The 144,179-nt window shown below is 42.9% G+C and overlaps 1 protein-coding gene across 1 annotated transcript; it reads right to left on the bottom strand.

The window, feature by feature from the left end:
* Positions 1-56,996: 56,996 nt before the first annotated feature.
* On the bottom strand, positions 56,997-115,810 carry SHISA2 (shisa family member 2). Its single transcript, XM_077484048.1, has 2 exons — positions 115,170-115,810; positions 56,997-65,536 (listed from the first exon to the last, which is right to left on the bottom strand). Exons 1-2 carry the CDS (start codon positions 115,471-115,473, stop codon positions 64,980-64,982), a joined length of 861 nt encoding a protein of 286 aa, XP_077340174.1. The 5' UTR covers positions 115,474-115,810; the 3' UTR covers positions 56,997-64,979.
* Between the last annotated feature and the right edge of the window lie 28,369 nt (positions 115,811-144,179).

Here is a 144,179-nt window from a genome sequence, read left to right as displayed (position 1 = left end):
AATTTCTCCACAACACATCTTGATGATCCCCAAGACTTTTGGGACAACATTCTGTGGACCGATGAGACAAAAGTGGAACTCTTTGGAAGGTGTGTGTCCAAGTATATCTGGCGTAGAAGGAACACTGCATTTCATAAAAAGAACATTATACCAACAGTAAAATATGGTGGTGGTAGTGTGATGGTCTGGGGCTGTTTTGCTGCTTCAGGACCTTTAAGACTTGCCGTGATAAAAGAAACTATGAATTCTGCTGTCTACCAAGAGATCCTGAAGGAGAATGTCCAACCATCTGTTCGTGTACTCAAGCTGAAACGAACTTGGGTTCTGCAGCAGGACAATGATCCTAAACACACCAGCAAGTCCACCACCGAATGGCTGAAGAAAAACAAAATGAAGACTTTGGAGTGGCCTAGCCAAAGTCCTGACCTGAATCCTATTGAGATGTTGTGGTATGACCTTAAAAAGGCCGTTCATGCTCGAAAACCCTCTAATGTAACCGAATTAGGACAATTCTGCAAAGATGAGTGGGCCAAAATTAATCCAGGACGCTGTAAAAGCCTCATTGCACGTTATCGCAAACGCTTGGTTGCAGTTGTTGCTGCTAAGGGTGGCCCAACCAGTTATTAGGTTTAGGGGGCAATCACTTTTTCACACAGGGCCATGATGGTTTGGATTTTTTTTCACCTTTAATAATAAACACCTTCATTTACAAATTGCATTTTGTGTTTACTTGTGTTGTCCTTGACTATTGTTTAAATTGGTTTGATGTTCCGAAACACTTAAGTGTGACAAACATGCAAAGGAACAGGAAATGAGGAAGGGGGCAAACACTTTTTCACACCACTGTATGATGTGAAATGGCCACATACCAGCTACCAGCCCAGCTGGGTGCAGCTAAGGGACCAGTGTGTATGTACCTATAGCATAGAGTGGTGTAGTGTAGAACCTTGAGGAAGGAAGGGGGCCAACATACTGTCTTGCACACAGGCTCCCTGCAATCAGAACAGTATATGCAGGTTGGTGCTGACAATATAGAATAGTGGGCGGCCGGCCACTCCTGGGAAGGTTCACCACTGTTCCATGTCTTCGCCATTTGTGGATAATGGCTCTCACTGTGGTTCGCTGGATTCCCAAAGCTTTGGAAATGGCTTTATAACCCTTTCCAGACTGATAGATCTCAATTACTTTCTTTCTCAATTGTTCCTGAATTTCTTTGGGTCTCGGCATGATGTGTAGCTTTTAAGGATCTTCTGGTGGACCTTACTGTGTCAAGCAGCTCCTATTTAAGTGATGCCTTGATTGTGAACAGGTGTGGCAATAATCAGGCCTGGGTGTGGCTAGAGAAATTGAACTCAGGTGTGGACAACCACAGTTATAGTATGTTTTAACAAGGGGGGCAATCACTTTTTCACACAGGGCCATGATGGTTTGGATTTTTTTTCACCTTTAATAATAAACACCTTCATTTACAAATTGCATTTTGTGTTTACTTGTGTTGTCCTTGACTATTGTTTAAATTGGTTTGATGTTCCGAAACACTTAAGTGTGACAAACATGCAAAGGAACAGGAAATGAGGAAGGGGGCAAACACTTTTTCACACCACTGTATTATATATTGATCACTTTGCTGGGCTCTTTATTTATTTTAAAGGGACAGCACACCTTTCATTTGTAGAGTTATTTTTAAGCGCATTGTATCCAGAATGTTTTTTAGGTGCTGCAGTAGCTATTTTATTGTTTTTTTTTTACATTACATGCAAGGTCATTTTTTTTTTTTGTTTTTTTTTTTTTATATTTAACCCTTGCCCTTGAACTATGCCCATATTTTAACCAAGAGCATGGTTCTCAACATCTTTTCTCCAAAAGCTGATCTCCAGTCTCATCTTCCATCCTTCACAGTTGTACAGGCTCCTCTTCTATACTAAAATGGCTTACTCTGATATCACTGCACTCTCTAAGCCTCTCGCAGTGTGTATTAGATGTCAGATAGAGCATACATGCTTCATTATTTGGCTGGAGGATGTCTAGCATTATCTATTGCTTTCCTCTCCAGGCTTACTTTCCCTGGCCCGACACATTCCTTCTTTGGGTTTTACTTCTATCAATCATGCATCGCATGTGGGCGTTAGCGCAGCTTCCTGTTTTCAGCAAGCTACAGTCAGTGCCAAAAATATTGGCACCCCTGCATGTCTGTCAGATAACGCACCACTTCGCCCAGAAAATTGTTGCAATTACAAATGTTTAGGCATTCTCACGTTTATTTCTTTTGTTTGTATTGGTACGACACAAAAAAGTGGAGAAACAGAAAGCCAAATCTGACACATTCCATGCAAAACTCCAAAAATGGACTGGACAAAATTTTCAGCACCTTCAATTTAATATTTTGTAGCACACCCCTTGGAAAAAAATTACTGAAATCAGTTTTCTTCTTGTAACCATCAATGAATTTCCTACACCTCTCTACTGGAATTTTGGACCACTCTTCTTTCGCCAACTGCTCCGGGTCACTCAGATTGGATGGGTTCCTTTTCCCAACTGCTTTTTTGAGATCTCTCCACAGGTGCTCTATTGGCTTTAGATCTGGACTCATTGCTGGCCAGCTCAGTACTCTCCAGTGCTTTGTCTTTAACCATTTCTGGGTCCTTTTTGACGTGTGCTTTGGGTCGTTGTCCTACTGTAAGCCCCATGACCTCTGACAGAGACCCAACTTTCTGACACTGCACATTGCACCCCAGAATTCTTTAGTAGTCTTCAGATTTCATAATGCCATACACACGCTCAAGACATCCAATGCCTGAAGCAGCAAAGCAACCTTAAAACATCTGTGAACCTTCACCATATGTGACTGTAGGGACTGTATTATTTTCTTTAAAGGCCTCATTTCTTTTTCTGAAACAGTAGAATGATGGGCTTTACCAAAAAGCTGTACTTTTGTTTCGTCTGGCCATGGCACATTCTCTCAAAAGTATTTTGGCTTCCTCTGGAAAGTTTTGGCAAACTCTTTGATAATTTTTTCTCTTACATCCATGTCCAGGGAGATTAGCTACAGTTGCATGGGCTGTAAATTTCTTGACTCTTGCTCACAGGGGACACAGGAACATTAAGATCTCTGGAAATACACTTGCAACCTTGATATTGTCCATGCTTTTCCACAATTTATGTTCTCAAATCCTGAGACAATGCTTTGCTGCTCTTTCTCTTCTTCATGCTCCATGTGGCACACAGAGACACACAACAGAAAGATTTAGTAAATTTTTCACCAGTGCCGTTTGCCGGTGTGATTTCTATATTGTCAGCACCTGTTAATTGATACAGATGAGTTTAATTACAAACTACAGGAGCATCACAAACTTGGAATGCAATTATTTCTTACAATTTTGAGAAGGTGCCAATAATTTTTCCCAGTTTTTGGAGTTTTGCGTGGAATGTGTCAGATTTGGCTTTTTGTTTTGCCACTTTTTTGTGTCATACCGATATAAACAAAAGAAATAAACATGAGAATGCCTAAACATTTGTAATTGCTACAATTTTCTGAGCGAAGTGGTGCATTATCTGACAGAAATGCCAGGGTGCCAATATTTTTGGCCATGACTGTATGTTCAGCACCCTGCCAGTCCCTCCCACTGGCAATGGTCTGCCCGCCATACATAGAGATGTACAAAGACCAAGTGATGGTGTCACTCGGTCTAAAATAAGGTATGAAAACAGAAAGGTTTTATCAGTGATGTCGTTAGCACAGGGGTTGGCAACCCCTGACACTGGTGCCGCAAGCGGCACGTAAAGTCTCTTTTGCCGGCACCCGACTCCCTCCCCAAGAGCAGAGAAGTGTCACTCTAGTTCATTCCAATGTCCCAATTCCCCTTGATGCACCTATACTTGGTGGAAGGCATGCACTGTGCCCCCACACATTGTAAACAATGGGAAATATTAATTGGTTATCTAACTTTGTTGTAGCTGTGATCTTCAGCTCTTGTGATGGGTAAGAGATTGGGTGCAGTTCTGCTAGGGGGGGCGGTCCCTGTTTCCAGAAGGAGGAGGACTGTGATTGGCCACTGTCAAAGCCAATCACAGTCCTGCTAGCTCCGCCCACCATCTGGAGGAAGATGACGTGCTTGGTTGCCACTACCAATCTCAGTGTTTGTGTGTACGTGTCACTTACTACTGACCCCTCCGCTCTGAATCATCTACTACTACCAACCTCTACATCACCGACTCCCAACATCTAAACTCTGCGTCACTTACACCTGACCCCTGAACTTTGCATCAATTACTACTGAACCCCGGAACTCTGTGTCCCTTTAAGCCACACCCAGTATTCAGCGCAATGAAAATCACACCCAATTTTTCTGCTGCGCTTGGCACTGCATTTTTTTCTCAACTGCGGGGGCTCGATCTTGCATACAGGCCCAATGCTTTCAGAAAATGTCCCTACCTTGAGCTTATCTTTGCGCATCCATTGCAGACACTTGTATGTGACATTACATACATCCCATAAATCACATGGGCTGGATGCGAGAGGTGGATCAGCAGGATGAGTGTGACAGGACAGGTAGATGTGTCTAATCTCTGCTTCCATGCACCACTCTGCATATCGCACATACCATAGATGAGAAGAGGGTACAGCGGTGGGGCAGATGAGCAGGGGGGGTTTAGTGGTGGGACGGAAGAGCAGGAGGGTACGATGGTGGGGCAGATGTGCAGGGGGTACAGTGGTGGAAGAAATAAGAAGGGGGTTCAGCGGGGGAACAGAAGTGGGTTACAGTGATGGGGCAGATGATAGGGGGGGTTCAGTGTTGTGCCAGATGAGAAGGGGGTTATAGTAGTGGTACAGATGAGCAGAGGGTTACACTGATGTGGCAGAACAGCAGGGGGTACAGGGGTGGGGCAGTTGTGCAGAGGGGTACAGTGGCAAGGCATAGGAGAAAGGAGGTACATTGGTGGGATAGAAGATCAGGGGGTTACAGTGGAGGGGCAGAAGAGCAGGGAGGTACAGAGGTGGAGCAGAAGAGCAGGGGGTACAGAGGTGAGACCGATGTGCAGGAGCTACAGTGGTGAGGCAGATGAAAAAGGGGGTTACAGTGGTGGGAACAATGATAAGAGGGTTCAGCGGTGGGATGGAAGAATGGTGTACAGCAGTGGGGCAGATGTTTAGGGGGTACAGTGGTATGGCAATAGTGCAGGAGGTACAGTGGAGGTGAGATGAGAAGGGGGTTCAGAGGGGAGACAGAAGAGCGCAGTACAGTACAGTGATAGGGCAGATGAACAGAGGGTTACATTATTGTGCCAGATGAGAAGGGGGTTACAGTGGTGTAAAAGATAAGCAGAGGGGTTCAGTGTTTGGGCAGATGTGAAAGGGAGGCGCATTAGTGGGACAGATGAGCAGGGGGTTACAGTGGTGGGTCAGAAGAGCAGGGGGTACAGAGGTGGGGCAGAAGAGCAGGGGGTGCAGAGGTGGGCCAGAAGAGCAGGGGGTACAGAGGTGGGGCAGAAGAGCAGGGGGTACAGAGGTGGGGCAGAAGAGCAGGGGGGTACAGAGGTGGGGCAGAAGAGCAGGGGGGTACAGAGGTGGGGCAGAAGAGCAGGGGGTACAGAGGTGGGCCAGAAAAGCAGGGGGTTACAGTGGTGGGTCAGAAGAGCAGGAGGTACAGAGGTGGGGCAGAAGAGCAGGGGGTGCAGAGGTGGGGCAGAAGAGCAGGGGGTACAGAGGTGGGGCAGAAGAGCAAGGGGGTACAGAGGTGGGGCAGAAGAGCAGGGATTACAGAGGTGGGGCAGAAGAGCAGGGGGTACAGAGGTGGGCCAGAAAAACAGGGGGTACAGAGGTGGGGCAGAAGAGCAGGGGGGTACAGAGGTGGGGCAGAGGGGCACAGTGGTGGGGAAGAGGAGAAAGGAGGTACATTGGTGGGACAGATGATAAAGTGGGTTACAGTGGTGGGGCAGATGAGCAGATGGGTTCAGTGTTAGGACAGGTGAGAAGGTGGTTCAGCGGTGAGACAGAAAAGCATGGGGGTACAGTGGTGGAGCAGATGTGCAGGTAGATACAGTGGTGGGGCAGATGAGAAAGGGGGAACATTGTTTGAGCAGAAGAGCAGGGGGGTTACAGTGGTGGGACAGATGAGCAGGGGGTACAGAGGTGGGGCAGATGTACAAGGTAGTACAGTGAGGGGACAGATGAGCAGCAGGGGGACAGATTTGCATGGGAATATGGGGTACAGTGATCTGAGGTGTGAAGGTGCAGGAAGGGGGCTGATCTGAGGACTGAAGGTACGGGACTTGGGGCTGATCTAAGGCATGAGAGTGCAGGATGTCAAGTAGTCACTATTAGTCAAGTAGTTTACACTAACATTTACTTTATAAAAAATCCTTTCGTGATTGAGAGTGTGAAATTAACATTTTTTTGTTATAAAATCATCACACTCAATTTCTTTAAAAACATTTTTTGGCACGCTGTGCTCAAAAGGTTGCCTACCCCTGCATTAGCATTTCAATGAGGGGAAAGAATAAACCAGAGAAGGCAAAGTATAAACAGATTAAACTTCAGCTTTAAGAGTTCCCTTTAGCTTTTTGAAATCCAAGCAATACTAAGGGAACAAGGTCCCCTAAAATAACATATCTATATTGTATCATAGTGAACACATGTAGGACATCTAAACATCTCATTTAGTGATGGAACCTGCATGAGCAGATTATTAAGCTGAATAAGCAAAGCTGCGAATGTCCCCAGATGTCCCCCAGAGCAGTAACTGAGGCAGACGCTACATAAGCTTCACTGTGAGAAAAATGCTCACAAAGTACCACCTGTGACTGACTGGAATGGAGACGAGGAAACTCTGGGAAAGAAATTGCTTCAGATTTAGCAATAAATTCAATCTGCAAGCAGTTCTGAAACATAAAAATGAGTTATTTCTATGACTTATATTTTGCTACATAAGTTTTATACATGCCAAATCTGTCACTGTGGCCTTCGTCAGCCAGTTCTATTAGGCCAAATTTATAAACCTTCCAACCTGAAGTTTGTGTTTCTCACCTGCATAAGATTTGCATTGATCATATAGTTTCATGGTGCCATTTGTTGTCATGTACACACAGCCTATAGTAGAGAAAACCTTCACATCCTGGTGTCAGATGTTTCTGTTTGTGTTCAAACATAAGGCACACAATATGGCACTGCAAAGGTTAACACATGACATCTATCACCTTTATCTGTGGTCTGAGAACTGACACTTTCTGTGAAAAAACGATATATCCCACAATCTCTGCGTCTTTCAATACAGTGTTCTGCAGGTAAGAGCTAAACAGACACATACAAAGCAATTAAAGCGGAGGTCCACCCTAAAATGGACCTCCGCTCATCTGATCCCTCCCCCCCTCCGGCGCCACAATCGGCACCTTTCAGGGGGGAGGGGGGTGCAGTTACCTGGATAATCCAGGTAACTGCACCCACTTCCGGGCTAGCTGTCTGCGGAACGAGCGTAGGTTACGCCCCCGTTCCGCAATGCCCCGCCCCCTTCAGCAAGTGCCCCGCTGCCTGCTGGGAAACACACAGCTCCCAGAGGCAGCGGGGACCGTCCGGATTGCGCCGCGCGGCTCGCGCATGCGCAGTAGGGAACCGGGAAATGAAGCCGAAAGGCTCCATTTCCTGATTCCCATACCCAAGATGGCGGCGGGACCCGGCAGCCGAGCGAGCGATCGGCTTCGGGTGCCGACATCGCGGGCGCGCTGGACAGGTAAGTGTCACTATTTAAAAGTCAGCAGCTGCAGTATTTGTAGCTGCTGGCTTTTAAAAAAAAAAAAAAAAAACGCGGAGTCCCGGTGGACTCCCGCTTTAACAGAGAGCTGATCATGCAGTCCTTTATTATATTAGCTCTCTTACACTTCTGAGAAACAGAAAAGAAATGGTGAGGCATGGATTGTGACCCACAAAGAAAAGTTGCCTGTTCCTTTAGCAATTAGGGAAAAAGCTAGATGAACATAGGGGAATGTATCAGTCATGACGCTACAAATTGTAGCCACAAAATGTGAGCCCATCATTACAAAGTAAGGCTCTGTTCACACTGGCATGAGTTTTTGGCACGTTTTTAACGCTCCTCAAACTACTAGTAAAGCAGTCTGCAATTAATACGATGGACAGCACACATTGCTGTTCACATTATCAAAACATGTTGAGTTTGTGTTGTATCAAATTGCTGCACTTAAAAAATGAAGCTTCATGTAGAGTTTGGATGGAGTTGAAGCTTCTCAACTCCTTCTATTCAAGTCGATGGTAATACACAATAAACTCACTGGCATGTGTTTGCAGCAAGTTTACGAGTTGCTTGTGGAGAGTTTGCAGGGAGTTAGGCCTTATTCACAGCAGCCAAGAAAAAACCTAGGCAGTCCTATCCCTTTACTGAATTCCTTTTTTACTAAGATGAGTGCCCTAGGAAGTTTGACAAAATTTGGTCCGCTTGGATAGATTCTTGGGGAGCAAAGCCAGACTGATGGCCGTAGCCTGACTGTGCTTTTGCTGTTGGGAATTTATAAATCCTTAAAGAGGAAGTAAACTCTCCCACTCTGATTCTTCTTTTCATTTAGTCCATTATAATAAGTAATTATCAAACTATAGCCACTGTAATCCAGCCCAAATTGCATATTACTTACGGTTTAAAGAAACTTTAAAAAACTTGTTTCCAGGGGTAAGGCAGCTCCATCTTAAAGGGGTTGTAAAGGTAAATGTTTGAAAACATCTCACACTGCCTGCGCCCCAAGCCCCCCCTTTTTACTTACCTCACCCCTCGAAAGTCCCACGCTCACCCCCGATCGGAGTACCACGCATGCTCAGATCAAATTCCTACACCAAAGCTATTGGCTACTAGCCTGAACGTAGTCCCGTCGTAACGAAATAACGTCATCACGTTCTGAACGATCAGATTTTCCGACAACTTCGTCCGACCGTGTGTATGCAACAGTTTCAGACAAAATCCATCAGACAAAATCCGATGGACAAAATCAGACGGATTTGGTTGTCGGAATCTCCGACCGTGTGTACAAGGGCTAAGGGATTGGGCTGCTACCTCGGTGTGCGTCTTTACGGTTGACTCCACGTGTAATGTAGAAGAAATGAGGATAAAGGAGTGCCCGGTGATCAAAGAGGTAAGTAATTTGTATTTGAAATTTCAGCAATAAAAAGAGGCAAACGTGTTTCAGAGGACTACAGACTCACCCTTTATCAGGGCTGCTAGCAAAAATAGTTGTGAGATGATCCTGTTGAAGGGTGCCTTTGGCACATGGATCTGGACTGTTATGCCGCGTACACACGACCAGACTTTCCGGCAGACTAGGTCCGATGGTCTTCCCAACAGACTTTGGGCGGAGTTCCGATGGACTTTCCAAACGAACGGACTTGGCCACACACAAACGGACTAAGTCAGTTTGAAAGCACATTCGCTTTCAACGTGATGACGTAAATGGGACTAAACAATGAAGTTCAATAGCCAGTAGCCAATAGCTTCCCTTGCGTCATATTTGGTCCATCGGACCAGCACACAGGCGAACGGTTTTCCCGATTTTAGTCTGTCGGAGTTGAGCCCATTGGATAGATTTGAAACATGTTCTATTTCTAGGTCCGTGGAATTTTTTTTTTTTGAAAAACGATCTGACTAGCCCACACACAATCAGATTGTCTGACGGACTAATCCCTTCGGACCTTGCCTGCCGGAAAGTTCGGTCGTGTGTACGTGGCATTAGAAGTCCTCAGCACTGGCTGTGTGTTCAGAGGCAGCAAAAACTTTAAGGGGGAGTCTTTAGTACCCTGAAACACGTTGGCCTCTTTTTATTGCTGAAACTTCAAATAAAATACAAGTTACTTACCTCTTTGATCACCGGGCGCTCCTTTATCCTCATTTCGTCTACAATATTTATAAGGGAAGCTTTACTTTAGTTTAGACCCCATTGTGCAGGGTCACTGTAAGTAGAAAGTTTTAGCACTAAGCCTTGGGGAGTGATATTTAGTGGCAAATCTACAAGTCTCTACATACACTGCATATTACATTTATGTTTGATTGGAGTTCAGTTTTTGGCAATGGCAGAGAGCTAAAGTCAGCTGATAGACAGTTACAGCTGGAGACACCTATTGTTAGTGGTTTAAAGTATCCTTTGTTTGTCTCCTTCGCAGCATAACCTGACATATAATATATATTACTGTACTAGCATAGTGTCTGCACAAAAATAGGATTTCAAAGCAAAACAAACAAGAAGATAAATGACTGTTCAATGTATGTCCTCCATATAGATCAGGCATGGTAGGTTGAACTTGTTCTCTTTATCCTTTGACAGGAGATATCTGAGCAGGATTCCTGTAGAACACATGGCTAACACGTCAGGAGACCCGTCCAGTGTCTCCACATTACATTCTAGGAATGTCAGTCAAATGCCAGATCATGGGATGAAAGAAGGACACCGGTTACTAATATTTTTCCCAATTTATAATTCTGGTGGAACCCAATCACCTAACCTCTGTTACTTTCTTATCCCTGTTTTATCAGACTTCCCAGAAAGTTAACTCATACTATGCCTGGACTAGCTAAAGCAACAGGTATATTGCAGGTTTCAGAAGGACCCTTTACAGTCCTTACCTTTCCTACAGTCCTCGACAATTCCATTTCACTGCTGTAGCCTCCAAATATTCTTGCACAAATTTCAAATTTCACAAAACTGAAATTTGCTTGGGGTTTACATAACCAAACTCCCAAACACACACTCACTGTCATGTTTTCACATACCTTGCGGATGAGCCCGGTAATGCAGAGGAAGGCCTCCCTTAAGTATCTGATAGAGCACACGGGGACCTGAGAGGGTAGAATGGTATGAGTGGCAGGTTGGTAGTTAGAAGAGCTGCTCTGGAATTCCTGATGTCACAGGGATGAGGAGTGGTGCGATGAGATGCCAGAACAGCAGGCAGTTGTGGAGCTGGGTCAGCGGATATCAGGATACCACACACTTGGATGTTAGCGGCAGTGCTCAGCGGATCAGCCCTGAGGGATGTGGAGCACAGACGGGCACAGGCACAGACAGGTTTGAGAAGCCAGGACAGGTGCAGCGGCAAAGACAGGTTGGAGTACAAGATTGGTTGGCAACATGTCGACAGCGTGGTAACAAGAGGAGCAGGCAGGATCAAAGTCAAGGACAAACCAGGGTCAGGTACAGGCAGCAGGCAGGAATAGTCAAAGGCAAGCCGGGTCAAACATAGGAACAGGTCTCAAAGCAGTTTACAGGTAGCAGGGGTTATGGGAAGCTGCAGATCAGACAGCACTGGCTCTGTTTACAAGCCCTGTTTAATTAGGTCATCTGGCAGCAAAACTCACGTGCACACGCAGACGTGCACCAGCAGCAGGATTCCTTCTACTGGGCATTTCCTGACATTGCCCCCCCTAAAGGGTAGCCCCCGGATGAAAATGGCTTGGGTACCAGAGGCAGTGGGTAGCGATTTTTGACAGTAATTTTGTTCAACTCCCGATAGTCTACACAGGGGCGTAATGTGTGATCCTTTTTTTCAACAAAGAAAATACCTGCCCCTGCCGAAGAGGTGGATGGACAAATAAATCCCTTCTTCAAATTATCATTGGGAAGCTGAAAATCAGAGCAGTGCCCTGTTTAAATAGGTCATCTGGTGCCAAAACTCTCATACGTGCGCTCTCCCTCACGCACGCACCAGCGCTCACAGACATGCACCAGCAGCAGGATTCCTTCTATAGGGCATTTCCTGACACTCACTTAACAAGGCTTGGACCTGCCCAATGACCACTGATGCACTACAGGATGCACAGAGGAGTGTCCTGTGTGCCCCTATACCTGGAAGTATGGAAGGGTTCTTGAATAGCCCCACTGGCAAATTAGGGAAGTATGAACTCCTTGTGGTGCCTGCTATTAGGTGAACCTGTTATTTTACTTTGTCCAAGATCAGGTTTGCCTTAAAGTCAAACTCCATCATTCCTTTGACCCATATACCTCACGTGACTCCTTGGCTCTCTCTCTCCTCTCTCCTCCCCAGCTGATGTCTGCGGGAGTTCTCAGCCCCACCCGCTATAGCTGTCAGCTGAGGAGAGGAGAGAGCCAAGTAGTCACGTGAGCCAGTGGTGACAGGCAATCCAAATTTTTGGGATATGCAAACAAACTGAGCAATTCTGAAAAATACTGAAAAAAAAACATAAATTGTAGCCTCACTGTGCCCATCAAATGCAGCCACTGTGTTATCAATAGCAGCCACTGTGCCCATCAAAGGCAGCCACTGTGTTATCAATAGCAGCCACTGTGCCCATCAAAGGCAGCCACTGTGTTATCAATAGCAGCCACTGTGCCCATCAAATGCAGCCACTGTGTTATCAATAGCAGCCACTGTGCCCATCAAAGGCAGCCACTGTGCCCATCAAATGCAGCCACTGTGCCTATAAATTGGAGACACTTTGCCCCATCAAATGCCGCCACTGTGCCCATCAATTGCAGCCAATGTGCCCATCAAACGCTGCCACTGTGCCCATCAAATGTCGCCACTGTGCCCATCAAAAGTTGCCACTGTGCCCACCCCTGCCTGCTCACCATCTGACCGGCACTTACCCTATCTCGGTGGTGGGTCAGACAGCGCGTGATAGCGGTGAGCTGTGGGACCTTGCAGCAGGTCAGACAGCAGTGGGGTCTAATAGCAGCGCCTGTCCTTTCAGCCAATCAGGTGACGGTAACAGACCTATGCTCCCTGATTGGCGGAGAGGTGGTTCAGTGTAAGAAAAGTGAATATTCATTTGCTTTTCTAACACACCTGGGTGGACTCCAAGCGCAATGCTTTGCACTCCGAGTTCACCCTTTTTGAAGCCTATTACAGCCTATGGCTTTAATCAGGTGCTTCAAAAATACACCCCAGCCACTGTAACTCAGGAGCCCGGCGTCCGAAAAGGGGCCAGAGACCTGAATAGGAGGTGGCGGCGGTGGCCATGGATAGATTCATGCAATGCACGAATCTATCCATTATTCATAGAGGAGGCTGGAGAGAGGGGGCCCTGATGCGAGCGCTGGGAGATGCTCTGATATAAGATATAATATGCATTTTTTTTTATATAACACAGACACAGGGACAAATAATGTTATTTTACAGAGGGGGTGGTATGTTTATAGTATAGTGGCTTACCAACCGCTTTAAGTACTTTGCATAAAAATTCATAGGGGTTGATTTTCTAATGGCAGATAGACTGTTCACTTTGTATAGGAAGTTGCACTTTGCAGGGGAATTTTCATTAGAGCTTAGTGAATGTGGTGAAATGTCACTTTGCAAAGAATTCCCAATCATGTTCCAGGAAAAAAAAAAAAACAGCATTTTTTTGTTGCACACGAATGGATGATGGAAGTCAGCAGAGCTTCACCACATTCATTCAGCTCTAGGGAAAACTCCTTTGCAAAGTGCAACTTCCCTTGCACAGTGAACAGTCTTTAGTAAATCAACCCCATTGCGCAGAAAAGTATAGCTGGAGCTTAGATTTCAAATAAAGCTTAAACACTCTGTATAGCTAATAACATACATCAAAGAGCGAGAAACAGTTTGAAATGCACCACAAGTGTCCTGAGTCTACCCTGTAGATATTGACTTGTAAAATAAACATTTTATATAAATAATTGATATTCTGTAATGCATCAAATTTATTTATTTAATTTATGGCTGTTTTAATTAATACATACATTTAAAAAAAAAAAAGAGTACAGGCTAACATTGCTGCTTTGAGGGGCCAATGGACGGGGTCATGTACTGTAAAATCTTGGATGAGAACCTTCTTCCCTAAGTCAGAGCACTGAAGATGGGTTGTGGTTGGGTCTTCCAGCATGACAATGACCCAAAACATACCGCCAAGGCAACAAAGGAATGACTCAAGAAGAAGCACATTAAAGTGGTTGTAATGTCTGTTCTACCACCTGTACCTACAGGCATGCCTATAGTAAGGCTTACCTGTAGGTACTGTGAATGTCTCCTAAGCTTGCACAGATATGTGATATGAGTGCTTGCAGCCAGTGATGTTACCAGCGCATGCACTCTGCAGGTCCGGCATACAGTGACAAACCTTCAGAGCCAGTGTCGCAAATGGTGGCTCCCGAGCGCATGCACAGCAGTGATGTCATCACGCCCCCAACCAAGAATGTAGCTGGAGGATCTGAACCTGGAAGGAAGACCAGGGGGACCAGGGGAAGATGTCAACCCTCTCAGCAGTGACATTGCGGCACTGGAGGGCTTTGTTCTTAGGTAAGTCTCTCATAATGTGCTAGTATGTGATGCATACTCATCAACTGTGGTTTACTACCGCTTTAAGGTCATGGAGTGGCATAGCCAGTCTCCAGACCTTAAAGTGGATGTAAACCCACTCTCATTAATTCTAAACTACTGCCATAGTGGTGATCTATAAGGATATACATGCCTTCTGCATGTATCCTTATCTGTCAAATGCCCCACCTTTAGCTGTTTGAAACCCCAAAAAAGGCCAGATTCTGTGGGTGGGTCTGTTGTTCGGCGCTCTGTGGGCGGAGTCATGATGTCAGCAGACTCCCTGCCCACCTCTACACTCTCCTTAGCCAGAGCGTGCAGGAGAGACAGAGTGCGTTCTGGGTAAAAGCAGAGCGCGCTCACCGCCCCCTGTCACATCTTGAGATATATTACATGAGATATGTAAATAACCTGTCACTCACAGCAAGGGGGAGGTTTTGACAAAGTTTTAGAGACTTTGTCAAGATTTCTCTAACAGAACAATAAAAGACGATTGCTCCGAGCTGGATTAAATCTGTGTGGCACAACTGGGCTCAAATGATAGGAAATCTTATTCTCTACATTATGACATCAAAAAAAAAATTTTTGGGGGTTTACATCCACTTTAATCCTATAGAACATTTATGAAGGGAGCTAAAACGTCGAGTTGCCAAGCAACAGCCAAGAAACTTTAAGGATTTAGAGAAGATCTGTAAAGAAGAGTGGACCAAAACCCCTCCTGAGATGTGTGCAAACCTGGTCACCAACTACATGCAGTCCCCGGGTTACAAACAAGAAAGGGACTGGAGGTTTGTTTCTTAAAGCGGGAGTTCCGCCGTTTTTTTTTTTTTAATGTCAGCAGCTACAAATACTGCAGCTGCTGACTTTTAAAATAAGGACACTTACCCGCCCAGCGTGCCTGCGATGTCGGCACCCAAAGCCAATCTCTCGATCGGCTCTCGGGGGCTGCCGCCGCCATCTTGGGTATGGGATTCTAGAAGTGGAGCCTTGCGGCTTCACTTCCCGGTTCCCTACTGCGCATGCACGAGTCGCGCTGCGCAATAAGGATGGTCCCTGCTGTCTCTGGGATCCATGTGTTTCCCAGCAGACAGCGGGGGACCCGCAGGAAGTGGTGTTAATATCCACAGATTCTGCGGAATATCTATGCCGGAAGTGGGTGCAAATACCTGTACTATACAGGTATCTGCACCCCCTCCCCCCTGAAAGGTGCCAATTGTGGCGTCGGAGGGTTCCAATGAGCGGAAGTTCCACTTTAGGGTGGAGCTCCGCTTGAAGTCGAATTTGTATGTAAGTCGGAACAGGCACATTTTTTAAGTGTAGCTCCAGCAAATAATATAATTTTTACATTCATTGGATAGCATAGAGAAGGGTCAACACCCCTGTAATGTTTGTTTGCTGTCTGTACCCCTGTTCAGAAGATTTCATCTCACTTTCTGTTTCTATGACAATTGGATTTTGAGAATTTTGGGTTGTTAGGGAAACAAGGATTGGTGATAAAGCTTCAGTGGAGTCACATTTGTCCCATGATAACTCTAAGCCCTTGTACACACGGTCGGAGATTCCGACAACCAAATCCGTCGGAGTAATTCCGACGGATTAATTCTGGAAGAGGTCCGGGAGTGATGTTGCATACACACAGTCGGACTAAGTTGTCGGAAAATCCGATTGTACGTAACGTGATGACGTTATTTCGTTACGACGGGACTACGTTCAGGCTAGTAGCCAATAGCTTTGGTCTAGGAATTTGATCTGAGCATGCGTGGCACTTTGTCCGTCGGAGTAGGCTACACATGATCGGAGTATGTCCGATAGGAGCATTTTGTCGGAAAATTTTACCGACAAGTTGGAAAAATTGGTCCGTCGGATATTTCGACAGAAACAGTCCGATGCAGACCACACACAGTCGTAATATTCGACAAAACGGTCCGAAAGGAAACATTCCGACGGAATCTCCGACCGTGTGTACAAGGGCTTACAGGAATCAATTTCCCTTCCTGGAGGTAGATTTCTTCTCACTTCCTGTTGTCTCCTGCCATTTGTAAGTAGAAGTTATTTGTAAGTTGAATATTTGTAACCTGGGGACCGCCTGTACAAGAAACGTCTTACCTCTGTGATTGCCAACAAGGGTTTCTCCACCAAGTACTAAGTCATGTTTTGCTTGGGGCTCAAATAATTATTTTACTCACTGAACTGTAACTCTGTTTATCATTTATTTTTTTTTCTGTATTTTTGGTTAATATTCTGTCTCTATCATTTAAAATACACCTATGATAAAAATTATAGACCAGGGATATGCAATTACCGTATATACTCGAGTATAGGCCGACCCGAGTATAAGCCGAGGCCCCCAATTTACCCCCAAAAAACTGGGAAACCTATTGACTCGTGTATAAGCCGAGGGTGAGATATGCCTGTCCATCCCTGTGTGTGTCCGTCCATCCCTGTGTGTCCGTCCATCCCTGTGTGTGTGTCCATCCATCCATCCCTGTGTGTGTGTCCATCCATCCATCCCTGTGTGTGTGTCCATCCATCCATCCCTGTGTGTGTGTGCGTCCATCCATCCATCCATCCCTGTGTGTGTGTGTGTGTGTGTGTGTGTGTGTGTGTCCATCCATCCATCCATCCCTGTGTGTGTGTCCATCCATCCGTGTGTGTGTGTGTGTGTGTGTGTGTGTGTGTGTGTGTGTGTGTGTGTGTGTGTGTGTGTCCGTGCAGCCTTGTGTGTCCAGCCTACCTGTGTCCCGAGCGGTCCCGTCCGGTCCCGTCCCGAGCCTCCGTGTCGTCCCGTCCCGAGCCTCCGTGTCGTCCCGTCCCGAGCCTCCGTGTCGTCCCGTCCCGAGCCTCCGTGTCGTCCCGTCCCGAGCCTCCGTGTCGTCCCATGCCAGGATCGCCGCTCTTCGTCGGCGCCCTGGCGGCCATTCCCCTGTTCAAAAGCCCCGCCTCCGCCTGTGATAGGCGGAACACTCAATTTCCCAGCAGTCAGTGTTCCGCCTATCACGGACATCGGCTCATCCGAGGATGAGCCGATGTCCGTGATAGGCGGAACACTGACTGCTGGGAAATTGAGTGTTCCGCCTATCACAGGCGGAGGCGGAGGCGGAGGCGCGGCTTTTGAAAGGTAGAATGGCCGCTGTCTGTCTGCTCGACACGCTGTTCGGGCAGTCAGACAGCGGTGACTCGAGTATAAGCCGAGGGGGGCACTTTCAGCCTCAAAAAAGAGGCTGAAAATCTCGGCTTATACTCGAGTATATACGGTAGCGGACCTTCAGCTGTTGCAGAACTACAATTGTCATGAGGCATAGCAAGACACTGACAGTCACAAGCATGACACCCAGAGGCAGAGGCATGATGGAACTTGTAGTTTTGCAACAACTGGAGGTCCACTAATTACATATCCCTGTCATAGACCCTTCATTTCGTTGTAAGTGGGCAAACGTACAAAATCTGCAGGGGATCAAATAATTATTTTCCCCATTTTGCTAGAGAGTGGTTCACAGATGGGTCATCTACACTTATGCAATGCAACATTTTTTTCCTCTCTCGCTTTTTTTTTTAACATATAGTGAAAGGTGCTATGGGGCTGGTCTTTTGTAATATGGGTCTTGTATATAAGCAGGCTTTGTACTGTTTCCAGTATATAGAGTCTTCTTCATACATAAAGAATATACAAATAAGTAGAAATGTACACTATATTATAAAAAGTATTGGGACACCTGCCTTTACACGCACATAAACTTTTACGGCATCCCAGTCTTAGTCCGTAGGGTTCAATATTGAGTTGGCCCACCCTTTGCAGCTATAACAGCTTCAACTCTTCCAGTAAGGCTCTCCACAAAGTTTAGGAGTGTGTCTCTGGGAATGTTTGACCATTCTTCCAGAAGCACATTTGTGAGGTCAGGTACTGATGTTGGACAAGAAGGCCTGGCTCAAAGTCTCCGCTTTAAATCATCCCAAAGGCATTATATTGGGTTGAGGTCAGGACTCTGCAGGCCACTCAAGTTCCAATACCTGAAACTTGCTCATCCATGTCTTTATGGACCTTGTTTGTGCTCTGGTGCACAGTCATGTTGAAACAGGAAGGAGCCATCCCCAAACTGTTCCCACAAAGCTGGGAGAATGAAATTGTCCAAAATGTCTTGGTATGCTGACGCTTTAAGAGTTCCTTTTACTGGAACTAAGGCGCCAAGCCCAACCCCTGAAAAACAACCCCACACCATAACCCCCCCTCCACCAAATGATTGGACCAGTGCACAAAGGTTCATAAAGACATAGATAAGTGAGTCTTGGGTGGAGGAACTTGACTGGCTTGCAGTCCTGACCTCAACCCAATAGAACACCTTTGGGATGATTTAGGTGACTGTGAGCCAGGCCTTCTCATCCAACATCAGTGCTTGACCTCACAAATGCGCTTCTGGAAGAATGGTCAAACATTCCCATAGACACACTCCTAAACCTTGTGGACAGCCTTCACAGAAGAGTTGAAGCTGTTATAGCTGCAAAGGGTGAGTCAACTCAATATTGAACCCTACGGACTAAGACTGGGATGCCACTGAAGTTCATGTGCGTGTAAAGACAGGCATCTCAATACTTTTGGTAATATAGTGTATATACTAGGGAGTGCAGTGGTCTTGGACCTTCAGAGACAGTAGTGCTAACAATTGGCTGGGATGAACCAGCAAAGCTGCAAAGCGTCCTTTTGAACATTTTTAGAATGCTACCAACAACAAAAAAAATCTTTGAACATTGATAGTCACAGATACATAAAACACATTATATTACAGATCTGGAATTGTATTATGAAAACATGTAATGCATTCAGCTCTGTCTAGACAGTATGGCAGGTCTTGCTGGAAATGTAATGCCCTCATGCCCTTTGGCCCTGGTTACAGTAGCCAGTATGGTATGTAGTCTGTTCTGTGAATTGTTCACTATAAATGAAGTAGCATATTAAGTTGAGGCCTTTTCACCCCAGCAACAATTTGTCGCTTAACAAAACTTGACTTGTCTCTCCAGCAGCTAAGCGGTCATCTGGTCCTCATACAGACGTTTGCAGCAAAAAGATTTAACAAATAACTGTTTGCAGCATAAATAAAATGTATTTCCCTGTTATCCAACACCATCCCACTGATTTCTCATAACTACTTGGCACAGTTTCAAGCTATGACCTAAAACCATATAGCGTGACAATGCTTGGCCATATTGAACAGAACAGTTTAAAAGGGCCCTGACTTTTTTATATATACAAAAGACAGAAAATGCATACAACTATGTAATGGTACAGTACATTACAAATACTGGAATATAAAATATGGAATAAAAAAACAAAAAAAGAAAAATACATGAAAAATAAAATGCATGGATCTAACTGGGACACACATGATAGTTTTTTATTTCTTCACCCCAAATTAAAGTCATAGCTGTCAATGTCGCTATGCCTCTTACTAAATACCTTGGACTGTCTACTTTCCAAAAAGGGGTAATTTGGGGGATATCTGTACTATCCTAGCATTTTTGTGCCTCGAGAAATGAGACATTCAGTACATCAGGATTGATTTTCAGATATAAATACCATAGTTTGTGGATGGAATAACTTTTCTACAGACTAAATAATATACACTGATTTGGGTCATTTTCACCAAAGAAATGTAGCAGTATACCATTTGGCCTAATTTTATCAAGAAATACTTTTTTGATCTTTTTTCGTTTATTTTGCAAAAAAAAAAAAAAAAAAAACAAACAGCAGTGAATAAATACCATTGAAAGAAAGATGTATTTGTGTGAAAACAAATGATAAAAATGTCATATGGGTACAGTGTTGCATGACCGTGCAATTGTCATCATTCAAAGTGCAACAGCGCTGAAAGTTGAAAATTGGCCTGGGCAGGAAGGGGGTAAAAGTGCCCAGTAGGCAAGTGGTTAAAGCTTACCACACGTGTAACTTGTAAGCATGAAAAAACCTCTGTAACTTGAGTTATTGTGGGGAGCACTAGGCTGTTAGCTGAAAAGAATTATATCAACCAGCGAAATTGTCATTTAAAGTGTGACAGCACTGAAAGGAAAGGGGTGAAAGTGTCCAGTACTGAAGCGATTAACAGTTATTAGTTGTTTCTGGGATTGTAGTTTTTTTTTTAATCACATTGGGATTATGTTACAGTATCTCACAAAAGTAAGTACACCCTTCACATTTTTGTAAATATTTTATCATATCTTTTCATGTGACAACACTGAAGAAATGACACTTTGCTACAATGTAAAGTAGTGAGTGTACAGCTTATATAACAGTGTAAATTTACTGTCCCCTCAAAATAACTCAACACACAGCCATTAATGTCTAAACCGCTGGCAACAAAAGTGAGTACAGCCATAAGTGAAAATGTCCAAATTGGGCACAAAGTGTCAATATTTTGTGTGGCCACCATTATTTTCCAGCACTGCCCTTACCCTCTTGGGCATGAAGTTCACCAGAGCTTCACAGGTTGCCATTGGAGTCCTCTTCCACTCCTCCATGACAATATCACTGAGCTGGTGGATGTTAGAGACCTTGAGCTCCTCCACCTTCCGTTTGAGGATGCCCCACAGATTCTCAATATGGTTTAGGCCTGGAGACATGCTTGGTTAGTCCATCACCTTTATTCTCAGCTTCTTTAGTCAGGCAGTGGTCGTCTTGGAGGTGTATTTGGGGTCGTTATCATGTTGGAATACTGCCCTGTGGCCCAGTCTCCAAGAGGAGGGGATCATGCTCTGCATCAGTATGTCACAGTACATGTTGGCATTCATGGTTCCCTCAATGAACTGTAGTTCCCCAGTGGCGGCAGCACTCATTCAGCACCAGACCATGATACTCCCACCACCATGCTTCACTGTGGGCAAGACACACTTGTCTTTGTACTCCTCACCTGGTTGCCGCAACACACACTTGACACCATCTGAACTAAATAAGTTTATCTTGGTCTCATCAGACCACAGGACATGGTTCCAGTAATCCATGTCCTTAGTCTGCTTGTCTTCAGCAAACTGTATGCTTTCTTGTGCATCATCTTTAGAAGAGGCTTCCTTCTGGGACAACAGCCATGCAGACCAATTTGATGCAGTGTGCGGCATCTGGTCTGAGCTCTGACACCTGCCCCCCAGCCCTTCAACCTCTGCAGCAATGCTGGCAGCAATTCATATGTCTATTTCCCAAAAGACAACCTCTGGATATGACGCTAAACACGTGCACTCAACTTCTTTGGTCAACCATGGCGAGGCCTTTTCAGAGTGGAACCTGTCCTGTTAAACCGCTGTATGGTGTTGGCAATCTTCTTATAGCCTAGGCTAGTGATGGCAAACCTTGGCACTCCAGATGTTTTGGAACTACATTTCCCATGATGCTCCACTACACTGCAGAGTGCATGAGCATCCTGGGAAATGTAGTTCCAAAACATCTGGGGTGCCAAGGTTCGCCATCACTGGCCTAGGCCATCTTTGTATAGAGCAAAAAAAAAATTCAGATCCTCAGAGAGTTCTTTCCCATGAGATTCCATGTTGAACTTCCAGTGACCAGTATGAGAGGGTGAGAGCGATAATAACAAATTGAACACACCTGCTCCCTATTCACACCTGAGACCTTGTATCACTAATGAGTCACATGACACCGGGGAGGTAAAATGGCTAATTGGGCCCAATTTGGACATTTTCACTTAGGGGTGTACTCACTTTTGTTGCCAGCGGTTTAGACATGTTGAGTTATTTTGAGGGGACAGCAAATTTACACAGTTATATAAGCTGTACACTCAATACTTTACATTGTAGCAAAGTGTCATTTCTTCAGTGTTGTTACATGAAAAGATATAATAAAATATTTACAAAAATGTGAGGGGTGTACTCACTTTTGTGAGATACTGTGTGTGCAGATAATGTGCCACACAGTTTCCCTCTAACGTCTTTTATATTTTGGTTTAGTGACCTTTTAACTTTCAAATTTGGTTTAAGAAAACAATGATATCTGGGATCTGATTAGTGATAATGGGGATTGTTTTTGCTTTTCCTTCTGTGTATATTTTATACATGAAATCATGAAAAGTTACCAGAAGCACAAGAAACGAAATAAGAAAATGAATTTTGTGAAATAACACTGAATGTGTTTTTTTTAAATGAACACCAGCAGGCTGACAGTGTGATACGGATCTGTGTTTGGAGAGGTCAAATATTCAGTTGTTTGAGTGACGGGATGTTCTCAGGGGCCGCCTCATCAGCAAGCACATTCATGTGCCCAGTGCCTTGCTAGCGCTGCCTACATATTGTCTTAGACATTGGCATTTTAATCTGGATATGCAGAACAAGACATGCTGTGGGGAGATGTTTAATTGGCTCCCAGCAGAGCCCAGGCTGCTTCAATTGCTTGTTTTTTCCCCTCTTAAATTGGTGCCATTTTCACATCATATTCATGCCCTCTGGTAGTTTAAATACAAAACTACATTGCATTTTTTTCGTCTCTCACAAAGTAATTAGGAACGAAGGTCACACTGTCCTATTTTTGTTAGAAATGGTTAATTTTCTAGCCCGATGTGCACAATCGATTGACATTTCTGGGTTTTAGCTTTTTTTTTTCTTACTGAGAATTTTTTGGTGGATTTGTCAGTCATGTGGATCAGTACTGTATAATAAAGCCACAGTGCCAGCCGTAAAAGGTGGTGTACACAAATACAGAGGGACCTGGTCAATGAGGGGTACCATGGAATATGGAATCGTTTATGACTAGGGAAGCTTCCACTGGGACCAATCCACAAGCTATGGATATACCTGTATTTTGTTGCAGCAACTATAGGAATACTAATACTGGCTGTGTATGAGCACAATGGAATCTTGAAAGTGGGATCAGGACAAAAATGTATAGAAAATAATTATAGGGCTGTGTGATTTTCCATTATTATTGAAGAGAAATCATAGACTTGTATATGGACAGCTCATCAAAAACAGCCTCCCAAAACCAGGAGCTAATGGCGACAGGTGCTCAAAATTGTTTGGGGGGGCAAACAAACAAACTGAAAAATTCTGAAAAATATTGATAAAAAAATATATCATCAGTTGCATCCTCACTGTGCTATCAATTGCAGCCACTGTGCCAATCAAATGCAGCCACTGTGCCCATCACATGCAGCCTCTGTGCCCATCATATGCAGCCTGTGCCCATCATACAGCCTCTGTGCCCATCATATACAGCCTGTGCCTATCATATGCAGCCCCTGTGCCCATCATATGCAGCCTCTGTGCCCATCATATGCAACCTGTGCCCATCATATGCAGCCTCTGCACCCATCATATGCATCCTGTGCCCATCATATGCAGCCACTGTGACCCCCCCCCCCCCCACTTGCCGCCTGACCAGCACTTACCCCATCCCTGTGGCACATGCAGCAGGTCAGGTGATGGCTCCTGCAACCTCCATGCTTCTCTGTCCTCCCGTGTTTCTCTTCTTCTGTTGCGTTAGGCGTCCAGTCGGAGCGCCGGTGCCTTCAGCCAATCAGGTGATGGGTATTAGGTCTGCGCCTCCTGGCTGAGAGGCGGTTCAGTATTAATTTGCTTTAATTTGCTTTTCTAACACACCTGGATAGACTGTGAGCGCAATGTTTTGCGTTCCAAGTCCACCTTTTTTGAAGCCCATTAGAGCCTATGGCTCTAAGCAGGTGCTTAAAAAAAACACCCCCGCCGCTGGAATTCAGGTGCCCGGCATCTGAAAAGGGGCCCGACGCCTGAATAGGGGGTAGCTACAGAGGCCATGGATAGATTCATGCTATGCATGAATCTATCCATTCTACACAGAGGAGGTGGGGTGACTGAGGGTGCAGTGCCCTGCGCCCTTAATGGACGCACAGCCACTGATGTAACATGCTTACATTACATGCATTCAAAGGACAAATTCATTTTTAGTTAAGTTATCATTTATAGCCCATCTGCTAGTAAAACATGTACCCCCTTCCACTCGCTCTCAGCTATTCTGGTGTTTCCTTTCAATATAATCTTGCTTAAACTCTTAAGTCTGAAATTCATATACCTTGTTGGCATCATTTCCAGGTGCTGGGGACCTGTAATACAACTCCGCAGATGTGCCTATGCCAGCCAGTCCACACAGGTCCTCTCATACTGATGTCATCAATACAGTCTATCTTCTTGATCCTGAGAGAACCTTGATGCTGGATCGCCAAAAGAAAGTATACATGCTTAATGTATTTTTATTGAACCCACTTTTTTAACTATATGTAAATAAACATAATTTGTTTAATATAAAGTGTTTTTTTTATGACTTCTGGCACCGCTATAATCCCACAAAATACCCTGTTGCTCCATATACATGGACACTACCTTTGCAGGTATGCCGGGGCAGCACATAGCCTGAGTTAGGGTTAGGGAATTAGGAAAGAATTATGTCTCTGGATGTTAGACTTTGTAATGCCTTTTACACTTTTTCGAGTAAAGTTTTGTTCCTATCTGAAGTTATTCAAAGGGGTGTAATGCATGTAACCGGCACCAATGCATGGTACAGATCACTGAGGTACTTGGGGTATGAAGACATTGGTAGGTAAGTAGCGCAGTGTGAACACGCCAGTGGTTACCTAGGGTAACATAAGCCTAAAAAGCTGCCTGTCGGTAGCGTGTGTCTGTTGCAGGTGGGAGATGTTGTCTGCACTTCTTCTGTCAGCGGTCTATCTCCCAGAGCAATGGGAGTAAATTCGTGCAGCAGAGGTCCCCATCCTGTACAGAGGTATGGATTTCAAGAGTTGAGTGCACCTGTGGAGCCCGTGCAAGGTACACAGTAGGGCTCACTTTGCTTCGGAGGAATGGTAGTGAAAAATAATGGGCAGGTGGATGTGGACAAGGTTTAGCGTGTCCCTCCTAAATGCAAGTTACGGAGAAGGTGTACATTGTCACAGGGACCTCAGAGTTGACTGGAGAACAGTTGTAGTGCAAGTGTACACATTGTACATTCATCTATAATTGTAAAGGGCAGCCTTGGGGTTGAGTATTCCCCCATGGTGGTCTCAGCCTTGTCCCAGGGCATTGATTAAAACCGCACGGTACCACATGTATAGTAAAGTAAACCTGTCACAGGTGCCTAGTGTAGCCCAGAAAATCCCACCCTGGGGTAAGCCTCTCATTTGACCCTTGCTTGGCACCCAACAAGGAGGGAAACATGGAGGACATGTTGACCATCCTTTCACCCTGACCAGCCCACATGGGTATGTATGCACGGGAGGTAGGAACCTTAGACTGTAAGCTTCTTGAGGGCAGTGGTTGACGTAAATGTGCAATATACTGTATGTAAAGTGCTGCATAAATTGTTACGCCTTTAGTAAAGACATTTGCCTGTAGTAAAATACTAATGGATAGTTATAATATCCATTTTAAACGCAAACATCAGTTAGTTTTGCTTTTTAATGCAGATAAATCACAGACTTCTTTCCCATTGGTTGGATATGCCCATCTTATATTATTTGATTTATTTTATTTTTTTATATGGAGTTTTCTGCTTCCAACCTTACAAAGAATGATGTCAGTGATCTAAGTCACCTCTGTACTGTGTGTATTTCTGGATGTCTTTCCCTTCCCATCCATAACATGTAATCTGTCTTTTCCCGAGTCCCTGTACAGCCTCAAAGTCCTTATCTCCTTGTTTAGTTGTTCCTTTGTCAGGCTGATCCAGGCCATTCTGTCTGCTCCTGTTATCTGGCTGGCTTTTCTATCTAATAGTTTGTTTTTCCTTTAATTCCCAAATCTTCCCAACCTCCATTTCTTAATTGTGTTCTTATCCCGGTTTTATGAATGGCTCAGCCTAAAAAAGGAAGTTACCTGAGGACAGACTTCAAACAAAATTTACTTAGGCAACCTAATACAACAATGTGATGCTGAATAGGTAAATACAGAGAAATCAGAGAATGGGCATGTGCTCGGGTTTGGTTTATATTCAATGACATTGTAAAAAAACTCTTCTCATGCAATTGTTTTAGAACTGTCAGTCTTCTTTCTCCATACAGCCAACTGTATGTCATGGCCTTCCGCATATAATATGACTGTTTTATCCTTAAGTTTAAAGTGACACTGTAAGGTGGTTTAAAAAAAAGATTCTATACATGTAATATCTTTAACTCAAAAAGGACCAACAATTGTTCTCAGTCTCCTCCAAGACAGATACGAATTACATCTCTTTTACTACATGCATCATACTGTACATTTACATACTTGCAATTTGCTCCCCCACTTTTTTGATCTATTGCTGGCCTGCTATAGCCGCCGGTAGGGATCTAACTAAGAAACCCAACAGGCTGGTTGTACTGAAGTCGATAGACCAACTTCAATACAGCCAGCTTGCCCATTGATGGATTAAAATTTGTGTAGTTCCTGCTGAATTGGTTGAATTTCCATCTGCCTATGGCCGGCTTTATTTTCATCAGTGCTGCTACAGCAGGGCCTGACTGCTCTGTCTTGATCAAAGACTCACTGAGCAGAATTATATATCCTTTGACACGTAAGATAGTTTACATATACATATTTCGAATATGCATTAAACTGCTTGCCTAGAATTTATCTTTAGAGTGACACTAAAAGATATCCTTATTCTCCAAAGAAAATTCATACTACTACAGAGACTACTTAAAGTGATTCTAAAACCACTGTTCTCTTCATAGAAACCCATAGTATCCGATGAGGTTATGTGCCCAATGTCTGTGTGCCTTATTTCAGAGCGCTGCTCGGCGCACACCTGGCTGCCCACCTCTCTCCTCTCTCAATCTGACAGCTATAGCTGGAGGCGCCGAGCAGCTCTCTGAAATAAGGTATAAAACGGCATTTTTTTTACAAATCACATACACTGGGCACATAGCATTATTTAACATGGGATTGTATGACAATTGACAAGTAATTTTAGCAGCAGGAGGTAAGGATTGGTACAGGCAGTAGCTGACAGGCAGGAGGGAGGACAGATGAGGATGGAGGAGAGACAGCGGATGACAGAGGCACATAAACTGACCACGGTGTCAGGGCTCAGCAGCCATGATAAACTGTGGTCGGTTTACAGGTGGGAGGGCAAGGTCAGCCAGGTATTTCAGATGATACAAAGGGCCAAATTATACAGCACAAGCAATGGGCTGTTATTCATGCTTTAAAGCAGGGATAGGCAACTCCAGCTATGGTGAAACTAAAAATCCCATCATGCCTCTGCCTCTAGGAGTTATGCCTGTGATTGTCAGGCTCTTGCAATGTCTCATGGGACTTGTAGTTTCACCACAACTGTAGAGCCAAGGTTGCCTACCCCTGCATTAAAGCAACAGGATTCATATTCTTTTTAGGGTAACGTCCACTTTAATGGCTATGTAATCTATTTTTCATAAAAATACAGGTACTCACTTAACAGCCAGATTCCGTTCCAGCTACCAGGTTGTTAAACAAATTCATAGTTAAACAAGGAGCTACAGTACAAGTAATCAATATTTTAAGCATTCTTAACTACTATACTGTACTGTATTCTGAAAATAAAAGGTCTAAACACAAAACTCCAACTCAACTACGTGGTTTTCATTTACATAAGTACAGAACACAAAAATATAAAAAACAAAAATACTGTACAGGATACAACCATGTACAGTGCTCAAAAAGTAAACATATACAGTAGACATTTAGAGTAACATTTTAGTCATCAAATCCTTCAAAGAGTGATAGTGCTTCAGGGTCATCAGTGTCATCATTAAAATTACCAGCATGGTCATCAGTGTCATCATTGGAGTTACCAGCAGGGTCTACAGTATCATCATTGGAGTTACCAGCAGAGTCCACGGTGTATTCATTGACGTTAACAGCAGGGTCCACAGTGTCATCATTAGAGTTACCAGCAGGGTCCACAGTGTCATCATTAGAGTTACCAGCAGGGTTCACAGTGTCATCATTAGAGTTACCAGCAGGGTCCACAGTGCCATCATTGGAGTTACCAGCAGGGTCCACAGTGTCATCATTGGAGTTACCAGCAGGGTCCACGGTGTATTCATTGGAGTTACCAGCAGGGTCCACAGTGTCATCATTGGAGTTACCAGCAGGGTCCACAGTGTCATCATTGGAGTTACCAGCAGGGTCCACAGTGCCATCATTGGAGTTACCAGCAGGGTCCACAGTGTCATCATTGGAGTTACCAGCAGGGTCCACAGTGTATTCATTGGAGTTACCAGAAGGGTCCACAGTGTCATCATTGGAGTTACCAGCAGGGTCCACAGTGTCATCATTGGAGTTACCAGCAGGGTCCACAGTGCCATCATTGGAGTTACCAGCAGCGTCCACAGTGTCATCATTGAAGTTACCAGCAGGGTCCACAGTGTCATCATTGGAGTTACCAGCAGCGTCCACAGTGTCATCATTGGCGTTACCAGCAGGGTCATCAGGAGTTGTAGATGAGGAAGAAGACGATAAGGAAATTGTAGAACTGGTAGTAGTAGCTTGCAAGAAGAATTCTGTTAAGGTGCTCTACTTTGTAATTTTCTTTTTTTTCATCATAAATTTCATGATAACATTGCATAGGTTCCTTCCTTCATCTGCCGATCAACTTTAGAAAACCTTTCAACATTGGGGTCCGTACTCTCTAATTGTAATAAAGCTGCATTTAGTTTTGAGAACACGCCAGCTAACCCCCTGACTGTGAACTTCTTTTGTACTTCTTCCATGGTCTCCTCCTTTTCTTCCTCTTCCTGTTCTAAGTGCTGCTATGCTTCCAACTCTATTAAATCTTCATTACGTAGCTCTTCCTCAACAAATTCCACAAATGATTTAATATATGTCACTTCAACATCTAAGTCAAGCATGTTAGCAAGTTGCACACTTTTTTGATTTATAACTTCAACGTCTGTTTCATCAAACCCTTTGCTATTGTTCACAAAACACTTTAAGCATTTTTTGCAATGATTTTTATAGCATAAAATGTTGTAAGCTTTCCAAAAATCATGAAGGGTAACTTCATAATTTTCAGTTGCTGTGACAGCTTTAGAAAAGGTGGTGTGCAAATAATAGGCTTTGAATGTTGCTATTGCACCCTGATCCATGGGTTGTAGGATAGCAGTTGTGTTTTTAGGCAGATACAGTACCTTTATGTCTGAATGTAGGTCATCAAGATCCTAGAGGTGGCCTGGGGCATTATAAAGCAGAAGGAAAATTTTAAAGTTGAACACCCTTTTGCTGACAATAACGCTTGATCAAGGGTATGAAACAATTGATGAACCAGTCATCAAATAAAGCTTGTGTAGCGATGACACTTTGGACAAGGTGTTTGTCATGTACAAATTTAGTGTTTGCCTCAGAACAGTAAAGGGGTTCTGAGGATTAATTATGTAGGTTTAACTTTGACATCAGTTTGGCTGGGCTGTGTTAGAGTACTGCCTGGTTATGTGTACAGTTAAGTGCACATGACAGGCTCAGAACCAGGCCTGGTTGGACACTTTGGGTATCAGCTTTTCCCGGAGCCAATCAGTGGGTGCACCTGGCCCCGCTGAGGAGTCTGGGGAAGGGTACTTAAAATGTTGAAGTTATAGTGGCCTGTTCCTGATTCTGGACCGGGGTAGCCCCGCGAGGGGTCCTGGTCATGGGAGCGTGTGTCGCTCCGCAACATGGTTCGGGTGACTAACCCCAATAGACTCGCCTGGTTTGGGGTAGGGATCTGTCTGTTCCTGAGTCTCGGAACCGGCTGGTCCGAGGTGCAGTAACTGAGTGAGGATTCAAGGCTTCCGGGTGTGCTCTCAGCTTGGAGCGGCACCGCAGCTCATGTAAGCGACCGGAGGAGGACTCTTCGGGGGAGGGCCAGCAAGCTGGCATCCCAAGTAGTGCCTGGCTGCTGGGTTGTGAAGGACACTAATGAATCCATGCTTTTCCAGTACTGCCAAGGAGACAGAGAACGTTCCAGGTCCTGAGGAAAAGGTTCCTGTTCACTTCTGTTACCAATTATTCAAGGTCAGAGATTTCACAAGTTCCGGATCAAAGTGCTGTCTGTCATAATCTCTGGCTAGAGATTTGTTCAGCCTTGAAGCGCCCAGCTGCGAGTTACTACTCTCTGGGTGGTATTAGAGACTATGATGATTAGCAGTTCAAAGTGCCTGAGTTTCTTTACCCTTGCCCTCTGTTCCCATACGAGACTGTGTTTGTTGGATGTTACCCCTGAAAATAAAAACCTTTCTAAAGGACTTTTATGGTGTCAGCGTCCAAAGTTGTTGGGTACTAACCCTGGGAACCCCTAGATGTGGAAGAACAAGCCAAGCGGAGGTAACCGGTAAGCCCAAAAGTTAAGGCCGCCCTACCAAGGGTTATGGCCGCTACACTTGTGTCATCCATGCTCTTTTATTTGCACGATAATAAACAGGCAGTGTGTGCTAACTAACCTGCTTCTATGCACGTGGGTTCTGTGAATGATAGATGCAAGAGGCTTTAACTTGAACCCAGCAACATTTCCTCCCAACAACAACAACGTGACCCTGTCTTTAAAAGCCTTAAAACCAGGCATTGTTTTATCTTCTTTGTGAATGTAGAACTTTTCAGACATTTTTTCCATAAAATTCCAGTTTCATCAATGTTAAATATCTTCTCTGAACAGTAGCCACCTTTTTTGTGCTTTTATCAAATTCAACCACAAATCTTTCAACTGCTTCCACATCTGCACTTGCAAACTCCCCACTGATACTCCAAATAGGGAGGTTGACTCTCCCACAAAACCTTTGAAACTAACTATGGCTTGCTGTAAATGTTTTAGTCGATTCTTCTTCTTTGTGCACTTTCAAATTCTCAAAAATATTGCGTGCTTTGGTTTGAATCAATAAAAGGCTCATTGGTCCTCAATCCATACTGCCAGCGATTTCTCCATTTCATTAATGATGCCTTTCCGCTGCCTAGTTTTTATGGCTTGATATCCAGTCAATGCTTTTACTGCCTCTTTCGCTCTATCCTTATCCTTTAGAATTGTTGAAATGGTAGAATGTGCAAGTTGCAATTCACTTGCTATTTCTTTAACCGCTTCAGCCCCAGAAGATTTTACCCCCTTCCTGACCAGAACACCTTTTGCAATTCGGCACTGTGTCGTTTTAACTGAAAATTGCGCGGTCGTGCGTCGTTACACCCAAACAAAATTTACGTCCTTTTTTTCCCACAAATAGAGCTTTCTTTTGGTGGTATTTGATCACCTCTGCAGTTTTTATTTTTTGCGCTATAAGCAAAAAAGTGCATCAATTTTTTAAAAAAATGCCATATTTTTTACTTTTTGCTATAATATCCCCCAAAAATGTATATATTTTTTTTCCCTCAGTTTAGGCTGATATGTATTCTTCTACATATTTTTGGTAAAAAAAAATCACAATAAGCTCATATTGATTGGTTTGCCCAAAAGTTATAGTGTCTACAAAATAGGGGATAGTTTTATGGCATTTTTATTATCATTTGTTTTTACCAGTAATGGCGGCAAACTGTGATTTTTATCGGGACTGCGACATTATGGCAGACATGTCGGACAATTTTGACACATTTTTGGGACCATTGGCATTTATACAGCTATCAGTGCTATAAAAATGCATTGATTACTGTAAAAATGTCACTGGCAGAGAAGGGGTTACCACTAAGGGGTGATCAAGGGGTTAATTGTGTTTCCTAGTATGTGCTCTAACTGAAGGGGGAGTGGACTGTGTAGGGGAGATGACAGACTCCTGTTCATACTCTGTATGAACAGACGATCAGTCACTTCTCCCCTCAGAGAACCAGAAAATGTGCGTTTACACACACAGATCCCGGTTTTCCGTGTGCCCTGAGCGATCGCAGGAGCCCAGCAGTGATTGCGCCAGCCGGGCACTCGCATCGGCTCCGTGGGCGAGATGGGGGCATGCTCCCCTAGTGGCCACAGGGCGAAGCGATGTTACATAGCGTTGTTTCGCTCAGCCGTGCCATTCTGCCAAAGTATAACTGCGGTGGCTGGTCGGCAAGTGGTTAACTTTCTTACCAGCCTCATAGTCCTTAAAGTGTTTGTTAAGTCAAATATTTAAAGCACTGCCAGACCCTCTATTAGAACCTGGCATAGCACACTGCAATAGTCTTTTATAAAAATGAGTCTTGTAAATACTGATCTATAACGATGTTTAGGCCAGTCACATGACTCATGGCCACTGTATAAATCCAATACATGGCTTCTGCAGGAGGGGCCGAGATCTCCCTCTGACGTCAGCTTGGGAGATCACATGGCTGCTCAGCCTCTCCTCCAGTAGCCCTGTAAACTTACCAAGAGTCAGGTGACCGGCCTGAAGATCGTGCTAAATCAGTATTTACAATGCTCGTTTTTCTGATGAAGATTAATGCAGTGTGCTATGCCAGCATATAATAGAAGTGCTGGCAGTGAGCATTTCAAATTTTTCATTTTACTAATAGCAGCAGGGGAGGTGGAAACGGAGACATAGACATAAGCTGGCAGGCAGGAAGGGGGAGTGAGGGGGAGAGAGGAGAGCTGAGAGCACAGCTGCGTATGACGCAGGGATGAAAACTGACCACGGTGGTCAGGGCTCAGCAGCCCTGGTTATCGTGGTAAGTACAGAGAGGGGATACAGGAAGTGGCAGGTTCAGTAAGATTTTTTTGTTTAGATGGGGGCAGATTACACAGCACAAGCACTGTGTTGTTTAATCTGCTTTAAGGGACCAGGATCTCTATTTATTTTGTTTGAGTTAACAAACACTTTAATGATCTTCATTTCAATATCTATAGCTTTTCTTTTTTTTCTGAGCACTTTCTGCAGGTGCAAGCACGCTTTTTATTTTTAATTGACATGGTGTGGGCAATACCTGTACAATACAAGCACACATTACATTACTGAACATAAAGACATAAAACAGTAAAGTATAAAACATAAGACCTAAAACAGTACAGTATAAAGAATGTTGGAAGGGGTATTTAGGAGAACTGAGTGCATACCTGTAAAACAGCAGGCCAGGAGTGAGAACGTGGCTGATGCAGAGTGATGACACAACGTCATGCGCGGGTTGGGTGAGCTGGTCGTAAGTCTGAGTGCTCGTTAAACAGGTAAGTCATTTAGCGAGGAGTATCTGTATTACTTACTATGTTTTTATACCTCCTGTAACGTCCTTTGTGAGTTCCTGGACCTCTAACCAACCCCCCCCCCCCACACACACACACACACACACACATGCTCACACTTTCATTTGTTTGGAACTAACAGTGCACATTTTCTATGCTCACTAATTCCCTGTACACATGACCGGACATTGATCAGACATTCCGACAACAAAATCCATGGATTTTTTCCGACGGATGTTGGCTCAAACTTGTCTTGCATACACACGGTCACACAAAGTTGGTCAAAAATTGAGAATGTCAAGAATGCGGTGATGTACAACAGGTACGACAAGCCGAGAAAAATGAAGTTCAATAGCCAATGCTGCTCTTCTGCTTGATTCCAAGCATGCGTGGAACTTTGTGCATCGGAATTGTGTACACACAATTGCCACTTCCAACAATGGATTTTGTTATTGGAAAATTTGAGATCCAGATCTCAAATTTTGTGTCGGAAAATGTCCGATAGAGCCTACACACGGTCGGAATTTCCAACAAAAGGCTCCCACCGAACATTTTCTGTCGGAAAATGTGTCTGGTCCCTGCCGAGCTGGCAGAATTTTGATCTATATATGGCAAACTTTAGTCACAAGTCCCTAGTCTATCTGAGGAACGAGAGACAACAAACGTAGCCACCTTCTAACAGGAAGTCAGATCACGGCAGCAAGAAAAAAGGAATCTGGGGATTTTGGAGGAAGTGGAGAGCAATTAACATATTTTTTTAAGTTAGGAATACAACTGAAATTGATTTTTTTTCTTTAAACTGGCGTTTAGTGTGGCTTTAACTATAGTCAAGAAGAATTATGGAAACATGTATAGTTTATAAAAAGAGTGTATCACTATTTTATGGATGATCTCTCTTTACAGATTTTTTTCATAAACCTTCTTTAAAAATTCCACCGTCTTGAACATAAAGCAAAGAGATAGAACACGCGGCATTATCCTGGCCAAAACATCACTCACGCTAATACCCCTCTTCTACATACATGCTGATATATGATAAAAGCTGGCACCTTTCCCAACCTTTATGGTTACTAAATGTATTTGCATGGTGACTCTCTGTCTTAGGAATCTCTGATGAAGCCTCTCTTGTCTGTCTGCTCTGAAATGCCCTTCTTTGATTATTAGGCTGAGCTCACAATGGACGACATAGATGGTTATATTGTGCAAAAGGCAAAACATTTTTAAAAGTACCCTGGGCTAATCAAGAAAAGCACCCCGCTTAGTCTTTCTCTCATTATCTCTACATGCACTGAATATAGGTGAACGGTATGGACTATGCTGTTCATACAGTTATCTTCCAATGCCTACAAAAGTGCGCAAATAAAACACCATTCAAAAAGGTTTATTTAACCACTTGCTTACTGGGCACTTAAACCCCCCTCCTGCCCAGACCAATTTTCAGCTTTCAGCGCTTTCGCACTTTGAATGACAATTGCGCGGTAATGCGACACTATACCCAAATTACATTTTTATCATTTTTTTCCCCACAAACAGAGCTTTCTTTTAGTGGTATTTAATCACAGCTGGGATTTTTATTTTTTGCTCAACAAAAAAAGACGGAAAATTTTGAAAAATAAAAATAAAAATCATGTTTCATGGTTTTTATAAAATTTTGCAAGCAGGTCGTTTTTCTCCTTTATTGATATGCCCTGATGAGGCGGCACTGGTGGGCACTGATAGGCTGTACTGATGGGCACTGATAGGCACAGTTAAGGTGGAACTGATAGGCACAAATAAGGTGGCACTGATGGGGACGGATAAGGCGGTACTGATGGGCACAGATAAGGCGGCACTGATGGTCACTGATAAGATGGCACTGATGGGCCCTGATGGGTGGCCATCCTGATGGGTGGTACGGATGGGTAGCACTGATAGGTACCACTGATAGATGGCACTTGTGGGCACTAATAGGTGGCATTGATAGGTGGCACTGATAGGCACTGATGGGCACTGATAGGTGAGACACAGGTGGGCCCTGATGTGCAGCACTGTTGTTGAGGCACTGATTGTGAGCACTGGTAGCTGCACTGTGGGCACTGATAGGTGGTACTGTGGGCACTGATGTGTGGCACTGTGGGCACTGATGGGTGGCGCTGGGGGGCACTGGTAGGCGGCACTGTTGCCTACTGCTAGGTGGCACTGGCAGGGGGCACAGGTGGGCTCTGAGGATCCAGCAGCAGCTCACCGTGATTGGGACTGATGTCCCTCTCACGGCCGTCGCGAGAAGAAAAAATAGCCGATTACCGGCTCTGTTGACATCACATGATCAGCTGTCATAGGCTGACAGCTGATCACGTGGTAAGGGGTCGGGAGTCTCATAGACTCGCTGATCACAGAGTGCGCCGCGCGCACCCTGCAGGGAGCACGCAGGCCACTCGGGCACGGGAGGACGTCAATGGACGTGCTCCCGGCAAAACAGGTCCGTGCTGTAGCCGTCATTCGGCTATCGCACGGATCTGAAGTATTTACAGCACAAAATTTTTCTTTCAAATTGATTTCCCAATAGCCACAAACAATATAAATTCAAGGCATCAAACGGATTTGCACATTTAGTTATTATTTTGTAAAAGTAGCATTGACGTTATCACTGTACATAGGCCCTGCAGAGAACAGCGTTGTGGGAGGAGTACAGAAGGCTCCACCCACTACAGTCTGCCTGTCTGTCGTAATCTAAAGGAGGGGGTGGAGACAAGACCAGTCACCCATCACAAAGAGGGAGAGCAACAGTGAGTGGTCCTTATTACAGGAAGCTCCTGCAGCAAGGAAAAGTTTCACAATGGATTACTGTACAGATCTGGAATAAATACACAAAGCACACCAAGATTTAATGAACAATATACATGACTCTTTAGACAATATTTGTTTATCCCAGAATTCAGCTTTAACACGTCAAAATAATTAAAAAAGTTGTTTTGGATATTTTTAAATGTGCAGCTATTATTCAAAAAAAGGCCTGATGATCCTGCCATAGTGATCTTTTTTTATTCAGTTCCTGTTAAGAAGTAAAATATTTTCCTCCATTTGTGTTCCTGTGTTGTCATCCCGTCACATCTGTTCCTGATGGAGACTGCAAGCAGCTGTGCCAGCCTGGCATAGTCCCCAATTATGACTCAGCAATCAAGCCTAGAATTGTACCATGCAGCACATACTACAGTATATGCATGTAGACAGGAAGTGACTGAAATAGGTTGCAGGATATTAGCAGCACTGAGATGCAAAAAAAAAGAAAAAACTTAAGAAGCTTTATTTTATTTTATGGATAACTTATCCATGGGGCACAATACACAGTATTTCAGCTTTCTAAATGTCTATTTAACTGTGTATTTTAAAGCAGACTTAGCATCAGTTATACACTCTGATACCACTTTATTAGGTACACCTGTTCAATTGCACGGTAACACAAATTGCTCATCAGCCAATCACATGGCAGAAACTCAATGCATTTAGGCATCTAGACGTGGTGAAGACGACTTGTTGAGGTTCAAACCGAGCATCAGAATGGGAAAGAAAGGGGATTTAAGTGACTTCGAACGTGGCATGGTTGGTGCCAGATGGGCTGGTCTGAGTATTTCAAAAACTGCTGATCTGCTGGGATTTTCACGCACAACCATCTCTCAGGTTTACACAGAATGGTCTGAAAAAGAGAAACACAGTCATCAGATCTCAATACAATAGAGCACCTTTGGGATGTGGTGGAATGGGAGATTCGCATCATGAATGTGCAGCTGATATATCTGCAGTAACTGCGTGATGCTATCATGTCAATATGGACCAAAATATCTGAGGAATGTTTCCAACACCTTGTTGAATCTATGCCACAAAGAATTAAGGCAATTCTGAAGGCAAAAGTGGGTCCAACCCGGTACTAGCAGGGTGTACCTAATAAAGTGGCCGGTGAGAGTATTTTTCATGTTAAAATAGAAGTTATTTTTTTTGTTTTTTTTAGACTATGTGGATACAGCATAGTTCCAGATGCTGCATCTGTCCCTCATTGGCTCTAAGACTGAGAACTGAGCACTCTAATGCCACGTACACCCGACCGGACTTTCCGGCAGACTAGGTCAGTCTGTTGGACAATCCGATTGTGTGTGGGCTAATCCGATAGTTTTTCATTAAAAAAATCAGATGGACCTAGAAATAAAACATGTTTCAAATCTGTCTGACAGACTCCATTCCTATCGGGAAAATCGCTCGTCTGTATGCTGGTCCGACGGACCAAATATGATGCAAGGGAAGCTACTGGCTACTGGCAGCCGAGCCACTGCTCTGTGTGTCCATTCAGACATGCAGCCGCTGCTCCCCCCAGCCCCTCTCTCTCCTCATTGGCTCATTGATTTTGATTGACAGCAGTGGGAGCCAGTCAGGAGGGACAGTCCTGGACAGCTGAGTCTTTCATCATCACTGGATTGAGACAGGGCTCAGGTAAGTATTAGGTGGGCTGAAGGGGCTGCTGCACACAGAAGGTTTTTTATCCTAATGCAGTTGGGATAACACCTTTTTTAAATGTATTTGATGTTCCATTAACATAATATAACTTTAAAAAATCGTTAAAATATCTTTTTACCTTTTTTACATGCCTTTTTCTTGCTTAAAAACCTTTACTGCCCCCTTGCTTTGTAATGTTTAGGAGAGGGCTGTGGAGTAATGTTTACCATAATTAACCCAGCCGAAAATCTGATAGTGTGTATGGGGCTTTAGAATCAGCCATGACACCCTCTCCTTGGAAACATCTAAAAGGTAAGAAATAAAAATAAAACATTTTTAGATATACTATGAATGAATGATGAATGTGAATGGGAATGCAATGTTTTTTTTTGTTTTTTTTGTTTTGTTTTTTTATTTGACCTCGAAAGTGGAAATACGCTTAAAGTAAAATACCTGACATTAAAAGCATTAAACTGCACAAACCTGTATCCAACAATAAAGCAGAGTCTTGGTAACAAACACGGCACTACCTAACGCGCCTCGCACATATGGAGGGACAGTTAAGTACAGATACATCTCCCGCACACAGACATATTCTGTTCAGATTCATGTACTTGCCCAGTTTTCTGTCTGCTGGAAGGGCAGCCAGAATAAACAGGCTTCCCGGTGAGCTCACTCGGATTGATGGGTTTATACTGAATATGTGTTCTCTCTCTTCCTCTGTGACACCGAGATTTATGGCCTTAAAGGTAGACGAGTCAACATTGATTTTCAGCAGACACTCCGAACATTGCTTATTTCTTCTCGCCTGGCTGCAGCTGCATGCTGAGAAATAAGCGGGTGGAATAGAAGTGGAGGAAGTTATTGTATTATTGTTTATAGATATAATGAGCTCTACAGTGCCCAGGGGTAACACAAATAAGTGGCTGCGCACTATTAAAGAAGGAAAAAGAGTTTTTCAGTAAGGGCAATTTGAGCTCTAATGGTAAAGTTTCGAATTTTTACAGCCTTGGTGTTTGTTATGTTGATAACTACACCAACCAGACATAATTTTTATGATCACCCACTTAATATTGAGTAGGTCCCCCTTTTGGTGCCAAAACAGCCCTGACCCATCAAGGTATGGACATCGCTAGACCTCTCAAGGTATGTAGTGCTATCTGGCATTAAGCCATCTCAGCAGAACCTTTAAGTCCTGTAAGTTGCAATATGGAGCCTTCATGGATCAGATTTGTTTTTCCAGCACATCCTCCAGATGCTTGATTTAATTGAGATCCGGAGAATGTGGAGTTTGTTGTTGTGTTCTTCAAATCATTCTTGAACCAATTTCTTGAACCATCATTGGTGCCAGTGGAAGGAATAGTGCCCCAATGTTGGTGTTGGTAGGAGGAATGGTGCCCCATCATTGGTATCATTGGATGGAATAGTGCCCCAAGGTCTAGATAAATGCAAGCAAAGCCTGTATTAAGCTCTCAGACTGCAGTTTGAAGACCACTGCTTTAAGGTAATAATTAAAATATATACATAAACCCAATCACTAACATTTATTATAGGCTTTAAATTACAATTTTATAGTATAAATAAAGGCAAAAAGTTTTGTTTTTAAGTTTTGGATAGATTGGAGAGACACTAGAACACATATTGGGTTTTAATTACTTGCCAATGTATTTTTTAATGGTAATCATTCAATGAGAAGATGACTGCCACTATGGCTTCTTGTTCCTCCCTACTACCTATCCTCTCTTTCACTTTACCTCATTTGTTACCTTCTTCTTTGCCTGTTTTTTCCCTTCACTCTTCCCGCTCTCTGTCCTTTTATATCAGGGTCTCCAAACTGTGGCCCAAAGGCCAGATATGGCCTTTTGCTAGTCTTTATCCGGCTCTTGGGGCACTATTCCTCCCACCGATATGAGGCACTATTCCTCCCACTGACACCAACAATGAGGCACTATATCTTCCACCGATACCAATGAAGGAATACCATTCCTCCTACTAATAGGCCCGCTACTCCTCCACCTATTGACCACCACCAACCCTGAGGCCATATTTATTTTCACTGATGCTGGGCATGCTGGAAGACATTTTCTGCCCCTGCTGGCCATGATTCAGCCCTCCTGAAGTCTGAAGGACAATAAACTGGCCCTTTGTTTGAAAAGTCGGAGACCCCTGTTCTATATCTTGTTACTTTTTAACAATCGCAACATGTTTATTACCACAATTGTAAAACTGAAAAACCAAATATAGACATATTAGAACTAACTAATGTGTTGTCTTACAAATACACATACTGATGCCAGCTTGAATACGTATCAGTTCATCTCCCAGTAAAGTTTTAGGTCGTAAAAATCACTCACACATATTTCCAGGATAAAATCCATTCAAAAAGGAGGAGAACACAGAATTTCATACAGAGAGGTCTACTGGTAGGAATTCAAACTAATTGTACCAAGCACAAAGAGCCAATACTTTAGCCATAGTGCTGTATATATATCTCTTTAGGTAATCCTATAGTTTTGTTCCTTCCAACATCCCAACCATAACTGGGTCACCCATAAGGCAACCTAAGTCCCATGAATGTCCTAGAACCCCAGCTACAACTTTCATGCTCCTGCAGTTAATCAGGGGGATAGTGCAATTGGTCAAAGATGTGCACCCACCTGTGACTTCACAAGGATGCTTTTGTAGGCAATATCTTATGGAGCAGCTATGCCAGTACAGACAATGCAAAGGTGGTGTCACTGTGTGTATTGCCATTCTTAGCAACGTGAAATTAAGAAATGGGAGGTCCAAAGCTGCTACCTTTGTTAGGGCTCTGACTCTAACTCCCCCTCACTGGTAGTTATGCCAACCAGTTTAATCTCTTGTTTGCTAGTGTTTTTTTTTGTCATAGTAATACATATTATGAACCTAGCATGACCCGGATGATGTTGCTTCCAAGCATAACGTCAATCCAGCTGTGTCAAAGCCATGGGGCAGACCAAGATCCCAAATGGAAGCTCTCTCTGTGAAGGTGATGCATGATAGGACACTATTGAGTAAAGCAAAACTCAGAAGTCCCATTATCTCCACAAAGGGAAGACAAGCATTATAGAATCAGTAAAAACTGTCTAGCCAGGATGTTTTATTGCAAAGAATGTATTCATATAGACATTGTCAGTGGCTGGTATTGCTTTATAAACTTTGTTACAGCTGGAAAACAGAACCCTCACAAACTGCGTTGAGCTAAATATTCTTATTTTAAAACCCACATTATGGAACATTGCCATGTGTAGTTACTCATCTGTCCAACTTGTCAATATTTGTACAAAATCTGAAGCATCCAACATGGTTCAGTCTCCCTCCCTCCGCGCTCACCGTCTGCCTGGATTTCTCATCACGGAGACTCTTGTACAGTTTATGGGTGTGTTAAAAGATGGGTGCTGATTTAAAAGAATGTTCTATGGTGTGGCATCATTCCTATATTGCACGTAATGAGACATACTAAATTACACACATGCAAAGTGAATTTTAAACTCCCTGTAGGCTTGATAAAAAAACAAAGAGCTAATGTGTAAATTACAGTAACTTTAATCAACCACGCAGAATTGATCTTTTAGTGTTCTGGTTACAATTATTATTATTATACAGGATTTATATAGCATCAACAGTTTGCATACCAGTTTACGAAATAGAGGCAGACAGTACAATTACAATACAATTCAACACAGGAGGAATCAGCGGGCCCTGCTCATTACAATCTAAGGGAGGGGGGGGGGGGGTCAAGTGATACAAAATGTAATAACTGTGGGGGTTGAGCTGATAGAGAAAATACAAGTACTGTTGTTAGGTGGAGACAGGATAGGCTTCTCTTAAGAAAAGGGTTTTCCGGGATCACCTAAAAGTGGACAGAGTAGGAGATAATCGAACAGATTGGGGTAAGGATTTCCAGAGAGTTGGAAAGGCTTGGGAGAAGTCCTGAAGGCAAACATTGGAGGAGGTTACAGAGAAACCAGATAGCAGGTGGCCTTGGGAGGAATGAAGAGAATGGTTTAATTGGTATTTTGATACAAAGTTAGTGATGTAGCTGGGGGTCGAGTTGTGGATGGCTTTGTAAGTTATTTTTAATATTTTGAATTTTATTTCTTTGGGTGAGCAAAAGCCAAAAGATGGATTCGCAGAGCAGCAGACACTGGATGGCTGGTAAGGTGAAAGAGCCAGGCAGCAGCATTCATGATGGACTGAATGGGGGATAGGTCATTTAAATATAAGCCAACGAGGAGGGAGTTGCAGTAGTCAAGGTGAGAGATAACTAGGGAGTGAATTAGAAGCTTTGTGGTGTCATTGGTTAAGAAGGGGTATATTTTGGAGATGTTTGAGAGGTTGAGGTGGCAAGATTTGGCACTGCCTGGTGGAAGCTGGATCTTCAAGAGGTTGGAGAGTTTTGTAGTGTATGGCCAGCCTCACTCTACTTTAAAAAAAAAAAAAGAGATGTGTACTAGCTATGGTTGCGGATTCTGCACCAGTGTTTTCAAGAGCTTAAGAGGTATTCCTTACCATGATCCGCTGATGGTGAATTTAATACCCTAAGGGAGCGGTGCTGCACGAGGTGTGGTGACCAGAGGATTATTTTACAACCTTGGTTTCCTGGATGACTTGCCATACTATTTATCACTCACCTTTCCTGGTTTCAATTCTATGGACATTGTGGCTGTTACAAAGAGTCTATACCCAATGCCATTATTGAACTGTATTTCATTTTAGCGCTGCTAATGCGGGTATTTCCTTTTGAAGTTCTAGCATCTTTATTATAACGTTTATTTGATATTTATTTTTTGTGTTTATTTCACTTTCACTTTCTTTTGCTTATAAAGATTTGGACAGTGATTGGATGTGAGGCTGAAAGCAGAGTTCAGAGTCCAGGGTTACACATAGCACTCTGGCATGCGGGCATGGACTGATAGTGGTGCCATCAAGCTTGACAGAGAAGTCAGGGGAGGTTGTACATATAGGAGAAAATATTATGAGCTTGGTTTTAAATAAATGGAGTTTGAGGAAGTGGTCTGACATGCCTGTCAGTAAATTAATGATGCATGTGGAGACTGATGGAGTAAGATGAGGAGTAGAAAGATAAATGTGGGTGTCAGCAGCATTGAAATGCCATGGGAGGCTATCAGCTGAGCCAGGGAGGGGGTGTAGATTGTGAATAGGAGCGGTCCAAGAACAGAACCTAGGGGGACCCAGATGGAGAAAGGAAGATGAGTGGAGGAGGAAGAATTGTACGTGACACTGAAAGTGCGTGGAATAAGAAGGTCAAAGAATTATGCCGTGTACACACGATTGGAAATTTGGCCAGCAAAAGACAGATGAGAGCTTTTCATCGGAAAATGCGACCATGTGTATGCTCCATCGGCAGGGCAGGACTTAATGTGGTGGGGGCCCCTGGGCTTGAGTCACTTTCGGGCCCTACCTTCTATACATTATTGGATTTATCGGCATATAACACGCACTGGCATATAACGTGCACCCGAAGTTTAGGAGGGGATGTAAGGAAAAACACTTTTAGGAGGGAAGTTTAAGGAAAAAAACTCACATTTAAATGCCCATCAATGCAGCCTTATCACTGTCCATCTGAAGCCTTGCCCATCCATCTGCAGCCTTGTCCAGTGTCATTGCAGCCTTGTCAGTGTAGCCTTGTCATTGCAGTCTTGAAGTTTAAAAATGGCGCATCTTGACGGCTCTTGGGGCCTCTTGGTGGCTCTCGGGTCCCGTCGCAGTCCCGAGCAGAGAGTATCTGAGTGTAATCGGCTTGGCTCACGTTCACGCCCAGTCCCTGTGTTATGTCCATCATAGGGCGGGACTGGGCGTGCCTGTGAGCGGAGCCGGGCCGAGTACAATCGGCTATGTATCTCAGCGGGGCCCCCTATTTGACCGGGCCCATGGTCTTGAGTCCAGTCAAGCCCAATGGTAAGTCCTGCCCTGTCCATCGGAATTTTGCTGGCCGAATTCCCGCCAGCAAAAATTTGAGACCAGGTTCTCAATTTTTCTGACGGAAAAAGTTTTGATTGGAAATCCTGATCGTCTGTAGCAATTCCATAGTACGGAAAAGGGACCGGGAGGAACTTAAAGAGTTCATTAAACATATAGGGGCTAACAAATATGGAATAAAGTTTACAGTCAATGCACATGAGCAAACTTTCAATCCCTTTTCTAGAGATTTTCAAAAATGGGAGGTACTTAAACACCAGGACACACTTTAAGAACACCAACAGAAATGGATGCCTTTCTTACAGTAGCTGCCACCATCCACAATGGAAAAAAGCCATACCAAGGGGGCAATTCATCAGAATAAGGCGTAATTGTAACTGTATTGAGGATTATTGCACACAAACAGATATACTAATAGAAAGATTTGTTGACAAAGGATATAGGAAGGAGGAGGTGTAGCATAACAGAAATAAGATAGAACTCCTAGATAGGGATGATATGCTTAAGAAAAAATTAAGAAATGCACAAGACCAAAATGAAGTACCCTTTTTGACAGATTTCAACATAGAATATAAACCACTGGGGAGGGAATTATAAAAAAAAGAACTGGCCAATTATATGTGGGGACCCACATTTAGGAAAGATCCTACCTTCCAAACCAAAATGTATCTACAGAAGAGCTGGGAGAATCAGGAATGGCATAGTTAAAAATGTACCAGACCCACCCAAAAAGATGGTCACATTTTTTTGACCAAAAAGGTTTTTTTCAGATGTGGTAAATGCAACTAAAAAAAGGAGTCTTGCAACAAAGGGCAAATCTAACAGTACAATGCAAAAATATAAAATAAATACTTATCACATGCTACAACACACATGTAACCTACATACTGGAGTGCAGTTGTGGCCTCCAGTATGTGGGAAGAACAACAAGAAAGCTTTCTGTTAGAGTAGGGGAACACATAACAAATATAAAGAAAGGGTTTAGGCCGGGTTCACACTATAGCGATGCGGGAACGCCGCGAATCCGCGGCGTTTACCCGCATCGCACACCTCCCGCCGGCAGTTCACACTGCCCTATGCGGACGGCTGGGAGTGTCAATGTTATGTTAATGACACCCCCAGATCCGTCGGCATATCGCAGTGCGATCTGCCGACTCGCACAGGAATCGGATCGCATGGTGTGAACCCCCATGCGATCCGATTCTGTTGCGGACCCAAAAAAGGGTCCCGTGCGAGTTTGCTGCGGGAGCGCTGCGAATTCAGCCATACTATCTGTATGGCTGAACTCGCATCGCTACGGAGATCGGATGTGATTTGCTGTGCGAATCACATCCGGATCTCCCCCCGCAGCGGTGTGAACCGGGCCTCAAACATCACAGTGTTTCTACCCACTTTAGAATAAAACATAATGAAAAGACCCTCAACATCTCGAATTCTATGCCATTGGCAGACTAGAACCACATTGGAGAAATAATAACTTGAGAAGGGAGGTGTCACATAATGAAAATTATTGGATATTAAAATTGAGTTCTATTAAACCGACTGGGTTAAACGTAGAATTAGATGTAAACGGTTTAATTGAAGATTTTTAATATGTTGAAGTAGATTATTCCCACGTTATTCCTATTTTTATTTCATTATTTTATTTTTAATTTTATGTTTATTCTTATTTCTATTTTTATTTTTTATTTTTATTTTATTCTTTTTTCTATTTTTTCTCTTTTTTTCTCTTCTTTTCTATTTTTAATCTTATATCTATATATATATATCTATATATATATATATATATATATATATATATATATATATATATATATATAGATATATATATATATAGATATAGATATATTTTTTTCCATACAAATTTTAAACAAGTATGTTTTTCTATCTATCAAATGCAACATATATATATATTTTTTTATGGTGCATACACATCTATATTGGTATTTTTTTAACTTTTTTTAACTGATTTCATAACGTGTAGAATTGCAATGATAAGATTGTTCAGCGTCTATCCAGGTGTTCCAGTAGAGCCTGTTTAGAACTAATATACAGTAACATTTCTGGTTTGGCAACTTCAGTCAAACAAAACACTTAGGATAGAAAGGGAAACTGATACCAGCAAGTAAATTGGTGGGAAACACACTTCCGGTAAACAAAATGGTGGAAGATACACTTCCGGTCCGCCATATAGCTGATTGGTCAAATAATTAGTAAGTAAGGGTAAAAAAAACATTAGCAAGATGGCGGAACAACACGTTGAGGCTGGTTGTGCGATACTGATGTAATTTCCCGCCGAATGTACCGCACTGAAAACAAGGCTTGAACCGCACACGCCAGCTCCTAGTAGGATACAGCCATTATAGGCAAACACTGGAAGGCTGGAAAGACTCAGTGCCGGTCTAAGGCACACATTTATTTATTTTTTATTTAAGGTACTTATATAGCGCCGTTAATTTACACAGTACCTACACATACATGTGAGTGCAATGATGGCAGTTTTTTTCTTTTTAGAACTATAATAATTGGAGGATCTTAAGAAAATAATCTGGGATCTGGTGGAGACATATCTACTTACCTATATGGAGGATTAAAGAAAGGCAATACACAGGCTTGTTTATAACTGCTTTTTTTTAAGCACATAGTTTGGAAGGTGGTGGTCAATCACAACACGATTGGTTTGGAAGTCATTATTTGTTCAGCATGGTGGATCCACTTATTTGGACTTTAATGTTTGGTTCATATTTTTATATATGCTTGTTTGTATCAGGGGATTTCCCACGTTCAGCACGGTGGATCAACTTATTTGGTCTTTATTGATTGGTTCATATTTTTTTATATATGTTTGATTGTTTTATGGAATTTCCCACATTTGTATACTAGGATTTTGATGGATAATCATCAGCACATTAATACCCCGCTTGATTTATGGATTTAAAGCGCTAGCGCAGCTCAACAAACAATAGATTTTTTGCAGATATTGAGTGTACCTGTGGACATGATGTGTTAGGTGAGGGAGATATCTGTACAGCAGAGATCTCATCATAAATTCTATCAATCTTATTTTTTTAGTGATTGGCAATCTCCTAGGCAGTGATTTAGTGGTTGGAGGCAGTGGAGGATGAAGTAGTGCGTTATAGGTAGAGAAATGTTGACAGGGGCTGAATGAGAGGGTTTTATTGAGAGCTATAAAAACAAGGTCTGCTTGGTAATGTGGAGGCAGAAATTGTATTTTTGGAAGGCCGATTTATATTGGCTGAAGCCTTTCTGAGAGTTAGTCTTTATGCCACACACACTCAAGAGCATAGCTATGTTTTTTGAGACTATTGGTTTTGTCTTTTTGCCAAGGTTGTAGCAGTCAGGGCCTGATTTTGTGTGTGTGTGTGTGTGTTAATGAGGGGGCAAGTGTGTCCAGGGAGGAACGATGAACTGTTGTAAACACAAGTGGCTAGGTTGGGGCAGGGCAGGGATGAGATATTGCCATAGAGGTGGTCATTAGCAGAATAGAGAAAAGAAGGGGTAAAGTGGTGAAGGGTATGGGTAATTTTTAGGCAGTTGGAAGGAGAGGTGGAAGACAGGGATTGAGTATAAACTAATAAGGTGGTGATCAGAGAGAGAAAAAGATTGTTGAAGAGGTTGCATGGAGTTCATAGGTAAGAGAATAGGAGAATACAATGTCAATGGTTTTGCTAAAAGAATGAGTAGAAGCATGTATTCATTGCTTGAGGTCAAAGGAGGGGGTTAGACTGAGTAGTTTAGAAGTAGCAGGAGTGTTAGTATTAACAGAAATGTTGGTCACCAAGGCTAATTGTGGGAATTAGAAGAGAAGAGAGAAAGCAGGGTAGCCAGGCAGAGAAGTCATCAAGGAAGGTTCATACTGGTCCAGGAAGCCAGTAGACTACAGCAATTCTTAAAGTGGTAGTAAACGTAACTTTTTTTTTGTTCCTACATACAGGTAAGCCTTAATAGAAAATTGCACTGTTTAGGAGACATTCTAGTGAGCCACAGCCGGTGATATCACCAGTGCATGCGCAGTGAAAGAACGGCATACCTGTGCCATTTCTTCAGAGCTCAGCAAATTTGCAGGAGTGACGTCATCATGTCTTGGCCAGTGGAGCGGCCGCAACTCGCAAACCTGGAAGGAAGACCGGGTGAAGATGGAAGCCTCTGCAGCTGTGATAGCATGCCAGTAGAGCACTTTGTTTCAAGGTTTTCATAATGTGCTAGTATGCGATGCGTACTAGCACATTATGGCTTTACCTTCCAGGAGGAAATCTTTTTTTTGTTCAGGTATACTACCGAGGCAGCTGTAAAATAGATGAAAATAATAATATACATGGAGTGTTGGTAGCAGTGATGGCTGGTGCTTTTTTGTTTGAGGGGGGGCGGCAAACAAACAAACCCACCTTCCACAGCAACTCAAACCCCCCCTGCTGTCCGCCGGTCAGACCACGGCACTTACCCCATTTAGGCAGCGGGTATCTAAAGAGTAGCGGCGGGGGTCGGTCATCCAAGAAGCAGTGGCAGGGATCAGACATCCAGGCATCGACCAGCTGCTCTTCTCCTCCTCGCTTCCGCTGTGCATCTCCTCCCCTCCTCCTAGGTGTCCAATAGGATCACCGGTCCTTTCAGCCAATCCTGTGACGGGTATCAGACCCGCTTCCCAGTTGACCGGGAGGAGGATCAGTGTTGCAACAGTGAATATATATTTGCTGTTGCAACAAACTTGGGTAGGCTTCGGATGCATCCTCTGCGACCTGAGCCCACCCTATTTTGAAGCCTATTAGAGCTTTTGGCTTTAATCATGTGCTTCAAAAAACAACCTGGCTGCTGTAATTCATGCGCCCAGTGCCCTGAAAGGGGCTGCATGCATGAATAAGGGGGCGGACATGGTGGACATGGATAGATTTATGCTATGCCTGAATCTATCCATGGCATATAGGGGGTGAAGAGGAGAGAAGGGGCGGCACCCGGGTGCCCCTAAACGTCAAGCCGCCCATGGTTGGTAATATGTACAGTATTTTTAAATTCTATATCCCAAACACTGGATTCTAACATGAACCCTTCAGTAAACTATAAGCAGAGCAAGATATTTGGTAACATGTGTGACTTTTCAGACAATATAATATTATAATTACATTAAAATATCTGGAATATTTTAGTTCCCAAGCTATAACGAAGTCAACAGTTATAATGGCTTGTAATTCCTTCCATTTTGCAAAATGTGGGATTTATATAGACTTGGAAGAAGTGTGTTTGCAAAAAAGAAAACACAGAGATATAAGGGGATTGAAATGAAATATGTACTGTATTTGTCCCATACTTTAAAGTGAACTTGTGCTTTTCTCATGCAGCAGGTTTAGTTTAAAGGGTAACTCCACTTTTGTGGGGAAAAAATGCAAATAAAAAGAAATAAAATAGCACATACTGTATAATTGCAACACAGTAATAGTGTAATTGAATGTTATTAAAATGTAAATTTCCTTTTCAAATCTGTAAAATGCAATATAGCAACCTGGGGGTTCTCTGTACACAGAAATGTAATTTCCTGCTTGTGTGATTGGTTACTGGTTTACTGATTCTACATTGAGACACAGATTATTCCCCTGCAGCAAAAATATCATTTTTGGGGAGATATTCTCAAAGGGATACAGACCCTGTATCTTTCCTCATTACAGCCCTGCAAGTACAAGTTTTTTGGAGTTACTCTTTAATGATAGCCGAAACAGTTATGCACAGACCTGAGGACTCTCTCCCCACCCCATGTGGTAGCATTGGGTGTCTAAGCAGCCAATCACCAAGCATTAATACTGCCATGTGGGAGAAAGGGAATTTCTTTTTGCTCCCATCGGCCTGTTCATAAAATGTTTGAGGGTATTTTTGAACAATACATGAATAAGCAATAAAGAGTGTACATCATTAAAGTTTAGCTGCAGAAGGTAAATATTACCTATTCTGAAATCCACAAAAGAAAGACAACATAGGGAATCGGTTTGGCAGGGAAAAGAGAGGCTTCAAAGGTGAGTATAAACATCCTCGGCCAAGAAAGCCCCATTGAACTTTGCAACATTTACATTTTTGGCATCCCAAAATATTTGATGAAGACTGTTTGTGCCAAAGAGCTCCATTACCAATGTAAAAATAGCAGAAGGGAAAATGGACACCCTGGCAAGTTCCATTATTTATCTGAACATCGTTCGTTACATAACTAACTTAGTCGTTTAAATTGAGCCATGGGTAAGATACAAGCTTTTACCTGCAGTCCGGAAAGAACCAGGTGTACCAAATGAAAAGAAAAAAGGCAACTTGAGTGCTTTTTGAAGCGTCAACACTGCCAGGCCAGACGAGGTGATTTCTGGAATTAAAAACCAGCAAACACATCAATCAATGGCTCTTTTAATATTATATGTTGAAGGTAATGTGTATACAAAACCACACAACAAAAATGTTATATATCGCAGGTTACCAGTCTTAAGATCTGGTGGCTGCATTTGTTTTCTTTTTCCAGGCTTTGTTTCCTTTATTTTCATTTGGTCATCCAGCCAGTAACATACCTCTTTTCCTAGTTTAATCTCACTTACTGGCCTATATAAATGGAGAAGCAGTGCTGTCAACCTAGGACCACAAGTGAGTTTAGGACTACAGAACACCTCCCTCTCCTCTCATATCCATAATATACAGTAGAAGAGAGTTGTTCTGAAGTCCACAAATATGTAGCAGGACTGGGCAGAAATGTATTGTTAGTCTTTACATACACTTCAATAAGAGTAAAGCCACATTATTGTTTTAAATAATGAGTCATTTACCAAAGTCATTTGGCCAAGATTTTAGTTAGCTTTAAAGTGATTGTAAAGTCATTATAACAAATCCAGTCATCCGTTGTGTTACAGGATTATATAATGTCCAGTGTGTGTCTTCGTGCAAAATTATTGCGGAAAACACCTTAATTACAGCGCCGCTAGGCAGTCATGTGACCTGACAGAGCTCTCCGTTCATGCTCCGAGCACTGCAGATGGAGGGGCTGAGATTCCCCGCTGACATCAGCTGGGAGGAGAGGAGGAGAGCAGTGGGAGGTCACATGAGTGCCCAGCGGCGCTGTAAATAAAGTATTCTCAGCAATAATTTTGCACAAAGACACATACTGCACATTATTTAATCCTGTACACAGCAGATTACAGGATTTCTCAATAGTAATATTACAGACTCCCGAGCTGACAGGCCAGGAGGGAGGGGGAGAGTGGTGACCAGCAGCTGATGGAGGCATGTAAACTGACCACAGTAATCAGGGCTCAGCAGCCATGATTACTGTGGTCAGCACAGGTGTAGCGCTGGCTCCTGACGAGCAGGCGCTATATGTTTTTCAAAGTTAAACTTTCCTGAAACCACAGTTTGGTTTTGGGGATAATTCTCAAAATTTATGGTTTCAGTGCCAGTCCAGCTGGGTTGCACTGGGTTCTCCTTGACCGCAGGTGTCGCTGTCACCGCCGGCAAGAGTAAGAACGCAGTCTAGCTGGGTGTATTGAATGCCACTGTTCTTTCGGGAACCAGCCCAGTGGGAGTGTTCTCCTGCTGTGCATTCTGGGAGATGGTATTTAAGGTACTGACATCACGTGCTTCAGTGTTCTGTTCCAGAGAATATTTTCTGTCTGTTTGGTTCTGGTCCTCCTGACCAGCCCCATGGCCCTCCTGGCTTGGGGCGCGGAACCATTGAATCTTCCTGTCAGGAAGTAAAAGTTTACCCGTACGGGTACACTGACAGAGTACAGGAGACCTGCATAGCATCAGCGATCTGCTGATCGTTGGTGCAATGCTTTACAGGCTAGTAATACAAAAAATAATACATTTACATTTTTTACCTGCAAAAAGATGTGCATTTATTTTTATTTTTTTACATAGGTGAACTTATCCTTTAAGGTGAAAAACCTTCTGTGCTGCAGGACAGGGGACCCCGAAGAGGAGGATCAGGGCAGCTCTGTGCAAAACCACTGCATAGAGTGGGTAAGTATAACATGTTTTTTATTAACTTTTTTTTAAATAAGGAAGGTTTACAACCTCTTTAAACAAGTTCACCTTTGGGAACATGTTGCATGTTCCGCGTCTCTTTAGGGAGCATGTTCCCAATGCTGCAGTCTCTGCCTGTCCCCCACCCCCCTTATAACAGCAGTACAGGGAGAAGTTCCCCACTAGCTGTCACTTTTTGAAATCAGCGTGGCCATTGGCTCTACCAACACAGCCACCTCATTCATTCACACCTTTATTCAGCTCTGTGTGTGAATGAACTACAAACCCCGACATCCGGTTATCGGCTTGCCGTTCTCAATGAACTACCACTTTCATTGTTACTTCCTGTCAGTGTATCTGCTTGCCCATACAGGATGTACAGGCATACAAATACACAGAAAGATCTGCAGGAGACCTGCAATGCATTACAGACTGCAAAAAAATTCAAAAAACTTGCTTTTTTTTTTTAAAGTGACCATAGCTTTTAAAAGACTAAGGGCCAGGAGGTGTTTATGGAGATTATATTGGTTGATTACGTACAGGTATGTCTGGCTGGAGGGTTCAAAATAACTGATTCCTGCCATAAAAAGAGAATATAATGAAAATGGGCATTGACTCAATTCAAAGGCAGGGTAGGGGGAAAATAGGAAAGGACAATTCAGGAAAAAGGAAAGGGGGGGGGGGGGATGGTAGAAAGATAAATGGAGAATTCCGTAGAGAATAGCTGGACAGGATGGATCCATTGGGATCATATTAGTCTTGAATGAGGTCCTTGACTTCATTATATTCTCTAAACACCTTCCAAGACACCCATGTATGTGTGTACTTTCTTGGGTATCTGCTTTCTGGGCTAAAAGTGCCTTTGTGTGTGTAATTTGATCTAGTTCATTGGCACATTCCAGTAAACGAGCAAGCCTATGTTGACCACCAGTGATGTAGAATAATTGCCCAAAGAGGAAAAATTGCATTAGAAGAGGTAATGTGATGGAGAGAATCTGAGGACTTGCATCAATATGAAAGGATTTTGAGAGTGGTCATGTAAGGCTTTCTGGCAAGGGCCCCTCAAGATAAGATCCTCCTTAGTATTGGGTGGCAATGACATTTGGTGAAGGTTTTGGTAAATACTTTAATATTATTTACAGCTGATATTGACCTACAGTTTCTGGAAATAAAATGGTCTTTACAGGCTTCATGAGTACTAAAATATGTGCGCTGAATTTTAGGAGAGATAGCTTTACACAAAAGTATAGAAGTGTCCTCAATTAGACAAATGTCTAACATTGTGACACTGTGAAGGTGTGCATAATTGTCCAGGTTGCCCAATTATGTCATAAGCATTCCTGCATCTTTGTGTATATGAAATTGCATGGCATGGAATCCCGCACCCCCAGGTCCCTGACCTGGCTCTCACAGATGCCTTCTGGATTCAGTTTCACTTGGGTTTAGACTACACTACACACTTACACTATTGGTGTGTTTATTTTGAAATATTTTCATTGACTCTTGTTTTTTTCACATTTTTATACATTATTCATTTTTTGTGGTATTATTTGCGCAGGACTCTTTTTTATTTTATTCAAGTGATAGTTTGTGTTTACTATTTTGTCCCGCTGCATTTTTTGTTTTATTTAGCAGCACTTGCACTTTTGTTATTCCACAGATTTTTACATTATACTTTGTTATATATTTTATTTTGATGCACGTAGATCCATTTCACGTCTAGCACATAGTGGCGCGAGGGTCCATTTTACACATTCCTGCATCTTTGTGTATATGAAATTGCATGGCATGGAATCCCCCACCCCCAGGTCCCTGACCTGGCTCTCACAGATGCCTTCTGGAATCAGTTTCACTTGGGTTTAGACCAAACCCAAGCTCATCCCTACTAGGAAGAAAATAAACTTGAAGCAGCTTTAGTGGCACCTCAAATGTAAGCCAGTTACCTCATTTACCTTAATACTTGAAGCCTGTTTCCATTCATTTTTTTACTGTAAAAAAATCTATTGCCCAGGTAAGAAACACCACCAGAACTCAGTGGTTTAAATGGACACCATAAGAAACAAGGTATGTTTCCTTGTCTTTTCATTCGGATTACATAACACAAATGGTGTGAATGGAAAATAAAAAAACTGAAAAAATATGGGGAGTTTGTTAGGTCTTTGGTTTGGTGCATAGTTCAGATCAATTGCAAAGTAAATTTAATTCCTACCTTTTGTTATTTTGAAGAAATCCCTGTTTGTTTCTCTGTGCCCATTTAGGAGAGTGAGTCTAATGGGAGTGGTTTCATACTTATCAATCAGCTGTGCACCTGTCAGCTCTAATGAGAAAAGCTGCTGGGCCTGCATCCCTTTAGACATGTTCCTAATGGGAGTATCTCACCATTCTGACTTAGGCCCCTTTCACACCGTCGGCGGTAAAGCGATGCTATTTTTAGCGGCGCTTTACCGTCATTTTAGTGCCGGCCTGCGGCTGCTAGCAGGGTGGTTTTAACCCCCGCTAACGGACGAAAAAGGGTTAAAACCACCCAAAGCGGCACTTTGCCAGCGGTATAGCCGTGCTGTCCCATTGATTTCAATGGGTAGGAGGTGTTTAGGAGTGGTGAATATACCGCTCCTTTCACCGCTCCAAGATGCGGCTAGCAGGACTTTTTTCACCGTCCTGCTAGCGCTCCGCTCCAGTGTGAAAGCCCCTCGGGCTTTCACACTGGAGTGAAAGGGGCCAGTTTTTTCAGGCGCTACACAGGCGCTATTTTTAGCGCTGTAGCGCCTGAAAACCGCCCCAGTGTGAAAGGGGCCTTAGAATCTTAGTGCAGACTTCTGGGAAAATCAGTGAGCCAATCACACAAGCAGAAAATGTTGTTTCATTTAGTGTACAGAACACCTCCAGGTAGCGATATTGCATTGCATTTTCAAAAAATTACAGCACCTGCATATTGAAAACGAAAGGTAATTTTTTAATAACATTCAATCAAAATATGATTTGTGTCGCAATTATATACGCTATATTATTTTTTCTTTATTTGCTATATTTTCTCAACATGAAAGTGGAGTTAGCCTTTACTGTTTGCAAGAGTCGCTGGTCTTCAGTAACTTTCAGTTTCTTTAGTAGTTGGAATGTCAAATGAGAATTCCAGTTGCCAAATACAGCCTTTTTGTCTTACCCCCTGAGAGGGTGTCTAAGGTTCTGAGAGGTGGGCTATAGGTGTTAAATAGTAATTTATAATGTTATAGGGGACAAACCCTTACTGGCAACTATTCTGGACACAATTATATTTCATGACAAGGTTTTTTACAATAGAAGGACCAATATATTATTCACCAGAATGAAACTATGATTTTTTAGACACCAAATATGATATACAGTAAATCCTATGCATATTTCTCTTAGGGGGTCTAATGTGTCCTAACAGCCTTCTGAGCCTTGTAAATTACAGTAGGTGTGATTGGTGTCTATTTGGTATCTTCTTGCCCTTTAATGTATCCACTTTTTTATGAAGGTAACGCCACTGTAATAGCAGATATGGAATAAAAATAATACATGAGGATTTGAAATGTATGAATTTTCAGTTTTTGGTCAAAAACCTGACTGACAGAAGTGTATTACTCACTAGACTGCTTACTGCAGGGCCATTTACAAATGGACCTCATTAGAAGTTTTTGTCAAATGTGTCTTAAGATGAGCTGTGTTTTATCTAGGGCAGAAACTAATTGATTAATCAAAAAATAATCAATTATGAAAAACATAGTTGGCCTGCATGCAGAATGCATTATTTATTTGCATACCAGGAAATACAGTGCAGCACACATACAGCTCAGTACACTGTGCATATTTATCAGTAAATGCCTCAGAACTTGTGAATGTGTGAGGAGCAATGCCTCATGGGACATGTAGTCCTGGGCAGGAAGTGTGTGGCTCTAAAGGCAGAAGTTTTTTTTTTATTTGCTATAGGGCAACTCTATACTATTCGAAGTATACTAACGAATGCTCCTGCGCTTAAGAAATAACTGTGCAGCTGGTTAAAATCGTGAGTCTTCTCTAGTCAGGCCGCCACATCAGTTGTGTTCTCCACAGGTCAGGGGGAACTCAAAAAGAAACTCTAAAACAAAAAAGAACAGAGGGTGCACCAGCTTAGCACATTACCTTTGAGACACTTTAATATTGCAAGTAGTTAAAAACATACTCACAAATGAGTGATAAAATCAAGCAAATTGTATAAATTTACCATTTGTTCCATCCAGCAAGATCAGCTGTTCAGTAACAGTTGTGGGATGTTGAGTCCAAAGAAAGCTGACGTGTTTCGAGGGGTGTCCCCTCTTCTTCAGAGCTCAGAGAATTTTTTTTTTGAAGGAAGACATGATTTTTGTATGGCCAGCATAAGTGACAGCGGCTGCAGGGAGCTTTTATCAAGCCACCTGCCTATGACAAGGGAGTCTGTCATACATAATATATTACATTTCTGTCTGAAAATCTGCAAAATAGTCTTTAATTTTTTTTTTCCTTTAAATAAAAAATTTGATCTCTGAGTCTGATGATATTTACCAAATTCAACCTCTAATATATATACAGCATATCTCTTCTGTCTGTTATTCTGAGAGTGGATTAGAGATTTTGCTCCCTAACCATATAGTTGATTATTTATATTTACCACTGCATATAGATATTTAAGAATAAATTGCCTTTTATTTTAAAGTTTACATATTTACTAAATTATACACAACACTTTTGTTAAGGTTATTATCCAATTATTCAAAACAATAATCGGCCAACTAATCGATTATGAAAATAATTGTTAGTTGTAGCCCTTTTTTTTTTCAAATGGGTCACCTTCCAATAATGCCTAGCACGGATATGAGAATTTAAATCTGACCATTTTTTTACTAACTTTTGGGAATATGAGGGTGACTTGTGTTTAGTAGGACTTCCCACTCCCTCCACAAAGTTTGGGATTCATCAAACCTCACTATTCTAACACTAGGTAACACAGTACACAGTGCTTATGTACTGCGTACTCTGGTATTATTTTTTTACACTGTAAAGTAAAAACTCATATATATACATGTATTATATATATATATATATATATATATATATCTATATTCTAATATAATATAAAACATAATAAACATGTAATAATATTAGATTCTTCTCTCAGTCACTGGTTAAGAAAAATGTAATATATTTACAGTAAAAAATATATATATATATATTTAAAATAATCAGAACTCAAAGTACATAAATCACACCATATAACATTTATTAAAAAAAGAAACACTTTCTAAGTGCCCTTTTCAGAAGAATTATGGCAAAACATGTCTTTTTTTTCTTTTACATTATTATACAATACACACAGAAATTGTGCAAAACACCACATCTCAAATTGAATTGTTTTTAAAACTTATTTTCACCCAAAACATGGAAAATAACTTTTACAAATTTAATTTATGTTCATTTTTTACAGTATACAATATACAAATGATTGCTCTCTGAATTTGCCTTGTCAGAGCCGATCTATAGCAGGTATATGCAGTGGGTGCGTTGTGTGACAATAAATGGAAAAATGGGTGTTTTAAAATGTATCGTGGTTAAGAAAAATAGGCAGGAATACACAAGTCTAAAGTTATAGTTTTTGATGTCAAAGTTGTAACATTGAACTCTTGTATGCGAAAAAGCAATGGGTTCAACACTGTAACCCAAAGCAAAGCGATCAACAAGTATTTTTTTTATTATTTTGCCTGCGAGAGGCAAAGGTGACTTGACTGCTGTAATTCTTACACATCATCATTGGCCTGTGTGCTATCCTAATAAATAAAGCTGAAAACATGGGCTATAAAACCTGGAACTATGAAAGGACAATGAAATCCACATGTCATACCGTTAAAGAGGCATGTAGATAAAATGATATATTACACTTTATTCTGTATTTAAACTGCACCTTTAGTTATTAAAATGCTCAGCACAGAAAACACATACTAAGGATGAAAAATAATAGTTGAAGAGCTGCTAAACATCTGTGTTACCTAGGTGAGCGTTAACACCGCCGATGATGATTTGTTTCTCTCTAGTTCAGATCAATACAGAATGTACGCGCTTCCTTAGGTCAGCTTCACAAAGTGGGTCGGATATAGGGGTCTGCTGGGTGAAATCACACACTAGACAATCCATGTTACCCATTGTAAATGTTCCATGGCTGCACAAACATTAACATGACCAGTAATGATCACAAAGGGCCTGGATTCATCTTTCTGCAATATCACATAAGGAGTGCTAAATAGTGCTAGAGGCATGCTAAAATGTCATTCAATAATACTGCATGAATTGGCCACTTTAGCATGCCTTAAGGACATTTTAAGGTGCATTAAATAATGTTGCAGTGCGATGAATCTGGGCCAGTTATGAGATATTACAGGTCACTGCAATACTTTATTGTTAAAAACTTTGGAGCTGCTTTTTTGTCTCATTGCCCACCTTAGATGCAGGGGCGGACTGACCATTGGGCCACTCGGGCACTACCCAAGGGCCCAGTGCCACTAGGGTGCCCCATCAGGGTTGCCAGCCTCAGTAAAACCAGGGACAGGATGTAAAAATCTGTGTTTTTTTTTACATCTGTCTCTGAAATGTCCCTTACCCACATCCTTTTGGTCTAAAAATCCCGAGATTATAGCTACACCACCTCTCCAGTACCTTCTCAACCAATAGAAACATGTCTGTGTATGCTGTGTGATTGTATACTGTGTGTGTGTTTTTGTGTATACTGTGTGGCCCCATAATGTCTGATTGCCTGGGGGCCCCATAATCTCCTATTGCCCGGGGGCCCCATGAGTTGTCAGTCCGCCCCTGCTTAGATGGCTTCTGCGGTCCACATAGGCATACATTCTCATTGGATGTCTGTGTGCATCTATGTGTCACTTAATAAGCAGAGGAGAGATACAATAGTGGCATTAATAGACATCCAAACTCTGTTCAAATTCTATGAACAGAATAAACTGGGGTGTTCTATAAAAACTGAGTAAATGAAAAGTAGATACTAAAAATTCAGCTGTCCCTGTGTTAAGCAGACACTGGACAAGGGGACCTGGCTGGTTGTAGGAAGCGACAGAACATTTGCTTGAAGAATGGCCTCATCTGCACAGAATTCAGGGAATCATGATTTGCAGATTGCATGATTTATTTATTTTAATTTTTTTGTGAATAATTTTGTCCATGTCTCATACATTCACACGGTTGTAAAAATGTTACTGATATTATGTTATTACACATGTGTTTTCTAGCAGAAAAGTTCCTGCGTAATGATCAGTAAAACACTTGTGCATAGATGCGTAAAGACACGTATGGTTACATAATTAGCTTTTATGATATATTATTTCCCCGTTGCTCAAGCCCCATACACGCCATCAGATTTTCTGCTGGTTTGTTTCCTTCTGATTTACCAAAATCATGTAATATGAGGTCAAACCTTAGGAGTTTCAATTGGTATGCAATCAGGCAGGCCCTTGCACTACATGGTTTTGGTAAATCTGAAGACAAAAATCAGCAGAAAATCTGATAGTGTGTATGGTGGTTTAGACTTAATTCAGACTTAATTCAGACTTAATTCAGACTTATTTCATGTACTAAATTCATGTATATGTGAGTTCAGACATGTAAGCTTATAAACCACATGTTCTATTCTTGTATTCTTTGTTATGGATGTGAAAGCAGCTCATGTTTACACACCTGTGTGAATAGGGCTACATTCAGATCCGTAATCAAAATGCACCTGTATATGTTTTTTTTTATGACCGTGTAAATGAAGCCTAAAGCCCTGTGTCGGGAGACATTGGCCAGTTTAAAAAAAAATGGCTGACATTCGGCCCATGTGTATGACACCCTGTTCGTTTTGCTGGCTTCTGTCGGACAAGCTTGCTGGGAAAACCAGCAGCCAAACGACTCCCCAATCAGCACTCTTAGCCAATGGCGGAGAACACTGAGCAGAGTGTTCTGGTGGAGGGGGGGGGGGGCATCCCCCTGTCAGAACACAATAGCTCAGAGGGGGGGGGGGTCGCTGTACTAACTTTGGATAGTTAGTACAGCGACTCTGACCAGAGCTGACAGTTTTTTTTTTTCGTTCAACACAGTCGGACAAGATGTTTTTAAATACTTCTATCGGATAAGCCTCTTCTTGGCAGCTGCTTTGGTTGCAATACTTTGGGGTTTATTTTCTACAATGTAGGCTGTTCACTTAGATAACTTAGTTTAGTGAATAAGGTTAAGCTGTGCTGACTTTTTTAATTAACATGTGTGTAAGAAAAAAATCTTTTTTTTTTTAAATTACACATGACTGTGTACAGCGGTCAGTACAAGTGAGGGACAATGCTTTTGGAAACTTTGCTTCTGCATGCATGTACAGTGTATTTTTCCAATGGCACCAGTAGCTGCCCAGGTGGGGGAAAGCCCTGAGGATCTTAAACTTGGGAGCTTTCAGATAACAAATGTCCTTGTATCCAAGACGTTAACGTACCTGCATTATGTTGCTTGTAAATGTACAATATGTTGAGGAAGCACAAATGAATGGGCAGCCAATGCACCACACTGCCCAAAACCAGACAAATGCTATTTTTTTCAAGTGCATCAGTGCATTATAAGGTGTTATAAAGAGCTTTTGAGGTGCATTTAGGTACCATTGAAAATAAATGGCACCACAATAAACTAACGTGTATATAGTGAGTTGCTGCACAGGTGTGAGTGTGCCTATAGTACAGTGATGGAGAACCTTGGCACCCAAGATGTTTTGGAACTACATTTCCCATGATGCTCATCTACCCTGCAGAGTGCATGAGCATCATGGGAAATGTAGTTCCAAAACATCTGGGGTGCCAAGGTTCGCCATCACTGCTATAGTATATCAAGTCTAGTAATTCAGATGTGTAACTTGTCATGAACTGCTGAATGAGGGAACAAAAAATATCAAACAGGAGAAGAAAAAAAAAAAAAAATATGATTCCTGTATATGTGAGCCAACAAGCAGTTTACTACGACTGTCACTGCATGGGTAATATAACATGCTAAATGCAAATGCTAAAGAGACAAGCTGCATGGAAAGGAGGTAGTCATCAACAAGGGGTTAATGTTGGGCTGCTAAGGGCAGGGGAGAAATACATCAAGTTGAAGACCCAATCTGTTTTTAAAAATAACCAAACGTGCCAGGAGGCATCAAGATTGATGTCAAATGTACCACACGGTGCATAATATGTCTATACTTTACCGTATCAACTCAGCAGAGGAATCAATGAGAATTTCCCCATTGCATGAGCAACATTTTTCAAAATTAATATAGTGTTTTTGGATTTGTATCTTAAAGGGGCAAAGCTATGTCTATTAACTTTTATGTCAAGAAGATGGTGAGTATTTACTAAAGGCTTATTTCAGACCAGAGGCAATATATAATTACATAGTAGATAAGGTTGAATAAAGACAATGGTCCATCCAGTTCAACCGGTGTAGGTATACGTGTGTCAGTGTCTATAATTATTTTCCATATCCCTGTACGTTGTGCTCTTTAAAGCGGAGTTCCACCCAAAAATTGAACTTCCGCTTTAAGTGCCACATTCGGCTTGTAATTTTTTTGGGGGAGGATCGGGTACCCTGTTTTTACAGGCACCCAGCACCAACTTCCTCCCCTGGCGCAGCAACGCCGGAAGGATGATCATCTCTTCTCCCTCCCTCCCTGCAATCTTCTGGGAAATGTAACAGGTCCCAGAAGATTGCCCGACCATTCACAGAGCGCAGTGCATGCGCCCAGCTGTGAAGCCATAGCCGGGCGCCCACAGTTAGAATGCCGGCGCCTCGGAGAAGAGGAGGAGAGGAGCGAGGCTTTGTGCACCCGCATCGCTGGACCGTGAGACAGGTGAGTGTCTAATTAATAGAAGTCAGCAGCTACACTTTTTGAAGCTGCTGACTATTAAATGGGTGGAACTCTGCTTTAAGGTGCACATCCAAGAGTCTTTTAAAAACAACCATACTCCCCACTGCCACCACCAATTTTGTAAGAGCGCTCCACATCCTTATTGACCTGACAGTGAAAATATGTTGTTATTTACAGGTATATCCCACTTTTAAGTACACAGTGGGGTTTATTTACTAAAGCTGCAAAATCAGGCTTACTTCTGCAAAGAAACCAATGAGATCCTAACCCCAGCTTGTTCAATTAAGCTTTGGTAATAAAACCTGGAAGCTCATTGGTTTCTATGCAGAAGTGAGCCTGATTTTGCACTTTCCAGCTTTAGTAAATGTGTACTTAAAAGTGGGGTATGCCTGTACTTTGGTCATATATGTCCTCTTTTAATTACTTTTTTTTTCCAACTGTATTTACAATCTTACTATGTTATGAAATAAACCTTTTTTTCATTTTATTAGGTTTATTCAGTAAGGTATCAGAAATGATGGAGGCTAGTGTGCTGCACTTGCACATTACATTTTCAGTAAACCTGTTTACATTTTTGCCTATGTATTTTAAACTTTTTACTAATTTTGTAAACAAATTAGCATTTTACTTTTTTGTTATATGTGTTGGTTTTACAACTGAGAGCTTTAATTAGTTACAAACTTTGTCGTAGAAATTTGGCTGCTATGCTATGCACACAGCCCCACAACAACTTAAAAAAAAAAAAAAACTGTAGTAATAAAAAATATATATTTTACATAGTGGTGACAATGTGGCTGCTTTCTGCACCATTTAACTATAAAACAATAATATTACAATGCACATATTTTCACTAAATCCATCAGCTACATTCATCTTCTTTAGAAATCCTGAGGCTTTCAAGAGCATGTGTCACTTACACATAGTAGCGGCAACCATTTTTTTGTGCTAAACCAATGCTCATGAATAAACAGCATAACAATACATGGAGCCAGTGACACCTCTGAAGAACGAACATGTGTTTAACTAACAGAGCACCTCAGTTACGTGGCTGGTTACCAGTTTTTGGATTTTTATATTCACTGGTTTTATCCTTGTCTGCATACCTAATTTAAAACCCAACAGATCAACCTCCACCCTCCTTCACACAAAACACACGCCGCTGTACCATTATTCCCCAGTTTAAGGCAAAGCCTCACCCTTGGTCCTAGGAACATAAGGTTATCATTGGGTTTCCTTGGCTGTTGGTCAATATGGGCACTTGTTCCAATGGAACACAAACAGTTTATACCGTGAATTATTAGTTTAACCCATAAAATTAATGTCTCCATTGTGCATTAATAACCATGAACTTTAAAAGGAGAACTTCAGAGCCCTAAAAAATGCATGATAATGACAAATCCACCAGAATTCTCACTTCTGTTTAATTGCTTCAGCCCAAACACAACACCCAGTGAAGGCATCACACTACCTTGATGGCATACCCATCCAACAGACTAAATGGGGGGTTTCAGCTGCAACTGAATGACACTTTATGGCATCAATTGAAAAAACTTTTAACTGACACTAATGCTGACTATGTACACATAGATTTTTTTCTCGTTCTGCCCATAGACTTACCAAAAGAAATTTAATAAATTCTTCCATCCATGTGGTTGGATGAATTGTGGCTGCTGCTGGCTATTGTATCCAAGCAGCCACGAAACCCACAGCAGCTTGAACACCTGAACAGTGACTTCTCTTTCAAAATTTGCCAAGCCAACGGGGCCACCCATAGCTCATGAAACTGAAACTAGTGCCATGTATGGTCAGCTTTAGTGAACTGTGTGAATTACAGAGTCTGCGAGCATCCTCTAGTTTGATAACCTCTTTTAAAGAAAACCTGTTGTGAAAAAAAATACTACCGCTACAGCTGACCTCCTTTTTAAAAAAAAACTAGTTGCCTGGCTGTTATGGTGACCTCCTGGATCCAGTTACTCTTAGTCACCGACTGGAAGGCACATACAGATTAGGAAAGTCAGACTGAAGTTAAAACTCCTGATCTGCATACTTATTACAGGTAAAAGCCTTGTACACATGGGCTAAATGTCGGGCAACATCGGCTAGTTCAATCATTAATAATCGGTCGCCATTCACTCTATGTGCATGGCAGCTGGTCCGACAGAAGTCAGACATTCAGCTGGCTTCTGTCGGATGAGCATGCTGGAAAACCAGCAGCTGACCGGCTCCTGATCAGCGCTCCCAGCCAATGGCTAACAGCGCTGATCAGAGTGTTCTGGCAGGGCTGTCCCCCTGTCAGAACACAATAGCACAGCAACAGGGGAGATCGCTGTACTAACATCAGATTGTTAATTAGGCCTACATAAAGCTTTAATTCTAAAGCTTGTGTGATTGCACTTTGTTTACATCTGATTGTCTGCATGATTGTCTATGATAAATATACATTGTTTGCACCATAATTAATACACATTAAAAAATACAACCTGCTATAGCAGAAAATACTAAGGGTGTGCTCAATAAAGGAGTAATTTTTACACTGGCCCATCGCTTCCAGTTAGTTTTGGAGGAAACCTTTTGGGAAGTACTATTGTCTTGATTTATTGGACTGGGGTTTGAAAACCACAATCCTGTCTGCATGGGGTGTATATTTTCTTCCAATGTTTGCATGGATTTCTGCTAGTGCTTCTGTCCCCACCCACCCCAAAATATGTTTTTCTGTGGCTCATCAAACTACCGATAGGCTTTCACTGAACCAGACCAAAAATTACTTCTTTGGTAAATCACATCCTTAACCAGGTTTTTGTTGAACCTGGATTTCCAAGTCCAGCAAGACGTGGATTAAAGGGCGTCTTTTACAAAAAAACAGCACTTATGTGGGAAGCCTGAGATGAAAGCTACTTTTTTTTTTTTTTTAAACTGCTGTATTCTACATTATTTTCAGAACTATATCTTCACTCGCATTGAATAGGTCCAGATTAATTCCATTGGAGTTAGTGTATGTGAGAATGCTTTCATCAGGGGCTTTCCACACAGGTATCCTCATTTGTGACAGATTCCCTTTAATGGCTCAGGCATGTTAATTAAAAATATATTCCCACTTCAACCTGGAAAAAAAAAGGTCTATGAACATTCGTAAAAACTTTTGTCGCTTTTTGTTTCACCATGCATTTTACAATAAAGCTATTTGAAGTCTCTTTTCATTCCAACAGTCTTTGTGTTCCTGTAAAATGCACCGATTCCTGTAGTTCTCATTTAGCCTCCAAGCAGAGACCCTGATAAAGTCCTCATTTTTAGTCCATTAAATAAGACTCAGCTTAAACAGTCACTGCTGGGTACATCATCTGTTCTGGATTGGTGTGAGGAGGGTATGGTGACTGCATTGGTCTGTAGCCACCTTGGAGTCCATCCATAAAAGGTGGAACAGGAGTCATGGGGACAGAGTCATGAGGTACAGCGTAGCCAACAAACTGGGGGTGAAGATATTGGCCTTGGTGAGGAACAAGCTGTGTGGCTTGTTGACAGTTCAACACTGAGTAGTTGGTGGGCATATTTACATAGACGTTATTCATGGCTCCTTCTGGCAAGCAGCAGTTGGTTTGTGATCTAGTGGGAGGTGCCCTGGCACCAGAGTTGGCACTGGAGCTAGAACTGGTGGCTGTACTGGACTGGCGGGAGGAAGAGCCACGTGAAGTGCTGGCACTGGAAATCATCGGGATTGTCTCCATGAGCCGATTCCCACCTGGCGCTCGGCTTTGCTGGGGCTCCTGCTTCGGCCGCAGACAGCGGCAACAACACACGGCTACTAGAGACCCCAGTATGATGAAGGCAACAAAGACGGATCCGACAATTAGAAATGGCACGTAGATGGGCACTGCAAGAATAAAAAAATAAATCCAGAGTTATTACTGGGAAATCATGTTAAGTTTACCAGTCAATAATTGAGATGCTATAGATTACTGTGCGCTGTCCTTTTATTGGTATCCACTTCCAAAATAAATATTGAATAGAACGGTTGCACACCAGAGTAAATAACACTTTTTCATAATTAATACTGTATGCTAAATATGTCACAATATAAGACTCGTTATCAGATTTGGTACTAAATATTAAAGTGCAACACCAGGTTTATAAAAATAAATAAATACAATTCAGAGGCATAGCATGTTAAAAAATAAAAAGCTCTTGGCTACACCACTCAACCTAATTCCAGTGCTGTCCCTTGAATACACAAGTCTCCCTGATCCAGCATGACTTTGTCACCCAACCGACTTCCGGTGAGCCCGGGGGGGGGGGGGTGGGGGGGTCAACATACATGGGATCACAGGACTCTGGAACAGCATGGTGCTCACATGTCAAACGAGTGGCACGCAAGCGTGGGCGGACCGTCCGCCCACGCAATAGGAGGACGGTCCGCCCACTATAACTGCTGGCGGGGAAAAGGAAGGCCCCAAACTGGCCAGAAGGCTGTACCAAAGGGAGGTTGGTAATGGCACCCTTCCTATTTCTCTTGGTACAGTTTGGGCTAATCCAACCTGTGACTTAAGACATAACAGAACAATTACATTTCAGTAACATATATGCATTGCTGTTCTGTGGTGCCATTTTTTCTTTGCTGTAGACAAGCAGCCATAACCTCACTTGTGCTTAGCTAATTGAGAAAGCTCCAATTGCAAATCCCAAAATGAAAGCAACATGCCCAAACGCAGGCCGTAATTAGAAGAGGGGATTGGTGTGCACTGGGCAGGTGGAATCTGTACTTACTGAAGCAATTTTTTCATTAGTAGACGGCAGTTCATGTGACACAGGAAAGGCAATGAATCAAATGACAGGAAAAGAATCTTAATGATAACAAGAATGTTTCCACTCCTATTTCAGCGTGTGAATGATAATTGTGAAGTCTGGGCAGCCCGTACTGATGTGTCCCTATTGTACACAGCAGGACTGGCTGTTTTTGAAGCTTAACCCTGACTGACAGCAATAGGATTTATCCAGGGAAATCAGGCCTGAGCGCCATACTGCATATGGAACACGACACCCCATACTGATATTTAATATCACATCCAATATCAGGAATCCCACTAATGCTCAATTTGGCTAGCATGTATAATACAAGGATTACATACACAGTATTCCATCCGCTTTGTTTCATAAGAATTACACATGCACTACAATGTATGTCTGAGTTAATATAGTCTATATATAATGACTTCTGGCTTCATGTGAAAGTCCATAAAAAGAACTGTCTGTATTGCTTGTGTTAACCAATGAGATATTCCCTTTCCTTTTCTCTCCTGTTCTATTGGAGAAAAATCTGATTGGCTCTAACAGATAACATAAGCATATCTTTTTTAGGATACTTTTATTAATTTTCACATTTTATTAAGTTGTGCTGAGGGAAATGTACAAAAATGACAAATTACCCAAATGAAGAGAAAAAAAATAAACTTGAATTTACTTGTTGCATATATTTTGAATTAATTAAATGATATATGCAGTATATACATAAAACTACAAACTGCCTTGTTTTCAGCCTGTATACATCTCTATCCCTGTCCATATTATGTGATACTTACAGATGAGCAAAACATTAAACAAAGTTATTTTGTGCGCGGGTATGACACACACAGGCTCCAACACTATATATCTTCTGTTGGTAATATAATATGCTAAGTACCTTTATGTAAAAAAAAAAAACAACCTACCATATACAGTATCTCACAAAAGTGAGTACACCCCTCACATTTTTGTAAATATTTTATTATATCTTTTCATATGACAACACTGAAGAAATAACACTTTGCTATAATGTAAAGTAGCGAGCGTACAGCTTGTATAACAGCATACCTCCCAACTGTCCAAGATTTTAAGGGACTGTCCATGATTTGGAGCAATGTCCCTCTGTCTCTCATTCCTTCTCATTTGTCTCTCATTTTGGTCTGATCTATAAAGTTGTATATAAAATGCACTTTGTATCCATCAAAATGTGTTTCCCAGTCGTAAACCTTTCATCTGATTTCTAAGTTGCTGCATTTGTAAATTCCAAAAGCCAATATAAAGGAATAGTAGTGTTAAAAAAAAAGCATTTGTAGGTTTAAAGCCCCATACACACTATCAGATTGTCTGCTGATTTTTTCCTTCAGATTTACCAAAACCATGTAGTAGAAGGGCCTGCCTGATTGCATACACATTGAAACCCCTAAGGTTTGACCTCATATTATATGGTTTTGGTAAATCTGATGGAAAAAATCAGCACACAATCTGATAGTGTGTATGGGGCTTAACAAATTTTGTTTTCTGTACAATTCTCCTTTAAGGGGGTGTGGCAAGGGGTGTGTCCTAAGCATGCATACTTTTGCTGATAGGTGTCCCTTGTTCCCATCTCAAAAAGTTGTGAGGTATGTAACAGTGTAGATCTTCTTATAACTTAGGCCATCTGTATGTAGTAATAATAATAATTTTTTTCAGATCCTTGGAGAGTTTTTTGCCATGAGGTGCCATGTTGAACTTCCAGTGACCAGTACACCTGCTCCCCATTGACACCTGAGACCTTGTAACATTAACGAGTCACATGGCACCGGGGAGAGAAAATGGCTAATTGGGCTCAATTTGAACATTTTCACTTAGGGGTGTACTCCCTTTTGTTGCCAGCGGTTTAAACATTAATGGTTGTGTGTTGAGTTATTTTGAAAGGACAGCAAATGTACACTGTTATGCAAGCTGTACACTCACTACTTTACATTGCAAAGTGCCATTCTTTTGTTGTCACATGAAAAGCTATAATAAAATATTTACAAAAATGTGAGGGGTGTACTCACTTATGTGAGATACTGCATTTTAATATTTCTAACATCATTCTTAAGCCCTATATACACAAGCCAAATTTTGGCATCGGCCGGTTCAATAGAAACTGGCCGACACTCGGACCATGTGTACTGCAGCTGGTCTGACAGAAGCCGGCCACTAGGCATAACCGAAAAAGGTCTGCCGACCAGCTCCCTGACAGGGCTCTCAGCCAACGGCTGAGAGTGCTGACCGAAGTGCTCTGGGGGGGGGGGGGGGGGGTCCCCTGTCTGAACAAAACAGAACAGCAGGGGAGATCGCTGTGCTACCATCAGATTGTTAGTACAGCAGCTCTGACCTGAGCGGTTCAGCCCGCTGGGTTAAACTAAAAAAAAAAAAAAACTAGCAGTGTGTATTGTCTCGATTGAAGCCAGAGGAAAAAACTGGATTGTTGACAATCATCACTGCTCACTGAATCCTTCAAGTTACAAAGTGATCCAGCATGCAATACAGATAAAAACACACTCACATCCTCAGACCTGTCCTCACAGGGGCTTCCACTAGACAACTAGATATATTCTCAAGATCCAAACCAGGGAGACATCAACCTGTTCTCAAATGTGCCACTAAAGTGCCAAATCCTGCCTATATACACAACCACAGCAGCTCATACTTAGTTAATTAACATTCTACTCTTCTCTATAAAAAAGTGAAAGATCTGGTGCCACAAAAGGTTTTCCAATAAGGTAGAAAATGTATTGCCCACTATAGAGATAAGAAATAATCCACCAATAGCAACCAGCAATCAAATCACTTGTGATTATCATCAGTCCAACAAAAACACTGCACCCCCGGGAGGAAATCCAGAAGGCATGAACTGTTAACAAGACAGAAGGTGACATCTGCAGAGCATATCTTCTGTCCTCAAAGACCAGCTAGCAGTTTTCACCAAAAACTTGGAATGGGCACAGGTGGTCATATTTGTAATCTGTCTATATGGTCATCTTATCTGTGGATCTGTAAACAAAACTGAATTTTTAGCAGTGCAGAGGTATGGAAGTAAGCAACAGTAGTCTAGATTGTATTTCACAAAATGTAACAGGCACTTCTGCCATTGTGCTGCCTAAGAATCACCTGAAATCTAACCATAAAAACAATCCTTGGCAGAGGCTTCATAGCCACGGGAACCGAACCTAAGGCTCGGTTCACACAGGACGCGGCACGACTTGCAGCACCGCGACCTCAGCGGCGACTTGCAAAATGACTTCTGTATAGAAGTCAATGCAAGTCGCCCGAAGTCATGCCAAAAGTAGTACAGGAACCTTTTTTCTAAGTCGGAGCGACTTGAGTCGCTCCTATTAGAACGGTTCCGTAGTACAGAACGGGGGCGACTTGTCAGGTGGCGAAGTCGCCTGGACAAGTCGCGCCTGTGTGAACCGAGCCTAAGGGTACCTGTGCATGAACATAAATCAAAACATTACCGTATATACTTGAGTATAAGCCGAGATTTTCAGCCTCTTTTTTGAGGCTGAAAGTGCCCCCCTCAGCTTATACTCGAGTCATCGCCGTCTGCCTGCCCGATCAGCATGAGACAGACGGCGGCCATTCTACTATTCAAAAGCCGCGCCTCCCTGTCTGTGATAGGCGGAACACTCAATTTCCCAGCAGTCAGTGTTCCGCCTATCACGGACATCCGCTCATTCTCATACTACGGACGAGGATGAGAGGATGTCCGTGATAGGCGGAACACTGACTGCTGGGAAATTGAGTGTTCCGCCTATCACAGACAGGGAGGCGCGGCTTTTGAACAGAGGAATGGCCGCCGTCTGTCAGACGAGGAGAGCATGGCACACAGAGGCTGCAGATCGGCACAGGTAGGCAGGGATGGACGGGACACAGCGACGGACGGGACACAGCGACGGACGGGACACAGCGACGGACGGGACACAGCGACGGACGGGACACAGCGACGGACGGGACACAGGGACGGACGGGACACAGGGATGGACACAGGGACGGACGGGACACAGGAATGGACACAGGGATGGACGGGACACAGGGATGGACACAGGGATGTCTCACCCTCGGCTTATACACGAGTCAATAGGTTTCCCAGTTTTTTTGTGGTAAATTGGGGGCCTCGGTTTATATTCGGGTCGGCCTATACTCGAGTATATACGGTATATCATCAGCAAACCATGGATCTTCAAAATCGTATCCAAAACTGTATAAAAACAACCACATGACAGCATGTGAGAGAAGCCCTGTATGACCCCAACACATCACAATGTTTTGCTGTGATGTGAACACTTTTATATATTTTTAGGTGCCAGTCTTTTCACCCTCCTGTTGTTTTACGGTAAAAACTGATTATCCTATCATGGAAGAGTTCTTCTGTCCCAACTTTGGCATCCTGTTAATCTCTGGTTAACAAGGCAGTGCCTTTTTACAAAGCGACTTACCTGAGTAGGGGGGCTTTGGCCAAATTGAACAACGTTTGGGAGGGGGGGGGGGGTTGGATGGCATCTGTGGACATGGTTTCAGATTAAATTAAAAATGGATACAGTTAATGGTCCTTGGTATGGGATATAAAGGCAGGAGGAGGGTGTTTCTGGGGTTATGGGTGGTTACTGACTGAACTCATGATAAAGACAGGTTTTATTTGGTTTTTAAATTCTCCTGATGGGGGGGTGACCGAAATGCTGGAATTATCCTGTATGGTTGACCAAGGTGTCATCGAGCTAGTTGACTTTATACTGAGGTTTAAAGGATGTACATATCTGTCTGTGCAAGTGCTGTATCATTTTTGCTATTATTTCTATTTTTTTATGTTGTGTTTTCTTCTTGTAAACTGGTTAATTTTTTTACTGTGACTGGTTGTTGGTTTCTGCAACATGCGGTTTGATGTTGTATGTATTTACATACATACATACATTTTTATAAAACTCAATAAAGAGTAATTTACAAAAAAAAAGGCACTGTTCTCTTCAAAATGGCCTCTGCAAACAGAACAGTCACGCATTTCCATAACTAACAGCATAGCTGGGGTTGGCGCCTTACATGTGAAATTGGAATTATTGTAGCTGCCCCTTTAGACAAGTGAAATAATCACTCCTGCAAACACATGAACTATAAGTAAAGGTGTTGGCGCTAAAAATCATCAAAAATAAAGTGAATAAAATATAATAGCATGTGCCATACATAATATACATGTGGGGCCTCCTGTACACTGCTGCTGGTAAAGGGACATTTAGGAGTAGTTGGGAGTTTTTTTTCAGCTGCCCCTGAACTCTCCTCTATGTTATCTTATCAGTACATGTACACAGGGTCGTTTATAGTCTTTCTAGGCAGTTGAGTTTAGAAGCATTTTTTGGAAAGCAAAAAAAAAAAAAAGGCGTTCAGGACGAAAGTTCTGAGGCATTTGAAAGAGCTGGTAAAACGTCCCTTTTACATGAAGCCTAAAATGCAAACTGTGAATCCAAAGCGACAATACCCAACACCAAATACAAAACTTTTTTAAAACATAGAATAAAGTACTTCTAAATGGACGTGTCTTCAAAAGCGCTTCACCACAAGTGCTCATGAAGTAGATGGCAACTCACTCACCAAAGGTGTTTCGCCTCTATTTACAGTCAGGGGCGGATCCAGAGTCTAGTCTCGGGAGGGGCACTGCTATAAAATATGTTTTTTTGGGGGCAATTTATATGGGAAATGGCTGGTATTTGCGCTTCAATCATTACGGCACCATGGTTGTTATGGTGTCAGGATGATTGAAGCGCATTATTTCTATTAATACATTGTAATATAAAATTAAATGGTTCATCTCACCATAATGCAGAATCAGTGGGAGCCCTGAGGATGTCACTTGCCATGTCGCCTGCCACCAAATGTGGATTGTCACTTGCCACGTCACCTGCCACACATTGCGGATTGTCACTTGCCACGTAGCCTGCCACACATTGCGGATTGCCACTTGCAAGGTAGCCTGCCACACATTGCGGATTGTCACTTGCCACGTCACCTGCCACACATTGCGGATTGTCACTTGCCACGTCGCCTGCCACCAGATGCGGATTGCCACGTAGCCTGCCACACATTGCGGATTGCCACGTCACCTGCCACACATTGCAGATTGTCACTTGCCACGTTGCCTGCCACCAGATGCGGATTGCCACGTAGCCTGCCACACATTGCGGATTGCCACGTCACCTGCCACACATTGCGGATTGTCACTTGCCACGTCACCTGCCACACATTGGGGATTGTCACTTGCCACGTCACCTGCCACACATTGCGGATTGTCACTTGCCACGTCACCTGCCACACATTGCGGATTGTCACTTGCCACGTCACCTGCCACACATTGGGGATTGTCACTTGCCACGTTGCCTGCCACACATTGCGGATTGTCACTTGCCACGTCACCTGCCACACATTGCGGATTGTCACTTGCCACGTCACCTGCCACACATTGCGGATTGTCACTTGCCACGTCACCTGCCACACATTGCGGATTGTCACTTGCCACGTTGCCTGCCACACATTGCGGATTGCAACTTGCCACGTCGCCTGCCACACATTGCGGATTGTCACTTGCCACGTTGCCTGCCACACATTGCGGATTGCCACTTGCCACGTCACCTGCCACACATTGCGAATTGCCACTTGCCACGTAGTCTGCCACACATTGTGGATTGCCACTTGCCACGTAGTCTGCCACACATTGCGGATTGCCACTTGCCACGTAGTCTGCCACACATTGCGGATTGCCACTTGCCACGTAGTCTGCCACACATTGTGGATTGCCACTTGCCACGTAGTCTGCCACACATTGCGGATTGCCACTTGCCACGTAGTCTGCCACACATTGCGGATTGCCACTTGCCACGTAGTCTGCCACACATTGTGGATTGCCACTTGCCACGTAGTCTGCCACACATTGCGGATTGTCACTTGCCACGTCGCCTGCCACCAGATGCGGATTGCCACGTAGCCTGCCACACATTGCGGATTGCCACGTCACCTGCCACACATTGCGGATTGTCACTTGCCACGTTGCCTGCCACACATTGGGGATTGTCACTTGCCACGTCACCTGCCACACATTGCGGATTGTCACTTGCCACGTCACCTGCCACACATTGGGGATTGTCACTTGCCACGTTGCCTGCCACACATTGGGGATTGTCACTTGCCACGTCACCTGCCACACATTGCGGATTGTCACTTGCCACGTCACCTGCCACACATTGGGGATTGTCACTTGCCACGTCACCTGCCACACATTGCGGATTGTCACTTGCCACGTTGCCTGCCACACATTGCGGATTGTCACTTGCCACGTTGCCTGCCACACATTGCGGATTGTCACTTGCCACGTTGCCTGCCACACATTGCGGATTGCCACTTGCCACGTAGTCTGCCACACATTGTGGATTGCCACTTGCCACGTAGTCTGCCACACATTGTGGATTGCCACTTGCCACGTAGTCTGCCACACATTGCGGATTGCCACTTGCCACGTAGTCTGCCACACATTGCGGATTGCCACTTGCCACGTAGTCTGCCACACATTGTGGATTGCCACTTGCCACGAAGCCTGCCACACATTGCGGATTGTCACCTACTGTGTCACTTTTCTGCTAAGGTGGTCTTTTGTTGGGTCCCAGAGTGAAGATAGGCAGCAGAGAGATGATGCAATCTCTCTGCTGCACACAGCTTCCTACACAGTGAGGGCAGGACTGGAGGGATGCAGGGCAGTGAGAGATGATGTCATCTCCCTGCTCCCCTGCCTGCTGGCTGCCTGATTGGCCAGCAGCCCTCCTAAACTGCCCAGCTGCCCCCCCCTCACCCATCCACTCAGCGCGGGTACCCGCGGAACCGGCCGCGATTGGACCCGCGGAACCGGCCGCGATTGGACCCGCGGAACCGGCCGCGATTGGACCCGCGGAACCGGCCCTCTGGTACCCGCGGAACCGGCCGCGATTGGACCCGCGGAACCGGCCCGCGGGTACCCGCGGAACCGGCCGCGATTGGACCCGCGGAACCGGCTTTGCCCCCCCCCTGGATCCGCCCCTGTTTACAGTAGGTCAAAATGCACTTTTGGAAAGGTTTGCACCTCTCCACTCTCAGGCCTCATGCACACTGGACGTTAAAATAACATTATAAAAACACCAGTAGCTTTGCAGTGAGTTTTTCAAAGTTTTTGCAATAGCGCTTTTTTGTTTTTTTCTCAATGGATCAAAAACGTCCAAAAACGCTGGTGAGCAGCGTTTTTGAGTGTTTGTCAGTGTATTTTGACATTAGAGCAGCTGAAAAACTCCTCTCAGAACCCACTAGTTTGGGGATTTTTTTTAACCACTTTCAGACCGGACCAATTTGCTGGTCAAAGACCAGACCACTTTTTGCGATTCGGCACTGCGTCGCTTTAACTGACAATTGCGCGGTCGTGCGACGTGGCTCCCAAACAAAATTGACGTCTTTTTTTTCCCACAAATAGAGCTTTCTTTTGGTGGTATTTGATCACCCCTGCGGTTTTTATTTTTTGTGCTATAAACAAAAATAGAGCGACAATTTTGAAAAAAACGCATTATTTTTTACTTTTTGTTATAATAAATATCCCCCAAAAATATATAAAAAAACATTTTTTTCCCTCAGTTTAGGCCGATACGTATTCTTCTACATATTTTTGGTAAAAAAAAAATCGCAATAAGCGATTATTGATTGGTTTGCGCAAAAGTTATAGAGTTTACAAAATAGGGATAGTTTTATAGCATTTTTATTAATAATTTTTTATTATTTTTTTTTTTACTAGTAATGGCGGCGATCAGCGATTTTTATTGTGACTGCGACATTGTGGGGGACCCATCGGACATTTTTGGCACATTTTTGGGACCATTGTCATTTATACAGTAATCACTGCTATATAAATGCAGTGATTCCTGTGTAAATGACACTGGCAGTGAAAGGGTTAACCAGTGGGTGGCAGTGTAGGGGTTAAGTGTTCCTAGGGGTGTGTTACTAACTGTGGGGGGGTTGGGCTTTCATTTAGTGAACACTGATCTCTGCTCCAATCACATGGAGCAGAGATCAGCGTCACTAGTTGCTAGGCAGAATGGAGAAATGTTGTTTACACAGCATTTCCTCCATTCGGCCGCTCCGTGAGACGATCGCGGCGATGCCCGCGGCGATCGAGTCCGCGGGTCCCGCGACTGGACTCACGGGGGTCCCGACCAGCGCGGGCGGCATTGAATATTGGACGTACCTGTACGCCAATATGCCTGCCCGTGCCATTCTGTCGACGTACATCGTCGTGCGCTGGTCGGGAAGTGGTTAAAGCCAAAACACACCCCAGCCAAAAACTGGTGATAATAGCCTATGTGTGCATGGACACATAGGATAACATGATGGGGGGGGGGGGGGTTCATTGACTGTAGAAAAAAACATCTGAAGCCAAAAACAGATGCTGTAAAAATGTCCAACAACGTCCAGTGTGCATGAGGCCCCAAACTCCCTCCGGACAAGGCTAGGGATATGGGAATTGACCCCACCAGGGACACAAAGAAGAGATTTATGGTGTAGTATGGTGAAATCAACATTTCCACTCCTAGTGCCTGCAAGATGACCCAAAGAATGATTGTGTTAGCAAACATTTCCTTTATTTAGTCACTAAGTACTGTCATGTATATCACCAGTCACCGGTACATGCCCTACACGCCTACAGCAGAAACAAAACAATAGGGGATTTTCAGTATTGGCTGAAACTATTCTCTGAGTCCATGTAGCCAGACCATTCATTTCAGCAAAAACTCTTCCTATAAGATATTTTCCTGTAAAAGCTTCCTAGGTGTAGATATCCAAAAGCTCAGAGACTGCTTCTGGGGACCATTATCTTAAATGTGATGTCAGCAACCCTCACAGACTCACAGCTGTCACTCAAGTGGCAAGGTATATTATTCCCCTTTGCCCAGAATAGCTATATACAATTTTATGTAAGGAGGAGATTCTATGGAAGGGGTAGAGGAGCTAGGCCAGCACAGAGAGTAATAAGACAATCCCAGGAAAAGGCTATGATGTGTAAGGCCGCGTACACACGGGCGGACTGTTCGCCCAACTAAGTTCGTCAAACAATCCGACAAACAGTCCGTTCAAAATTAGCATGAACGGACTTGACCACACACGATGAACGAACAGTCCGCTGAAAACGTGCGTGATGACGTGTACAGCACGTACGACGGGACTAGAAAAATGACGTCCTATACACTGCAATGCAACCTTCAGCCGTGTAAACCCTTTCTGAGCATGCGCGATACTTAGTCCGTCCAACTTGCCTACACACGAGCGGACTGTCCACTGAAACCAAGTTTGGACGGACAAAACCAAGTTTGAACGGACTGTCTTACGGAAATTCCGTAAGACTTTGTTCGTCAGACTGTCCGCTGAAACAGTCCGCTGAAGCCCACACACAAGCGGACTGTCCTCTGAAACACTGTTCAGCGGACTAAGTTGGGCGAACAGTCCGCCCGTGTGTACGCGGCCTAAGGAGAGGGGAGAGGCTGTGGTAGGGATTCAACTCTTCCAATTTTCTTGCCAGTCAAACGGCACATTACAAGAGAATAAAAATAATCCATGGAAAAGTTAAAAATCTAAAATACTTGATTTTGCAGTGTTTTACCTGCAGTTTGTAAAATTGGTAACTGGTCTCTTGCTAATTTTGACACAACATCCAAAGACATGCTGGTAGGTTAATTAGACCCTGTCCAAAAAAAAATAAAAAATATTGGCCATAATATATGTGTATGTGTATGTCAATGTTGTAAGTGCGTCGGGACCCTACAGGTTAAAGGACTGCATAAAAAGCTGCAGATGGACTCTGGTGGCAAGAAAGCACCCTGAGGCGATTCAGTTCGTATAGGTAGCGCTATACAAGTCATTCATTCATTCATTCACATCCTCTCTAACCACAGCTGTATTAAAATTATTACTCAAAAGCCACTGTAACATAATGGTCACTAGGTCACATAATCAACTGTCTCTTATGCTGCGTACACCTGACCAAACTTTCCGGCAGACTAGGTCCGACGGTCTTCCCGACGGACTTTCAACGGAGTTACGAGGGACTTCCGAACGAACGGACTTGCCCACACATGAACGGACTAATATCCGTACAAAAGTTCATTCGTTTTGAACGTGATGCCGTACCACGGGACTAGAAAAGGAAGTTCAATAGCCAATAGCTGCCCTTGTGTCGTATTCGGTCCGTCGGACCAGCATACAGACCAACGGTTTTCACGATAGGAATTGAGTCCATTGGACAGATTTGAAACATGTTCTATTTCTAGGTCCGTCTGAATTTTTTAAAGAAAAACGATCGGATTAGCCCACACACGATCGGACTATCCGACGGAATGATTCCATCTGACCTATTCTGCCGGAAAGTCCGGTCGTGCGTACGTGGCATTATTGTTCAGTAGTGAGTGAAATAATCTGTCATAAAGGGTTTTTCATCTTCAAGTTGTTAAAGTGGATCTTCATTAAAAAAAAAAGTGGTATAATTGCCCCATGTCAGATTGACCCTTTCCGGTCCAACTCCAGCATCCCTTTAGGACAGGGGTCTCAAACTGGCAGCCCTCCAGCTGTTGTGAAACTATCCCATCATGCCTCTGCCTGTGTGAGTCATGCTTGTAACTGTCAGCCTTGCAATGCCTCATGGGACATGTAGTTTCACAACAGCTGGAGGGCCACCAGTTTGAGACCCCTGCTTTAGGGTCTTTACGCCCATAGCGGGGGTTGGACTGCCCAATCACATGACCACTGTGATTGGCTGTCACAGTGCTGGAGAGAAGACAACTGGGATCCCTGTGCTGCAACCATATCCCAAGGTGGCAACAGTGCTGGAGGGTATACCTGGTTCTGTGTCATCAGGGGGCTAGCTGAAAGAACCAGAAAGAGACAGCTAGCACTCGATGATGTAGAAACAACAATGGCAGTGAAAACTCGGGCGTGTGGCAGCAAGATGGGGGAGTTTAGAAGAAGAATGCTGGATTCGCAGGGTAGAATTCGTCTTTACTCTCTTTCATAAATTACATCGCTATAAATATATACCAGATCGGTTACAAGTCAAAAGAGATGCTAAAGACCAAAAAACAGTACTTCTTATGACGCTCTGGGAGGCGAGACCAATCTTAAATGTGGCTTTTGTACAACTATTTAGGTGTGAGAAGCATTCTTCCTCTTCCAAGTGTTTAGCTGAAGTTTATTATGAGCAGGTGTCCATCAAATCACTCACCAAGAGGTCACCGCAGACAGCAGAAATGTTTGAACACTCGGCACAACTGTTGTAACTTCCCAAACATTTGTGAAAATTGTGCGATACAATGGCAGTAAATGTGGGTGGTGGTGGGGAGTTTACAACTTGTTTTAGGGCTTTTTCCCATTATTTGCATGGTCATATATTTTTCTGTATTTTCCAGCATAGTCAAACTGAATGGGGCATAGTCACATCTGCACACTCCACGGATTAAAAAGAAAAAGTTTATTTTGTTTGTATTAACCATATACCACCCATCCAGTGCTGCACCCAGAAACGTCAGTACAGCACTGGATGAAAGATGCAAGGGTCTGTCAGATGTCCAGAAACTCATTGTCCTTTTATACACACACACTAAATACAACCAAATAGATCACAGGTGAGGATTGTTACTTTTAACAACTTAAGGACCGAGCCTCTTTCTGAGATTTGTTGTTTGCGTTAAAAACTGTTTTTTTTGCTAGAAAATTACTTAGAACCCCCAAACACTATACATTTTTTTCTAACAACCTAGAGAATAAAATGACTGTCATTGCAATACTTTCTGTCACACCTTATTTGCGCAGAGTCTTATTTTTGGAAAAAATACACTTTTTTTTTAGTTAAAAAATAAGACAACAAATTTTTTTTTATATTGTGAAAGATAATGTTACGCTGAGTAAATTGATGCCCAACATGTCACACTTCAAAATTGCTCGTGGAATGGCGACAAACTTTTACCCTTAAAAATCTCCATAGGAGACGTTTAAAAAATTCTACAGATTGCATGTTTTATGTTACACAGGAGATATAGGGCAAGAATTATTGCTCTTGCTCTACCGATCACGGCGATACCTCACATGTGTGGTTTGAACACTGTTTTCATATGCGGGCGCTAGTCACGTATGTGTATGCTTCTGCATGCAAGCTTGTCAGGAGGTGGGGAGTTTAAAAAAAAAATGTCTTATTTATTTTACCCTTTTTTACATTTTTACACTGTTTAAAAAACATAAAATAAAAAAAAGTGTCACTTTTATTCCTATTACAAGGAATGTAAACATCCCTTGTAATAGAAAAAAGCATGACAAGACCTCTTAAATATGAGATCTGGGGTTAAAAAGACCTCAGATTTCATATATACGTTAAAATGAAATAAAAAGATAAAAAAAAGTTGTCATTTAAAAAAATGAAGAAAAAAATGGCCCTTTAAGAGCTATGGGCAGAAGTGACGTTTTGACGTCGCTTCTGCCCTGCAGTGATATAGAGATGGGTGGCCATCTTCCCCTCACTCGTCTCCATACCCAGCAAGGGGACAGATGCGATTGCCTCCGTCGCTGACGACGGCTCCTGTAAGCAGCAGAGGGCACTGGATTGCAGCGGGGGGCCAGTCTGTCGCTGCTGTTAAAAGTGATCTTGCGCAAAATCCACCGCAGAGACCACTTTTATCTTATACCAGACCCCCCGATGAAGACGAAGATACCGGGGTTATGGCAGCTAGCTGCTGCCATAACAACATCATCGTCCCTCAAAGTACCGTCGTATGATGGTGGGCGGTCCAGGAAATGGTTAATAGCCATTCAAACCCCTTTGTGTCAACTTGTGTGCCTGTTATCAGGCCAAAATCACCAGGGTATGTAAACTTTTGATCAGGGTCATTTGGGTAGTTTCTGCTGTCATTACGATTTAAAAAGAGTAAACACAGTTGATTGATAATAAATGGTTTCAGCCAAACAATAACCATGAGTGAAAGAAATGTTTTTGTGTTATCATTCATATTCTCTGAAAAATGCCCAAGAAATCATAAATTCTGCCAGGGTATGTAAACTTATGAGCACAACTGTATATGATTTCAGTTAATTCTTGCCCTGAGGTTCAGGCTCATGTCTCAAAGTATAAAAAGCCTACATACCCACAGGATAAAAATATGTATGTTAATGACTGAACAAAGGAGACTTTTAGGAGCAGGAAAGTTTTTCTAATGTTAGACACTCACAGCTTGAATTTTGGCCAATTTTTCCTGGATTGGCCGAAATATGAGCTAATGGTGGCCCTGTCGGTACTAGAAGAGCTGTGGCTTGAAAAATTGAAGTAGCTGGGTGGAAAATTAATGGCTGAAAGGTGACTTCGTCCAGTCGGCAGGGGAGATTCCTCCATCCATGATGTTTAGTAAGGATGAAGAAACAGTTTGATTTCTTTTGTTCAGCTTGGGGGCCTGAATTAGGGAAATCTATGTGTATATGGCGAGCCTTACCCCTGACAGTCATAGCCCATCTATGGCCAGCTGACCATACTGGTTAGCTACTGGGTTTCTCATTGTCTGCCTTTTAACATGTTCACTGCTGTGCAGTTTACCTTGTTTTACAACAATGAATTTGCCGTATAAATTTAGGTTATTTAAAGGTTTTATAGATAACTACCTATTAGTGTCCGTGTAAATTAGAAGAACGTCCTGTTTGAAACCAAGATTCTGAAGAGTCAGCAGGCGGCTGACTGCACATAAAAAGGCCACTCTCATTACTGTGATAATCCCCTGTGCTTCTCCATGTCTGCATCCCCCTTTATCACCTCAGAGGTTAGACCAAAGAAAGAAATGTTCAAATTGCTGGCTGCCAGTCTGATAATTGGTGTGTGCCGCTGTGCTTTAAGGATAATGCTGTCAGGTTCCAAGCACTTCATCAAACATTCCTTAAATTCTCCAATTTGTAGTGTTGATTTTTCTAAAAACCCAGTGCAGACAGGGCTGGTGCACATATTGGGCCTCACTGGCGATTAACCTTTTCATTGTCATTGCTGGAAAAGTACAGCCATACCTGCCTATAACTACTCTAAGATCAGATTGAAGGACATCTTTAGCACAAGGTGTGTAATCAAAGGACACGGTTTTCTTCATATTAGTGTCCCAAAAAAAGCAATATGACCATTTAGAGCAGTGGTCTCCAAACTGTGGCCTGGGGGCCAAGTGCAGCCCTTTGCTTGCCTTTATCTGGCCCTTGAGGCACTATTTCTCCTTCTGACACCAACAATGAGGGCATAGTTCTTGCCACTGACACAAACAATGAAGCACTATTTCTCCTACTGATACCAATGATGGGCACCCTTCCACCCGATTGACATCAATGATGGGGCACTATCTCTCCTACTGACACCAATGATGGGACACTATTCCTCCCACTGATACCAATGATGGAGCACCATTTTGTCCCACAGATACCAATGATGGTACACTATTTCTATCACTCATACCAATGATGGGTACTATTCCTCCCATGTACACCAACAATGGGACACTAATACCCCACCAATAACAATGATGAGAAAACACCAGGTTGGGTACCGTAGGATCAGGAGTGCTGGACCAATGCTTTGGCCAGCACTAACAGGTATGTCAACTCACCGATTTAGGTGTCGACTATCCCATGAACTTCAGAACACAAACAATTATGAAGACACAAAGTGGGGAAGATACCCTGAGGAGTTCAAAAGGGGGAGGAGAATAAGCCAAATGGCAGTTTTACCTATAATTATGAACTTTATTACATATCAAAAATTGGACAGATACGGTAATGTGGACTGCGCAATACAGGTTAAAACATAGGACGTTGCCATAAAAAGCACACACCTGGGTTCACATGCAGACCACAATTTTGAATTATAATGAAGTGCAGGCAATACTGTAAGTAGATATAGATAAGTGTATGGGGGTTCAGTTCTAGTGACATAGCATGAAATCTCAGTGTTGTTAGGCTAGATATGGCACACAAGGGATACACTGTGGACGTCTGCTCTCAAATACATATCCGAGATCCACACCTTAATTTAACTCACCCCTCTGCCCACTCACACCAACATTGGGGTGTTAATCCTCCCACTAAAGATGGAGCAATGTTTACCCCCACTGGCCACAGTCAGACCCCCCTAAAGTCTGAAGGACAATAAACTGGCCCCTTCTTTAGAAAGTTTGGAGACCTCTGATTTAGAGGTTGAATGAATGGTTAAGTGCACATTAGCAGGTAGTTGCAGTGTATGTCAGGGCAAAATAAATAAAAAATACATCTCTTCAATACATGCACATTTCTCCATGTTTTATTCCTTTAAAAACACTGCAAGAACACAAACAAATCTGTTGATCTATTTGAAATGAGTGCTCTCCTTTAATCTTAGAACATAGTGCTTTTGCTGTCCTGAAATCCTAAGCAGTGTTGTCAGTCTTGCCATCTGGACTACAGAACTACCCCTATCCCACTCTGTCCTACATTCATTTGTTTCCAGCAAAACAATGCTGCTGCCTTGACTCCCATATGCCTGCTCACATACTGACTATAGGAAAAGGGCTCTTGGAAGATGTAATTCTGGGGAGCATGCTTATGTCAATAGGAATTGGCTTCCCATGTAAGACATTTATATGCTTGGTGGTGATGTCACAAATGATTGGACATGATTGTATCTCTTTGAAACACTTTACTTGAAGCCTCATCAATAATATCAACAATGTGTGATACACGTTCAACTGGATTCCTAGCCGTGCACATTGATTGGTGGAGAGGATAGAGGTAGCATCAGTTAGGCCAGCTGTTTGGTACCCAAAGTGGAGTAAATACACATGGAGGCCAAGGAGTACAGCACAATGTAATAGAACAATGTTCCAACAAGGTGGCAAAAGGACCTAAGTAACATAGCCAACAAATCCAGCACAGCAGTACTTTACAGAAGAACTTGCAAAACATGGTCTCGATATTACAGAAGACACTCTAAGGAGGCTTACAATGCCTGGCAGCAGCAATGAAGGAAGTGGATAATAGGTGGTGTGGTAGCAGAAGCCCCCGAAAGGCAGACGGGGTTCCTGGCTGGTGGCTCAAATATGTGGTCCCTACTCTGTTCCTCCTCCACTGGAACCTCTCTGTATGCCAGTCACACTGTCCCTTCACCAGTGGGTTACTGTTCCTGACCTCTTCATAAATGCTCGCCAACTGCAGGGGGACAGTGCTATTCATTAGCACTGCCCTCAATAAATATAGCCGCATAGTTCATTCAGTGCAGCAGCATCCAACTGAACTGTGGTCCCCCAGATGATGCCTACGGAGGTCTCAGAGGAACAAAAGCACACAGCTAAGATTATTAGAGAACATGCTGTGCAGTAAACATATTCTAAGGCCGCGTACACACGGGCGGACTGTTCGCCTAACTTTGTCCGCTGAACAGTGTTTGGGCGGACAGTCCGCTTGTGTGTGGGCTTTCAGCGGACAGTTTCAGCGGACAGTTGGACGGACAAGGTTTTTCGGAAATTCCGAAAAACTGTCCGCTGAAACCTTGTTTCAGCGAACAGCCCGCTCGTGTGTAGGCTTGTTCGTCAAACAAAGTTGCGCGCATGCTCAGAAAGGATTTTCACACCGAAAGCTATAATGCAGTGTATAGGACGTCGTATTTTTCGTCCCGTCGTACGTGCTGTTCACGTCATCGCGCACGGTTTCAGCAAACTGTTCGTTCGTCGTGTGTGGGCATGTCCGTCCATGCTAATTTTGAGCGGACTGTTTGCTGAAACTGTTGGACGGACAAAGTTGGGCGAACAGTCCGCGCGTGTGTACGCGGCCTAAGAATTATAATGAAAGTTACTTATTAAGTTACTCTTATCAAAATAAGTTCACAATCAGGTTACAATTGTAAAATAACATCAGGAATCTGGTTAATGGCTTTGAGCAGTGGTGGCCCATCCATACGGGGTGCAGGGGCTCCACCCCCCTAATCTGTGCACCCGGCCCCTAATCTATATTCAGGGTGCCGGACGCATGGATTCCAATGGGGTTTGTTTTTTTCAAAGCACATGATTAGAGCACTGCGTCCCGGGCCCATCCACTTGTGTGACAATAGCGAAAGTAATAATCGCCCCTCTCCAGCTTGCCTGGAGGGGCAGAGCAGAGAGCAGTGACTGACAGAGCCTGCCGGGGACAGCTGCAGCATCAGACCAATCCATAAATCGCATGAAAACTCATGGAGCCCTTTATATTGGATAAGTTACAATATCTGATGCCACAATTGATTGCGGTTACATTTCTATACTCTCTTAAGCTGGCCATACATTCGAAGAATTTCACTGGAAAACTGTCATTTTCGAATTGTGATGTCAAATTGACATTGTTTTTTTCAGTGCAGTGTAGAGCTGCACGATTAATCGTCAAGAATCGTTATCTCGATTTTTCCCCGTTGCGATCTTGAAAAAAGCATTTCACGGTTCTTTCTATACAAAGAATTCTCTCTGCTCTTCTGAAGCCACAGCCCTCAAAAGAAAGGAAGAAAAAAAAATGGGCAGTCTGCCAAGAATCAAAACATTCTTTAGCAGTGGAACTAAGTAGAAACATTGTAAAAATTTGTCAAAGGAATAGACTTCTGTGTGTAAATAATGAAAGTTTAACCACTTAAACACAAGCCGGTTCACACAGGTGCAGCACGACTTGCAGCGCGACTCACAGAGGTGACCTGCACACGACTTCAGCGGTGGCTTGCAAAATTACTTCTGTATAGAAGTCAATGCAAGTCGCCTGAAGTCTCCCCAAAAGTAGTACAGGAACCTTTTTCTAAGTTGGGGCGACTCGAGTCGTTCCTATTAGAATGGTTCCATAGTACAGTACGGAATGCGACTTGTCAGGCAGCTAAGTCAACTGACAAGTCACCCCTGCGTTAACCGGGTCTAAACCTTTTTCTGACATTTGTTGGTTTCAAGTTAAAATAATAATTATTTTTTTGCTAGAAAACTACTTAGAACCCCCAAACATTATATATATATTATTTTTTTTTATTTTTTTTAGTAGAGACCCTAGAGAATAAAATGGTGGTTCTTGCAATATTATATGTCACACTGTATTTGCGCAGCAGTCTTTCAAATGCAATTATTTTGAAAAAAAATACTTTAATGAATTAATAAAAAAAAAAAAACATCCAGTAAAGTTAGCCCAATTTTTTTTTTCATAATGTGAAAGATTTTAAGTCGCAAGAATAGTGATCTTTTTATTCCAAGCAAAAAAATTGTGATTCTCATTTTGGCCAGAATCGTGCATCCCTAGCGCAGTGAGAAGGACATTTGAAGGGGCAGGATGGAAAACAATGAATGTGGTTTTTGAATAGGAAATTGAATTCACTCCATAATCAAATGTTAAAATCAAACACATTATTGAAGTACTTTCGAATGACATTTGTCAAAATGATAAGTGATTAACTAGTAGAAAAGACAAATTCAGCCCATTTTAGATAAATATTGCTCTTGGAACATGATTCAACTCAAAAAGGCCTGTTCTCCCTGTACCTGTGTGGGCTTCCTCCGGATACTCCGGGTTCCTCCCACACTCCAAAGACATGCTGGTAGGTAATTGGCTTCTGTGAAAATTGTCCCTAGTATGTGTATGTATGAATGTGAGTTAGGGACCTTAGATTGTAAGCTCCTTGAGGGAGGGACTGATGTGAATGTACAATATAAATGAAAAGTGCTGTGTAAATTGACGGCGCTATATAAGTACCTGTTATAAATAAATTTAAAAAACACCCTCAATAAGGGCACCGTATAGGCTAGAAATGGAAAACGAGCTGTACATGAGGAGTTCAATGTACATTCTGCAAAGCAATGCAAGTGTAAATGCACTCCAAGGCCCTGTTCACACTGGCATTAGAAACAGGCACTTGAGGCACGTTTTTACCTCTTCACAAACTCCTAGTAAAGCAGCCAGCAATGGACAATATGGACAACAGACAGAGCTGTTCACACTTGAAAAACATGTAGTATTTGCGTCGCTTTGCGTTGCTGTGCAGCAAAAATGAAGCTACACGTGGAGTCTGGGAGGAGTTCAATCTTGTCAGCTCCTTTCATTCAAGTCTATGTTAACATTTTTAAGTGCAGCTCCAGCCAAAAAAAAACTATTTTTAAGCTTTTTGGATAGCATAGGGAAGGGTCAACACCCCTGTATTGTTTGTTTTGCGGTCTGTACCCCTGTTCAGAAGATTTCCCCTCACTTTCTGTCCCAATAACAAACTGGATTTTGAGAATTTTAGGAAACAAGGATTGGTGATAAAGCTTCAGTGGAGACACCTTTTTTCCCATAATAATTCCTACAGAAGTGAATTTCCCTTCCTATGGGTAGATTTCCTCTCACTTCCTGTTGTCTCCCTCCGTTTGTAAGTAGGAGTCGTTTGGAAGTTTGATGTTTGTAACTAGGGGACGGCCTGTATTTACCTTTTTTTTTTTATATATATAATGTGGTCCAGTCTGGTCACATATTCCCACAGCTCTGGCTCCCCTTGGTAAAGGAGCGCTCAACAATGGCTGGGAATTTTTAGGAGCTGTGACGTCACTCATAGGCTCCCATGGCCCAGCTGTTGTCGACTCTTCCCCTTCTCCACTGCAGCAGCCACTTCCTGACATTTCTTTCCACAGTCTTCATCAGGGAAGCTGACCCAAAAGCACTATTGTCTGACTATGAGCTAAATTTGTTTCATCAGAGTTTGAATCCTTCCTGAGAGCATAAAAATTCCTTGGTTCTTTCATCCCCAAACAAATGGAAAGATCAAACAGAAGCCTTAAAGCAGTAGTAAATTGCGTAAAAGAAAAAAGCAAAAAAAAAAAAAATGGTCCCCTAAGCAGGCTCATGTCAATGTGCTAGTATGGACATGGATCCCTCCAGCGGCACACCGTCACCGCTGACAGGCAATCCATCTTCACCAGATCTTCCTTCCAGGCTCTGGCCATTTGAAAGGCTGAGCTGCAATGCCATCGCTCCTGCAAGTGGGAGTCAAAGATATGGCACAGCTCTCTTCATGGATGGCATTCTGTCCATTGAGAGCTCAATGTGCATGCGCCAGTGATGTCACCGGCTGCCACACATGTAAATATCTCCTATACAGAGCATGTTTAGGAGAGGTTTACTGTACCTACAGGTAAGCCTTATTAGAGGCATACCTGTAGGTACAAAACAACAAAGGTAGTTTAATGCCACTTTAAAGAAGCTCTTCAGACTGCAAATCTTACAGGGAAATATTTTATTAAAAAAACCTGAAAGTTTTTATTAGAATTCTTACAAGTCTACAGAGTGACTGGATATACAGCTACACAAGTACCACTGGCTTACCTATGACATGGCAGACAAATGCAGGCTAAACTACAAGTTGTAGCAGGGTGGATATAACTCATAATGTACACTACAAACTGTATGATTGAATCGGTTCTGATTTCGCTGTTTTACTAACCTGACAGCTTATTTTTCTACATAGCAAACCTTAATTTTGTTTGCAAATATTAAATATTCTAACTACCAGCAAGAATGAGGTCTTACATTTAAAGAACACTTGCCATTTCAGATCCATCATGGCAGTGCCTGTTAGCGGGCATCCACTCACCTGCTGCCGCCATGTCCCTCACCTTGTAGTGTCACTGCCGCATCACCAGCCATCCCATTACAGTGAATGGGACTGTCGGTGAGTCAACAGTGGGTCAGAGGAGGAGCCTCTGCGGGACAGAGATGACAGTTGCTCTTAAAAAGTATGATTTAAATCGAGTTGATTTAAATCAAACCTTTTTATCAGTGATTTAAATCATGATTTAAATTGTGATTTAAATCGACTTAATTTAAATCGAATGCACCCTGCGTAGTAGACATACAACTCCCACAAAGTCCAGTGCCTCTGAAATCAGATGTTTTTTCCCCTGCATTTAGAGGCAGGGACATTTAAAGGTAGAAAAGTTAAAAACGTTTCGTGTGCATGTGGCCTAAAATGCATACTACATTTTTGTAATTTTATTCTTTACATTGTTTTCTGTGTTTTTCCATGTTGAGATTCATACCTCTGGCCTGTAGATGTCACGGTGTAAATAACAAACTGCTCTGTACAGTTGGATTTGTACAGAGCAGCCCGGATTCTCCTCTTCTCAGATCTCTCTTTGGCGCTCTCTTGGTTTGGCCCTGGCCCCTCTATGACCTCATTGGCTGACTTTGACAGCAGCGGGAGCCAATGGCTTGGCTGCTGTGTCTCAACCAATCCCAGACGGCCGAGGCGCTCATGCACATCACTGGATCTAGATCTGGATCTAGATGGGGCTCAAGTATTAGTGGGGCTGCTGCACACAGAAGGTTTTTTTTTTTTATCTCAATGCATAAAATGCATTTAGATAAAAAAAAAAAAACTTCTGCCTTTACAACCACTTTAAGAATATTTCACCCATACATGAGAACGGGTAACCAACTCCCTTTCCCTCATAATAATTTAAAAGCTGCCAATATGCATTTTCAATTAACAATGTTGATCCAGCAGCCTATATTGCCCTTGAAAGAGCTTGATCAATTTTTTCCTGATTGTCAGGTGTGATGTTATCTATAAATGAAGGGATTGTGTATTTTTGGGAGGCAACAATTGGTTTGTAACAATTCCCTACTTAAAGAGGAACTGCAGTCTCCTCACATAATTTTTAATAAAAACATCTTGCCATTCTGAAGCTTCCCTCCAACCACTTTGCATATTATTTTATATATACCGCGATTCTGTACTTGCCACATATGCTGAAGAAATCTCCCTCCACTGAGTCTGGCTGAAGCAATTTTACCTGTGAGCAGCTGAAACTGCTGCCTGTTAACACAGAGGCACACCTCCAGGTCTGTAGCTCTCATTGGCCCTCTTATGACTCACCCCCCCTTCCTGGCAAACACTCACAAGAGTGAGAGAGAGCTGTGCATGGTGTCACAGGCCCATGCAGGGAAATGGTAGTGTGCTAGTGAGGCACTGTGACTCACGGGTTCTGTAGTTGACTCTGCTGAGCCTGGAGGAATGAATGGTTGCCTCTAACCCTGGAGCTCCTAGAGGCAAGCGGTGAGCCAAACAGATGCTGGATTGATGGACAGAGCTGGCAACAACTGGCACACCCACAAATTACAGCTGCCATCGGGGCTCATCAACGCCGGCCAGAGGAAATGCCAGGAGCGAGTGGAAGCGCTCCACTATGGAGACAGTATTGTGTGGGCAACCAAGAGGACGTTCATCGATCCAGGAAGTATCTATTTTGGTATCGGGAGCATTTAGGCGACTATCGATGCTCGCTCAAATGCCTGGTATCAACGCCAATACCAGTATCGGTATCGATGCATCCCTACTTGTAGCATTTGGAAAAGAATATTTCTTCTCACGAAATTTGCAAATTGCAGCTTTTTTTCTCAGCAGAAGTTGCACTGTGGAAATGTTTCCAAACTTTAGATGTTGCGCTCACCATTTTACTGAGATGAGGAAAAAATAAATAAAAAAATTACTGACCAGACTATAGATAAACATTATGCTGTGATGGTGGAGAACATTAATAGGAACCATTTAAAGGTTAAAAATAAAACGAATTTATCAGACAAATGTATCCTCTTACCTGTCAATTAAGGCCTAAAAGGACAGAAACTATCATCTACAGCACGGGTCGTCAACCCCCGGGCCACGACCCACTACTGGGCTGTGGCCTTTCTACAAGCAGGGCTGCGGATGTGGGCGGCTGGAATGAGACACCTGGGCGGGCGGCATGAAACAGCTGGGTGGATGGAAGAAGCGAGCGGGCGGGCAACCAGAGATAACATCATCTCTCTCCGCCCCCCACATCACCGCTCTTCCGCCCTCACAGCCAGTGTTGTGTCTGCCTCAGTGTCGGAGGTGTGGCGGGGAGCAGAGAGGTGACATCATCTCTCACTGCCCGCCCCGCATCACTGCTCTCCTGCATTCATTTGGAACCCACCACTGCACAGAGGCCTGACTCTGCGCCAAATGGACCAGTGCTGCCACCAATGTAGTGGTGGCAGGCAGCGTGGCAAGTGACATTCCGCATCTGGTGACAGGCAACATGGCAGGCAGCGTGGCAAGTGACATTCCGCATCTGGTGACAGGCAACATGGCAGGTGGCGTGGCAAGTGACATTCCGCATCTGGTGACAGGCAACATGGCAGGTGGCGTGGCAAGTGACATTCCACATCTGGTGACAGGCAACGTGGCAGGTGGTGTGGCAAGTGACATTCCACATCTGGTGACAGGCAGTGTGGCAAGTGACAATACACATCTGGTGGCAGGCAGCATGGCAAGTAACATTCCGTATTTGGTGGCAGGCACCATGGCAGGTGGTGTGGCAAGAGACATTCCACATCTGGTGACAGGCAACGTGGCAGGTGATGTGGCAAGTGATAATCCACATCTGGTGGCAGGCAGCATAGCAAGTGACAATCCACATCTGGTGGCAGGCAGCGTGGCAAGTGACATTCCACATCTGGTGGCAGGCAGCGTGGCAAGTGACATTCCACATCTGATGGCAGGTGACACACTCAGGGCTCCCACTGATTCTGCATTATAGTGAGTTGAACTATTTCATTACATATTACAATGTAATAATAGAAATAATGCACTTCAATCACCCTGACACCATATCAAGTATGGTGCTGTGATGATTGAAGCGCTAACACCAACCATTGCCCATGAAAAGTCGTTTTTATCCCTTGCAGGACCCCCGCCTCCCCAAAATGCATATTTCTCTTGTTTGATAACTGCATTGAGAAGTACAATGTTACTTTAACTGTATTCAAATATTTGCTTGTTTACAGCTGAGAGAACCTCCAATAGTTTAAGGTCTTCATGTTATATAGTTTGAATACCATGTCATAGATATATTATTTATCATTTTAAAAGAACATATTCCACATTTCTTTCGTTTTTTTTCCCAAATTTTCTGGGGAAAAAAAAAACAGAAAACAAAAATGGGGAAAAAAATGTTTTTCCCCAATTTTTCTGTTTTTTTTCAATGCCTTCCCATCTTTACACTGTTTACGGTTCTTACGTGTTTAAGACTTTATATACTCTGTACACATTATCATTTCTTTGTTCCGTTCAACCCAGCAGGCTAAACAAAAAAAACTGAGGAGCTCACAGTACTATCTGTTGTTAGTACAGCAATCTCCTCGCTGAGCTATTGTGTTTTGACAGGAGGAGTGCCCAGCCAGAACACACCAATCAGCGCTCACAGCCATTGGCTGCCAGCACTAATCGGTTGGTGGTTTTTCATCATAATCGTTCGGCCGGCTTCTGTTAAACAGGCTGGTGTACACACGGGCGAAAGGTCGGCCAGATTCTGTTGAGAGAAAGAAGGTAAAGTGACACTAAACTCTGGGTTAAATATATATATATATAGTAGATTTATATTTAGCCAAAAAATACCTTCTATTGCTGTCACCTCTTTTTTTTTTTTTGCACTGCTGCTGCTGAAAACAGACTTCCTGTTGGAGGGTGGCCACGTTCATTCTCCAAAGTCCCACTGTTTGTAGGAATGTAGCCATCCACCCTTGCTTGGTCCTGAGATGCACTAGGGCAGTGATGGTGAACCTTGGCACCCCAGATGTTTTGGAACTACATTTCCCATGATGTTCATTCACTGTGCAGAGTAGTTGAGTATCATGGGAAATGTAGTTCCAAAACATCTGGGGTGCCAAGGTTCTCCATCACTGCACTAGGGTCTATGGACGATGGGATATGTAGTGTGCGCAAAGAAGTGCACAGGACCGCAATTAACATGCACTGCTCAATCTAGTTGGAAGGAAGGGGGAAAACCGAGAGGTTCAGGAGCTCACAGAGGACAGTAGTAGGAGACCGAAAAATACAAAAAGGAGTAGATATAATGAAAAATAGATTACAGGGCCATTAGGAAGAGGAGGTGTATGGATTCTTTTTGGAGACTAACACACTATAAAAAAAAATTACAAATAATTATCCTGTTTTTCACAACATTTTTGATCATGTGCAGTCTTTCATATCGCTCTGACCATGTAGTAAACATTTTTGGGAGTTTGTCCCTTCAGAAATTTTTGTTTGTAAAGTCTGAATCGGATGCAGAAAGTTGTGTGTACCGAAAATCAAACGATTGTTCTTCATAAGAAATTTTTCTTCCAATTTTCTCATAGCATGTACCCAGCTTAAGGATATTGTTTAGTGTCAGTTTAATGGAAGTAGCTAAAAATGTTTCAGTGATGTCATCAGATCAACTTACAGTCTACACATAAGATGCCTGAGACCATTTTAAACTTAGACCACACCAACAATTTTGGTCAGCAAACCCAGTTAGAAGCACCAGCCCAGAAATAGAAGCCTAGATCTGAACGAATGACTGCCATTCTAATATTCACAAAGGCTAAGAGGTCAGCAGACAGGGACAACACCCAGATTCCACCGCTCAAGTGCCATCTCAATACTTAGCATCCTGGACTAAGACAGAAAATACAAAGCTACATGGCGAATGTTAGCTGTATATCAATATGGTTGACACATTGTCCTTCTTAGCGTCCTCAGAAGAATGAAACTGCCTGATATAATATGGTGTGGACAACGAGGACACATGAAAGAAGTATCCTAGAACACATCACTCATGTCTGTGCCACTGTATGACTCTTCTGTGGCAGATGTTGTAGTTTAGTTCGACTCCCAATCCCAAATTTAATAGTGAGTGACATTTCTTTTATGCATCAGGTGGATGCAAAGCTTCACTTGTGTTATGACTGGAAGAACCATGAAGAAGAAGTTTATGAGTCCTCATAACTGACCACACATGGGAGGAATGATAGTTCACACAGGAACAAGAAGATGATCATAGACAATCCCGCTACCTTTTGTGCCTGTGCGTTGTTAAATGATGATATATGGATTGGCTGAGCCTCCTCGTTTAGAAAAGTTATTCTAAACCATTTGATTAATGAACAATGACAGCTGTCGGTGTCATTGGGCACATTAAAAAAATGTGATTATCACCTGACTTAAGTTGGCCATGCACTGATAGAAATTTAGCTGGTTCACACTGTCCATTGATTGACTTCTGTTGATGGAAAATGTTAGAAATTTTTGCTTGATCAGCAGCTGCAGCCACAGATCAGTATATTCTGACATCTACAGGCACCACTGTAATTCCGCATACACACGATCTGATTTTTTCGACGGGAAATGTTGGATGTGAGCTTGTTGGCGGTAAGTCCGACCTCGTGTCTGCTCCATCGGACATTTGTTGTCAGACTTTCTGCCAACAAATGTCGGCTAGCATGCTCTCAAATTTTCTGCCAACAAATGTGTGTTGTTGGACTTTCTGATCGCGTGTACACAAGTTCATCAGACAAAAGTCCAAAGTACAAACATGCATGCTCGGAATCAAGGACAAGCTGGAAGTGTTCGGTCTTGTAAAACTAGCGTTCGTAAGGGAGATATCACGTATGTCTTGTAGGTCACTACGTTCATAATTGTTGGCCAACATTTGTGTGACCATGTATATGCAAGACAAGTTGGAACCAACATCCTTCAAAACAAAGGGTTAGCCTCGCTCGCTGAGCCTGTGGAACGCACACTGTATGTGAATACCACGGCTCCGAGACTATTCGTTACCCTCATAGCTGTAGTTATCTTGGGAAGTTTCCTACTTGTATGGAACTTTTGTTTTTATTTTTTATAATGTTTTTGATTGCTTTTAATCAATTTTACATTTTTAAACAAAACCTTTCCAAGTTTTTGAATACTACACTATGGGAGCCCATATCTTGTTTTTTGGACTAACCACTGAAAATAATTTGTACTGGATACTGGAGGGTGACAAAGAAAAGCTTGATCTGATTGACAATCAGATGATTTTTTTTTTTCAGCACATTTTTTTGGACTGTTCACTTTTTCTTCAGGTTATTTCACTTGCACTTTACACCTAAGCTTTTCAGACTTTATACACAAGCTTTTGGACTGATCTTTTTTATTTCTGTTTATTGAACTGCACTTGCACTTAAGTTTTTTTAGTACCTAGCACGTTTAAGTACTATTAAGTACAGGGTTACTCCCTCAGATAGGGGAGATAGCACATATATTTTGGTACACGTATGAAGCACAGATGACACTTTAAGTACAGGAGTATAAATTTATCTATTGCACTTTATTATGGATGTGGTATGTTAATAAGGGAAGTTTTACACATATTATCTATACTCGTGGAGACACATCCTATGAAGAGCGATCTGGGCATTACCTTTTAGGACATAGGTAGCGCCACCAACCCCATTCTCATTTTTTTTAACCCTTCGAACAAATTTTTACAGTTTTGTTGTCGGAAAGTCTGATCGTGTGTACGAGGCTTTAGACTACATTGTCCCAGTGGGGGAGATTCTTCTATCCACCTCGTCTGTGTGGATGGCGGAATCTGTAAGGCTCCTTTCACACTGCAGCGCCGCTAAAACAGCACTAAAGCGGCGGCCACTTTTGCCGTGCTTTGGCGGCGCTTTTGCAATGGTTTTCAAGGCGCTAGCAGGACAGTTTTTTAAGGTCATGTGACCTTAAATAAACACAAAAGAGACCTTTTGGAAGTGCTGCCCAGTCATTGCATTGGGCAAAGTCGTTTTGGGAGCGCTATTTACAGCACTCCCAAGCTGCCCCAAATATGCTGCCTACAGGACTTTTTGTAACGTACCGCAAGCGCATTGCCCCAGTGTGAAAAGACCCGTTGCCATAAATAGGAGGCGCTTTTCAGAGGCTATTTCTAGCGTAAAAAAAAACGCCTCAGTGTGAAAGTAGTCTTAGTAAACTGTGTATTGCCATCACAAACCTATGGTTACCTTTGGAAATCAGTAGTCATGTAGACGCATCGTAAAGCTGAACAAAAAATCCACCAGTACTGATAGCAGTATGTAGGTTGCCATTGATGACCACATTTCTAGTTTTCCAGACAATCTCTATTTTTCATGCTTAATGAGACACTGACCAGAACAAGAACATAGCCACTGAAGTAGGAGGAAAAATGATATCCTACCTACCTGTTCCAGATCATTAACTCAGTGGTAAAATCTTTGGCCTGACATAACAGCCAGGCAGCTAGTATTTTTAAAAGGAGATTTCAGCAATAGCAGCTTATTTCTTTTCTCAGTATAACTTTACTTTAACAGAAACGAAAACTTAGGTATGGAAGATGTTATTAGGAGGAAAGTCATCCCATTTTCTTTATCACTTTGGTTATTGATTCATTAGTGCAACACATTAGTTGCCAGGCTACCATATATCTGCTTTTAGGGAAAATCTCACGATTACACCAAACTTCTGGCATGGTTCCAGAGAGTCTGCTGTCTAAGACAGATAAGAGCCACCAATGTCTATTTAATTTTTCTGATAGCAACTAATGAGTTCTCTACTGTGATGTCCAAATGTTTTCCACTGATATGGCAAGACCAGTGCTGATGACATGCCATACAGTTTATTGATCTTTCACTCACGTCATATACTAGGGGTAGATGTAAGCCTAAGGCAGGCCACAGACCGTGCAAATTTCTTCTCTGCAACCAATTCCCCCATCAAACAGTCAGTGCTGACAGGGGAATTCCTCCTGCAAAGACATTGTGTTCTCCCGGCGGGGGTTTTCGTCCCCGCCAGGAGAAGACAGTGATTATTGCTAGTGGCTATAGCAGCTGCTAGCGATAATCGCAAGTAAATTCAACAGGCTGGTTGTACCCAAGTTGATCGATCAACTTGGTACATTCAGCCTGCCCATACACAGTTCAAATCTCAGCCGGTTCCTGCACCTTGTCAATGGACGTGTGTTGCAGTGCGCCACTACCATGTGTTGTATTACCCTGCGTTACAAAAAACAATGTTTACCTTTCCTGGTGCTTTTTTGATGCTTTAGGCAGCCTAAAACAATGGGCTATCTATATGCAGCACACGTTAACGAGTGCAGTTATGCAAACCCAGGCTGAGGGTTAAACAGGTTAAAAAAAAAAAAGACATTTATCTAAATCCGGTATTTATAAACATTGTATACAGTATATACAGTAGTTGCTAATATAAACCTTTCTGTAATCTGATGCTTATGTCAAAATATTATTTTTTTCTGTGACAGATTTAAAGCGTCTGCTTTCTGCAAATATTATTTTACCCATTCGGTATCTGTGTTACGGTAGCTTAGTGGTTAGCACTGTGGCCTTGCAGATCCAGGGTTCATTTCCCAGCAGGACTCTGGCCATGTTGGGATTTTCAGTGGATTTTCTCCCACAGCCCAAAAGCTAAATTTAATTCACAGTAAAATAAGCTTTCCCAAAATGTGTTTGTCAGTGTTATAGATACATGTAGAAAATCGACCTGCGAATAATAAAACCGTGAACTTAGTAATGTACAGTCGTGGCCAAATATACATTTTCACAGAGTCTGCTGCTTCAGTTTTTTTGATGGCAATTAGCATATACTCCAGAATGTTATGAAGAGTGAGGGCGCCCAAGAAAGTCTTGCAAGCGCCAGGACCGTCTCCTACAGAAGATTAAGCTGCGGAATTGGGGCACCACCAGTGCAGAGCTTGCTCAGGAATGGCAGCAGGGCGGCGTGAGTACATCTGCACGCACAGTGAGGAGAAGACTTTTGGAGGATGACCTGATGTCAAGAAAGGCAGAAAAGCCACTTCTCTCCAGGAAAAACATCAAGGACAGACTGATATTCTTCAAAAGGTACAGGGATTGGACTGCTGAGGACTGGGGTAAAGTCATTTTCTCTGATGAATCCCCTTTCCAATTTTTTGGGGCATCCGGAAAAAACCTTGTCCAGAGAAGAAAAGGTGAGAGCTACCCTCATGTGTCATGCCAACAGTAAAGCATCCTGAGACCATTCATGTGTGGGGTTGTTTCTCAGCCAAGGGAGTGGGCTCACTCACAATTTTTGCCTAAGAACACAGCCATGAATAAAGAATGGTACAAAAATGTCCTCCGAGAGCAACTTCTGCCAACCATCCAAGAACAGTTTTGTGAGGAACAATGCCTTTTCCAGCATGATGGAGCACCTTGTCATAAGGCAAAAGTGATCACTAAGTGGCTTGAGGAACAAAAACCATTGAAATGTTGGGTTGATGGCCAGGAAACTCCCTAGACTTAATCCCATTGAAAACTTGTTGTCAATCCTCAAGAGGCGGGTAAACCCCACAAATTCCGACAAACTCCCAAGCATTGATTATGCAAGAACGGGCTGCCATCAGTCAAGATGTGGCCCAGAAGTTGATTGACAGCATGCCAGGGCCAATTGCAGAGGTCTTGATTAAGAAGGGTCAACACTGCAAATATTGACTCTTTTCATAAACTTAATGTCATTGTCAATAAAAGCCTTTGACACTTCAGAAATGCTTGTAATTATACTTCAGTATACCATAGTAATATTTGACATACATAGTTACATAGTTAGTCAGGTTGAAAACAGACACAAGTCCATCCAGTTCAACCACAAAAAGATCTAAAAACACTGAAAAAGCAGACTTTGTGAAAATTTATATTTGAGTCATTCCTAAAACTTTTGGTCACGGCTGTACAATGGTCAGAATCGATGTGAAAAATTAGGAACACTGATGCGCTCTTTACTTATATTCTGTAATGCAGAGAATAAAGCAGAGCTTCTCCCCAAGGTAAATAAACCAAAAGCAACCATTCACAACACAGTATGACGAATTAGCATGGAGGCTGAGTTTACACTATTGTGCAGCGGTAGCGTACTATTAACACACAAATGCATGTTGCTGACAACCAATCACAACTCACTTCTAAAGCTGAACTCCAGGCCTTATGTGACTTACAGCTAAGGCTACAGTGGAATTCGAAGGCTAGCTCTAAATCCTAAAGCCTAAAACTGCTCCCACCAGCTTCTAAATCCTATTTAAACTACCCAGTATAAGGAAGATGTATATACTAACCTATTCTCAGGGCGCTCTGGTCCAGTCCTGTGATCTACCCAGCGGCTGGCTTCAGGGGAGAGGAGAGAGTGCTGTCAATGGATGGAATGCCTTGGGCAGTGATGTCACCTTGTTGGCAATCCCTCCTCTCCCCTGAAGCTGACTGTTGGAAGCCGATTATGTGACTGGACCAGAGCTCCCTGAGAATAGGCAAGTATAAGCATCTTCCTTCTACAGGGTAGTTAGAATAGAAGTTGGATGGGGAGTGGGAGCAGTTTTAAGCTTAGTTAGAGCCTGGAATTACAGTTTAAAAGTAACTACAATAACAGATAGATAAAAACTTTTATTTGAATTTGAACTTTGCTGGCTTTTCGTGTTAAAGGACAAGTTGAGAAATATATAAAAATAACCTACTCCCTCTTTCCCCTCCAAACACTCAGCTATTTTAGCCGCCTGCCCCCCATTTACTTATGTCCTCCAATGGTTGCAACCTCTTGCCTGGTCTACAACAGGGATCTGCAATTAGTGGACCTCCAGCTTTTGGAGAACTACAAATCCCATAAGGCATAACAAGACTCTGACAGCCACAAGCATGACACCCAGAGGCCGAGGCATGATGGGACTTGTAGTTTTGCAACAGCTGGAAGTCCGCTAATTGCAGATCCCTGGTCTACTGGCTGGTATCAATCCAGTGCCTGCCTGCCCATACCTGCACACTATCATCCCAAATAGGTCTATTAGGACAGGCAGCTGGGAGCAGATTAAACATATGGCTGAGCCACAAGAAGGCCCTGTAGAAGGAAGATGCTTATACTTACTTATTCTCAGGTAAATGTGTAAAACTACTTAAAGAAGGCCCCATTCACACCATATGCATTGGACAGCATTGCCCAACACAGTCACAACGTACAGACAAGGCAATTTGCTAGGTTTTGGCAGAGGGAGGATTTAATGATGGATCCCACCAAAGGGCTGAATGGAAAAAATTAGCGGATTCCTCCAGCCATACATAAAGGTGAATGGAGGAATCCCTCTGCAGGATCAGTTTATTCTGACAGTAGGACTCCGCAGAATACCCCGATGACCACACACTAGAAGTGTAAAATTTCTGGAAATTTTGAAGCCATGGGAAAAATATATTTTATACAGGAGAAAAAATTGAAATATTCAGAAAAATAAATAAATTCAGTGTGTACTTTTACAAATTGAAAGTCATTTTGTTACACTGGTAAGGTGAAATGTAGTGTATATAAAAAGTATTATGGTTGAAATAAAAGTACAGCTTATTCAATAAATAATCTAAACTGGAGCCTTTCCCCTGCAGTGCCCCTAGTGGCAAAAACGCATATTGCTCTTGTTTGAGAACTGCATGGAGAAGCACAGTGTTACTTGAATTGTATTCCAGTATTTGATTTTCTTCAGCTCAGAGAACTTGCATTAATTTAAGACTTTACATAAAGTCTCAGAAATCTTTCATTAAGGTCTTCATGTTATGTAGTTCATATTCTATGCAAATTTTGTCTAGTTCCTGGTGAACAGACTGCAATTTGCTACATGGGTGGCATTGTCACCATCCTCTCACACAACAAGCTTTAATTGAAATTTCAAAAAAGCGGGGCAGAAAATCACTGTCTGAACAGTGGCTGCAATCAAACAGATGTAGTCGCTGTTTCGGTATGCTGACAGCTGCTGGTACTGGATGTCAGAATACTGCATAGGTTCCCTTATCTGTGCTGTATATTGTGAATGGGGGAATCTGTTAGACTGAATAACAATAATCTGTGTGTGTACAACCCAGCATTACTTAAAGTGGAACCAAACCCATCAATTTAACTGTTTGTCAAAACCGTTACATGAAAGACATGCTATTGAATAATAACAACTGCTTGTCAATTAGCTGGTGTCATAACTGATCACATGTGTAAAGGAAATGAGGGTTCAGTTCCTCTTTAAGTAATTTATTCTGGGACTTCATGGAACGTTCTTACGAGGCACAAGATGGAGGATGACGTACCAAATAAAATGAAGTAAGCAGACCCTGACAAACGATCAGAACTATAAATTGATTTTGGAAAGTGTATGGAAGGGTGATTACAGAAACAAAAATCAGAGTTTTTCTTCAAAGCAGCATGCACATCTAATCCCTTTGGTCTTTACCCTAATAAAAGTTTAAAATTCCAAGTCTAGCTCAGTATTCAATATCCGATTCCCCCTGATTTCCATAGTACAGTATTTTGGCAGGTTTTCCATCTAATAACAGCACAAATCCTTCCTCCAGGCTCCTATAAGATCAATACGCAGGTTTACTCTATATTGTGGTCACCTGGGTGCTCCTACATCTGGAAGGGAATGGGGTGAGCTGATGGAAACACTCCGTTATAGGGAGAAGGGAACGTTGGGTCCCGCTATGTCACTGGATGTGACTTGGCTGGGGTTGCAGACGGTCGTTCTGAACTATTTGCTTTGGGAAAGGTGTTAGGAGCATGTTGTTTTGGAACTTTTTCCTGGCTGGACGTCCTCAGCACAGAACACAACAGTTGGGGCGTCTGCTCTGGCAGTAAATAGGTGTGATTTCTTCCTACTGCAGGGGGGACTATGCCAAATATTTCTATTCATTGCTGGAATATCAGCAGCCAGTTCAGTCCGCTCCTCGGATGGTGGAATGAGCGGATCTCCTGCCTGCTGATTATCTGATTTGTTATCTGTTAACCCTTCACACCCTGGGGTCATTGTACTAGAACATGGTGTAGTCACTACAGCGTATGATAGTAAAGCAGCTAGCAAAGTACAGCTAGCATAAAGTGTTGTGTGCTTATTGTTTAGTTAAGATATTTGTCTTTTAAATTAGTGTTTGCAAACCTTGTGTGTGTGTAGAGGATGTCAATGCCAGCGCATTATTAATGTCTTCCCTGTTACCCTGTATGACTGCTCAGTCATAGGCTCATTAAGATCTATGCATGTCCATAGAGGCATTAGGTGCATTGAAATGCGCCAGTGTGTATTTTATTTGTACGCTGACATGCACTTTGACATGTGTTGATGTAAGTCTCCAATACGTTTAAGGTGTTTGTAAAGAATTTTTTTTATTAATTAAACAATATACTCACCTATATTTTTCTTTCATTTTTGTTCAGCTGGTGGTCTGAAAGAAAAAAAAATATTGTACAGATTCCCCCATGCACGTAAGTGAGGCGAATAGAGGAATCTCCCCTCACTGGGATGTTGTATTCTGGCAGCAAGGATTCTTTGCTTGCAGAATTCACCAATCAGTGGCTGCAGCTGATTGGAATGTTTTGTGATGCAACCTATGAAAGTCTTCCAGCATGGCTGTTCAATCGACAAAAGTCAATCTAACAATCGACTTCTTTCGAACAGGGAGGGCCACACACAGATCATAATAATTTGTCCGGTTCCTGCTGAACCAGCCAAATTTCGGTCCATCTGTACCCACCTTTAAAACACACAAAAAGCTTGTATTTTTCAAATTGCTCAGCAGTGCCGAGCTGGAAACAGACACAATTTTTATTATAGAGAACTTGGAAACGTGTTTTACTATGTTGCAATGCGTGCAATAAAACACAACAGTGTAAATGGACCCTCTGGGAGGGGTCTTTCATTAAACCCAATCACTAGAATTTCATATAAGCTTTAACACGGTAATGTCATTTTAAAAGTTATTTTTAATATTTGTAAATCTGCTGCTAAATTAATACTTGGGGATCCTGCCATGAAAGTCTTTATGCAGGCACTTCTTGTTATTGGGTGACAATACTCAATTCTTGCTTCCCAATTGCATAGCTCCCAACTGACCCTGATTGAGGGACTCTCCCTGATCTGGAACAATGTCCCTCTGTCCCTCTTTCCTCCTCATTTGTTCCCCATTTTGATCTGATCTATATAGTTGTATATAAAATTCACTTTTTATCTTTCAGAAAGTGTTTCCCAGAGCTAAACCTTTCATCCAATTTCTAAATTGCTGCATTTGTCAATTTCAAAAGCCAATACAAAGGAAATGTAGTGGTAAAGTGGGTTTAACTCATTATAATTCTCCTTTAAGCGGGTGTGACAAGGGGTGTGTCCTATATCTACACCATTTTGCTAATAGGTGTCCCTCATTCCCATCTCAAAAAGTTGGGAGGTATGCAATTGTGCTCCTACGTTGTCACCCTGACACACAGGTCTCTGATGGAGGCTACAAGTGGCAGTTTCAACACACATTGCCATTGCAATTTTCTGACATAAGAAAGAGGGATACCTTTTATCACCAAGTATATATGCAAAGGAAACATCCAGATCACATTCCATGTTACATTGCCCATTAAAAAAGATGAATATGTAAAACATGATCGGTTTAACCAGCTTGTGTTTTTTTTCACAACTGCTTCTATACAAGCTTTTCAATATGCAATAAAAGAGATTAGACAAAAGGTTTAGTCAGATAAAACAAAGGACAACTGAGAAGGAAAGACAAAGGGATTTGGTTCCAAACAGGGACAGTCCCTCTAAATAACAGACATGAGGGAACTATACTGTTCACAGTGACAGATTAAACACAACACTGTGGAGCAGTGGCGCCTGGTGCTCCATATTTTGGGAGGGACTGCAAACAAACCACCAGACCCCCCCCCCCCCGTTTAGTCGGTCGGTCAATCGATCAAACCCCCCACCCCTAGCGCTGGGTCAATCGGCAAACAAAGCCCCCCCCGTCGCTCACTCACCCGTCCATCCACCAGCACCACACTTACCCCATCCAGGTAGCCGAAGCTTCACCGGCTTCCCCCTGCATCTCCTCCATGGCTGCTTCCTCCCTGCTTCAGCTCCTGACCAATACGGTCGCTTCTCCTCTCGGCCACTCGGGTCTTAAGACCTGCTTCCTGATTGGCCGGGAGGAGAATCAGGAAGACAATAGCGAATATTAACTTGCTTTGGTCATACAACTCGGTGTGCTCACCCAGCGTGAACATGCCCAGTCACACCTTCTTCTTGAAAAAAACATGTCCCGCCCACTCTGGCGTCACTTCCGGTTGCCTGGATTCCATGCTTCCATGATTCCAGCATGGCTCTCCATCTTGGATAAGAGACAGTGTTTACCACCGCTCGTCGGCTGGAACTTCCACCTGCAGCTGTCTTTACTCCTTTACTATTTTACTTCCATCTTGTGTTTTTAACCCTTCTGTGTCATTAAAGTGTTTTATTACTGCACTTAGGAATGTCTTCTTCTCTGCTTTGCTTTTCCTATAGATTGTGCTTCCCTCTTCTGAAGTGCTGTTGTGGTGCATTAAAGCAGAGTTCCACCCAAAAGTGCAACTTCCGCTCATTTGTCTCCTCACCCCCTCCGGTGCCACAATTGGCACCTTTTCGGGGGGAGGGGGGCAGGATACCTGTCTTCGACATGTAGCACTGACCCCCGAAGGAGCGTCTGGTTTTGTAGGACTTACCGTTACCTTCTTGACCTTGTGTACGTCTAGGGGTTTCCAGAGGTAGATGGCCCAAAGAACTGCAGAAACTGACACTGGATCCACTTTGAGTGTATTTATTGGACAACAAGTAGACAGAACAGTCTCTCAATGCAGGGTAGAGAGTTAGGTAGGAAGCTCAGGTACTCTTGGAACTGCACAAAATAGGAATTCTCTCACTATAGAAATCCAGAGAATTACCACTCACAACTGGATTCTAACAGCTACCAGATAGACCTCCTCTCACTAGGCTTGTTTTTTGTAGAGTGTTTGAGTAAAGCAAAGCCTCTGCCACAGACTTGCATATAGAACAATTGAACAAAGTCTCTGCCACAGACTTGAAGTAGAACACTTGTGAATAAAGTCTCTGCCACAGACTTGGATGTAACTGAAGGATGTAGACAAATTTAGAGAGCCATCATACGGTACCAGTATCTCGCTGGCGGTCCGGCGATACTGTATGAGCATAGATTCACAGATTCATTGGTGTCTTTCAACTGAGCCTTCAGGCTCTTTCTGAAAAGCCAGCCTTCAGCGTGGCCTTCTCCCGAAGTGTCCTCCCCTGGTTGCTTCTCCAGTTGCTGGGCCTCTCCACAGATGAGATGGCACTGGACCACCTTTGAATCCTCCTTCCAGTTACTTTGCCTCGGACTAGCCAGCCCAGAGACTCGGGAATTGGATGGATCCGGTCAGGAGGACCAGGACCATAACAGACAGGAAGATCTTCTGGACCGGAACCCAGAAGCACGTGATCTCAGTACCTTAACTACCCTCTCCCAGAATGCGCCAGCAAGATGACACTGGGCTGGTTCCGAGAAAGAATGGCACTCAATACGCCTAACTAAACTGCATTCTCACACTTTCCAGTGGTGATAGCGCCACCTGTGGCCAAGCAGAACACAGTGCAATCCAGCCAGACTGGCACTGAAACCATAATTCGGCACAATTGACCCTAAAACCCAACTGTGGTTTTAGGAACTTTAAATAGAAGAAAAAAAAAACACATAGTGCATGCTCTTCAGGAGCCACCGCTACAACAGATATCCTGTTCCCACTTCCGGGAGTCTGGGCCGCAGCCCATGACATCACCCCAGGGCTCCCTCCTCCTCCTTCTCTCCCTGTCGCAGGGCCAGTAGGAGAGAGGAGCGAGGCATGCGCAGTAGGGTTCCCGGCATGAAGCCGTAAGGCTACACTGCTGGGTACCCTTACCCGAAGTGTAATGATGGATACATCAGCTGTGGTGCCGACATCGCGGGATTCCAGGACAGGTAAGTGTCCTATTGTTAAAAGCCAGCAGCTGCAGTATGCATAGCTGCTGGCTTTTAATTTATTTTTTGGGGGGGGGGCGGAACACCGCTTTAATCACATTTCAAGGGCCAGTCGTGTACTGTTAAAGTCTCCTTGTTATCCAGCGCGCCCTAGTCTCCACACCCATCAAAACTCCACCTTCTACATCTAATAACAGTATTCAATAAGTTAATTTCTTTTTGTAAGCTATAACAAGAAAAAACGGTTGCCATCACTGCTCAGGCCCCCTGGGAGGGTTAAAGTTGATCCTCACACCTGTCATTTTTGCTGATCAGCTTGGTCTGCATGTATATATTGCTAAGTATAAAAAGTTTTGCGAAATGAAAAGGGGAATTCATATACATTATTCAATACCATCATTGCACGTATTAACTGCACACGGTTATCAGCATACAAGAATTTACATGGTAGTGGTAATTTTCACAAACAGGCCTATGGGTGAGGTCAGGCATGATCAAATACAACAAAATCTCTACCCGTCAGTGTCTAAAGTGAACCTGTCAGGACAGAGATTTGGGCAGTGCCAGACTTCACTACCAGAGCTTGCACCTTTAAAAACCATGGGAATGGGAATTTCTGATTATTCTACCCATGCCTTCACATCAGTTATAGAGCACTGAATTAGGGAAGCATACAAAACACAGCAAACTGGAATCAATGTAGCATTGAATACCGAAGATGGTTTGCACAAAAGGTGATAAGTACTTTGAGCAGGGCAGAAGTGATAAGGCTTTAGTGCAGACAGCAAGGGGAGAACCACTGGGAAATATTTTGTGAACACTTGGCTGGCCATACATTATACAATTTTCTTATTCAATTTCCTTTAGCTTTACCTTCAACTATGTAGTGCAAGGGCCTGGCTGATTGCATACAAATTTAAAGAGTTTAGTCCTGACCTCATATTATATGGTTTTGGTAAATCTAAAGGAAAATTGTACAAGAAAATTGTTTAACGTATGACCAGCCTAATTGGTCATACACACTGATTTCTTCCATTCAGCCGACAAATCAAATAGATTCCTCCATCCATGCTAATGTTATGTACAGCCTTGAAATAAAGGACATCTACGAAGTAGCATTCGTCTTAATGTATGTTTACTTCAGAATACGCACTGTGCACAGGATCACACCTTCCAAGGGGTTGTGATACTGAATACAATTTGGTACAGCTTTTTATAGGAAAATGATAACATTACAGTGTATGGCGGGCACAAACCCAAGTTACAAAATACGCAATACATTCCAGGATAATCTATAGCGTGGACGGAGGAATCTCCACGGCCTGCTATTGCAAGGAGCTTTGACACCCATGACTTGAGTATATACCAAAACACTGACGGCATCTGATAGGAGGAGATGGTGCCAACAGATCCACCCACACCTCAAATTTCAGCCTATTCAGCAGGAAACAGAGAATATTTGAGCAATGAATGGCCAGCTTAAGTCTCGTTTGTTTTTTCTTTAAAAATAACAAATATGTCATACTTACCTGCTATGTGAAATGGTTTTGCACAGAGCAGCCTGGATCTTTCTTTTCTCTGGTCCCTCACCGGCGCTCCTGACCCCGCCCTCCTGTTGAGTGCCCCCACAGCAAGCATGCTATGAGGGCACCTGAGCCGCAGCTCTGTGTGTCTATTCCCGACACGGAGCCATGGTTCATCCCCGCTCCCTCTCTCTCCTGATTGGCTTACTGACTTTGATCAATTGCAGCAGTAGCCAATGGCACCACTGCTGTGTCTCAGCCAATCAGGAGGGAGAGTCACGGATGGCTGAGGCACTCATGCACATCGCTGGATAGAGATGGGGCTCAGGTAAGCATTATGGGGGGCTGAGGGAAGTTGCTACACAGAAGTTTTTTTATCTTAGTGCATAGAATGCATTAAGATAAACCTTCTGCCTTTACAACCCCTTTAAGAGAAGACCTGTAAAAAAAAGCTGCTATGGAAGATGTGGGGGAAGCTGCAATGACAATAAGTGCAATGCTGGGGTGCTGAGCACGTGTACGGATCAAGACACTGCTAAGGAAAGATATGTGTTGGAGAAGTGAACATTGGTGAGGGCACAATGTGCGGTGGAGACATGAACATTGGTGAGGGCACAATGTGTGGTGGAGATGTAAACATTGGTGAGGGCACAATATGTGGTGGAGACATAAACATTGGTGAGGGCACAATATGTGGTGGAGATGTGAACAAGGGTGATGTGCGGTGGAGACGTGAACATTGGTAAGGGCACAATATGCGGTGGAGAAGTGAACATTGGTGAGGGCACAATATGTGGTGGAGACATGAACTGCCAAGAGGTGACTGTCGCTGCTCGGAGTCTAGGCACAGCAGGCTGAACAATGTGTGTGCTGAAACCCTGCAGTATAAAACTCTAGAAGTGGTCAGATCTGTGAGGTGATGCATGCACTTTTCTGCTACCCCTGGTGATAGAATCCTCTAGAAGTGGAACAGGAAGCTGCAACCTCTCTCCATAATGCACAGGAAGGAATAAGACTTGCATGTACTTCGAGTACTTACAAGGAATAGGATGTAGCTTGGAGGGTAAAATCTACAATTGTAGACTGACAACCCAGAAAGTGGAGCAGACCTTAGGTTGTTTCCAAATAACTTCAACATTCCCAAACTTTTTTTTTTTGCTTAGACTTTCTTAGAAGTCCAGCTTTGTCAGGCCCCGATGAAAGGGGTCCCTTGGAACCCTGAAAATGCATTGGCTGTTCTTCAACAACTTTACAGTGATGAATAATGATATCTTGACAACTAACAATTATCTTGGCACTCTCTTTTTATACAAACTTTGAGATATTTCAGTATAAAGATTGCGGTTTAAAAATAAATAAGGCTTCAATTTGCTGTAGGATTTGGCCATGGGCTGCTCATTTTATATTTATATATTAACCATCATATTTAATTACTGGGATATAAAATATGATTATAAAAATAAAAACATTACATTAGCTACTTCTAATTATAATAGTATGATACTAAGTAAATACTCTCACACTGCTACATTGACAACACTATTCATGGTAACAAAAAAAAAAATCAAAAATCAAAAAAAATAAATATGTTAAAGTCATACACCACAAACTTTATATCCACATCCAAATTCCTGAAGGGTTAAAATTCACTAATTCACATGTAATTTAAATCAGATAAAATAGTCATAATTAGTATAATTGTCCCATTAGCAATGAAAAAACAAGGTAACTGTAACAAGAGACTCAGTGTAGTGAATATTATAAACACATCAGGGTCTACGAAGGTGGCATCACCCTAAAATAAACTTCTCACACACAGAAATATAAATCTCATATACTGGAATACATATACCCTGAAATGAACTTCTCATAACCTTAAATACACATATATAACCCCAATTTCAAAAAAGTTGTGACGCTGTGCAAAATCTACATAAAAACAGAATGCAATGATTTGCAAATCTCATTAACCCATATTTTTATTCACAATAGAAAATAAAAAACATATCAAAAATTGAAGAGGATACTATTTTCAGAAAAAAATAAAGTCATTTTGAAATTGATGGCAGCAACACATCTCAAAAAAGTTGAGACGGGGCAACAAAAAGGTGGAAAAGTGGTGCTAACAGGGTAAAGCTGGAAGAACATTTTGCAATGAATTAGGTTGATTGTCAACAGGTCAGTAACATGATTTGGTATAAAAAGAGTATCTTAAAGAGTCAAAGTGTCTCAGAAGTAAAGATGGGTAGAGGTTCACCAAACCGGGAAAAGCTGCGTATAAAACTTTTAGAACAGTGCAAGGGACAAGGCCGAAACACCATATTGGATGCACATTATCTTTTGGCCATCAGATGCCACTGTATTAAAACAGGCATGATTCTGTGATGGGCATTACTGCACGGGCTCAGGAATACTTCCAAAATTGCTGTCTGTAAACAGTTCGCTGTGCCATACAAAAATACAAGATAAAGCCCTATCATACAAAGAAGAAGCCGTATCTGAATATGATCCAGAAACACTGCAGTCTTCCCTGGGCCAAAGCTCATTTAAAATGGTCTGTTGCTAAGTGGAAATATGTTCTGTGGTCAGACAAAGCAAAATTCAACATTCTTTTTGGCAACTAAATAGGACCTTCTGGATTGTTATCAGCGCTCAGTTCAAAAGCCTGCATCTCTGATGGTATGGGGGTGCATTAGTGTGTATAGAATGGGCACCTTGTTCATCTGGAAAGGCACCATGAATGCTGAAAGATATATTCAGGTTTTAGAGCAACTTATGCTCAGGCAAGAATGGGACAATATTCCTCTCCCAAAACTCAAGCAACTGGTTTCCTCAGTTCCCAGACAGTGTTGTTATAAGAACAGATGCTACACCATGATAAACATGACCCTTTCCCAAATTGTTTTAGAATTGGGATTGTGCTTTGACAGCTTTTTGTTGCCCTTTCCTAACTTTTTTTTGAGACATGTTACTGCCATCAATTTTAAAATGACCTTATTTTCTTCATTGCACTATGGTTTTATGTAGATTTTACACAGCATCCCAACTTTTTTTAAATTAGGGGTTGTACCCTGATATAAATTACACTAGAATAAGCATCTCATACAATGGAAAAAAAATTCTCCTACCCTGGAATAAACTTCTGTTACACTGAAATAAACATCCCATGCAGTACTCTAGATGGGGCCATCTGGAGAATGCAGACAGTAGTGGCGTAGTAATCGAATACTGATGTACTGGCAGTGTTTGGCAAGCAACTAGCTAGTCCCACGTGGAGGCAGGCCACGTACCCAGACAGGTTTTGCCAGCCTACTCTGGATTTCTCAAAAAATGAATTCTGGGACCTGTTGGTCCTTGTAGGTGTTACACCAATAATACAGACTACGGTAAAGCTTTTCAGCCTATAGTATATGTGCTTCTCATAGACATTAGAAAAGATTTTGATAAGTTAAAATAGATGATGATCTTCTTCAAAGGCATTTAAATCAGCAAAACATTTTTGAGGTTTTTGTGCTACTATTTGCTTCCATTTTAGCCATCGAATATCTTATAGATTACTTCCATTCACAATGTATTTGAGTGGATTTTACAATACATCTACATCATTAAATACAACAAGCACAGGTTTCCATGCTCACTTTTATTAAACTTTTCTAAGTTCCATGGTGACTGCAGCACTTTGAGCTCATTGCTGAATTTTGCAAACCATCAGATTACAGAGTGTGCCTCCTAAGTGCCACCATCTGCATTTGTCCTCCAATCACCGGCAGTTTGAGTGGACTATATTTAAAGAGCACTGAGTAGGTTGTCAGCCTTACATAACTATAATAACTAACTAAATACATACTAAACAAAAGTTAGATTTGGAGCTCACTCAGTCCCTAACATGCATGGCAATGATAATGTGATTTCTCATGCATTCTGACATACTCTGTGCCACCATTCTGTAAGATCCAATTCAATAACCATGAGTGAGATCACTCAGGGTATAGCACCAGAAATGCAGCAGCATATAAAAGTTCCAATACAGAAGAATAAGGCTATATATTTAAAAGGATTATTCACGTTTTTTACACATTGAAGATTTCAAACCTTCTCTGCTCTTAAAAAAACGACACAAAAATAAAAGTTTGGGCTTTACTTTAATGGGCATAGACAATTAATTTTTACAATTTAACTGCGCGCTTGAGTTAAACTGATGTGCCCCGAGGTATATCTGTTCAACACTTCCCACTGCAAAGGGGTACATAATACACTATCATAAAACACTCATCTAGAGTTTTGTGGGCCAGGAGTGTGCACCTGGCTGTGAAATCAGACACTGCCCCAATAACAGAGGCGACAGGAAGACCTGATATCTTAATTTACAAGTGGTATAATATATGCAGAGTTCTACAAGCAAGGTGCTGGATTACTATAAAGCAATTGTGTGCTTAAAGAGGACCTCCACCCTAATTTTGCAAATACCCTAACATTTTTCACACTTTCTTTTGACAGAATTGCATCTAAATACCTTTTCTGAGCCTCCCCCCTCTACTTCCATACTGAAATTGAAAATGATGTTGCTAGTACCAATAAAATATAAAAATATCATATCATTTCTTAAAAAAGGAGCTTGTTAAAGAAAATCCCGTTTTAAGAAATGATATGATATTTCGAATAAAGCTATGTAATTATTTTATATATATTTGGTCAAGTGGTCATTTAACCCTAGAAGATACATGAAAAGTCCCAAACCATGTTGTATTTGTATTTTTGTCCTTTAAGGGATGGGATCTTCTAAGGGTCTTAATCAATACACACGCTATCCCCATACATAAACACTTACATATAAAATGTCATATATCCTGGAAGTATTCATGCAGCTCTGAGAATGTGGAGTGCACACGTGCCGTCAATCCTGCACATGCGCACCCAGCGCTATATGGGCGAGATCATATTAATATTGCTTATATCATGGCAAGGTGTAAACAATATGACTCCCTGGCTAGAGCGCTGAGTGGGCACATGCCATCAATCCTGCACATGTGCACCCAGCGCTCTATGGGCAAGATTATATTACTGCAGATACCATGGCAAGGTATAAACAATATGACTCTCTAGCTAGAGCACCAAGTGGGCACATGAAAACAATCCTGCACATGCGCACCCAGCGCTATATGAGCGTCATTATATTATTAGTGCCGACACTATGGCAAGATGTAAACAATATGACTCTCTGGCTAGAGCTCTGAGTGGGCACATGCCATCAATCCTGCACATGCGCACCCAGCACTTTATGGGTGAGATTATATTATTACTGCAGATACCATGGCAAGGTGTAAACAATATGACTCTCCGGATATAAGTGTGCACATGCATGCGATCATCTTGTTGGGGCGGCAAAGAATGCCAGAAAATAAAGGGACAAATAATGCTCTGATGCAAATGGCCTCAGGATATGAACAGAGAATATGAATGCTCATATGTATCCACAATAAAAGGCATTAGAGTGAATATCTATTTTTACATTGACGTTTTTAATGGTGCCTCTATCTTACTTTTCACAATTTGGATGAAGTTCCTCTTTTCTTATTTTGCTGCCCTGTGTGGCAGTTTTTTTTTTCTAACAAAATGTTTTATTAAAGAAAATCTGATTTAAAAAAAAAAAAAAAAAAAAGGGCTTGTAACTGAACATATCCAGAAATCACAAAGAGATAAATAGTATGTGTGTGCCAGGGCTGTCAGTGTCCAGATGACGATCAATAATAATATGGATTCAGCCCCCATGCAGCAATGGTGAACGATCGCTTACAGAGCTGTGCTGGGGGCAGAAGAAGAACTCTTGCAGCTTTCTATCAACATGTCAGAGATTAGAATGGAAGGGAATGAAGATCTGCACTGCTGTTTACTTGGTGATGACAACACGAGATTAAAAGTAAAATAAAAATCTATTTCTGCCTTTTTCTGATCTACAAACTCAGGGATCTTCTCAGGTGTAACAGATCATCCTAAAGCAGTATGGGGGTCATCCACCATCAGGTCCCATCTACATCCCCCCCTCCCTGCCTTGTGTCTGGGAACCCTCTTCATATACTTTGTATAGATTCTGGATCCCATATATCAAATGCTGAATGGCAATGTGACTATTTATGTTCTATTTCCTGAAGGCAATGCTGTGATGAAATACCCACCTTTATTTGTATTTATTACATGCCCATCACTCAATAATGTGCTAGTCCTGAACTTCTTTGGCTTAAAGATCTGCTAAACTTAATAACAGTTGATTATTCAAGAACTAGAGTGGTAAATATAAATATTGAAAATAAATATTGACCACAAATGTTGCATTTATTTTAAAAACAGTAAATCTTACATTTATTTTAAAAGCAGTAACAAACAAAAATAAACAAAATAAATGGATTTCAATGAGCCCTATGTAAACCATTGCAGTGCTTCCATGTGCGATTAAAAAAAATAAACTAACAGCATTTTAAAAAAAAATTGTACCGGATCACACTGCAAATGCCTGCAACATGGTACAAGAAAATACATATAAATAATGCAAGAACAAAAACACCACATATGCATCACCAACAAGTGTGTGGTGTGCTTTAGGTGCATTCCCTTTTTCATAAGTTTTAGTTGCTGAATAATATACAACATGCGTTTTGATGTAAGTGCATCAAAGATGCAGTAAGCAGGATTTTTTTTTTATACACCACACCTAAAGCTCTTGAAAAAACAAAAACAAAGGTATGGATGAGGCTTTAAACAAGCCTAGCCTAGGTGCACCCCTAGTATCACACATTTCTATGCATTTCTGTGCTACACACATAGGGGGCAGCTTATCTGTTTCAATAGGCCACCATGGGCGCAAAAAACACGCCGAAAAAGCTTGTGTACCTGTTTGGGTGTTGATGAGCTTCACACTTTTTTTTTTTTTTTAACGGTGCAAGAAAACGCACATCTGTGCTTCTTTTGGGGTGCCATTAATAATCTATTGCACTGCAAGTGCTTTGCACATTTTTGGGGCATTCCAAACATGTGTGAAAATGCACACTTTTGCTTGTGTTCACTGAAGGTTTAGGTGTGAATGCAGCTTTGGGCACAGACCATATGGACCTGGAGAAGAGTCTCCAATCAGAAAATGATATATTGTCATTTTGCCTACTACACACAATGTCCCTGGAGATGAAGATACGGAGCTCCTGGTCCTTCATATCAGTGGTGTATGGAATTACACTTTGAGCTGACAATTATGGAATACATGGTTTCAAAATATGACAATTAAGGCTGATTCAAAAGGTGACCAGAGCTCTTTTTCATGTCTCCATCAAATGAAACCTGACATTTGATTGGTGGCTATTGGCAATAGCTGCAGTTGTCTTGGCTTTGCAGCTCGGACACTCATTGCAGTCCCCTGATACCCCTAGACTTGGCCTCTAATATCTCTAGATTTGCCCCCTGATACCCCCAGATTTGCCCCTTAATATCCCTACACCTGGCCCCTGATACCCCCAAGACTTGTCACCTGATATACCTAGAATGTCCCTAGAATTGCTTCCTGATACCCCCCGGACTTGTCTCCAAATATCCCCTAGATTGCCCCCTGATACCCCCAGATTTGCCTCTTAATATCCCTACACCTGGCTTCTGACACCCCTCTAGACTTGCCATCTGATATACCTAAAACATCCCTAGATTTTCTCCCTGATACCCCCCCAAACTTGTCTCCAAATATCCCCTAGATTGCCCCCTGATACCCCCAGATTTGCTCTCAATATCCCGACACCTGGCCCCTGATACCACTCCAGACTTGTCATCTGCTATACCTAGAATATCCCTAGATTTGCTCCCTGATACCCCCTGGGACTTGTCTCCAAATATTCCCTAGATTGCATCCTAATACCCCCAGACTTGACTTATTATATCCCAAGATTGCCCAGGTTTCCCCCCGGATACCCCCAGACTTGTCTCCTAACATCCCTTACACCTGGCCCTTGATCCTTGCAGACTTGACTCCAAATAACCCCTAGACTAGACCCCTAATACCCCCCAAATGTGCAAGCTAATAATTCCTACACCTGACCCCTAATACCACCAGACCAGGCTTGCCAAATGTCAGTAAATTTACGGACAATTCGTAAAAATAAGTGATTGTTACAACTGTCTGTAAATGACAGGGGCTGATAATCGGTCATGATGTGCTGCCTTTTTATGTGTAAATCAGGCAAACTACATAATTCCGACATTGTCAGTGTTCACATAGTGTATTTAAATATCAATTCTCGTTTTAATAGTTCTGTCATTTTTCAGGGTGTCAGTAAAAAAAAAAATACCCTGTCAGTAAATTCTCCGGATTTTGTCAGTAAAAAAATGCTGGGACCTGTTGGCAACCCTGCCACAGACTTTCTCCTAATATCCTCAAACCTTACCCCGATCCTCCCAGACTTGTCGCTTTCCTTCCCATGTCAGTGCCCCGTATCCACCCTCCGGTGCCCCTGGCAGAGCGGTGCCTACCTGCAGCGGAGTCCGGGCTCTCCTTGTCGGACCTGCCGTTGTCTGGCGCCCCCTGCTGCCTGTCATTGTTACACACCCCCTGATCCAGCCGGGCTTCCGCGCTGGAGCAGCAGTAGCGCAGTACACAGGTCCCGCAGCAGATGGTGGCGTCCTCCCCATCGAACCTCTCCGGACATTGGTAGCCGTCCCTCCATACATCCTGAGCGTCCGTCCAACCGTGACAATACTCCCCATTCCCCCGGGCTGCCGCCAGCAGGAAGGAAGCCGCGACCAACAGTGCCAGGGGGGAGCCGTCCATCCACATGACTGACCCCCCGAGACTCGCCCCTACGACTGGTAATCCCTCTGTGCCTATCCGGTGCCCACCATAGAGGAGATCAATGCTGGAGGGGCAGAGGGGCGCACATGGTCCGAGATGGAGGAGACCTATGTCCCCCCCGCCACCATCCTCTTCATGAAGCTCCAGCCGGGGAGAAGAGTGCAGAGTCCGCGGAGAGGAGCGCAAAATCCGCGGAGAGGAGCGTAAAGTCCGGGGAGAGGAGAGCAGAGTCCGCGGAGCACACTGACAGATAGAGAGCAAAGTGACCGGCTGGAGGGAGGAGGAGAGGAGTACAGAGATCCCTGTCACCCCCAGCACCTCCCTCCTCCTCCATCCATCCCTCCTCCTCCTCCTACATACTCCTCCGGCACTACCACACCACAGCTACTGGGGGCACCACAAGTCCCAGCACACACCTTGTGTCATCAGCTGCTCATTCACCCCTTGTGTGCTGTAAGGTGATGGTGGGGGGTGTGATAATGTGTGAGAAGGTCTGACTCTCAAGTTTGTGCTGTACTTCACATCCCCATACTGTATACACTGTGTCCTCCATTCATTCCTACACAACATCTACAATCCACATACATTTATACACCAGGTGTCCCCATAGAGAATCCCCTTATATCTGGTGTCCCCATAGAGAGCCCCCTTATATCTGGTGTCCCCATAGAGAGCCCCCTTATATCTGGTGTCCCCATAGAGAGCCCCCTTATATCTGGTGTCCCCATAGAGAGCCCCCTTATATCTGGTGTCCCCATAGAGAGCCCCCTTATATCTGGTGTCCCCATAGAGAGCCCCCTTATATCTGGTGTCCCCATAGAGTGCCCCCTTATATCTGGTGTCCCCATAGAGTGCCCCCTTATATCTGGTGTCCCCATAGAGTGCCCCCTTATATCTGGTGTCCCCATAGAGAGCCCTTTTATATCTGGTGTCCCCATAGAGAGCCCTTTTATATCTGGTGTCCCCATAGGGAGCCCCCTTATATCTGGTGTCCCCAACAGAGTACCCCCTTATATCTGTTGTCCCCATCAGAGTGTCCCCTTACATCAGGTGACCCCATCAGAGTGCCCCTTATATAAGGTGCCCAATCAGAGTGCCATCTTACACAAGGTGTACCCTTGCATCAGATAGCCCCCTTATATCAGGTGTACAGAGTGCCATCTTATACCAGGTGTCCTCTTGTATTAAGTGACCCCATCGGATACCCATTTTGCATCAGGTGTCCCCATCACATAGCCTCCTTACATCAGATGTCCCCATCACAGAGCCCCCTACATCAGGTGTCCCCATCACAGAGCCCCCTTACATCAGCTGTCCCCATCACAGAGCCCCCTTACGTCAGGTGTTCCCATCACAGAGCTCCCTTACATCAGCTGTCCCCCATCACAGAGCCCCCTTACATCAGGTGTCCCCATCACAGAGCTCCCTTACATCAGGTGTCCCCATCACAGAGCTCCCTTACATCAAGTGTCCCCATCACAGAGCCCCCTTACGTCAGGTGTTCCCATCACAGAGCCCCCTTACATCAGGTGTCCCCATCACAGAGCTCCCTTACATCAGGTGTCCCCATCACAGAGCTCCCTTACATCAAGTGTCCCCATCACAGAGCCCCCTTACGTCAGGTGTTCCCATCACAGAGCCCCCTTACATCAGGTGTCCCCATCACAGAGCTCCCTTACATCAGGTGTCCCCATCAGAGAACCCCCTTACATCAGCTGCCCCCATCAGAGAACCCCCTTACATCAGCTGTCCCCATGACAGAGCCCCCTTACATCAGGTGTCCCCATCAGAGAACCCCCTTACATCAGCTGCCCCCATCAGAGAACCCCCTTACATCAGCTGTCCCCATGACAGAGCCCCCTTACATCAGGTGTCCCCATCACAGAGCCCCCTTACATCAGGTGTCCCCATCAGAGAACCCCCTTACATCAGCTGTCCCCATCAGAGAATCCCCTTACATCAGGTGTCCCCATCAGAAAACCCCTTTACATGAAGTGTCATTGTTTGCCATGGACAGTCCTAACAACCAATCACTGCAAAGGAGGTGGGAACCTGCACCAGGGACGGTCTGGTTGGCAGTCCAAAGAGAACTGCCACTTGGTCCAGGTGTGGACTTTTCTCCACTATTTCTAGTGCTGCCTGCTCTCATCTTTATACACACACTCCTCTTGTGTTGAGCTTTTCTACATCCAGGAGAAGATCTCCGGGACATATAACTCTTCTGCTCTCAGATCACCTTTTCCTGCATTTAAATGTTCCTGTTTGGGTTACACCAGAAGCAATCGGGAGTGTTTTAAAGCCAATCACATGCACAGTAATCAATGTTTTTAATTCACACATTGCATTCCATCCATTAAAGCAGCATGCATTTATACACACTGGAATGTGCAGAGACACAACACAATGCACAGAAATGCAGGAAAAACTAAATGTTCCTGAGTGTGTATCCTGCAAGCCATGTGCTGTGTTTGTTTTCCCCCATGGCAGCACCTTGTGAACAGCCATTATTCTGGGCTATTAGTAGTTTTAGCAAGTAATTACCATTAGCAGCTGCATGTGTGCTGGGGGTAATGCTGGGGGCAGAGGCTGGCTGCCCCTGGGGAGGAGTGTCACCAGACTAGCACAGTGTAGTGTGTGGCTGATGGAGGATGTGCTATGAGATGGAATGCTGACGGCTATTCCTTGCTCAGGGACTGTTCTGCGGCAGATCACAATTTTTGTTTTTAACATTTCAAATATATTTGTGTTAACCTCTTCTGCTCTAGAAGGTATACCCCCTTTCACGACCAGGCCATTTTTTTGCAGTACAGCACTGCATTCATTTAACTGACAATTGTGCGGTTGTGTGATGCTGTACACAAATAAAATTGATGTCCTTTTTTTTCCACAAATAAAGATTTCCTTTGGTGGAATTTGATCACCTCTGCAGTTTTTATTTTTTATGCTATAAACAAAAAAAGGCAGACAATTTAGAAAAAAAAAACAATTTTTTACTTTCTGCTATAAATCACATCCAATAAAATTATAAAATATAAAAAAAAAAAAATCTAATTTCTTCTTCAGTTTAGGCCAATATGTATTCTGCTACATATTTTTGGTAAAAACAATCCCAATTAGCATATATTGAATGGTTTGTGCAAAAGTTATAGTGTCTACAAACTATGGGATATTTTTATAGAATTTTTAATTTTTTTTTACTAGTGGCAGCAATCAGCGACTTATAGCAGGACTTCGACTTTGCAGCAGACAAATTAGACACTAAGTGACACCTTTGATACTTTTTTGGGGACCAGTGACACTAATACAGTGATCAGTGATAAATAATATGCACTGTCACTGTACTAATGACACTGGCAGGGAAGGGGTTAACATCAGGGGCAATCAAATGGTTAAATGTGTTCCCTGGGAGTTTTTTTCTAACTGTGGGTGGGCGGGGGTGCTTCTACTGTACGAAGACAGAGATCCATCTTCCTGCTTAGCAGAAACACAAGATCTCTGTCTTCTCCTGTCAGAGAACGGTGATCTGCCTTGTTTACATAGGCAGACCGCCGTTCTGTCTGCCTCGGGAACGATCGGTGGATCCCGGCAGACATCGGGTTTGCCAGGCCCATTGATTGGTTCCCATTGTGTCCAATCACAGCAGGAGCTAGTCGCTGTGCGCTACCCAGACCCAGCAAACAAAATCACAAACAGGCAGGTGATTTTGCTCTGAAGGGCTGCCCTACTGCAGTATAGCATGGGGTGGTCCAGAAGCAGTTATAGGGAAACAGTCTATAAAATTCAATGGTACATGGACATGGACGTTTTTGACCCGTGATTACACAAATCAAAAACAGACTGCCATTTAGCCCTATGGACAGGCCAATATAAGTGGATGTGCGTCCAAGTCCATTCAGATACAAATAATAATTTTGCATCTAGGTCCACTTTTGTGGACCTGTCCAAATGTGGGCATATATACGCAGATACATGGGTCCATTTTTCAACCATCACAACAAGATTGGAAGAAGGACACGTTTCTATTCTGATTCAACTCAGTGGTAGATCAGTCTAGAAGCTGATATGGAACGGAGGGTGCCGATGTGAAAAGGGGCATTATATGAATTCCCAGATTTATAGAGTACTACATCTTTATTTTTACATGGGCATTTACAGCAATGCTTACATTATAGCCATTCAAGTTTAGAGAAAACATTTTTGTAAAAAATCAGCACAAGGGATGATACTCACATTTAATCTGAAGTGTCTCTTGTGCTGATGCTGGCTGTCACAGTTGAAACCTTCTGTCCCATGTCCCCCCTTCATACCCCTCAGCTGTAATCTTCTGGTGTTGCAGCAGTTAATAGAGCCGAGGATCTTGTCACAGGAACTTATCAAGACTGCTAACTATAACCACCCTTTCCACCCCCCTCTGCCATTTCAACAAAGCTATACTATAGCTTCCATGAATGAAAAGCAATCCATGAATGTGGAGTTGTCAGATCAATGGAAGGTCCATCGCCTCTATTCATAGGGTGATTTTTGTTAATGGAAGCTAGAGTATATTATTAGAGGAGGGGGGACGGAAATGGCAAGCATACCTGGCACTCTTGAATGGTGCCTGTCATAGGTCCTTGGGCTATGGTAATTCCTGCAGCACCATGAGATTACGATGGCAGGGTAAGGGGGCAAAGAACAGAAGACTTCAACTGTAACATCTGGAACCAGCACAAGGGATATTTCGGATTAAATATAAGTACCATTCCCTGTGATGATTTCTTGTAAAAAGGTCTTACCTAAACTTAGGCTTTTGGCCTCATGCACACAGGATAGAGGTGTAACTAGAACCTTCAGGGCCCCGGTACAGGAAACGATGATGGGCCCCCCCTGCCCCCCTCTTCCATCTGAGCCCTGGGCTTCCACCTTTGGACAAGTGTCCATGGACATCCTCCCAGAACCCTGCTTCCTGCATGCCCCCTGGGACGTGCATCCAGCGCAATCACAGCGGCCCTTTACCATGTGACCAGCTGATCACATGTACACAGACTTGCCGGTTATCTGCAGAACTTTCCTCCCATGCTGTGTCTGTGGGAGGAAAGGACTGCCGTTAACTGTCAAGAATGTCAGTAAATTGTTTACACTGATAATAAGTGCACCAATCATCAGTGCCACCTATCAGTGTTCATCAATGCCACCTATTAGTGCCCAACAGTGCTAATCAATGCTGCCTCTCAGTGCCCATCAATTCTGCCTGCAAGTGTTACCTATCAGTACTCATCATCGCTGCCTATTAGTGCCCATCAATTCTGCCCATAAGCACCACCTATTAGTGTTCATCAATGCCGCCTAACAGCGTCCATCAGTGCCACCTATCAGTGCTCTTCAATGCTGCCCATCAGTGCCATCTATCAGTGCTACCTATCAGTATCTATCAGTGCCATTAATAAGTGCTCAATCCCCATCAGTGCTGCCTATAAGTGCTCATCAATGCTGCCTATCAGTGCCACCTATCAGTGTTTACCAATGCTGTCTATGAGTTCTGCCTATCAGTGCTCATCAATGCCACCTATCAGTGCTCATCAATGCTGCCTATCAGTGTTCATCAATGCAGCCTATGAGTTCAGCCTATCAGTGCTCATCAATGCCCCACATTGCCACCTATCAGTGCCCATCAATGCCACCTATCAGTGCTCATTAGTGCAGCCTATCAGTGCACCATAGTGCCTCCTATCATTGCTGCCTATCAGTGCTCATCAATGCAGCCTATCTTTTCCCATTAATGCATCTTGTGAGTACCCATCAATGCCTCCTATCAGTGCTCATCAGTGCCTTTTACCAGTGCCCATCAGTGCCTCCTATCAGAGCTTATCAATGCCTCCTATCAGTACTCATCAGTGCTGTCTGCCTTCTCAGCATGGCTCTGAGCTGACAGCGACTATCTCATGGAACAGCCGACATTGACAGTTCTATCTCCCCCCCCCCCCCCCGTCCTCTCGCACGGGATGAGACCGGACACAGCCAATATGCTACCTTATCTCCCCCCTCCTGTGTGTTCTCCATGGGCAGTCAAGAGCGAAGCTAATGAGCTCAAATTTCCTGCAGAGCACACACAGGAGGGGGGAGAAGGGGGAGCAGATTGGCAGTGTCCTGTCTCATCCTGTGCAAAAGAGGGGGAGATAGAGCTGTCAATGTCGGCTCTGTGCTGTTCCATGAGATAGACGCTGTCAGCTCTGAGCCGTGCGACTAACAACTCCGCTGGTGCCGCCGACAGTGGCGGAATGCCAGGGCCCTGTCGCACAGTGCGACTGTTGGGACCCTGGTAATTCTGCCACTGACACAGGATGTTTTTACAGTTGCTGTTAGGGTCGTCTGACTTTTCTTTTACTGCCTCTAAACACCCCTCCATGTTAGCCTATGTGTCCATGTACACATAAACTTTGAGAGGCATTTAGGGGCAGTGGAAAAAAACAGCCTGAGCTGGAGCAGAGGCTGTTGAGGAGTGCCAAAAAACGATGCTAAATGCTGTAACAAGCGACTAGCCATGTTTGACATTTTTAAATTAAAGGGAGTGTTTTTACTGAAAAAACACCAAAAAAACACTAACATCGAAAAATGCCCATAAACGCTATTCAAAAATCCAGCTAATAGCGCATTTCTAGCACTGTTTTTACTTGACAGCAACGCTGGAGCTTTTTAAATGTCCTGTGTGCAGGAGGCCTTAACTGTAACCTGTACGGAACACAGAGTGGGAGAAAGAGGCTCGGGCGGTCTTGAAATGCATAGCTCCGCCCCATGTCATCCCAAGGACATCAAATCCTGTCTCTGTCATCTTGTTGGTTTCCACTTCCTCATCTAAGATGTCATCCAGCCTGAAGTGCAGAGTTTCCAGGCGTCAAGTTGTAGTAAGAGGCTTCCCATTCCAGATGCATGAGCCAACAGCTCACGGATTACAAAAAGTGCCATTTCTTCTTTCCATGTTACATAGTTGATGAGGTTGAAAAAAGTCCAGCAAATCCAACCTATGTGTGTGATTATATGTCAGTATTACATTGTATATCCCTGTATGTTGTGGTTGTTCAGTTGCTTATCTAATAGTTTTTCGCTCCAATTTCAGCACATACTTTCTAAGGACTGGTGCCCAGAACTGGGCAGAATACTCCAGGTGAGGCCGGAACCAAAGTCTTGTAGAGTGTGAGAATTATCACTTTATCTCTGGAGTTAAACCCTATTTTTAATGCATGCCAATATTCAGTTTGCTTTGTTAGCAGCAGCTTGGCATTACATTCCATTGCTGGGCCTATCGTCTACTAGGACCCCCAGGTCCTTTTCTATCCAAGATTGCCCCAGAGGTTCTCCCCCCAGTGTATAGATTACATTCATATTTTTGCCACCCAAATACATTATTTTCCATTTTTCCACATTAAACCTCATTTGCCATGTAGTTGCCCACCCCATTAATTTGTTCAGATCTTCTTACAAGGTTTCCACATCCTGTGGATATGTTATTACCCTGCTTAGCTTAGTATTGTCTGCAAATACAAAGATTGAACTGTTTATCCCATCCTCCAGCTCGTTTATGAAATCAAATTAAATAGGATTGGTCCCAGCAGGGCCGTCTTTAATATTGATTGGACCCCGGGCAAAAAAAATTTGGGGGGCCCCCTCCCATGCAATTTCACTCTCCACCTGCTCTGAGACATACAATAAATAGAAGCTGGACTTAAAATCAGTTTACTGTATCAGATCAGGCAGCAATTGTGATTGGTTGCTAGAGGTTACAGCATATAATTACTGCTTACTGACTGGTTGCTAGAAGTTACAGCACACATTACAGCTCACTGATTAGTTGCTAGAGGTTACAGAAAATGATTTCTGCTTGCTAATTAGATGCTAGAGATTACTCACTGATTGCTAGAGGTTACAGCACATCATCTTCTCACTGCAGGGAACCATGATATACATATGAATGCCACCTTTATTTACATATCAATGCAGCTGGCCACAGCTATTTGCTTAGTAATGCCGCTGCTATTTACATATGAATGCCAGTTATTTACATGTAAACACAGGGTCTGCAGGTGAGTCATCTGTACACAACAACAGGGCTAAAACTTCAAGGGACAAGGAAATTTAAACTGGGATAGTTGGCAAGTATGAGGCAGCTACTTTGGGCCCCACAACAATGACAGGGCCCAGGGCAGCTGCCCCTTTTGCCCTGCCTTAAAGACAGCCCTGGGTCCCAGCACAGAATCCTGGGGGAGACACTTTCTACACCTGACCATTCGGAGTACTCCAAATTTATCACCACCCTCTGAATTAGCCCTTGTAGCCAGTTTTCAATCCACATACTCACCCTATGGTTCATGCCAACAGACCTTACTTTGTGCAGTAAATGTTTATGGGGAACTGTGTCAAATGCTTTTTCAAAATCCAGATACACCACGTCTACGGGCCTTCCTTTATCTACATGGCAGCTCACCTCCTCATAGAAGGTTAATAGGATGGTTTGGCAAGAATGATTCTTCATGAATCCATGCTGATTACTGCTAATGATACCGTTTTCATTACTAAAATCTATATGTATATAGTCCCTTATAATCACCTTCAAGAGCTTGCATACTATTGATGTTAGGCTAACTGGTCTGTAATTCCCAGGGATGTATTTTGGCACTTTTTTGAATTATGGTGCTACATTGGCTTTTCTCCAATCAGCTAAAATTCCAGTCAGTGAACTGTCAGTAAAAATTAGGAACAATGGTCTGGAAATTACTTGACTGAGTTCCCTAAGGACCCTCGGTGCAAGCCACCTGGTCCTGGTGACTTATTAATGGTAAGTTTTCCAAGTCTATTTCCAAGTCCAAGTCTATTTCTAATTCTGTGAGTTGCTAGTTTACTAGTATTTCTAAGTACAATTAATGCTGCACTTGGTTTGGTGCTCCCTGATGTGTTATCCTGGTCCTGCAGGTGTATCCATCTACCCAGTACTCGTATCCCGGTCTGAGGTTTCCCGTTGTTGAGAAACTGTCCATCGGAAACCCTTACTATGTGATGAGCTTTATTTTAACTGTCACAATGTAAGATGCCATTTGTCTTTTCACCACAATAAATCTGCTAATATACTGTACCAGTGGCGGCCCGTCCATTAGGGGTGCAGGGGCACCGCCCCCCCCCCCCTATTTCTTGCGCCCAGCCCCTAATCTTCATGCAGGGTGCCAGACAAATGGATTCCAATGTGGAAGCCGGTCCTGAGACCCGATTGGCTGGGAGTCTTAGGTCTCCTGGCCAATTGGGTCTCAGGACCTGCCTTCTGTTCGGCTGGGAGGAGAAGCAACAGCCCCAGTAGCAACAGTCTCTTCCAGGAGCCCTACCCCGGATTCAGCAGTGCACCACTACCTCCTCCCGCACCTCTTCCACAGCATAAGGTTAAGGCCATGGATCGGGCAGGGGGGTGTCGTGCGAGCTAGCCACCTATCTAGTGCCACTGCTGCTGCTGTTCTTCTTATCTGTTTGCCTAGAGATGCTTCTGTATCTTCAGAGGTGCTGCATCTGATGCATTGAGATCAGCGGAAAGTTGCCCTTAATGCTCTAATTGAACTTTTTTCTGTTCTGCAGAAATGAAAGAACACATGAACATGTATTGTGCCATATTACCCATTACTACTGAAAAACTTTAGAACCCTCCAGCTGGGCAGTAAGGTGGTTTGGTGGTAAGTAATCAGAACTGTGGCTTTATTGTGTTTACAGAACTGACTTTCCCACTGAAATCTATGGCTGCCTAGAGTTTGTGTGAGTTTTCTCTGGTGGTTTCTGTTTCCTCCCAAAAATATACCAATAGACTAACTGAAAGGCAGTGTGTGAGAAATCGCACCTCTCCTGAGGTCTCACTGGTTTATTACCAAAACACCCCTTCACTGCCACAGTAACAAATCAGTCCGATGGTTCTGCTGGCTCTCATGAAGATGGGAACCGCTGTCATTCTCCTTGATTTAAAGGAAATGTTTTATATGAAACATGGAGGCTGCCATTGATGATGACTTATGCAAAAGCTTGGATGCTATGCTGCCCATCTCACTTTGAGCTACTAACTCAAAAAGCAGTATATAAATAAGGATTTTACACTTTATTCTGGCCTCATCCTAAAATGTTTTCTTGTTGCAGATTAGTCACCCAAAAGATATTGAAGTCAGAGGGTCAGCATAATAGCCAGGCAACTAGAATGTGCAGAAATGTGTCAAGTTGCTTATTGTAGTAGCAGAGGGACAAACCACTGCTAGGAAACCATTTCAAGTTGGATTGCACGTCCAAGCACCACTATAGAAGGCAAGATATGTTACTTACCTAAATTCCGCCATTATGAGGCTGTACAGTCAAAGATTTCATCTACCAGTTGGTGTTCATGTGTCCTTTATTTAAACTCCATATTGTTTAGCATCAGTGCTTATCTGTGGTTAGAAGTAAATTGAAATATAGGGTAACATGAAGGTAATAACAAAGGTTGTGAATGATCTCTTTCTGTAACCTTCTGTTGTGGGCCCCATTGGGCACTTATACCTTTGTTACTGCAAACTTTTTTTTGTTTTTATGTAAGTATGTACTTACTCCGCCTTTATTTAATAAAATCTTTGCAGTAAAAAAGGAGATGTTTCTCTGTAGAGCATTCTTGCACTTGGTTGACACAGTTGTTGTCATACTCACTTGACCTTTCTTAGCAAGCAGTATTCCAGTAACCAGCCTAATACCGCTTACACACGAATTTTGGTTGGAAAAAGCTCTGATGGTTTTTCCGACAGAACTCCGACGGAATTCGGCTGAAGCTGTCTTGCATACAAGTGAAAATCAAACAGATGGTGTTGCGCTACCTGAACTAGATATAAATATAAATATAAAGAGCCTAGTACTGGAAAAAATAAAATCTAGCTATAAATCAACTAGCCTATCTTAAATAGAAATTAAGGTGCCTTGTGCTAGTGTATTATAAAACTTAAATTCCAGAAATCATGTGTTTATATATCAACATAAGTAACTAAGTAAAAGGAAAAAATATTCCATAAAGTGCAAATGTTAAAACGTGCAATTCATAGTGCATGAAAAAAATGGTAAAATACAGTCTTTAGTGAAATTAAATAAAGTGACAGTGATAATTGGTTCCGTAATCTTCTTAAAAAATATAAAAAAATTATTAAATATGTATATAAGACAGTCTATATAAAAGCTGAAATAGGTGCTCAGTGACTTGTTCAGTGCTTCTCAAAAAGAAAAACAGGTGCCAGCAATCGTGTTGTGATTTCTGTGTCTCCAGTATACACGGCACACTAGGTGAAATGGCCCCTTACCTTACTGCTGTAAGGTAAACAACAAATCAAGCAGCAAAAACAAGGGTCCAGGGATTCTATCCCAATTTCTAGCAGGTGGATATTGGTCCCCTCAGGTAGGTATTTTTCCTCTCAGATAGTTTCCATATAGATCTTTGGCTTCAGTATAACTCCCAGAGGTTTCCCAGCACAAATCGATAGACTTTCCTCCGCGCAGCCTCTTCTCTCTATGCCATGCGTCTTCCTACCCTACACGTCCAAGCACCACTATAGAAGGCAAGATATGTTACTTACCTAAATTCCGCCATTATGAGGCTGTACAGTCAAAGATTTCATCTACCAGTTGGTGTTCATGTGTCCTTTATTTAAACTCCATATTGTTTAGCATCAGTGCTTATCTGTGGTTAGAAGTAAATTGAAATATAGGGTAACATGAAGGTAATAACAAAGGTTTTGAATGATCTCTTTCTGTAACCTTCTGTTGTGGGCCCCATTGGGCACTTATACCTTTGTTACTGCAAACTTTTTTTTGTTTTTATGTAAGTATGTACTTACTCCGCCTTTATTTAATAAAATCTTTGCAGTAAAAAAGGAGATGTTTCTCTGTAGAGCATTCTTGCACTTGGTTGACACAGTTGTTGTCATACTCACTTGACCTTTCTTAGCAAGCAGTATTCCAGTAACCAGCCTAATACCGCTTACACACGAATTTTGGTTGGAAAAAGCTCTGATGGTTTTTCCGACAGAACTCCGACGGAATTCGGCTGAAGCTGTCTTGCATACACATGGTCACACAAAAGTTCTCTGAACTTTTGACCGTCAAGAACGCAGTGACGTACAACGCTACGACAAGCCGAGAAAATTAAGTTCAATGCTTCCGAGCATGCGTCGAATTGTTTCAAAGCATGCATAGGAATTTTGTGTGTTGGAATTTGTATAGATGATCGGAATTTCCGATCAGAACTTTTCCGACCGAAAAATTGAGAACCTGCTCCCAATCTTTTGCTGGCTGAAATGCCGCCTGTTAAAGTCCGATGGAGCATACACACAATCACATTTTCTGACCAAAAGCTCTCATCGGAATTTTGCTGGTGGAATTTCCGATTGTGTGTACGGGTCATTAGCGGTTCTAGGAAGGTTTTGTGTTTTTTATTATATTGTTCTTAGGCCGGCCATAGATGTCCCCCCCCCCAGACATGGTGGAAGGGGAATCCCTCCCCCAGAGCCATTGTATTTCCTCTGCGGGGGGATTGGGTGAAGCCGTCTCCACTTGGAGAAGATAGTGATTAAAATCTGCCATGCTGGTTGTACCCAAGTTTAACAATCAATCAACTTGTAAAATTCAGAGTTGTTGCAAAAATTGCCATGATTGTTTGGGTGGCAAAAATGTATTGTGTGTAATTTTTTGGTACAAAATTATAGTACAAGTGAATTTTTGTCACCCATTCTTTTTGGCAATGGGGTCAGTTCACTGAGTGCTAAATACTACATACATTTATGAGTTAATATATCTCAAAAGTAGTCAATTCGCCTTGTTATTTATCGAATGTGTTAAATATATGTTTTGCGATATCAGTTAAATTTAACGTTATTTTTGGAATTGTTTTTTCTGAATTTTTTATTTATGCACACTGAAATATTATGAAACTGAGAAAACATTCTAGTGTGCATTCATTCACAAAACCATCTCCCTCTGGTGAAATGTTACAGTGTGTTTTTATTGTTGAGCTCAGGGTAATACATTTCCACACAGATACATTGTATACTTTTACCATACTGACCACTGTAGCGTTCCCTCATTGTTATTTTGTACTGTGCTAAGGTGCTATACCGACTGACCAATGCCAGGTGATAAATAACAAATGTGTATGTTCCTTAGTATCAATACATACCATATTTGAGTTATCAATTTTTTTTTTTTTTGCGGCATTTACCTAACATTCAATATTTTTCTTTGATGAATTGACTCTTTTATTATCTCATGCAAAATTTCTGAAAAATGAGTCTTGTGACATTTAGGCTGGGTTCACATGATTGTGTATTGGATGAGGGTTTCCCTGCATCCAATTTGCATAGCAGGAGATTGTGACGGCATCTCTATGGAGCTGATTCACACATCTCCATAGCGGCTCCAGTACAAATTACACAGGAGTCCTGTGTGTCTTTTGGTCCATTTCAAGTCTGAATTCAGTCAAAAATTCAGGTTGAAATTGGACCTGCAATGGTGAATGGACACGCAACGGACCCCTGCTGGGAGCCACTGCGTGTTATAGTGTGAGCCCAGCCTGAGTGAATTGATCCCAATGACACTTATAGCACATGCAACTTTTTGCCAACATGAAAAACTAATACTTAGCCCTAACCTTAATCCAACAGCTTTCAATAAACAAGAACCTAACCTTTAGGGTCCTTTCACAGGAGTGGACAGATCGGGTCCACCTGTCCATTTTATAGGCAGACCCAATTGGATGCTCTATGGAGCAGCAGGTTTCAGCAGACATGTGTCCACTGACACCTGCTGACATCCAATCCAATCCTATCCACTAAAAACAGATGTATGGGGAATCAGTTCCACATCCGTTTAGCGGGTCGGATGGAAACAGATAAGCAGTCTGTTTTCATCTGACCACTCCATAGAAGAGAGTGGGCTGTGTCCGTGTCCACTCTGCATAGGACCTGTCATATGCCTTCTTAGTGGAGATCAGCAGATAGATCTCGCCCCAAGCAGGCGTATCCTCCTGATGGAGTCTGCCCCATCTGAAAGGAGCTTTAGGTTGACTTCCCACCTATGTGTAGCAGTAAAACGCACAATGTTTTGTGAGGTGCCTTTCAATGCCATTCATAGTATGTGCTAACAAGTGTTTAACATGTTCTTGCAAATGGGCAGGCTGAGTTTGTTCAGCATAATTGCCAGCATATTTCCTCCAGGCCTAGGTGCAGTGTACCATCAGGTATTGAAACAAATAACTGTGCACTGCTGTATTTATTTATACAGTGGTGCTTATCACAAGTAGAGCATATGGATATATTCAGTTCATGGCAGTGACGGGTTGTTCACTGCACCTGGACTGCCTGTGCAGAGGCAGTTACTCAGTCAACCCCTTGTGTATGAGCCCTATACTGTTAAGCAACTCCTAAAAGCTAAGTTTACCTTTTGTCTAAACATTATTATGCAGTCAAGGTGCCCCACTTAGTAAAAAAGTTGATCAATAAACTCCATTTTGATTACACTACCCATCCTGCCCTATTGCTAGGATGTTACGAAATTTGGACCCCCCCAGCCTGACACTGGTGGTAAATGTCCAACGTTTCCTCACACAAAGTGCAGAACCCAAGCTTTGAGATTTGTAACCTTTTGTTAGGACAGAGAGTGTGTACACCTAGTTTACAACTGATAATGACTTCTGCCAGCAACATATAGACGGGATTAATTATAGTAAACATTATGTCTTCAATCCCCTCCTTAATATTACATAGCAAGGGAACAATGGCAGTTTTGGAGTTTTGTGAAAAGAACAATTAAAAATGTAAGAAACTATTAGTATTCATTTATTTATTTTATTTGTATGTTATGCTATGCAAATGTAAGAAATATAAAGAAGATATTATCCTAATTTGGCTGTAAATTGGGAAAAATCATCCAGTAGCCAGATTGCACATGGCCAGTCAGTAGAAGTCTACTCTTGTAGCATAATGGAGTTGATGTCTGACTGGTTGCTGGCTCTAATGTATTTAAAGTTTTAAACTTTTTTCACTGTTGATAGAGTTTAGAAGAGTTAGAAGTTCTGTCATGTAATTAATGCTGTCTTTGTTTTTGGAAATATTTCCTCTCTATTTTGTATAATAATCATTGATTGGGATAAAAAAAAAAGATTGGGTGATCCAACATTTTATAGTGGTCATCAGAACAAATTGAAGGGAAATTTTCCAATGGGAATACCTTTTCCAGTGACAATTGTCCAAGAGGGGATTTGCTCTCACTTTGGAGAGACTTTCTTTCACATCCCATTGTGTCTCCTGACAGGACGTGAGTTGAAATCTCAGCAATGAGATACACACAGCAAATAAAAAAATTGTCATGGGTTGTTACTATTCACTTACACTATCAAAAATGAAAGTGCTTCTAAAGGCAGAAGGTTTTTTTTTTACCTTCATACATTCTATGCTTGCTATTAGCTTGCTAGCGTCAGTGGAGCTCCCTGCTCCGCTCCTCTATACTGGCTGGGGAATACAGAGGTCCAGGGGTGGGGCCAGGAGCTCCACTGATGCTGTAACCCCACCCCATGCCTGTATGCTCAGGGGGGAGCAGTTGTAGTGAGAGCAGAAAGTGTAAACCACGCCCCTGGACCTCTGGCTGTATGCAGTTTGTTCAGATGGCCAGGTATGTCCTTACACCCATAAAATGCCTGACTGGTGAAACTCTGAGCTGTGTTATTCAACTGTAAAGCTGTGCATTTCTGAAAGTTCTCTGACCATCTCCTGTATAATGTCCACAGTCTCTGATTGTCTTCTGTAGCATATCTACTGTCTCTGATTGTCACCTGTAGTATGTCCGCAGTCTCTGTCACCTGTAGTATGTCCGCAGTCTCTGATTGTCACTTGTAGCATGTCCGCGGTCTCTGTCACCTGTAGCATGTCTGCAGTCTTTGATTGTCACCTGTAGCATGTCCGCAGTCTCTGATTATCACCTGTAGCATGTCCACAGTCTCTGATTGTCACATGTAGCATTTCCACGGTCTCTGATTGTCTCCTGTATAATATCCTCAGTTTCTGATTGTCACATGTAGTAGGTCCGCAGTCTCTGATCGTCACCTGTAGCATGCCCACAGTCTCTGATTGTCACCTGTAGCATGTTCGCAGTCTCTGATTGTCACCTATAGCATGTCCGCAGTCCCTGTCACCTGTAGCACGTCCACAGTCTCTGATTGTCTCCTGTAGCATGTCCACAGTCTCTGATGTTCTCCTGTAGCATGTCCACAGTCTCTGATTCTCTCCTGTAGCATGTCCGCAGTCTCTGATGCTCTCCTGCAATATATTTGCAGTATTTCACCCTTTCCTGTAGTATGTGTATTAATGTGCCGCTTTACTTGCTCAATTATTTGGAATTGCTCCAGTGCTCAATGAGTAGTAATGATGTGCATTAACCTGTAGCAACCAATCAGTGAACAGTAGTAATCTGCTGTAATCTATAGCAACCAATCAGTGAGTGGTAATGATGTTCTATGAAACCTCGCAAAGAATACGTGAGTGCTAATAATGTGCAGTAACCTCTAGCAACTAATTGGCAAGCATAAATTATGTGTTTTAACCTTTAGCAACCAGTCAGTGAGCGGTAAGGAAAGGCTGTAACCTCTGGCAACCAATTGCAATCGCTGTGTGATCTGCTAGAGTAAACTGATTTTAAGTCCACCTGCTATTTTTTGTATGTCTCAGAATGGAGGGGGGGGGGGGGCAAGAAAGTGTTTGCCCAGGGCCCAATCAATATCAATCACATCCCAGCTCATGCTTTTCGTGAAAGTTATGACACATTCTAATTCAATCAGACATTAATGACAAGAGATGAGTGACACTGCATGCAAATACCTTTTATTCCTGGAAATATGTAGCACATATATATCTTAGAAAGCACCACATGGACTTTCACAGTCTTTGTCCAGCAAGTGACAACAGCTGACAGCTTTACCTTGCATGGTATGTAAAAACACATTGACTGTGAGTCCACTGTGGGATCTTATTCCAGATGGGAAAGCATTCACAACAAATGGCTCACACAAACCAGCCAGTGGCCGCACTATTTCTGCACACAGGAAGTGATACAGTTGCAGACAGATAAATATAACTGCGAGAGGTAATACGACTAGACAAGATGACATATGGAAGCGACCACAGATTATATGCCATCACACTATTAATCCAGTATTTGATATGTTCACTCCGCATTCAGGGCATTCCATTTCTAGGAAAGAGACCACAATGATGTTTATGGTTTCAGAAAATCAAAATTCATGAAGAAGTTTCTTAAGCCATTCTGTGGCCAGAATATTTCCAGGTCTGCTGGGTTTATTCTTTGGTATAATTGCTAATGGTTCAGACCACCAAACACTATTTTGGTTTTGGGTAGATGCTGGTTGATTCAATCCCTCAGTGATAAGTACTCCACCTGGGAGTTCTTGGCTCCATTCAGCTAACGAGCCTCATTTCTCATGCAGAAGATAGGGGAGTGTATTTCTGCTGGAATCCAAATAATATAAAATAAATACAATTTTAGTGGAGAGAGATGGTCGGCCATGGGGAGGGTGGAGCTGGAAACACAGATGCAGGAATATCATTGCTAAAGGCCCACAGAGATACACTAGATTACCAAAAGTATTGGGACGCCTGCCTTTACATGCACGTGAACTTTATTGGCATCCCAGTCTTAGTCTGTAGGGTTCAATATTGAGTTGGCCCACCCTTTGCAGCCATAACAGCTTCAACTCTTCTGGGAAGGCTGTCCACAAGGTTTAGGTGTGTGTCTATGGGAATATTTGACCATTCTTCCAGAAGTGCATTTGTGAGGTCAGGCACTGATGTTGGACGAGAAGGGCTGGCTCACAGTCTCCGCTCTAATTCATCCCAAAGGTGTTCTATCAGATTGAGGTCAGGACTCAGCTCAGGCCAGTCAAGTTCCTCCACTCCAAACTCGCTTATCCATGTCTTTATGGACCTTTCTTTGTGCACTGTTCCAAATCATTTGGTGGAGGGGGGATTATGGTGTGGGGTTGTTCTCCAGGGGTTGAGCTTGGCCCCTTAATTCCAATTAAGGGAACTGTTAAGGTGTCAGCATACCAAGACATTTTGGACAATTTCATGCTCCCAACTTTGTGGGAACAGTTTGGGGATAGCCCCTCCCTGTTCAAACATGACTGTGCACCAGTGTACAAACAAGGTGCATAAAGACACGGATGAGTGTGTTTAAGGTGGAAGAATTTGACGGGCTTACACAGAGTTCTGACCTCAACCTGATAGCACACCTTTGGGATGAATTAGAGCAGAGACTGTGGGCCAGGCCTTCTTGTCCATGTCAGTGCCTGACCTCACAAATGCGCTTCTGGAAGAATGGTCAAACATTCCAATAGAAACGCCTAAACCTTGTGGACAGCCTTCCCAGAAGAGTTGAAGCTGTTATAGCTGCAAAGGGTGGGCCAACTCAATATTGAACCCTATGGACTAACACTGGGGTGACATTAAAATTCATGTTTGTGTAAAGGCAGGCGTCCCAATACTTTTGGTAATATAGTGTATAAGAAGTCAGTGGGGTAACTTAACCAGCCATCTCTTAAAAACAGCTGCCATGTGTATCATTTGTTTTAGCCGAGCCATGGGTGATTAGTGTAAAATATTTTTCTAGAACCTTTCCTAGTCTCTATAACTGTATTATTGTCACCAATCATTAGACAACATTTTTGCACAATGCAAATACTTGTGGTACAATGTTGCAACGATTTATCTGCATAAGGAATACACACTATTATGCTGGAGAACTTGGGGAGACTGATTTTTGCCACTTAAGGAATCCAGCAGCTTGAAAGCTTCCCCAATTTTCCATCTTTCTCTGCTAATGTAGAAGTGAAAAAAAAGCACCCAACTTTGCCTAAGGCGGTAGAACTGCCATTTATAGCACAAAGGCACCCACATATCATGCTAACTCATAGTAATGCATTTCTGTATAAATACTGTAAATGGGTCTAGAGCAGGGATCTCCAAACTACAGCCCTCTAGCTGTTGGCAAACTACACATCCCATGAGGCATTGTAAAACTCTGACATTCACAGACATGACTAGGCATGATGGAAATTGTAGTTCCTGAACAACTGGAGTGCCATAGGTTGGAGACCCCTGATCTAGAGTGACACCCTACCTGCCAGTGCAATCTTGAAATATTCTACTTACAGTAATTAGTTGGCCCATAATAGTTTCATATAACAGAACTGGTTGCAGATAAGTGTAAATGTTTGTCTTCTATTCTAGACATTAGCTCTAGGTGTATAGGCAAAGAGTGGGCAGGCTACCCCTATCAGCCTTCGGGTGCTTTATGTGGCAAAGATGTCTGATCTTGTTAGTGTGACACTAACCCTGGTACCAAGGTTGGAAACCATAGCTGGCGAGTGCTGCTTCACCTTCAGCAGCCCTTGTTCCCTTTAAGCAAGCAGGTCTACTGATACTTGGTTGGCACAAGGGACCAACTGTAGCTTCCAGGAAAGAGTTCTCAGTCATCATGAAGATCTGGCATAAGGCCGAGTATCTGTATGGAAGTCCAGAGGCAATGGTGGTCATGGCAAGTGGTAGATGCTTAACATTGTCCAGAGACATGGTCCGAGGCCAGGGCTGCCAGCAAGCACAGTTATCTAGAAACTATCTGAGGACAGGGACGGCAGCAGAGAAGGGTTTTTCAAGAACGGTCTGAGGTCAAAAGGAAGACAGCAATCCAAACGAATGGTCTATATTATAGGCTAAGAGTTCAGTAACAGATTAATCCAAATGGCAGGACAAGCCCGACCTACTAGACAAGGGTCAGAGCTAGGTAGAAAAATGCTATCTCAAGCCCAGAGCCCTAGTCTTACGATGCTTAAATAACGTGCTATACGCTGTAACCAATCAGGAAAAGCAGCCAGAAGCATTGGGTGTGATCATAGGCCAATCAAAGACTGAGAAGGCTAACACACAGAGCCAACCCACTGCCTAGCAATGAGGAAAACTTTTGCTGCCTGCCAATGGGAGCAAAGGGAACGTCTCCATAGCCAGGTAGTGCAGAGAGCAGCTGGCTGGCAGGCCACCGAGTATGAGAGCACCTCATGTGCCTAGTAGTTAACATGATACTAACCATTCAGTTAGGGTAGGAGGGAGCAGCACAGGACAATTTTAATAGGGTGGCAAAATCATAGATCTGGCTTTGATGGGGCCTGTACTTAAAGTAAATATAAAGGCTCTTTTTTTTTTTTTTAAATAACAAACATGTTATAGTTACCTCCCTTGGGTTTTTCACAAAGCGGCCCCGGTCTTCTTTTTCTGGGATCCCCTGGTGGCACTCATGGCCCCTCCTCCTCACAGAGTGCCCCCACAGAGAGCCGATTTCCATGGGGGCAATCGTGCGGGTGCTCTCCCGAGTCCTGTTTCTGCGTCCATTGACACAGACAGTGGGACTCGGCCCCGTCCCCAGCTCCTATGTCACTGGATTTGATTGACAGCAGCGTGAGCCAGTGGCTCCTGCTGCTATCAGTCTATCCATTGAAGACCCGAGACAGCGGCTGGAGCTGCTCTGCTCATCCTCGACGCTGGAACGATCAGGTAAGAAAAGGGAGGCTCGAGGGGGGGTGGGGGCAGCTGCCCCACAGAGGGTTTTTCACCTTAATGCATAGAATGCATAAACCCTGAGGGTTTAAATCTCCTTTAAGGCAACAAATATAATCTAGGGTTATCATGCATAACAATGGATTCCAAGAGCACTATGGGAGACAGCACAGCAGAAATGGCACCCTTTCTGTCTAGCCCATTCTAAATTTGAAATTTTGAACTGAGCAGTTCTGTGCTGGGGTCTCAGTTTAAATGATCTGGGTTTTTCAGTTGCTGGTGAGTGAGATTTTATATAACCTGACAACTTTGAGGGAAAAGCCACTTATCAGCTTGCATTGCCCTTGTACTGGCCGATGTGGTAATTGCTCCTGTGCATGAGTTATTCTAAATGAAAATGATAGAAACTGTATAAATGCATAATCAACCACTATTTTACAGAAATGTGCTGACTAATGTGCAGGTAAATCCTGAATATATTAAATGTATCCTGAAAGTAAGATACATTAACCAATTCAGCTGCAGGAGGTTAACGCTCCTTCCTGACCAGGCCATTTTTTGCGATACTGCACTGCATGCTTTAACTGACAATTGCGCAGTCGTGCAACACTGTTACCCAAATAAAACTGATGTCCTTTTTTCCATATAGAGCTTTCTTGTGGTGGTATTTATCATATGAATATAGGGGTGGGTGGGGATGCCCATCATCTGAAGTGTGCTCCTCCGCAGTGGGTCACTCTTTCCAGGTGAGTGTAAAATAAGTGAAAAGACACTGCCGTCACCTGAAGGGTAAACCTCCACAGTGAATCACTCTTTAAAGAATAAGAAGTGAGTGCTAAATAGTGTGGTTAATCTCAATATAAAATAAATATCATGACGGGTGTTCTCACCCTGTGTTTAAGCAATTTTGTACAAATAAAGCCCTAATAGTGGTGTTAAATGCAAACTGGTGTATCAGCCTGCAATGTGAAAGTGTAATAATGAGTGTTCTCACCCAATCAGCAATTATAACCAAATTTCATCCTAAACAATTCATCTCAACAGCTATATCATAAACGTGCAGCATGAGTTAATTGTATCCAAATCATTAATAAACAAAAATAAGTGCATTAACATATTCTATTAAAAAGAGTTTTTCAGAGAAAAAAAAAATATATATAAAAAAATTAATCATAAGTTCAGTCTTTTAGTAATGCAAAAAATGTCAAGGTTTCAAGTGACTTTGTGCTTGTACAAAAGTGACTCGTGCTCCACTTCAGTTCCCCGCTCACCAGATCCCTGCACCCCTACAGGGGTAAATTGCATGCAGTGAGTGTAGTAGTAGTCCTCAGGGCAATCAGCTCCTCCTTAGCTCAGCATGTAACTGGGTATCCAGATCCTTGAGCCTCTCTGGGGGGTAAGCCATTCCCAATAGATTAGATTGTAGAAAATGCCTCCTCTGTGGTAAACCACAGGTTACCCACATGGACCCAAGAGATTCGTACTCGTAGTGTAAATATGGATGATTTCATATAAAAAAAGTTTAAAAAAACACTTAACACATTCAAGTGTGTAAGCTAGCATAGCTTGGTTGCAGTACAGGAGCTTTGAACCAGCGTGCATTCCATTAACCGGAGCTCCGCATCCGGAAATTACGCGAGTGTGTACCAAGCTCTGGCTTATGCGTTTCGTCATAGGACGTCATCAGATATTAACAAGTAAAACTCAAAAAACATCTAAAAATTCAAGATCACTCTAAAATCACAATGTACCCAAATAAAAAGGAAATAGTTTTATTACTGATGGTCTATTGTTATAATTCTATATGCATTAGCCTTATCAGACAGCTGAGTGGCACATATCCTGCATTTATTTTTACCACACATTGTCAGGCAAAGCCAACAATATGCTAATGACTTACATAGGGAAAAGTGCAACTCATTCAGAGGGAGAAAGGACATGTGTGTGTATATACATGTAACTCTGGCTCTATTATTATTATTATATATGCAGCACCCCTCGTAGATGTTAGAATGGTGCATGTTTCAGATATAAGTACCCAACAACCGGTCCACCGTCTTGTGTTGTGACTATATGCTCTAGTCTAATGCTCCAATCTCCTCATACAAATCTATTTATCATTTATAGAGTATGATTCATAGTTATATAACATGGGCGCTGTCATATCCATTTGTTTCCTCTAATAATAATTATAAATAATACTGAGTGCTGGTTAGGGACTATTGTAGGATTCATATTTAGAAGTTGGATATAAAATAATTCAGGTCTATGTCAAGGTTGAGGCCCTCCAGGTGCCAGACACCCCAGTCTATATATCCACTTAGTCTCATTCTGTGAAACCAGGATTTTTTTATTACCCTCTCCAGTGGCCCTTGATTTGATCTATTCCATAGAATATCAATCTTGTGGGGTCCCTGTGATGTACTTCCTTGGAATGTCTGGAAAGCTGTGTTTTGGTGACCCCTTCCTTATGTTGTTAATATATTCCCTAATTCTCACACATAGGGGCCAAGTAGTCCTACCTACATATTGAAGGTGGCACGGACATTCGATGACGTAGATGACATGGGTGCTATTGCATGTAATCAGCTCCTTTATTTGGTACTCCTTGTTGAAGACTCTAGATTTAAATTACTCTTTTCCGCGGTTGCTTCTTGCTCACGCTACATGGAAGGCATTTTTGGCATCTGTAGAATCCCTTCATTTCTGAGAATATTTTGAAAGGTTTTGGGGGGGTCAATCACATTATGGACTAGATGGTTTCTAAGTGTGGGAGCTGTTCTATATACAAACCTGGGTTTCTTTGGTAGAATTTTAGATAGAACCCTATCTTCTTTCAGGATGGGCCAGTATTTTCTAATGATGTGTTCCTTAGATTGTTATGGTGTATTAAACTCAGTAATGTAAGCCACATCAATATGGTTTCCTACTTTCTTATCTTTTTTAATCAGTAGTGTACTTCTGTCCACTTTCTTTATTTCAGTTTTCAGCTTAACTAGGTTCTTTTCTAGATAGCTTTTTTCCTGAAATACTTTAATTAGAATTTTGGCTTGTGTTTCAAAGTCTTCCATCGTCCCACAGTTCCTTCGAAGTCTCAACAGTTGGCCTTTGGGGATGTTCCCCTTCCACTTGGGGTGGTGGCAACTTGAAGATGGTATATATCAATTGTGTTCTGTTGTATTGAAAAATTTGGGAAATAATGAAGAAAAGAGGGTTCCAATAGAAGAAAACCTATGGTCGGACTTTAAAGGCACAGCAAACAATAGGAGTATACAAAAATATTAACATTTATTGAAAAATACATTGAGTACAAAGAACAGAGACATGAAAGAAATGTAAATAAAAATCATATATACAAACGACAATCTATATCTGATGTGAGCCCTAATGCGTCTATGCGTTTCGTTGTAAACTTCTTCAGGACACATTTGGGGTTCAGTAGTTGCAAGGAAGAGAAAGGGGTCCCCAATATTCACGGATGAGGCAATGTGAGTGTTTTCTCTATCTTTATTTTTGTTTTGAAAAATATCTTTGTATACAGCCCATCCCCTTTCTTAAAAATCTGTAAGTCTATGTAATCAATCTGTTAGTCAGATCATCTTCCACCATCTTTTTAAAGGCTCCAAGACATTGACTCCCAAGGGGTCATGGGGTTGAAAATAGATTTATTTGTAGTTTGAATGAATCTTAAGTCTTCCTGTACTTCCTGTCTTCCTGTACTTTTGTGTCTCCATGCAATGCAAAATGTTTCTTCAGGTTCAATTTTCTCATGAACTTCTCAAGGTCGATGTATGCTTCAGATGTATCTAATGTTTTGGCAGGTGCAAATTTTAAACCCAGATCCAGAACTTTAATTTCTTTGTCTGTGAAATGGGCATTACTCTGATTATGTATTGCCTTTCCTAATATTCTTGTCACCTTTTTCTTCTTCCTTCCTCTCTTTCCTCTTGTCTGTTTTCTCTTTCCATATTTCTTTGTGTTTGTCCCATCTCTCTTACTTGATTGTTGATCTATCCATTCCTGATATCTGTCTCTTGTCTCTGATAAGGTATCCACCTGTGGTATCCTAAGGGTCCCTGGTCTCTCTCCATAACCCTGGAATGTTCTTCCCATCTCTGAGCACCTCCTCTGTTCCCATATCGTCCCCACCAGCTTAGGGTCCTGTATGGGATGCGCGCATTCCATCCTCCTGGAGGTCTTCCTCATTGCCCTCCCCCGTGAAAAGCCCTTTCTTCCCTAAATTCTCTCCTCTGTTGGAAGTTGTGATAGGGGGTGTGCTGACCCCCCCTCCCCAGGGGGGAGAACCTCTTATTTATAGGGATGTTTTATCGTGGAATGGTTGGTGTCCCAGAAAAAGTAGTTTCATATTGAATGTTCCTCCTCATATCAGGTCTTCCCAGCTGGTAATTTGATGGTCTAGGCTTCCTGCTGTCAGAATACAATGTGCTTCCGAAAGAAGGGGGTCAGCCAGCTTTACTCCAGCACTTATCTTGAGATGCAAGCTAGCCCAGTGCAGCTCAACCTTTATTCAGTCAAAGCCCCCATTAAAATTCTGCACAATCTTGAAGCACCCTGTTCTAAAATAAAAAAAAATGAAACTAATAGTTTTGCATATTGCAGCAACATACATACATGTAGAACACCCAACATTTGAGGTAATTTATTTTTATGAAGCATACACACCTCTGCACATTGGTACTGACTAGTATTCCAATTCTAATTCTCACTCAGTTTCGCTCTCCCTCAATTAGCTAATTTGACCCCAGTGCTGATGGAGAGGGGCAAACAAAAGTATGCTGTACAGGCACTCAACATCCTCCATATCAACCGGTGATGTCATTGGTTGTTAGGACACCGGTGGTTAGAAGGTTGTAATGGTGTACAGTGGAAACCTGTGGCTTTGCGTAACTAAAAGGCAGGCTTAATTCACCCACTGGCTTTTATACAAATTTTGGGCAATTTCTAGCCAAGGCACCCCCAAACAACCTGAAGGCACCCTGGTTGAAAAAGGGTGCTCTAGACAATTTTTTCTGAAGCCTTCCTAGAGAGAGCTGGTATTGTTTACCACAGCTAGTCTGTACTGCTGAGCAAACTTCCTGCTGAATTAAATATTCTAACTGTGTATTATTTATTAGATGTAAATTTTAGATTTGTGTCTTGATGATAAGAGAATAAAACAACAGGTGATACCTATGAACAATGACAGGAGGTGAGAAATCTGATGGTCATCACCAACATCACTCAATACACTGCCAGATAATCATGCTTGAGGATGCACCACTTACAGAAAGCAGAACTGACATTGGCAGCCTCAGGCATTCGCTTTTGCTTGCATGAGTTGTTTTTTTTTCACTTAAAGGCGATGAAAGAAAATCTTCCTTGACCCATTAAACAGAATCACACTTTAGTTAGCAATATAATCTAAACGCCTAAGGATTTATATTTTCGGAAGTTCTGGATCCTGTGGGAAATTACCAGGATTAAAAAATCCGAGGGTGCTGTGGATCTAGGATATTTCCCAGAGCCCAGCACTGGAACAGTCATTGCAGCACTCAGCTGTGTTCTATAGAAGAATTGTAGTGACCTCCTGCCCTGCAGAGCCTAGTTCCAGCGGTTTTATATTAAGGCATAGGAAGAGATTCTCAGGCTCATCGTTAGTATACCCTGGGTACCAATACTTTTGAGGGAATTACTTTACTTCTACTGACCACCAATGATTCAAGCAGGAATTTTATTGCCACTGATCACCAATGTTTTGGGGGTATCTTATTGTTTTTTTTACTGGAACTTACCACCAGTGCTTGTGGGGCGGAATGTTATCCTTCTAACTGCTAAATGATTCAAGGGGTATTTTTACAGCCCCTAAAAAGCAATCTAAGGGTGCTATGTTATGGTCTGGCTTGACAGGCTATTCTTCATGTCATATGGGTTTTGCATTCCTATACAAGTCTATGGGAATATAAAGCCCACAAGTCAAATGTAGGTCAGAAAAAGCCATATACCGGCCAGATCAGCACATTTCTACAGCAGGCATCAAAGGTGTTCACAAAGGGAAGACTGTACAAATCAATGACAGGCTGGCACTGTCCACGTGTAACCACACAAGTAACAATTACATACAGATAGAGACAGATGAGTGCAAAATCATAGGCATATGTACAGGGGATGCCTAGCTACACTCAAATCATAGTGCGGTGCTGATTTTTTCTTCTGCCTGGCCCCCCTGTCCCCTCCTCATAGCACCACCCGTCGGCTCCCCCCCCCCTCTCTCCTCTCCTCACCCACAGGCTGCTTCAGGGAATGTTTCAGGATGGAGAATATATGTAATTTACTGGTCCCTTCCTTTTCTGAATAGACACAGTGAGTGATCCGCACTGATCACTCCTGTGTCCATCCATAACTGAAGCATAGTAAACGGTGTCCATGTGCAATTACAAACAAACAGCTGTGGAGCCCCATAGCTAGTCATTAATTTATACATTAGGAGGATAGGTTCACACATATGCAAGTCAGGAACACTTGCATAATCGCACGTTTCCTACCTGCAGGCAAAACATGTTGCTCTTTTGCAGATGCGCAGGGTGCCATTAATTCTTAAAAGAGAAGTATGTTTTTTTTTTTCTTTGCAAAATCATACTTACCTAGGTGGATGCACCATTGTTCCGATGCTGCATCTGGAGCGAATGGGCTGTGGAGCGGGCAGATGCGGCCAGCTTAGGCTCTCAGTGGCTCACTGAGAGGCTGAGCCAGATGGCGGTCCACGCATGTGGGTGGATCCTGACTTCATTATAGCGATCTTGCCTGAGCCTGGACCGGCCTTGAGACTTCAGCCCACTGTCAGCTGAAAATGGATCACAGGAGTGCAGAATGAACTTCACTCCTGTGATCCACAGGAGAAGTGCAGCCAATGCATGTTTGGCTGTACTTCTCCTATAATGACACCCACACACATTGGAAGATAGGGTACATTTTTGTGTGCGCGAAAAAAATGGTACAGGACTTTTTTCCTTGCATTTCCCCGCCGAAACCACCATAGAAATATGCAGCTCTGGGAGGTGTATGGCACTGTACAGATGTGTGAATGAGGCCAAATTCGAAATAATCTCACAAGCATCTTAAACTTATTGCATCAACCAAAGCCCATTGACAGGCCCTTATTATTTATTTTTTTTCCTGCATCACCAGGCTACCCACAAAAGGGACTGGGGTAGACTGCTACACCACAGTAATACCTGAATAAAGAACCTCCTCCAGACCAGGAGATATCTGTCTGCACATCAAGCACCAATTAATTCATCAGTGTGAGCGAGTTGACTGGGGTTGAGCATTGTAAACAACCTTTGAGCATCGGAGGACTGTATGTCCCCATCCCCCTGTGTCACCTCCTATAGACCACGGTTTGGTGAATCCATGGGTTTTCTGTCAACTACATTGAAAGGATGTTCATTCTGTTCCAAAATTTGAATTATATCTACTTACCTATGGAATCTTCAGCACCATGATTTGACAAAGTGTTCAGAATTTTCATCTTTGAAGCAGAGCCAGTTCAATACAGCTACAATGGGATTTTACCACCAACTTTATTTGTCCTCTGGAAAGTTTTTCTTTTTCATTATACTTTTTTTCATCGTTTTTTTATATTCTCTCTGGTGGCCACATCAAGAAATGTTGCTATTATATGTCTTTTGAACACCATTCACCATGTTCGGGTTTAGACTCTCCTCCTTGTTCAGAAGACCCCCTCCATATAGGTTGTAAAACTTTCAAGGAGGTGAGTTCCCGTGGTGCTGGGATAGTAAGGTACAGTATACATGACTGTGTATTACTGGCAAGGTCACTGACAGTATAAATAACTGTATATACCTTGGTCAGGCATGTGTTGGCACTCTCTCCTTCCCAATTTTGTGTGTACAGGCAGTGGTTTGGGTCTCTGGGACCTGTAGTGCCCCACCCCCACATGTATTCCTTTCAGAAAGCTCAGAGTTGGGCAGGTGACATCAGAGGCAGCTTCCTCGTCGGGTTGCCTAGCAACCGCCGGAATGCTCACTGCTGATTTGCTGCAGGCTCTGT

Source organism: Lithobates pipiens, unplaced genomic scaffold (assembly GCF_037356315.1).
Source record: "Lithobates pipiens isolate NorthernLeopardFrog02 unplaced genomic scaffold, aLitPip1_a1.2 Scaffold_16, whole genome shotgun sequence".
Taxonomy (NCBI): Eukaryota; Metazoa; Chordata; class Amphibia; order Anura; family Ranidae; genus Lithobates; species Lithobates pipiens.
This window is presented reverse-complemented; position numbering and strand designations above follow the sequence as displayed.

Coding starts and splice junctions, on each gene's coding strand:
- SHISA2 (XM_077484048.1), bottom strand. CDS start 115,473: ATGTGGATGGACGGCTCCCCCCTGGCACTGTTGGTCGCGGCTTCCTTC. Junction 65,537..115,169: donor GAGCCCGGACTCCGCTGCAG/GTAGGCACCGCT, acceptor TTATTCTTGCAG/TGCCCATCTACGTGCCATTT.